Source organism: Neoarius graeffei, chromosome 16 (genome assembly GCF_027579695.1).
Source record: "Neoarius graeffei isolate fNeoGra1 chromosome 16, fNeoGra1.pri, whole genome shotgun sequence".
NCBI lineage: Eukaryota > Metazoa > Chordata > Actinopteri > Siluriformes > Ariidae > Neoarius > Neoarius graeffei.
The window spans coordinates 2,272,751-2,416,929 of NC_083584.1; the positions used below are offsets into that span (position 1 = coordinate 2,272,751).

The window sequence follows — 144,179 nt, forward strand, 5'->3', positions numbered from 1 at the left end:
TAGGACCACATACAGCTAGAAGTAAGTTTTCTGATTACACAGTAACTCTGGATGGCCTTTCTGTTTCTTCACGTGCAGCAGTAAAAGACCTCGGAGTGATTATTGACCCCAGTCTTTCATTCGAAACTCACATTGATAACATCACTCGGATAGCTTTCTTTCATCTCAGAAATATTGCAAAGATAAGAAATTTAATGTCATTGCATGATGCAGAAAAACTAGTCCATGCTTTCGTTACCTCCAGGTTGGATTATTGTAATGCCTTACTGTCTGGATGTTCCAATAAGTGCATAAACAAGCTCCAGTTAGTTCAAAATGCCGCAGCAAGAGTCCTTACTAGAACTAGAAAATATGACCACATCACGCCTGTCTTATCCACACTGCATTGGCTCCCAATCAAATTTCGTATTGATTATAAAATACTACTATTGACCTTTAAAGCACTAAATGGTCTCGCACCACAGTACCTGAGTGAACTTCTGCTCCTCTATGACCCGCCACGCCTACTTAGATCAAAAGGTGCAGGCTATCTGCTGGTACCTCGTATAGTGAAGGCTACATCAGGGGGCAGAGCCTTTTCTTACAAAGCCCCACTGTTATGGAACAGCCTTCCAAGTAATGTTCGGGAATCAGACACAGTCTCAGCATTTAAGTCTAGGCTGAAAACATATCTGTTTAGTCAAGCCTTTTGTTAATGGTGTTTATGAGGTAAAGGAGTAGATCTGGAGGGTCCTCAGACATAGAGTGTTTTGGTAAACTGGGATGTATGGATGCTGTCAGTCCCCACTCGCTTGCTCACTCGAGTTTGTTGACGGTGTAGTGGCTGGCTGCTTTATGTCCCGGGGCTCCCTCATGCCTGTGTTACCTTCTGGCTCTCTCCTTTTAGTTATGCTGTCATAGTTAGTTGCCGGAGTCCCTGCTTGTACTCGGTGCAATATGTATACTGTTCCTACTTATTCAGGTGACATTGGGCATACCTAACCACCTGTGTTTTCTTTCTCTCCCCCCCACCCCAAATCTGTCCCTCTGAGTTACATGGAGTCAAGACGAAATCTTTTGGTGGAGACGGTGGGGACCTCGACTGGCTATCATAGCCTGCAGGGAATCGGCCGTCAGACATTCTGTCGCATGTCCCAGACCCGGTGAAATGTAACTGAATTGTCTTGGCCAGGCCTAAGGGTCCCATCTGCATCTCATCATTGCTGAGGAGTGTGCTCCCATCACCCAATCAAGCATCCAGCCAGAGCAGGTCATGATATATTTTTTACCATATTAACATGCCATTGTGTGTTATGCCTGATGTAAAGACTCTCGTCTCTGCGAGCCTACCACACAGATTTAATACTTGTCATTTTTAGGGCATACCTAACAACGTGTTTTCTTTCTCTCTCTCTTCCCCCCCCCCCATCTGTCCCTCTGAGTTACATGTTGATCCTGGGATTGAGATGCTGGCCTCTTCTGCCCCTCGGACCTGCTTGATCCATCCTGGTGCCCTGTGTCTGGTCGGAGTTTTATCGCCCCACTCCTGTGAAGGACGGCCCCATGAGGACAGTTGAGGGTTATATCTGTTAAAACTGTTAATATTATAGTCAGGCTGTCTGTTGTTGCCCAAATGAGGATGGGTTCCCTTTTGAGTCTGGTTCCTCTCGAGGTTTCTTCCTCATGTCGTCTGAGGGAGTTTTTCCTTGCCACCGTCGCCACAGGCTTGCTCATTGGGGATAGATTAGGGATAAAATTAGCTCATGTTTTAAGTCGTTCAAATTCTGTAAAGCTGCTTTGCGACAATGTTTATTGTTAAAAGCGCTGTACAAATAAACTTGATTTGATTTGATTTGATATTGGCAGATCCCCTTGACTCCACTATCCCGAGAAAAAACGGCCTTTTCCACACCGTTTGGTTTACACCAATTCGTCACACTTCCGTTTGGGCTGTTTGGGGCGCCTGCTACATTTCAGCGGCTGATGGACAGGGTCCTCCACCCCCACGCCACCTATGCGGCCGCCTATCTCGACGACATCATCATATATAGTAATGACTGGCTGAGGCACCTTGAACACCTAAGGGCCGTCCTTAGGTCGCTGAGGCAAGCGGGTCTCACAGCCAACCCGAAGAAGTGTGCGATTGGGCGGGTGGAAGTACGGTATCTGGGCTTCCACTTGTGCAACAGGCAGGTGCGTCCCCAAATTAACAAGACCGCAGCAATTGCAGCCTGCCCGAGGCCCAAGACCAAAAAGGGGGTGAGACAGTTTCTGGGGCTGGCTGGCTATTATCGTAGGTTTATACCTAATTATTCGGACGTCACCAGCCCGCTGACTGATCTCACTAAAAAGGGGGCACCAGATCCGGTCCAGTGGACGGAGCAATGCCAGCGGGCTTTTTCTGAGGTAAAGGCTGCACTGTGTGGGGGGCCACTTTTACACTCCTCTGACTTTTCTCTCCCCTTTATGTTGCAGACCGATGCGTCAGACAGAGGGCTGGGGGCGGTTTTGTCCCAGGAGGTGGAGGGGGAGGACCGCCCTGTCCTGTATATCAGCAGGAAGCTGTCAGTGCGTGAGGGGCGCTACAGCACCATAGAGAAAGAGTGTCTGGCCATCAAGTGGGCTGTCCTCGCCCTCTGGTACTACCTGCTGAGGCGCCCGTTCACCCTTTTTTCGGACCACGCACCCCTCCAGTGGCTCCACCGCATGAAGGATGCCAACGCGCGGATCACCCATTGGTATCTGGCACTCCAAACCTTTAATTTCAAGGTGGTCCACAGGCCGGGGGCGCAGATGGTCGTGGCGGACTTTCTCTCTCGTCAAGGGGGGGGAGTCGGCTGCAGGCCGGATGGCCGCCCGGCCTGAGTCGGGCGGTGGGGGTATGTGGAAGAGGCGGCGTGGTCAAGCGCCGGTCTGTGACAGGAGGGCGGAGTTAGGGAAGGTAAGTGGCAGAATCACTACACCTGAGAGCAATTAATCTTTGTGTGTCTTCCCAGTGCCCGCGCCCTACTTAAGGAGGGAGAGCGAGAGCAGAGGGGCTCTTCCTGAACCAGATGCTGAGTGTGTGTGTCTGAAAAGTGCATACATAATTGTTATACTGAAAAGTGTGGCAATAAAACGCCCTGTCAAACCTGATCTCTGTCCTGCCATCCTCTGTGCTCCGCCCACCCACACTGAACCGCTACAGGGAGTTACATGTGTGTGAAGGTACCACTGGGGTATATATTGGGATTTTAGAGAGACATATTCATCGAGGCGACATCTCTTCCCATGAAATCCATGCTTATTTAAGCAGGACAATGCCACGCCTCATTCTGCACGGGCTACAACAGCGTGGCTTCGTAGACATAGAGTGTGTGTGCTTGACTGGCCTGCTGCCAGTCCAGATCTGTCTCCTATTGAGAATGTATGGTGCATCATGAAGAGGAGAATCAGATAACAGCGACCATGGACTGATGAGCAGCTGAAGTCTTGTATCAAGCAAAAATGGACAAAAATTCCAATCGCAAAACTGCAATAATTATTATCCTCAGATCCTATATGATTAAAAAGTGTTATTAAAGGAAAGGGGATGTAGTACAATGGTAATAATGCCTCTGTCCCAACTTTTTTTGAGTGTGTTGCAGGCATCAAATTCTAACTTTGTTTATATTTACAAAATACAATCAACTTTGTCAGTAAAACTACTGAAAATCTTTTTGTACTTTTGACAGTTAAATAAAGGTTCATGAGAATTAACAAATCACAGAGCCTGGTTCAGACCTGGTACTAGATTGTCTGTTCACACTGGGTATTATCATGTGTCTCAAATGTATCTCCAAAATCCACCCAGTAGACTAATAACTAATTAAATCTGAATAAGATTATGTTGATATTTAGCCATCAGATTGAGAATCATTTGCTGTGCTTGTGCTAATCACACAAATGAAAAGAGAGAGAAGTAAAAACTGAAGTAAAACCTATGAGGCATTACATGCTGTACGTAGAGTTCAATGAATCTAAAAATGCAGCAGATGAACGTGACCATAATATGTATGTGCAGAAGTGATCTTGCATGGTTGCTATGAATATTCTAACATCAAAAGTTCAGTAACAAAACGTCTGACAGCATTCTTGTGGAGATAAGCATCAGCATGATAAGCATCCTGCCTTTTGCTCTGTTTCCAACACTCGTGCTTTACATTATTTAATGAGGTGTTCCTGGGTGTGGACAGTTGGTGACTGACATTGATTGTGTGTGTAAAGTTAAAGTGTGTACCACTGAAGTCTTACTGGATTTACCTAAGACACACTAAAGATGTTGACATGAATGGTATTTCTGAAGGTCACGTTGCATGACTAAGCTCGGGTATAAAAAGGAGTCTCAAAGTGTTTATTCCTTCACTCTCCTTTTCGAGTTGAATCATCATACAGCAAGTTCCAAGCAAAAGAACAGCAACATGGCAACTTTGTTCTCCAGCAGCTCTGTGAGCGGTAGATCCTCCAGGTCTGTCCGAGTCCAGGGTCGTTCTCAGGCCTATAGTGTTTATGGAGGAGCGGGAAGTTCGAACGTGCGAATCTCCTCCGCACCTGTCAGTTTCTCGCAGGCCAGTTACAGCAGCTTGGGCTCGGATACCTCTCTACTGGTTGGAAATGAGAAGCTGACGATGCAGAACCTAAATGACCGTCTGGCCTCCTACCTGGCAAAGGTACGCTCTCTGGAGAAGGCAAATGCTGAACTGGAGCTCAAGATCCACCAGTTCCTTGATAGCAAGACATCACCCAAGAACCGAGACTACACCGCTTATTTCGTCACCATCACTGAGCTGCAGAACAAGGTAACATCCATCAGTGCTCCAGTAGTGTTCATGACTCAGTGCTGTTCTTCCTGTGGTCACAGTTTTAATATTAAATCATCGCTGTGAACCTCAAGAACAATTATTTGGATCACATTGTGAATTTCACATCTTCTAGAATGTTTCAAACATTCAGGTGGTTAATGCCATGAGAACACTGTTGCTAGGTAACTGGGAAATATGGAGCATGAGGTCATTACAGAGGCATTTTTATATTTAGCAAGTCCTATATATAGACAGTGTGAAGATACAGTGACCATGAAAACAAGACAGAACCATCCCCAGACCTCGCATCTGCTGCCAAATTATTGAAATGATTGAATTACACTTAGCATCAAATGTGTAAACACCACACAGCAGTAATAAAAATATTTCCACTGTTAATGTGTTGTAGATCTACGCAGCTATCCAGCTGAAGGGCGGAGTGATCCTCAGCATTGAGAACTCACGCCTGGCCATGGAGGACTTCAGGATTAAGTGAGTGTATGATGGAAAATTTGCTTCATGTTGTTCCTCCTAAATATGTTTTGTTCATAATTAATAATTAAATGTTGTTACACCCAAGAAAAACAGTTAAGGAAGATTTCAACACATTTGCCCTCAGAAACTATTAATAAATTTCATTCTCATCATCTCTAGCCACTTTATCCTGTTCTACAGGGTCGCAGGCAAGCTGGAGCCTATCCCAGCTGACTACGGGCGAAAGGCGGGTTACACCCTGGACAAGTCGCCAGGTCATCACAGGGCTGACACATAGACACAGACAACCATTCACACTCACATTCACACCTACGGTCAATTTAGAGTCACCAGTTAACCTAACCTGCATATCTTTGGACTGTGGGGGAAACCGGAGCACCTGGAGGAAACCCACGTGGACACGGGGAGAACATGCAAACTCCACACAGAAAGGCCCTCACCGGCCATGGGGCTCAAACCCAGACCTTCTTGCTGTGAGGCGACAGCGCTAACCACTACACTACAGTGCTGCCCGCCATGAATAAACTTGAATATGTAAATCAGGAAATGGCCTCATGTCATCTTGCTATACCTAATAACCTAATATCGCTAAATTGACTAACCAGTTAGTTCATTGTGAGTAAACTAGCTCACATTAGCCAGTGAGATTTCAGTACATAATCTCAGTTTACATCCTCATCTTCTCACTTGTTTATTTAACCACAACCAGGACCTGTCAGAATATATTTCAATATCACCATGACAACCAGCATCACTAACATTACCTAATTTAGCAAGTTAGAAATACAGCTTAGCACACAGGTTCTCCAGCATAAAAGTTTCCAGGTGCCACACTGTTGTCCTTTTTGCAAACTGAACATGATTGATTCAATTTATTTAGTGACATCACAGTCTAAGCTCATACGTAGCTCCGCCCAAAATTCAGTTTTATACAAACGGACTGAGAATATTTTTAATGCAAACTTGGTCACAACATCAAATGTTGATAATCAGCATGTCAGCGTAAGTTTATAAATTGCTTCTTTTGTTCTCACCATAATGTGCTGCACTAATTTGTGCTTTAACGAGGTACGAGAACGAGTTGGGGATGCATCAGATGGTGGACGGTGACATCGCTGGGCTGAAGCAGCTGCTGGACAATCTCAAATTTTCAAGGCAGGACCTGACACTGCAGCTGGAAGGCCTGAAGGAGGAACTTGCCTTCCTCAAAAAGAACCATGAAGAGGTGAGTTCTGTTCCCAAGAACAAATTTTGACCATGCATGAGAAGGAGCTACAGGGAAAAACATCACCATCAACTGCAACCAACTTTTACATGCTTTAGGCCATGCGCTTTAACGTCACAACCTCATAACAATTAATCGTTCTTAACGCACTATGTTTTTTTAGTCTTTGTGTCAGTAAGGGCGGAGATTAAAATACATTTCATCAGTGAAACACAAACCTGATCATTTGATCTCATTACTAGTTTTTATTTTAATCTCATTTTGTAGCTTGATGAGGTGATAATCATAAAACACTGATTTTATTGATGCAATATAATAGTTTAGTGATACTGCCAGATAGCTAAAAGCAGTGCTAAGTAATATTAGTTCATGAACTAGTTATCTTAGCTAATTGCCCAATGTGTAGCAAATCAACCACCTAATCTGGTGGTTAGCTTTTCTCAGACCTGTAACATTTACGACTTTGGAAAAGAACCAGATGACAAAGGAAATCTATAAGGCGTGTGGCTGCAGTCATGGTTTGTGATTATGTCAATAGCCCGTGTGTCACAGCACAACACAAATAATGGAAATGTAGTGCGATCTGTCAACTAATCAGTCATTACTCAGAGGGTTTTGAGCTTTGTTTATTACATACCTGTCACATTGTGTGTTTATTTGTGTGATTGATAAACAGTCGTTTGTGTGTATTATGTTGTAGGAGATGTCATTGGCTCGGCACCAGATGACCGGGCAGGTGCATGTGGAGGTTGATGCGGTGCCTCAGGAGGACCTCACTAAAGTCCTGGCGGAAATTCGTGAACATTACGAAGCGGTCACTGCGAAAAACAAGAGAGAACTGGAGAACTGGTTCAAAACCAAGGTGAACTCATCATATACTCTTTTATTATAGTTAATAGTAGTAGTAGTAGTAGTAGTAGTAGTGTCTTACACAGAGTCACTTTTGTTGCTCAGGGTGATGTTCATGTATTTTAAAAAATGAAATCTAGAACAGAACATCGCAGCACCCTCTGGTGGACCAATTAAGTCAAGTCAACTGTATTTGTATAGCGCTTTTAACAATAAACATTGTCGCAAGGCAGCTTTACAGAATTTGAACGACTTAAAACATGAGCTAATTTTATCCCTAATCTATCCCCAATGAGCAAGCCTGTGGCGACGGTGGCAAGGAAAAACTCCCTCAAACGACATGAGGAAGAAACCTCGAGAGGAACCAGACTCAAAAGGGAACCCATCCTCATTTGGGCAACAACAGACAGCCTGACAATAATATTAACAGTTTTAACATGTAGTCAGTTTTGTTGATATTATAAACTCTTCATTGATGGAAACTTGAGTGCAAAACTGTTCATGACAACTGCAGTCCTAAAGTTAGCAAGTCAACTGTAGTCCTCAGCCATAAAAGCATTACTGTAAGTGTCCAGACCATCCTCAAGGTGTGACTTTCAACTGTCCTCATGGGGCCGTCCTCCACAGGAGCGATGTGTTGAGATTCCAACCAGACACAGGGCACCAGGATGGATCAGGCAGGTCCGAGGAGCAGAAGAGGTTCAGCATCATTAGTGTTCAGCATCTCAATCCCAGGGTCAACATGTAACTCAGAGGGACAGATTTGGGGGGAGGGGAGAGAGAGAGAGAGAGAGAGAGAGAGAGAGAGAGAGAGAGAAAACACAGATTGTTAGGTATGCCCAGTGTCACCTGAATAAGTAGGAGCAGTATACATATTGCATTGAGTACAAGCAGGGACTCCGGCAACTAACTATGACAGCATAACTAAAAGGGGAGAGCCAGAAGGTAACACAGGCATGAGGGAGCCCCGGGACATAAAGCAGCAGCCACTACACCATCAACAAACTTGAGTGAGCAAGTGAGTGGGGACTGACAGCATCCATACATCCCAGTTTACCAAAACACTCTGTCTGAGGATCCTCCAGATCTACTCCTTTACCTCATAAACACCATTAACAAAAGGCTTGACTAAACAGATATGTTTTCAGCCGAGACTTAAACACTGAGACTGTGTCTGATTCCCGAACATTACTTGGAAGGCTGTTCCATAACTGTGGGGCTTTGTAAGAAAAGGCTCTGCCACCTGATGTAGCCTTCACTATACGAGGTACCAGCAGATAGCCTGCACCTTTTGATCTAAGTAGGCGTGGCGGGTCATAGAGGAGCAGAAGTTCACTCAGGTACTGTGGTGCGAGACCATTTAGTGCTTTAAAGGTCAATAGTAGTACTTTATAATCAATACGAAATTTGATTGGGAGCCAATGCAGTGTGGATAAGACAGGGGTGATGGGGTCATATTTTCTAGTTCTAGTAAGGACTCTTGCTGCTGCATTTTGAACTAACTGGAGCTTGTTTATGCACTTATTGGAACATCCAAACAGTAAGGCATTACAATAATCCAACCTGGAGGTAACGAAAGCATGAACTAGTTTTTCCGCTTCATGTAATGACATTAAATTTCTTATCTTAGCAATATTTCTGAGATGAAAGAAAGCTATCTGGGTAATGTTATCAATGGGAGTTTTGAATGAAAGACTGGGGTCAATAATCACTCCGAGGTCTTTTACTGCTGCACGTGAAGAAACAGAAAGGCCATCCAGAGTCACTGTGTAATCAGAAAACTTAATTCTAGCTGTATGTGGTCCAAGTACAAGTACTTCAGTCTTGTCAGAGTTAAGCAGAAGGAAATTAATAAGCATCCAGTGTCTAATGTCCTTAACACATTCCTCAATTCTATTAAGCTGGTGTCTCTCATCAGGTTTTGCAGAAACATACAACTGTGTGTCATCAGCATAACAGTGGAAACTAATACAATGTTTACGAATAACATCACCCAGAGGGAACATATATAAAGAAAAAAGCAGTGGACCCAAGACAGAACCTTTTGGAACACCAAACTTTTCCTCAGTACGTCTTGAAATATCACTGACAGGGATCAAGGTCAGGTTTTTTAATCAGGGGTTTGATAACTGCTAGTTTAAAGGATTTGGGTACATAGCCAATTGTAAGAGAAGAATTTATTATTTTTAGAAGCGGCTCAATTACTTCAGGTATTATCTGTTTGAATAGATGTGTAGGTAAGGGATCTAGTACGCAAGTTGAGGCTTTTGATGTAGAGATTAATGAAAGTAATTCAGTTTCTTTTAGGGAAGTAAAACATTCTAATTGCTGATCTGATACAGTTATATTGTTAACTACAAGGTCACTTACATTGTCTGACCTTAAATTAGTAGTTTGAATTTTTTGTCGGATATTCTCAAATTTGTCATTAAAAAAATTCATGATGTCGTTGCTACTACATACTGCAGGTGTGCATGTGTTGATAGTGGACTTATTCCTGGTTAATTTTGCTACAGTATTAAATAGGAATCTAGGATTATTTTTGTTATCTTCTATTAGGGAGGAGAGATATGTTGATCTAGCAGCACTAAGAGCTTTTCTATACTTCAGGAAGCTCTCCTTCCACGCTAATTTGAACGCTACCAATTTTGTTTGACGCCATTTACGTTCCAATTTTCGAGTGGTCTGTTTTAAAGTGCGAGTGTCATCATTATACCAGGGTGCTAATTTTTTGTCTCTGACCATTTTCCAATTAAAAAGTAGAGTTTGTGAACAGTGGACGGAGTCAGAGGAGGAACTGAAACAGAAGATTAGCTGTTTCCCAACCAGGATGCATGATCTATTGGCTGTTTGTGTTGCATCCTGAGTAATTATTATCACCATGTCTTTTAGAATTGGTTATAGAATTCATCTTGATGTTGTGCTTTGTAGACAGAGACTCTGAAGCATGAAGTGATCACTCAAACTGAGACCCTGCAGACGTCTAAAAGCGAGATCACCACCCTGAAATCCAGCCTGCAGGCTCTGCAGATCGAGCAACAGTCCCAGCTGTCCTTGGTGAGGAACATCATCACGCACATCTTCACTGCTGTAGCTTGCTAGCTAGTGGGTGAATTAGCAGTTAGCGTATGAGATTCATTCTTGAACCAATTTACATTTTGTTCTATTACACGCCCTGAAGTTGTTGCGTGTTTATTTTCTTGCTGTTCATCACAGAAAGCATCGTTGGAAGCCACACTGAACGACACTAAGGCACGTTACGCCATGCGTCTGTCTGGGTACCAAGCACAGGTGAGCTTCACTGACCTGTTCATGATTTAATTTTAACACTTCAACACTTCTCAAGGATTACATGAGATTTTAATCTGTTTTCAGGTGATGAGTCTAGAGGAGCAGCTGGTGCAGCTTCGTGATGATCTCACTCGTCAAGCTCAGGAGTATCAGATCCTGCTAGACATCAAGACCAAACTGGAGCTGGAGATCGCTGAGTATAGGAGACTACTGGATGGAGAAGTGACCACGTGAGTTTTTATAAGCTATAGTTTGGGATCTAGCACGTCTTTGGAGTGTTGCGTTGAGTAATGTTAGCATGTGAACGAAACTATGTGTAAATCGGCTAACTCACACACGTTATGTAGGTCAGTAAATCACTCAATTTTAGCATAATTTTTTTTTCTTTGTCTATAATTGTAAAGCGTCCTTGGGTTTCTTGAAAGGCGCTATGTAAATTTAAATTATTATTATTATTATTATTATTATTTCACCTAAAAATTATGGCAAATATATTTAATTTACAGAATTAAAACAAATTAAAGATATGACATATTGCTAAAAATAAATGAGCCAGAACTCATGGTGGGATATGGATTTAAAAATCTGAACCATAAAAACAGTCGTGTGATTGGTCTAAAAGTTCAATCAGAATTCATTCACTGTGGATGAATACAATATGATTTCAATTAAGATTGTAAAAGAGACATTAGAATAATAAATTAATAAATTATACTGTGCTAATACATAGCTATAATTATTTGCCCCTGTAGTACGAAGACAACATCCAGCAGTACCTCCAGGACGAAGGTGATCACAGTGGTGGAGGAGCTGGTGGACGGGAAGGTGGTCAGCTCTACATCATCCTCCTCCTCCTCCTACTCAAAAATATGAAGCTGAGATTTAGCTCCAGCATGCCTCCGTGTGGCCGAGAGAAACACCACACTGTCTCACCTGAATAAACACTAAAACTTCCTGCAAATCACCTCACAGTGTTCTGTGTCTCATTCATACACACACACGAATAAACACACACACACACACAAATACGCAAATAATAATTGGCTAATAACAATAGATTTAATTAAATGAAATAAATGTCATACAAGGGGCGGCACAGTGGTGTAGTGGTTAGCGCTGTCGCCTCACAGCAAGAAGGTCCTGGGTTCGAGCCCCGTGGCCGGCGAGGGCCTTTCTGTGTGGAGTTTGCATGTTCTCCCCGTGTCCGCGTGGGTTTCCTCCGGGTGCTCCGGTTTCCCCCACAGTCCAAAGACATGCAGGTTAGGTTAACTGGTGACTCTAAATTGACCGTAGGTGTGAATGTGAGTGTGAATGGTTGTCTGTGTCTATGTGTCAGCCCTGTGATGACCTGGCGACTTGTCCAGGATGTACCCCGCCTTTCGCCCGTAGTCAGCTGGGATAGATTTGATTTGATTTTATTTAGGTTTTCCACATGTACATTTACAATAAAGTACACATTTAATTATTGTAAAGACGTAAAAAAAACGAGGATGACACAAAAAAGTCTAATAAAATGACTTATTTCCATTGTGGTCCTCATAAAACAAAATGGTGACAATATGATAGAGGACAAAAATTACAAAAATGTATAAGTAAACAAAGTGTATAAAAATAACATTAATAATTTTATTAATAAATAAATTTAAGAAATATAACTATCACATTTTATATATTACAAAATATCACAATTGTTATCGCAGAAATTGAATAACAATTTACAAACATATTAAAAGTACATGAGAGAGTCCATTTTTAATGATTCTAATAAAAACCTTTTGACTTGTTTCTTAAACGTTTGTTTATTGGTGAGCGTTTGAACACTTGTGGGTAGGCTATTCCAGTCTGCAGCTCCCATGTACCTGAATGTGCTCTTACCCAGTGTGGTCTTAAATCTGGGTAAGGCCAGTGACCTGACACTTGCTCGAGTTCGGATGTTATGGACTTGGCTGACATTGGTACAAAACGAAGAGAGATAAGAAGGGGAGGTATTATTTACAATTTGATGAACATGATTTAGCTTTAGTTGGACAACACGTTTTTTTATTGGTAACCAATTAAGTTGAATAAAGTGGGCAGGAGTAATGTGGGTACGAGGATGGAGTTTTAATACAACACGAATTAACTTATTTTGACACGTTTGAAGTTTGTGCTTAGTTTTTTTAGTAAGACCACTGTACCAAGAAGAACACGAATAGTCGAAGTGACACTGAGCCAGAGCGGTAGCCAATAACTTCATCATCTCGCCATCCAGGTATTTTGATTTATGAGCCAGATATTTGGTCCTGGAGCTGACCTTTTGAATAACTGATTGGGCCATATCTTCGCCAGAAACGTAATTATCAATGATTGCACCAAGATATTTTATTTTGAGTTTTGGAATAATTTGTTTACTATTACATTGTATATTTAAATTTTGAATTTTATTGATTTTTGGTTTTGAGCCAAAAAGGATTGATTCCGTTTTACCTAGATGGAGAGACAATTTGTTATCGACTAACCACTCGTACACATTGGATAGCTCGGTACTCAGAGATTGTTCGATGACCTGTACATCTTTGTCTGACACCAAAAGAGCAGAATCATCTGCGTATAAAAGTAACTCACAGTTGACAGCTGATTTCATGTCATTGACATAGAGTAAAAACAACAATGGACCGAGAATACTACCCTGAGGTACACCACAGGTTATAGCTGCTGTTTCCGACAAAACACCATTTACAGACACTCTTTGTTCTCGACCAGTTAAATATGAACGCATCCATGCAATGACGCTATCACAACTTCCGATTGCCTTTAGTTTGTACAACAAAATCTCATGATTAACCGTATCAAATGCTTTTTGTAGGTCTAAAAGAACCATACCACAGTATCTACCTTGATCAATCTCACCTTTAAGGTAGTCTGTTAGGTATATTAAGCATGAATCGGTAGAATATGATTGACGGAAACCTGATTGAAGATGATACAATAAACCGTTGTTTTGTAAGTATTCATACAACTGGTTGTAAACAACCCTTTCCAGCACCTTTGACAAAATACTGAGGACAGAGACTGGCCGATAGTTACCACAGTCTGTTTTTGAACCTTTTTTGTACAAGGGGATTACTTTAGCTATTTTAAATAATTTGGGAAACTTGCCCGTTTGGATCGAAATATTAATTATATGAGTGATGCTTGGAGCAATAAGCTCTGCTGCATCAATCACAAATCGGGCAGGGATATTATCCAGACCTGTGGCCTTCGACGAGTCCAGAGTCCTCAGCATTTTACACACCTCAGAAACCTCGATGGTAGACAAAGCAAAAGCGTCCTGCTGAACTCCGAAAGTTTTATAAAAAATTATTTATGTGATTTTGACCAAATGTACCAGAAGGTATGGGGAGGGAATCTACAAGAATTGTAGCAATGGTGGTAAAAAGGAATTAAATTTTAACACCACTGCTGTAAGATTAAAAGATACAATCCCATCAATTTTGAGACCTATTAAAAAGTTGGATTTTTGTTTTTTGGAAGAACCAAGCTGTTTACACAGCTGCCAGAGTTTTTTGGGATTATTATGGTTTAATTGAAGATTATTTTTATAATAATCCACCTTTGCCTTGTCTATCATTCGATTAACCTTATTCCGAAGACGTTTGAATTCAGACTGATCATTTGATTTCTTGGACTCCTTCAAAGCTTGATCTCTTCTGTTGATCGCCTCCAAGATCTCAGTACTGACCCAAGGCTCAGTACGGTGTTTCACAGAGATAGACTTAACAGGAGCGATACTATCCAACACATAGATAAACATGGTTGTAAAGTTACGCCAAGCTTGATCAACATTCATACAGTTTAACACACTCGACCAATCAATCATAGACAGTCTTTCACAGAATACCTCAGCAGTGTAATGTTTCATTGACCGAACCTTTATCGTATTATGACCTGTTGCTTTTGATCTTAGAACCTTCCTGGTACAATAAATAGCCATATGATCACTCATACCACAAGTTATCACACAACTTTGACAGATTTTATCCTGATCAGATACAAGCATCAAATCTATGGTAGTCTGACTAGATTCACACACTCTTGTTGGTTCTGTAATCATTTGATGAAGATCAAACATTGAACAGAAATATTTTAGAGAGTTAACAAGTGAATTAGCCTTAGATGTTGACACATTTGTATTGAAATCACCAGTTATTATCACTTCACTGTCAACAAAACCTTCAGCGTTCAAGCACACTTCCTCCAAGATGTTATAGAAATTATTCACATCGGGTGGTCTATAACAGGCACCGAGAAGAATAGCCTTAGTTTTTGGGAGGAGGATATTCACCCAAACAGCTTCCAGGTCATTGTCCATCATGTCAGGTCGTACGTTGAACGCGATGTTGTTGCGTATATAAACTACGACACCGCCACCATTCCGATCTCTGTCCTTTCGAACACAGGAATAGCCAGGGATGTCAACTTCTGGATCCAAGATGGTACAGTCCAGCCAGGTTTCGGAGAAACACAACACTGATGGGTTCCATTGATGAGCGAGGTTTCTCACCTCATCAATCTTCGGAAGAAGGCTCCTCACATTCAGATGTAGTATGTAAAGACCTTTCTTCTTCAAACACGTCCAGTCATCATTCTCAATCTCGGTCTGCGCCGGCTCAGCCTCGCATTTTAAATCAGCCCCGACGGCCGACGGTTTACACGTATGACAGAGCCACTCGGCATCACTTGATGACAGGACATCGTACTGGTAATCAGTCAACGAGATTTCTGCTGGCAGACACCTGACATGGTGCCATACATCACAAGAGTCACACTGTATCCCTTTCTCACCGGATTTCACCTGATTTTGGCAAACTCCACAGGGATCCTGGTTAAACTGTTGAACTGGACCAGGATTTATGTGAACATCTCCGCTCAACAGCAGTAGTATCAGTCCGTGATGCCAGCAGGTCTGTAAAGTTGTCAATCTTGTTGTTGTCAAACTGTCACCTGGGTGCCGCCATCTTTGTTGCGACCCTGTAGAAGGATAAAGCAGCTAGAGATAATGAGATGAGATGAAATGTCACACATCTGGCCTACATTTAATAAATAATCAAATAACAAGAAAAATAAATCATTGTAATATTAGGATTTGACTGGGAAGTTTTAAACAGAAGCATCCATCCATTATCTGCAGCCGCTTATCCTGTTCTGCAGGGTCGCAGGCAAGCTGGAGCCTATCCCAACTGACTATGGGTGAAAGGCGGGGTACACCCTGGACAAGTCACCAGGTCATCACAGGGCTAAATATAATTTAATAAAACTTAACATTGAATAATTATATAACTATGGCAATGGATAATGTCAAGTAACTGTACATCTTTTATATTTCACAAAAAAGTAGTACACATTATTATTAAATAATAATTTAAATAATAAATCCTAATGATGTAACTCCATGGATCACAGAGAAAAGGAAAAGGTAATTAAATCCAGATTTCAATAATGCTAATATAATAACATCAAAATCAAACACATTTTTAGGATTATTTGATCTTAACGTTTTTGATATAGTTCAGTAAAAATATTTCAAATCTATAAAATTAATTTCTATAATATTTTAAGATATAATCCAATCTGACTTGTTTTGATTGATATGAAAATAATATTTCCTCTCAGTGTTTCTTCTGTAATTTAATGGCTCCATCTACTGTCGGTTTAATTTCATCACAAACTGAGGGCCAAATTTTAGACTAATCTTCACTATTTAATGATTAAATAAATTCAGTATGGTGTTGTTCTGGAAGGAATATTCCTACTTCATAGCTCCAGGGTTTCCACTGTGATCCTGAACTTGGGTCACTGCCTGTGTTGAGATTCACATGTTCCCCTGTGTCTGGTTCCTGCAGGTTCTCGGGCTCCTCCAGTTTGTAAATTGGCACAAAACCTCACCTCATGTAAATATGAACAGAATACACTTATTGTACATAAGTTTTTGATTGTTTGCTTTTTTGTTTTTGTTTTGTTTTTAACATTTAAAGGCTGATCTGTAATTTAGTGGTGGACCATTTTAATAAAAAATGGCAGCATGACAATTAAACAACGGTTTGACAATGATGCCATGATATCAGCTGAGAATTCAGAATATAGAAAGTAGTTTTGGGATCAACAAACAGCACTTTTTGTTTTGTCAAGGTTTAATTAAAGATAGTTCAGGAGTCCATTCATGATTTTAGATCATCTAGATTGAGTTAGTAAGGTGGGATATCAAAGATCTGATGATAAATTTGAGTGTTATCTTCATACCCGTGGAGGTTAATGCAGTGCTGACTGCACACAAGGTCTTCGTACATCATCAGTGCCACAACCTCACTAAATAGATGTAGTTCCTCTTTTTGAATTGTTTTCCATGAGTTTTTCCCACCTATGTCGGCCTTTAATCTATACCATATTTGTCTTTTTTTATCAATAATTTTGCATTATTGTTTTCCTTTGGTGTATTTTTCACTTTCCCTTCTGCTGCATTTTCACTTTCTCAAAGAATGCTTTGGGGTTTTTTGTTTGTTTGTTTGTTTGTTTGTTTGTTTTTAATTTCAAGACAGCAAAGTGGAGGCCATCCACATCAGTTCTGCCTAAAATCATCTCAACAGATCTTCGATTAAAGAACATAAACCATTATCATGGCACACCTTCAGCTTGTTCAGTGCTGAGTGCAGGATGTTCAGTCATTCTTCCTCCGTTGTTAGTGATAGCTTTATTTGTAACAAGTGTAGATTAGTTAGCTCTCTGACGGAGAAGATTGCAGCTTTAGAGATTCACATCCAGACTCTAGAGAGAGTTAGTGAGATTGAGAACAGTGTTGTTTCTGCAGGGCAAAGTCTGGATGTCCTGGGTGGAGTTAGCAATCCCCGAACTCTGGAATTAGAGCCCTCACAGCGGAGCGAATGGGTGACGACTCAGCAGCATAATCGCAGAGCCAAGGCTACCACTGAGGCTCGCCCATGGGAGCACTACTCTTCTCTGCTTCACGTGTCAAACAGGTTTGTTCACAGTGAAGCACCTGCTGAGAAACTTGAAAGAGCTCTGGTTATAGGAGACTCTATATGTCTGTATTCTAGATGTCCCTGGAGGAGAGAGAGAGAGAGAGAGAGAGAGAGAGAGATAGATAGATAGATAGATAGATAGATAGATACTTTAATGATCCTTTGCAGGAAATTACAAGTTACAGCAGCATCAACCATACTCAGGATTCATTCATCAACCATACTTAGGACAGGAATAAATAAATAAATAAATAAATAAATAACAGATCTATCTACATAACAAAGTTCACAAACTTATAGAGATACTAAAATTTAAAAATACAGAATTTAAAAATTAAGCTAAAAATAGTAGTTCTAACCATAAATACAATAAATAAACTAATAACACTAGATCTAGTGTTCCTTCTCTAGATCTCTAGGTCTCCTTCACCCAGTGCAAAGAACCTAGGGGTCGTGTTTGATGACAAATTCTCCTCCTCTTTGGTAAACATCACTGCAGTGACCCGGATGTGTAGATTCCTCCTCTACATGTCTGAAGGATCCACCCTTTTCTTACCACCTACACAGCTCCTGGTTCAAGTGCTGATCTGTCCTGCTTGGACTACTGCAACTCTCTTCTTGCTGGCCTTCCAGCTTCTGTCATCAGACCCCTGCAGCTCATCCAGAACGCTGCAGCTCACCTAGTCTACAACCTCTCTTGTTCTTCCCATATCACCCCTCTGCTCGCTGCCCTGCACTGGCTACCTATCGCAGCTCACATCAAATTTCAGACTAGCTTACCAGGCTCTCAAGGGATTAGGGCTAGCATCCCTCCAGAGTGTGATCCGCCCCTACACACCAGCCAGATCCCTATGCTCCACTACTACTGGTTGCCTGGCACCTCCTCCTCTCTGCTCCTGCCCAGCCCACTCAAGATGGCTGTCTGTCCTGGCTCCCCATTGGTGGAATAACTTTCCCATTGAGGTCAGAACTGCTAACTCCCTGACCACCTTCAAGCACAGACTGAAGACTCACCTCTTCAGGCTGCACCTCTCCCCTGCTTCCCTGCTCACTGTGTCACTGTGTTTCAGTCTAGATGAACCCAGGCTGTGTACGGTCTCATCTGGGGTTAGCTGTTTTGAGTTCTCTATTTAGTTATACCCTATATGGTTGGTTTGTTTCCTTGGCTGTTTGAATATTGGTATTTCAACAGCATATTACACTACATATTGCTGTCACTTGTTCAGTTGGCACTAGAACTTTCTTGTGTAAAAGTTCAGCACTTCGTGTTCCTGACTTTTGCACTCGTTGTACGTCGCTTTGGATAAGAACATCTGCGAAAGGCCATGTAATGTAATGTAATGTAATATCCATCCATCCATCCATTATCTGTAGCCGCTTATCCTGTTCTACAGGGTAGCAGGCAAGCTGGAGCCTATCCCAGCTGACTATGGGCGAGAGATGGGGTACACCCTGGACAAGTCGCCAGGTCATCACAGGGCTGACACAGACACAGACAACCATTCACACTCATATTCACACCTACAGTCAATTTAGAGTCACCAGTTAACCTAACCTGCATGTCTTTGGACTGTGGGGGAAACCGGAGCACCCGGAGGAAACCCACGCAGACACGGGGAGAGCCTGCAAACTGCACACAGAAAGGCCCTCGCCAGCCGCTGGACTCGAACCCAGGACCTTCTTGCTGTGAGGCGATAGTGCTAACCACTACACCACCGTGCCACCCTGTAATGTAATATCATGTAAAGTAATTCTATCTTATGGCATGTGAAACTAGCTAGGCCTTTAGGAGCACTAGCAGCTTTAGTCAGGTGTATACCGGGAGCCAGGGCACCGGACATTGCAGGTAATCTTAGAGTCTGAGGCAAGCACAGGTTCTCAGAAATAGTTATCCACATAGGAGCTAACAATATACGCCTTCATCAGTCTGAGGTTACTAAGAGTAACTTTGTAGAGGTATTTAAATTAGCGAAGGCAATGTCCAATGCTGTAGTATGCTCTGGCCCCATCCCAATGCAGTGTGGCAATGTAGCTTAAAGCAGGTTATGATCATTGAACTGCTGGTTGTCCAGGTGGTGCTCAGAAAACAATATGGGCTCTGGAGATAATTGGACTAATTCTGAGGGCACTGTTAGGGCAGGACAGTATCCATTCCACTCGGGAAGGTACTGCTCTCATTTCTTGCAGCAGAGCTCAGAACAGGCCTAGTTAACTTGACTGATTGCTACCAGTATCTCATTCTCATCTCATTATCTGTAGCCGCTTTATCCTGTTCTACAGGGTCGCAGGCAAGCTGGAGCCTATCCCAGCTGACTACGGGCGAAAGGCGGGGTTCACCCTGGACAAGTCGCCAGGTCATCACAGGGCTGACACATAGACACAGACAACCATTCACACTCACATTCACACCTACGCTCAATTTAGAGTCACCAGTTAACCTAACCTGCATGTCTTTGGACTGTGGGGAAAACCAGAGCACCCGGAGGAAACCCACGCGGACACGGGGAGAACATGCAAACTCCGCACAGAAAGGTCCTCGCCGGCCACCGGGCTCGAACCCAGAACCTTCTTGCTGCGAGGCGACAGCGCTAACCACTACACCACCGTGCCACCCGCTACCAGTATGTAAATCTAAATTCTGACTAAGTTAAAGTTTGGTGTTCCACAAGGTTCTGTCTTAGGCCCACTGCCCTTTGTTCTATATACAGTGGTGCTTGAAAGTTTGTGAACCCTTTAGAATTTTCTATATTTCTGCATAAATATGGCCTAAAACATCATCAGATTTTCACACAAGTCCTAAAAGTAGATAAAGAGAACCCAGTTAAACGAATGAGACAAAAATATTATACTTGGTCATTTATTTATTGAGGAAAATGATCCAATATTACATATCTGAGAGTGGCAAAAGTATGTGAACCTTTGCTTTCAGTATCTGGTGTGACCCCCTTGTGCAGCAATAACTGCAACTAAACATTTGCGGTAACTGTTGATCAGTCCTGCACACCGGCTTGGAGGAATTTTAGCCCATTCCTCTGTACAGAACAGCTTCAACTCTGGGATGTTGGTGGGTTTCCTCACATGAACTGCTCGCTTCAGGTCCTTCCACAACATTTCCATTGGATTAAGGTCAGAACTTTGACTTGGCCATTCCAAAACATTAACTTTATTCTTCTTTAACCATTCTTTGGTAGAACGACTTGTGTGCTTAGGGTCGTTGTCTTGCTGCATGACCCACCTTCTCTTGAGATTCAGTTCATGGACAGATGTCCTGACATTTTCCTTTAGAATTCGCTGGTATAATTCAGATTTCATTGTTCCATCAATGATGGCAAGCCGTCCTGGCCCAGATGCAGCAAAACAGGCCCAAACCATGATACTACCACCACCATGTTTCACAGATGGGATAAGGTTCTTATGCTGGAATGCAGTGTTTTCCTTTCTTCAAACATAACACTTCTCATTGAAACCAAAAAGTTCTATTTTGGTCTCATCCATCCACAAAACATTTTTCCAATAGCCTTCTGGCTTGTCCACGTGATCTTTAGCAAACTGCAGATGAGCAGCAATGTTCTTTTTGGAGAGCAGTGGCTTTCTCCTTGTAACCCTGCCATGCACACCACTGTTGTTCAGTGTTCTCCTGATGGTGGACTCATGAACATTAACATTAGCCAATGTGAGAGAGGCCTTCAGTTGCTTATAAGTTACCCTGGGGTCCTTTGTGACCGCGCCGACTATTACACGCCTTGCTCTTGGAGTGATCTTTGCTGGTCGACCACTCCTGGGGAGGGTAACAATGGTCTTGAATTTCCTCCATTTGTACACAATCTGTCTGACTGTGGATTGGTGGAGTCCAAACTCTTTAGAGATGGTTTTGTAACCTTTTCCAGCCTGATGAGCATCAACAATGCTTTTTCTGAGGTCTTCAGAAATCTCCTTTGTTCGTGCCATGATACACTTCCACAAACATGTGTTGTGAAGATCAGACTTTGATAGATCCCTGTTCTTTAAATAAAACAGGGTGTCCATTCACACCTGATTGTCATCCCATTGATTGAAAACACCTGACTCTAATTTCACCTTCAAATTAACTGCTAATCCTAGAGGTTCACATACTTTTGCCACTCACAGATATGTAATATTGGATCATTTTCCTCAATAAATAAATGACCAAGTATAATATTTTTTGTCTCATTTGTTTAACTGGGCTCTCTTTATCTACGTTTAGGACTTGTGTGAAAATCTGATGATGTTTTGGGTCATATTTATGCAGAAATATAGAAAATTCTAAAGGGTTCACAAACTTTCAAGTACCACTGTATGCTACCTGTAAAATGGTGATATTATTATTAACAGTTTCCACTGTTATGCTGATGACACACAGTTGTATGTTTCTGCAAAACCTGATGAGAGACACCAGCTTAATAGAATTGAGGAATGTGTGAAGGACATTAGACACTGGATGCTTATTAACTTCCTTCTGCTTAACTCTGACAAGACTGAAGTACTTGTACTCGGACCACATGCAGCTAGAAGTAAGTTTTCTGATTCTACAGTAACTCTGGATGGCCTTTCTGTTTCTTCGCGTGCAGCAGTAAAAGACCTCGGAGTGATTATTGACCCCAGTCTTTCATTTGAAACTCATATCGATAACATTTTCCAGATAGCTTTCTTTCATCTCAGAAATATTGCTAAGATAAGAAATGTAATGTCACTACGTGATGCAGAAAAACTAGTTCATGCTTTTGCTATCTCTAGGTTGGATTATTGTAATGCCTTACTGTCTGGATGTTCCAATAGGAGCGACATGATTTCGCCTTGATTATTATTCACCGATATTCACTTCACCTTCAGCAAATAATTATTAAACATTGCATAACTAATTATCGCCATGTCCCTACATGCTTGTTGATTGCCAAAAAACAGTAAAAAAGGGAACTTTTTATAACATTTTCATTAGTTTCTTTAATAACTCGTTCCAGTACATGATTTAAAGAATTACATGGTTTCTTGATAAACGTGTACACGGTGAGTATGAAAAGAAATCATCACTAAAACAGATATAAACAGATAAAACGGATACGAAACATTTCTACCAGACCCCCCTCCCCAGCCATAATAAAGAAAGACACTTGCATAATAGCAAATCGGTCACAAACAGGTATGAAAACGTATATAATTATATATAATGTAGAACTTTTTCTTTTTTAAAAAAAGGATAATACTTTGAGAGGTGTGAATAATGGAGCATAGGAGACAAAATCAATGTATTAATGTTCATCTGTAAAAGTCTTTTGTAAATGAGATTATTTATTTATGATCAATGTTTTCATGAATGTCATCTCTCTATCATTCTCACGGGGTGGAGTCAGTGATTATAAGTGCTTTGTTGACGAGTAGTGATTGGAGTGTATCTCTGAACCTGATGTTCTTCTGCACCTCAGAGTCTCTTGTTCATACGAACATCAGTTCATTCACAGTAACATTGGCGAAATAAGATTTGCTAATATAGCTATACTAATGTCAGCTCATGTTACTGAATTAGGCTCAAAGCAAAGACAGTCTGGTTCTGAGTTCCACCTCACCTGCTGTCAGGAAGGTTCGTGAATAACAAGGTTCCCTCATGACAGGATTCCCTTTGGTTCTGAAACCTTGATGGCAAACATCATGTGCTGAGACAGAATATTTTGGTCCTGGAACTGTGCACTGTTGTCATTTCAACAGCCTGAGAAGTCAACAGAGGAACTGATCAACTACTGTCACATTTGTGCCCAAAGAACTGAATCCACCCATAATACCAAAGGAACCAATCAGAGATCAGTTCCTGGACAAATCCCATGCTGGAGTTTAACTGATCTAAAATGTATTTGATTAAACGGACAAACCATTAATCTGCTCGTTAACCCACTGGCAGAGTGACAGCTCCAATGTGCCTGTGGTTCCACAGGAACCTAATTAACTTGGCACTAATACTGATGAAGGATGTGCGTTGGGATGTACCATTACCCCACAGAGGTAATGAGCAAGTTCTTGATTTCTTGGGCAATTTATGTCTCTGTGTGTTTATGTCTTTGACAAAATGACAGTGAATCTGTCGCTAACATTGTAGCCCACTATGGCCCATGATGTTCTCTATTCACACATGGCCATGTCTTTAGTTCTGCTCAACACTTTGTGTTGAAACATGAGGTATCGAAATAACTGGTAGCAGGACCTTCAAAGGACCAGAATATATCCATAGCCCCCAGGACTTGGGAATGAGTAACAAGCTACAGTTACAGCACTGAGGTGGTTCGCAGTACCAAGAACTGAAAGAACTGTTTAAACAAAACAAATAAAAAATGCTTAAAAGAGTTTTCTTTTCTCGTCTTGCTGGATGGTACGAGCCAGTGACCTCCACCAGTCCGGTCCACTGGGCAACTACAAATAAAACACGGCTCCTCCCTCATACTGAGACTATCGGACTGTGCTCATACCGCCTCTACTGCTGATCACAGCTGATCCCACCTCTGACAGGTAAACATATGATGAATAAAACCATTTGTATCCATTAGCCATTTGTAAATAAGTAAATTAAATAATTATGTGTATATATGTAAATATCATATTATTATTACAAACATTAACATTTTGTTTTATCTTCTGTGCTCCATTAGGTTTTAGCTGCACTTGTTCTTCGTTATTGCGCTTTCTCTCGTTTGTGGATCTGTTCATGTGCTTTGAGGTGACCCGATTGGCTGAAGCACTTGCCACACTGTGAGCATGCGTACGGCTTCTCACCCGTGTGGATCTGCTGGTGCGCCTTTAAGTGTCCGAGGCGGCCGAAGCTCTTGCCACACTGCGTGCACTGAAACGGCTTCTCCCCAGTGTGGATCTTCTCATGAGTCTTGAGTACACCCGAGTTCCCAAAGCTCTTTCCGCACTGTACACACTGGTACGGCTTCTCGCCTGTGTGGCTCTGCTGGTGGTTGCGGAAGCTCATCTCCTTCGTGAACGCTTTGCCACAGTGCTGGCAGGAGAATGGCCGCTCACCCGTGTGGACCAGGCGGTGTGTCTTGAGTTCCTTGGAGTGGAAAAAGGCCTTTCCACACTCATCGCAGGTGAACGGCTTCTCGCCCGTGTGGATGCGCTGGTGTGAGCGCAGGTCATCTGCCTTGGTGAAGCCTTTGGGGCAGAAGCTGCAGTTGTAAGGCTTCTGGCCCGTGTGTATCAGTTGGTGCCGCTTCAGGTTGCCCGCTTGGCCGAAGCTCTTGCCACATTGTGAGCAGGAGTACGGGCGCTCGCCTGTGTGGATTCGCTGGTGTGTCTTCAGATTTCCCAGAGTGCTGAAGTTCTTTCCGCATTGCGTGCAGGAGAATGGCTTTTCGCCTGTCAAGTTGCGAGGTTTGCGTGGTTGTGTTTTTGCTTTCGCAGTGTCTGGGTTTGTGGTGTTTGTGTTTGCATTTGCTGACTGCATGTCGTACATGTGAGCGGACGAAAATTCAATAACAGCGTCAGGGCGGAGCTTATTGAGCTCAGTGCGGAGCTCCGCCATTCGGATGGACTCAAGAATGTTTGACTCCATCGTGTCCGATGTTTCAGACTTCTCGGACGCGAGTGTTGAGTCATATTCGTACCGGCTAGCCTCAAGTTCCATTGCATAGTAACACTGCAGGTCAGAACTCTGATCCGATTTGATGTAGTCCAGGTTGTCATGTGACACGTAGTCAAAGGCATCATAATTCGGCTTATACGAGTCCAACTCGGAGCCATGGAATGAGTGCAGATCCGACTTGATGTATTCCAGGCCACTGATCTCCATCCTGACATGTTCTGATCCCAGCTCCGCAGTGCTCAGTGGCTGGATTTGGGACACGTCCACAGTGCGGATCGGTACCAGCTCCAGGTCCGGGTCGCTCTTTACACATGGCAGCATGGCCGTTGGCTCAGTGATCTCTGAGCTAAGCGTGTTCAGCATGGCTAGTGTCGGCGTCACACACTCGGCACGCAGCGGCTCCAGAGCAGGCGACATACACTCCGAGGCCAGAGCGTTCAGGCCCAATGCGATACACTCCGTCTCCAACTCAGCCATCATCAGCCAGATTCGTCCCTTAGCAGTCTACCTAATGCCAGCACTGCTGATCTCTTCCCTGATTCTGGACCCTGTACAAGCCAAACACACAAACACTCAAGTTAGAGTAATATTAGCTTGAGTTTGGTATAAAGATGAAATTGATAATAATGAGGTAGAGGAGGAGAAACATTAACATCGTATTCAGATCAAGCAACATGTAACCAGCATTACCACAACCAATCACTGTAACACAAACACACACTGGTGTAGCACAGTAAACACAAACTGTACAACAAACACACACTGGTGTAGCACAACAAATACACCCAGACCCGAGTATAAGGCACCAAACACACACTAGATTAACACAACACACAATGACGTAACACAACAAACACACATTGTACAACAAACACACACTGGTGTAACACAACAAACACACACTGGTCTAACACAACAAACACATTGTACAACAAACACACTGACATAACACAACAAACGCACATTGTACAACAAACACACACTGGTGTAACAGAACAAACACATTGGACAACAAACACACACTGGTGTAACAGAACAAACACATTGGACAACAAACACACACTGGTGTAACACAACAAACACATTGGACAACAAACACACACTGGTGTAACACAACAAACACACATTGTACGACAAACACACACTGGTGTAACAGAACTAACACACTATACAACAAAAACACACTAAGTTAACACAACAAACACACACTGGTATAACAGACAAATACACACTGTACAACAAACACAGTTGTGTAATACAAAAAACACACTGTACGACAAACACACACTGGTGTAACACAGCAAACACACTGGTGTAACACAGCAAACACACATTGTACAACAAACACACACTGGTGTAACAGAACTAACACACCATACAACAAAAACACACTAGATTAACACAACAAACACACATTGGACAAACACAATTGTGTAACACAACAAACACACACTGGTGGAACAGAACAAACACACATTGTACAACAAACACACACTGGTGTAACACAACAAACACACACTGGTGTAACAGAACAAACACACATTGTACAACAAACACACACTGGTGTAACAGAACTAACACACAATGTACAACAAACACACACTGGTGTAACAGAACTAGCACACATTGTACAACAAACACACACTAGATTAACACAACAAACACATTGTACAACAAACTCACATTGGTGTAACAGAACAAACACATTGTACAACACACACACACTGGTGTAACACAACACATTGTACAACAATCACACTTGTGTAGCACAACAAACACACTGCTATAACACAACAAACACACATTGTACAACAAACACACACTGGTTTAACAGAACTAACACACACTACAACAAAAACACACTAGATTAACACAACAAAAACACACTTGTGTAACACAACAAACACACACTGTACAGCAAACACATACTGGTGTAACAGAACAAACACCGGTGTAACACAACACACGAAAATGGTATGACAGACACACACTGGTGTAACAGAACTAACACACATTGTACAACAAACACACACAGAACAAACACACTGTACAACAAACACACACTGGTGTAACAGAACTAACACACACTACAACAAAAACACACTAGATTAACACAACAAAAACACATTGGACAACATACACTTGTGTAAGACAACAAAACACACATTGTACAACAAACACACTGCTGTAACACAACACACATTGTACAACAATCACACTTGTGTAACACAACAAACACACTGGTATAACACAACAAACACACTGGTATAACACAACAAACACACTGGTGTAATAGAACAAACGCATTGTACAACAAACAAACACTGGTGTAAAACAACACACACTGTACAACAATCACACACTCGTGTAACACAACAAACACACATTGGACAACAAACACTTGTGTAACACAACAAACACATTGTACAACAAACACACACTGGTAACACATTGTACAACAAACACACTTGTGTAACACAACAAACACACACTGGTAACACATTGTACAACAAACACACTTGTGTAACACAACAAACACACATTGGTGTAATAGAACAAACGCATTGTACAACAAAAACACTGGTGTAAAACAACACACGTACAACAATCACACACTTTTGTAACACAACAAACACACTGGTATAACACAACAAACACATTGTACAACAAACACACACTGGTGTAACACAACAAACACACATTGGACAACAAACACTTGTGTAACACAACAAACACACACTGGTAACACATTGTACAACAAACACACTTGTGTAACACAACAAACACACTGGTATAACACAACAAACACATTGTACAACAATCACACACTGGTGTAACACAACAAACACACATTGGACAACAAACACTTGTGTAACACAACAAACACATTGTACAACAAACACACACTGGTGGCGGCACGGTGGTGTAGTGGTTAGCGCTGTCGCCTCACAGCAAGAAGGTCCTGGGTTCGAGCCCCGGGGCCGGCGAGGGCCTTTCTGTGTGGAGTTTGCATGTTCTCCCCGTGTCCGCGTGGGTTTCCTCCGGGTGCTCCGGTTTCCCCCACAGTCCAAAGACATGCAGGTTAGGTTAACTGGTGACTCTAAATTGAGCGTAGGTGTGAATGTGAGTGTGAATGGTTGTCTGTGTCTATGTGCAGCCCTGTGATGACCTGGCGACTTGTCCAGGGTGAACCCCGCCTTTCACCCGTAGTCAGCTGGGATAGGATCCAGCTCGCCTGTGACCCTGTAGGACAGGATAAAGCGGCTACAGATAATGAGATGAGATGAGATGAGACACACACTGGTAACACATTGTACAACAAACACACTTGTGTAACACAACAAACACACTGGTATAACACAACAAACACACATTGTACTACAAACACACACTGGTGTAACGCAACAAACACACATTGTACAACAAACACACATTAGCTTAACACAACAAACACACACTGGTATAACAACAAACACACATTGTCCAACAAACACACTTGTGTAACACAACAAACACACTGGTGTAACACAACAAACACACATTGTACAACAAACACACAGTTGTGTAACAGAACCAACACACATTGTACAACAAACACACACTGGTGTAACACAACAAACACACATTTTACAACAATCACACACTGGTGTAACACAACAAACACACATTGGACAACAAACACTTGTGTAACACAACAAACACATTGTACAACAAACACACACTGGTAACACATTGTACAACAAACACACTTGTGTAACACAACAAACACTGGTATAACACTACAAACACACATTGGTGTAATAGAACAAACGCATTGTACAACAAACAAACACTGGTGTAAAACAACACACATTGTACAACAATCACACACTGGTGTAACACAACAAACACACTGGTATAACACAACAAACACATTGTACAACAAACACACACTGGTGTAACACAACACACACACATTGGACAACAAACACACACTGGTGTAACACAACACACATTGTACAACAATCACACTTGTGTAACACAACAAACACACTGGTATAACACAACAAACACACTGATGTAATAGAACAAACGCATTGTACAACAAACACACACTGGTGTAACAGAACAAACACACATTGTACAACAAACACACATTAGCTTAACATAACAAACACACACTGGTATAACAACAAACACACATTGTCCAACAAACACACTTGTGTAACACAACAAACACACTGGTATAACACAGCAAACACACATTGTACTACAAACACACACTGGTGTAACACAACAAACACACATTGTACAACAAACACACAGTTGTGTAACAGAACAAACACACATTGTACAACAAACACACTGGTGTAACACAACAAACACACATTGTACAACAAACACACAGTTGTGTAACAGAACCAACACACATTGTACAACAAACACACAGTTGTGTAACAGAACCAACACACATTGTACAACAAACACACACTGGTGTAACACAACAAACACACATTGTACAACAAACACACACTGGTGTAACACAACAAACACACATTGTACAACAAACACACTGGTGTAACACAACAAACACACATTGTACAACAAACACACAGTTGTGTAACAGAACCAACACACATTGTACAACAAACATACAGTTGTGTAACAGAACCAACACACATTGTACAACAAACACACACTGGTGTAACAGAACAAACACACATTGTACAACAAACACACACTGGTGTAACACAACACATTGTACAACAATCACACTTGTGTAACACAACAAACGCACTGCTATAACACAACAAACACACACTGGTGTAACAGAACTAACACACACTACAACAAAAACACACTAGATTAACACAACAAACACATATTGGACAACAAACGCTTGTGTAACACAACAAACACTCATTGTACAACAAACACACTGGTGTAACACAACACGCATAACAATCACACTTGTCTAACACAACAAACAAACTGCTATAACACAATAACATGGGTGCAAGTATAAAATTTTCAAAAACCTGAAAAGTCTGACAAAGTCAGTCGTGCATGGCGCAGCCATGCGGGGGGGTTTACAAAGGGAGGTGAGCCCCCCTTAGGGCTCGAAAAAAATTTAAATTACAAGTTAAAATGGTTGTCTCTCATGCAATCTCATGCAAACATTTATAATATTAATAGTTATATGATTTGCATTTTCACATTAAATGTTTAATACATTTCATCAATTCATCTGAAATAACAATATTTGAAGTACAAGGCTTGATATTTCAAAACAGCTAGCAACTACTAATTTAAATGTCGAAACAACCATTTTTAATACGCTTTTGCTGTGATACCTTTTTTTTCCAATATATACACAGCTTGAGTTAAAATAAGGTGCCACATGTCTTTATGTCCTCAGAAACTCCTGGATTTTAGCAAATAAGATTCAGCTTTTTCCATATACAAAAATATCTATATTTTATAATCCATTACTGACTACAAATGAGTTTTCAACCTAACAACCACATTAGAAAAGATAATAAAGCGAACAAACTTATTTCAAGACCTACCTTAATTTTATTTAATAATTGAAAGGTAATCAAATGTAAAAAACAAACATGTTAATAAAAGCAGATACTTGTGATGAATAATTTCAATTCCAGAAGAAAGCACATTGCATTTGCACATCACACAATATCAGATGACAATTTAAATCACCAATAAATGTTTTGAATTCACTTATTACTACATAGCACAAAAATCAGAAAAGTGATTCTTCTCATCGGCGTGACTTTTAAGTCCCTTCTTCCCGCTGGAGCCGGACTTGAAAGTCTTTGAACAGCAGTCACAATACGCAACTCCCGGGACGTCCGGTTTTCTCAGCCATATTCCCCATTTGTCACCGTTTGTGTCACACTCGCTTATCCATTCCCATCTCCATTTATTTCTAGACGTCTTTTCTAATTCTTTTGTATTGGAGCCTTCCGATAAAAACTTCATTTTGACATATTTTGATCAGCAACCAGAAGCAAAGCATGTGGATCTGTCGCAAGGGAGGGAAGCGAAATAAGGCTTATTATACAAGCTGAAGTTTCATTGGATGGCAGTTAACAGTGAGCCAATCAAAAGCACCGTTCTAACTTGCACCAAAAGAAACGGCGACTTATGGGAATAGCGGTGTTGATTTGGTCGAACAACGTGCTACGTGCGTGAAACATGATATCACACCTGTATAACACCGTGAAACAACCGGCTAGTCAGGACCGCTCGTCAGTGAGCGGCGTATAAATTGAATGAGGTTTGTGGCGAAGACGAGATGAAAAGATTTGTCTCGTGCAGAGAGACTGTTCCGCGGTAACCCGGTAATACACTGAGAGTGAGACAGTGAGAGGGCCACCCCTATACCCCCCCAAAAAAAATCTCAATGGATTTACACGATTTGGAAAAATTACTTTCAGAACCGAAAAAAACGGAGCTTCCGGCACATGCCGGAAAACTTGCACCCATGCAACAAACACACATTGTACAACAAACACACACTGGTGTAACACAACAAACACACATTGTACAACAAACACACACTGGTATAACACAACACACATTGTACAACAAACACACAGCTGTGTAACACAACAAACACACATTGTACGACAAACACACACTGGTGTAACACAACAAACACACATTCTACGACAAACACACACTGGTGTAACACAACAAACACACATTGTACAACAAACACACAGCTGTGTAACAGAACAAACAAACATTGTACAACACACACTGCTGTAACACAACACATTGTACAACAATCACACTTGTGTAACACAACAAACACACTGCTATAACACAACAAACACTGGTGTAACAGAACTAACACACACTACAACAAAAACACACTAGATTAACACAACAAAAATATATTGGACAACAAACACTTGTGTAACAAAACAAACACACATTGTACAACAAACACACACTGGTGTAACAGAACAAACACACTGTACAACAAACACACTTGTGTAACACAACACACATTGTACAACAATCACACTTGTGTAACACAACAAACACACATTGTAAAACAAACACACTGGTGTAACAGAACATGTTACACCAACAGTATGTTGATATAAATGGTGATATTTCTAGACGTACTGAGGTAAAGTTTGGTGTTCCACAAGGTTCTGTCTTGGGTCCACTGCTTTTTTCTTTATATATATGTTCCCTCTGGGTGATATTATTCGTAAACATTGTATTAGTTTCCACTGTTATGCTGATGACACACAGTTGTATGTTTCTGCAAAACCAGATGAGAGACACCAGCTTAATAGAACTGAGGAATGTGTGAAGGACATTAGACACTGGATGCTTATAAATTTCCTTCTGCTTAACTCTGACAAGACTGAAGTGCTTGTACTCGGACCACATGCAGCTAGAAGTAAGTTTTCTGATTCCACAGCAACTCTGGATGGCCTTTCTGTTTCTTCACGTGCAGCAGTAAAAGGCCTCGGAGTGATTATTGACCCCAGTCTTTCATTCGAAACTCACATTGATAACATTACCCGGATAGCTTTCTTTCATCTCAGAAATATTGCTAAGATAAGAAATTTAATGTCACTACATGACGCAGAAAACCTAGTTCATGCTTTCGTTCCCTCCAGGTTGGATTATTGTAATGCCTTACTATCTGGATATTCCAATAACTCACATACTCCCATGAGTTTCTGCTCGACATCCGCAGAACTATATTCACGGATATAAATCCAGCGGACGCGGAAGTGCTATGCGGCTACGGTTTGCTCCGGAGGCCTGCTCAATCACCGACCCCCACTCCTGCATGCAGCCCGCAGTGGAAGCACCACAGGCGGAACATGCGGAAGCAGAAGAGAGGCAAGTGCAGAGGTATCCGAGCTAGGCCAGCGGCTAGCCCTCACCAGCCGGCTATCCCTACCATCACTCTGGCCAACATACGCTTGCTGGACAACAAGCTGGATGATGTCCGCCTGCTCTGCTCATCTTTTAAATCTGTGAGTGAGTGTTGTGTCCTTGTGTTTGTGGAAACATGGCTTAACGACAGCGTCCCGGACTGTGCAATTCAGCTAGCCTGGCTAACATGCTACCGGTCAGACAGAGTGCTAGTCGAGGGGGGGGGGAAGACTTGCGGCGGAGGACTCTGTGTTTACATCAGTGATGCCTGGTGCCGTGATGCTGTTGTGGTTTGCAAACACTGCTCACCACTGGTGGAGTTTATGATTATTAAGTGCCGGCCATTCTACCTGCCGAGGGAATTTACAGCCATATTGCTGGTAGCATTATACATCCCTCCTGGCTCCAATAACAACAGGAGTGAAGCACTGAATGAACTCTATCAGCACATCAGTGAGCAGCAGACAGCCCACCCAGATGCTTCTCATCCTGGCTGGGGATTTCAATCATGCAAACCCCAAAAGCGTGTTTCCAAAACTCTATGGACATATCAACTTTCCCACACATGGAAACAATACTCTGGACAATGTTTACACCATGCATAAAGATGCCTACAAAGCCCTACTCCTCCCCCACCTTGGGGCCTCAGATCACTCCACTGTTATGCTAATGCCAGCATACAGGCCGCTGGTTAAAGTCACCAAACCAGCTACAAAACAGATATGTGTGTGGCCAGAGGGGTCCTCAGAGGCACTCCAGGACTGTTTTTCCACCACTGACTGGAGCATGTTCAGACAGGCGGCCACCTACAGCAACATCACAGATCTCCAGGAGTATACGGAGACCGTCACTGCCTACACGAGGAAGTGCATGGACGACATTATGGTCACCAGAACCATCTCCGTTCGGGCCAATCAGAAGCCATGGCTGACAGGGGAAGTCCATAGGCTCCTGTGGGCTCAGAATGCCACCTTCAGAGCTGGGGATGAGGTGGGCCTGAGGACAACTAGGGTCAATCTGTCATGAGGCATCAGGGTGGCCAAGAGACAGTATTCCAGGCATATTGCTGACCATTTCAACGACAGCAGAGACACCAGGAACCTGTGGCGGGGGATTCAGACCATCACAGACTACAAGCCCTCGCCGCAGACCTGTGACAACTCCACGTCTCTGCTGAATCAGTTGAATGACTTCTTCGCTCACTTTGAGGCAGACAACAGCACCACGGCACAGAAGACCCCACCACCTCCTGGCGACCAGGTGCTGACGCTGTCCCCAGACAGCGTGAGGAGAGCTCTCAGGACGACAAATGCACGAAAAGCCCCGGGTCCTGATAACATTCCTGGTCGTGTCCTGAGAGACTGTGCCGAGGAGCTCACAGATGTCTTTACAGACATCTTCAACATCTCGTTGAGCCAGGCTGTTGTCCCCACGTGCCTCAAAACCACCACCATCATCCCAGTCCCGAAGAAGCCGTCTCCCTCCTGCTTCAATGACTACCGCCCTGTCGCACTCACTCCCATCCTCATGAAGTGCTTCAAGCGGCTAGCCATGGGGCATATCAAGTCTGCCCTCCCCCCCGCCCTGGACCCTTTCCAGTTTGCATATCAGTCCAACCGTTCGACCGATGACGCCATCTCCACTGCCTTCCACTCAGCCCTCACCCACCTGGAGACAAAAGATTTATATGTCAGAATGCTGTTCATAGACTTTAGCTCAGCATTCAACACAATCATTCCTCAGCAGCTCATTCATAAACTGGACCAGCTGGGACTCAACACCTCCCTGTGCAACTGGCTGCTGGACTTCCAGATGGGGAGACCACAGACTGTATGGATTGGAAGCAACTCCTCCAGCACCATCACACTGAACACGGGGGCCCCCCAAGGATGTATGCTAAGCCCCCTCCTCTTCACTCTGCTGACCCACGAATGCACACCAACATCCAGCACAAATCTCTTCATTAAGTTTGCGGATGACACGACTGTGGTGGGTCTCATCAACAATGGGGATGAGACAATCTACAGGAGTGAGGTGAGCCGCTTGGCTATGTGGTGCAAGGACAACAATCTCTGTCTGAACGTGGAGAAGACGAAGGAGATTGTTGTGGACTTCAGCAGAGAGCACACCCAGCATGCTCCACTATCTATCGACAGTGCTGCAGTGGAGAGGGTGAGCAGCACCAAGTTTCTGGGTGTGCACATCTCTGAAGACCTGTCCTGGAGCAACAACACCGCATCACTGGCCAAAAAAGCCCAACAGCGTCTGTACTTCCTCCGCAAACTGAGGAGAGCAAGAGTCCCGGCCCCCATCATGCACACATTCTACAGAGGCACCATTGAGAACATCCTGACCAGCTGCATGACCGTGTGGTACGGCGCCTGCACCGTGTCCTGCTGCAAGTCTCTGCAGCGCATCGTGAGAGCAGCTGAGAGGATCATTGGTGTCTCTCTCCCTTCTCTTATGGATATCTATAACTCCCGCCTCACCCGCAAAGCCATCAGGATTGCAGGTGACCCCACCCACCCATCTCACAGCCTCTTCAGCCTGCTGCCGTCGGGGAGGAGACTGCGGAGTCTCCGGGCCAAAACCAGCAGGCTCAAGAACAGTTTCTTTCACCAGGCGGTCAGGAGGCTCAACTCCCTCCCTGTTCTGCCCCTCCTCCTCCCCCCTCTGCCCCCTGCCACAGATTCTGCTCGCACACCCCCCTGCCCCCCCTTCAGCATCTGACATGTCATCCTCACAGTTTCCCCCCCAACACACACACACACACACACACATCTCATCGTTCATTAACACACTGAACTCAGGGACCGCACATCTCACTTTACCTCACTCATTTGCACTATTCCGCACTACCTCACTTTAACAGCTGCTAGTTAGGATGCAGTGCTGCAGCACAGCAACCTATGGGCTCCCTTATGGTGATGATACACGGGGCAACTTTTTGGGCAATGTTGCCGAGCAATGTTGCTGGGCAATTGCGTTTTGACTCTTTTCTATTGAGATTGGGCAACATTGCTTCTTTCTGAATGGTTTTGATAATCTCTGGCAACTTTTTGAGATAAGCCAATCAGAACGCGAGTATTGAGTCATGTGACCTCCGGTGAGGTTCGGATCAGAAATTTCAAACAAATATGGCGGCCGCTCAGTGTCAGTGGAGTGAAGAGATGGAGAGACTCCTCATCTGTTTTTACGCCGGTAAGTTGTTATTTTAATATTCTATATGGAGGAATTTACCTCACCAAAGCTCTAAAAAACAACAGACAGCTTGATTAAATGGTCACAGCAAAAATTAAGACATCAATTTTTTTTTAGCTAACTGTAAACTGCCGTTGCTAACTGTTGTTGCCCTGAAAAGTTGCCCTGTGTCTCACCTAGTTGCCCGTTGCCAGCAACTTTGCTCGGCAACATTGCCCAAAAAGTTGCCCCGTGTATCATCACCATTAGGGGAGCCCATAGGTTGCAGTGCAAAGCACTGCAACTATTGTTCTTCTACGTATTTCTTCTTCTTCTTCTTCTTCCTCCTACGCAAATTTCGATTTTGAATAACTCGATAACCGTACGTCGCACACAGACAAACGATATATCAAAACGTGCGGCTCGATCGGACTCGCTATGCTATTACTTTTCTCTACAGATTACGATTTTTTCACGACGTAGTCGCGAAAAAATCGTCGAAAAAAACCCCATTCATTTCTATGGAATTAATTGAAAAAAAAGCACTTTTTCAACGTTTTTCAAACGTCCGCTGCTCTGGCATGCTTTAACCTAGAGACGTGATTCAAACTCTAAAACGTAGGAAAACTTCTCCTCTGTGGATCTGGCATTCAACTTTTCTGCTAGGTTCTACACTTTCGGATCAGTCCCGGCTCAAACGCCATGTGGGTTCTGGGAGAAAATCCGGCTTTTGAATGGGTGTCTATTGAGTTACACACCAGTGAAGCTCGTTAACTTAGAGTGGAGAGAGGTTGAAAATAAAGCTCAAACTTTCTCGCTTAAACTGTGTTTTCAGCCACAAATTTCACTCTACAGACATGATTTTCTCAAAAGTAGTAGGAAAACTTGTCCTGATTCACACAATGTGTCTACCTAAACGATAGGATTTACAGTTTTTGAATGACAAGCATCAAACTGAGGACAGGGCAGCTGACAGGCCTCATTGACACCCATTATAAACGTGAGAGAAAACTCACTCATTTTTAAATCGCTCCAGTGTCGTTATTTTTAACACTACAGACAAAAAAATACATCATTTTATTCAGGAGACCCTTCTAGCGCTCACTGTGAAAGAATTTTGTGAATAGCTGCTTCCGTTGTCAAGTTATTTGTCATTGTTCGAGGCCTGGTCCTTCATAAAAAAACAGTAGAAAACTCCAGACCTTGTGTGTCTTAGCTCATTGACACCCATTATAAAAGTGACAGAAAAGTCTCTCATTTTTAAATCGCTCTAGTGTCCTTATTTTTAACACTACAGAGAAAAAAATACATCATTTTATTCAGGAGACCCTTCTAGCGCTCACTGTGAAAGAATTTTGTGACTAGCTGCTTTTGTGGTCGAGTTATTTGTTGTTGTTCGAGGCCTGGTCCTGAGCAAAAAAACAGCAGAAAACTCAATACCTTGTGTGTCTTAGCTCTCCTGAGGCCCGTCGCCATGCCGACTGGGGCCAATGACAGGGCAGGTGGGGGGGGGGGGGTTGCTGTCTCAAGCACACACATAAATCATGCTCAAAATTTCAAACTTAAACTGTGTTTTCAGCCACAAATTTCACACTACAGACATAATTTTCTCAAAAGTAGTAGTCACACTTGTCCCAAAAAAACCTCATTCATTTCTATGGAATTAATTGAAAAAAAAAAGCACTTTTTCAAACGTCCGCTGCTCTGGCATGCTTTCACCTAGAGACGTGATTCAAACTCTAAAACGTAGGAAAACTTCTCCTCTGTGGATCTGGCATTCAACTTTTCTGCTAGGTTCTACACTTTCGGATCAGTCCCGGCTCAAACGCCATGTGGGTTCCGGGAGAAAATCCGGCTTTTGAATGGGTGTCTATTGCGTTACACACCAGTGAAGGTCGTTAAGTCAGAGTGGAGACGGCTTGGAAAAAAAGCTCAAACTTTCTCGCTTAAACTGTGCTTTCAGCCACAAATTTCACTCTACAGACATGATTTTCTCAAAAGTAGTAGGAAAACTTGTCCTGATTCACACAATGTGTCTACCTAAACGATAGGATTTACAGTTTTTGAATGAGAAGCCTCAAACTGAGAAGAGGGCAGCCGAATGGCCTCATTGACACCCATTATAAACGTGACAGAAAAACAGCCTCGGTCGGCATGACACTTCACCTTAGCCGCCCACTTTATTAGGAACACTTCTGTTCGTACATACAAACTACAAACACTCTTCTTAGAGTTTAGAGTTTATTTTATTTTTAAAAGGGACAGTGCACAAATTAAACATTATCCTTGTGGTAAGGACAGATGTCTGTCCCAGATTATAGCAGTGCATGCTAATTTCTGCCTGTAGTCACTTTGTTTATACTCTTGAATAGCTTGCATTGAAACATCATTGCAGGTCACACATTCACGGCCAGCAAACATGCGTGACCGAATTGCTTCGCGCACTGCATCCTCTCACAATTTCCCCCGGGGAATTGTCCGGTCTAGTTTGTTTATACTGCTTATTTCATGTTTACCTGCTATACCTCAAGTGCCCTTGACTGTTTATTTGCACCAATTTACGTGTGTGTGTTTGTGTGTGTGTGTGTATATATATATATATATATATATATATATATATATATATATATACACAAACATATGTATGTATATATGAGTGTTTAGTCTATGTCTAGTTCTTATCTAGAGTGTTTATACTGTTTATATTGTCTGAGTGTTTAGTCTTTGTCTAGTTCTTATCTAGTGTTTATACTGTTTATTTATACTGTTTATATTGTTTGTCTGAGTGTTTAGTCTATGTCTAGTTCCTATCTAGAGTGTTTATACTGTTTATATTGGGTTTTTTTTCAATTATTTGATTTTTATTTTCATTTATTGCATTGCCTGTTTGCACCGTGGGTCAGAGAGGACTGAAATTTCATCTGTGCTGTATGTCAAGCATGTATAGCACATTTGACAAGAAAGTTGACTTGACTTGAATAAGTGCATAAACAAGCTCCAGTTAGTTCAAAATGCAGCAGCAAGAGTCCTTACTAGAACTAGAAAATATGACCCCATCACCCCTGTCTTATCCACACTGCATTGGCTCCCAATCACATTTCGTATTGATTATAAAATACTACTATTGACCTTTAAAGCACTGAATGGTCTCGCACCACAGTACCTGAGTGAACTTCTGCACCTCTATGACCCACCACGCCTACTTAGATCAAAAGGTGCAGGTTATCTGCTGGTACCTCGTATAGTGAAGGCTTCATCAGGGGGCGGAGCCTTTTCTTACAAAGCCCCACAGTTATGGAACAGCCTTCCAAGTAGTGTTTGGGAATCAGACACAGTCTCAGTGTTTAAGTCTCGGCTGAAAACATATCTGTTTAGTCAAGCCTTGTGTTAATGGTGTTTATGAGGTAAAGGTGTAGATCTGGAGGATCCTCAGACAGAGTGTTTTGGTAAACTGGGATGTATGGATGCTGTCAGTCCCCACTCGCTTGCTCACTCGAGTTTGTTGACGGTGTAGTGGCTGCTGCTTTATGTCCCGGGGCCCCTCATGCCTGTGTTGCCTTCTGGCTCTCCCCTTTTAGTTATGCTGTCATAGTTAGTTGCCGGAGTCCCTGCTTGTACTCGGTGCAATATGTATACTGCTCCTACTTATTCAGGTGACATTGGGCATACCTAACAACCTGTGTTTTCTTTCCCTCTCTCTCTCTCCCCCCCTCCCCCCAAATCTGTCCCTCTGAGTTACATGGAGTCAACAGGAAATCTTTTGGTGGAGAGGGTGGAGACCTCGACTGGCGATCATAGCCTGCAGAGAATCGGCTGTCAGACATTCTGTCGCATGTCCCAGACCCGGTGAAATGTAACTGAATTGTCTTGGCCAACCCTAAGGGTCCCATCTGCATCCCATCATTGCTGAGGAGTGTGTTCCCATCACCCAATCAAGCATCCAGCCAGAGCAGGTCATGATATATTTTAACTATATTAACATGCCATTGTTGTGTATTATGCCTGATGTCAAGACTCTCGTCTCTGCGAGCCTACCACACAGACTTAATACTTTTGTCATTTTTAGGGCATACCTAACAACCTGTTTTCTCTCTCTCCCTCCCCCCCAATCTGTCCCTCTGAGTTACATGTTGGTCCTGAGATTGAGATGCTGAACCTCTTCTGCCCCTCGGACCTGCCTGATCCATCCTGGTGCCCTGTGTCTGGTTGGAGTCTCATCGCATCGCTCCTGTGGAGGACGGCCCCATGAGGACAGTTGAAAGTCACACCTGGAGGACGCTCTGGACTCTTACAGTAATGCTTTTATGGCTGAGGACTACAGTTGACTTGCTAACTTTAGGACTGCAGTTGTCATGAACAGTTTTGCACTCAAGTTTCCATCAATGAAGAGTTTATAACATCAACGAAACTGACTTCATGTTAAAACTGTTAATATTATAGTCAGGCTGTCTGTTGTTGCCCAAATGAGGATGGGTTCCCTTTTGAGTATGGTTCCTCTCGAGGTTTCTTCCTCATGTCGTCTGAGGGAGTTTTTCCTTGCCACCATCGCCACAGGCTTCATCATCGGGGATAGATTAGGGATAAAATTAGCTCATGTTTTAAGTCATTCAAATCCTGTAAAGCTGCTTTGCGACAATGTTTATTGTTAAAAGCGTGATACAAATAAACTTGACTTGACACACACTGTACACCGGTGTAACAGAACAAACACACATTGTACAACAAACACACACTGGGGTAACACAACAAACACACAGTGTACAACAAACACACACTGGTGTAACACAACAAACACCCACTGGTGTAACAGAACAAACACGCATTGTACAACAAACACACACTGGTGTAACAGAAATAACACACATTGTACAACAAACACACTGGTGTAACACAACAAAAACACACTGTACAACAAAAACCCCTGGTGTAACAAAACAAACACACACTGGTGTAACAGAACAACCACACATTGTACAACAAACACACACTGGTGTAACACAACAAACACACGTTGTACAACAAACACACACTGGTGTAACACAACAAACACACGTTGTACAACAAACACACACTGGTGTAACACAACAAACACACGTTGTACAACAAACACACACTGGTGTAACACAACAAACACACGTTGTACAACAAACACACACTGGTGTAACACAACAAACACACGTTGTACAACAAACACACACTGGCGTAACACAACAAACACACGTTGTACAACAAACACACACTGGCGTAACACAACAAACACACGTTGTACAGCAAACACACACTGGCGTAACACAACAAACACACGTTGTACAACAAACACACACTGGCGTAACACAACAAACACACGTTGTACAACAAACACACACTGGCGTAACACAACAAACACACGTTGTACAACAAACACACACTGGTGTAACACAACAAACACACATTGTACAACAAACACACACTGGTGTAACAGAACAAACACACATTGTACAACAAACACAGACTGGTGTAACACAACAAACACACATTGTACAACAAACACACACTGGTGTAACAGAACAAACACACATTGTACAACAAACACACACTGGTGTAACAGAACAAACACACATTGTACAACAAACACACACTGGTGTAACACAACAAACACACATTGTACAACAAACACCCACTTGTGTAACACAACAAACACACATTGTACAACAAACACACACTGGTGTAACACAACAAACACACATTGTACAACAAACACACACTGGTGTAACACAACAAACACACACTGGTGTAACAGAACAAACACACATTGTACAACAAACACATAAGGGTGTAACAGAACTAACACACACTACAACAAAAACACACTAGATTAACAGAACACACATTGTACAACAAACACACACTTGTGTAACACAACAAACACATTGGTATAACACAACAATCACACATTGTACAACAACCACACACTGGTGTAAGAGAATTAACACACACTACAACAAAACACACTGGTATAACACAACAAACACACATTGTACAAAAAACACACTGGTATAACACAACAAACACACGCTGGTGTAACAGAACACAGACACACACACATACACACACACACACTGGTGTAATGGAACAAACACACATTGTACAACAAACAAACACTGGTGTAACACAACAAACACACATTGTACAACAAACACACACTGGTGTAACACAACAAACACACATTGTACAAAAAACACACTGGTATAACACAACAAACACACGCTGGTGTAACAGAACACACACACACACACACACACACACACTGGTGTAATAGAACAAACACACATTGTACAACAAACACACACTGGTGTAACACAACAAACACACATTGTACAACAAACACACTGGTGTAACAGAACAAACACACGTTGTACAACAAACACACACTGGTGTAACAGAACAACCACACGTTGTACAACAAACACACACTGGTGTAACAGAACAAACACACATTGTACAACAAACACACACTGGTGTAACACAACAAACACACATTGTACAACAAACACACACTGGTGTAACAGAACAAACACACATTGTACAACAAACACACACTGGTGTAACAGAAATAACACACATTGTACAACAAACACACTGGTGTAACAGAACAAACACACATTGTACAACAAACACACACTGGTGTAACACAACAAACACACATTGTACAACAAACACACACTGGTGTAACACAACAAACACACATTGTACAACAAACACACACTGATGTAACACAACAAACACACATTGTACAACAAACACCCACTTGTGTAACACAACAAACACACATTGTACAACAAACACACACTGGTGTAACAGAACAAACACACGTTGTACAACAAACACACACTGGTGTAACAGAACAACCACACGTTGTACAACAAACACACACTGGTGTAACAGAACAAACACATGTTGTACAACAAACACACACTGGTGTAACAGAACAAACACACATTGTACAACAAACACACACCGGTGTAACAGAACAACCACACGTTGTACAACAAACACACACTGGTGTAACACAACAAACACACGTTGTACAACAAACACACACTGGTGTAACACAACAAACACACGTTGTACAACAAACACACACTGGTGTAACAGAACAAACACACATTGTACAACAAACACACACCGGTGTAACAGAACAACCACACGTTGTACAACAAACACACACTGGTGTAACACAACAAACACACGTTGTACAACAAACACACACTGGTGTAACACAACAAACACACGTTGTACAACAAACACACACTGGTGTAACACAACAAACACACGTTGTACAACAAACACACACTGGCGTAACACAACAAACACACGTTGTACAACAAACACACACTGGCGTAACACAACAAACACACGTTGTACAACAAACACACACTGGCGTAACACAACAAACACACGTTGTACAACAAACACACACTGGCGTAACACAACAAACACACGTTGTACAACAAACACACACTGGCGTAACACAACAAACACACGTTGTACAACAAACACACACTGGCGTAACACAACAAACACACGTTGTACAACAAACACACACACTGGTGTAACAGAACAAACACACGTTGTACAACAAACACACACTGGTGTAACAGAACAACCACACGTTGTACAACAAACACACACTGGTGTAACAGAACAAACACACATTGTACAACAAACACACACTGGTGTAACAGAACAAACACACATTGTACAACAAACACACACTGGTGTAACACAACAAACACACATTGTACAACAAACACACACTGGTGTAACAGAACAAACACACATTGTACAACAAACACACACTGGTGTAACACAACAAACACACATTGTACAACAAACACACACTGGTGTAACAGAACAAACACACATTGTACAACAAACACACACTGGTGTAACACAACAAACACACATTGTACAACAAACACACTGGTGTAACAGAACAAACACACGTTGTACAACAAACACACACTGGTGTAACAGAACAAACACACGTTGTACAACAAACACACACTGGTGTAACAGAACAAACACACATTGTACAACAAACACACACTGGTGTAACAGAACAAACACACATTGTACAACAAACACACACTGGTGTAACACAACAAACACACATTGTACAACAAACACACACTGGTGTAACAGAACGAACACACATTGTACAACAAACACACACTGGTGTAACACAACAAACACACATTGTACAACAAACACACACTGGTGTAACACAACAAACACACATTGTACAACAAACACACACTGGTGTAACAGAACAAACACACATTGTACAACAAACACACACTGGTGTAACACAACAAACACACATTGTACAACAAACACACACTGATGTAACACAACAAACACACATTGTACAACAAACACCCACTTGTGTAACACAACAAACACACATTGTACAACAAACACACACTGGTGTAACACAACAAACACACATTGTACAACAAACACACACTGGTGTAACACAACAAACACACACTGGTGTAACAGAACAAACACACATTGTACAACAAACACATAAGGGTGTAACAGAACTAACACACACTACAACAAAAACACACTAGATTAACAGAACACACATTGTACAACAAACACACACTAGTGTAACACAACAAACACATTGGTATAACACAACAATCACACATTGTACAACAACCACACACTGGTGTAAGAGAATTAACACACACTACAACAAAACACACTGGTATAACACAACAAACACACATTGTACAAAAAACACACTGGTATAACACAACAAACACACGCTGGTGTAACAGAACACAGACACACACACATACACACACACACACTGGTGTAATAGAACAAACACACATTGTACAACAAACACACACTGGTGTAACACAACAAACACACATTGTACAACAAACACACACTGGTGTAACACAACAAACACACATTGTACAAAAAACACACTGGTATAACACAACAAACACACGCTGGTGTAACAGAACACACACACACACACACACACACACACACTTGTGTAATAGAACAAACACACATTGTACAACAAACACACACTGGTGTAACACAACAAACACACATTGTACAACAAACACACTGGTGTAACACAACAAACACACATTGTACAACAAACACACACCGGTGTAACAGAACTAACACACACTACAACAAAAACACACTAGAGTAACACAATAAACACACACTGGTGTAACAGAACAAACACACATTGCACAACAAACACACTGGTGTAACACAACAAACACACATTGTACAACAAACACACTGGTATAACACAACAATCACACATTGTACAACAAACACACACCGGTGTAACAGAACTAACACACACTACAACAAAAACACACTAGATTAACACAACAAACACACACTGGTATAACAGAACAAACACACATTGTACAACAAACACACAGATGTAACACAACAAACACATTTTACAAGAAAAAACCCTGGGCAACAAAATAAACACACACTGGTGTAACAGAACTAACACATTGTACAACAAACACACTTGTGCAACACAACAAACACACTGGTATAACACAACAATCACACACTGGTGTAACAGAACAAACACACATTGTACAACAAACACACTCATGTAACACAACAAACAGGCTGATATAACAGAACAAACACACATTGTACAACAAACACACACTGGTGTAACACAACAAACACACATTTTACAACAAAAACCCCTGGTGTAACAAAACAAACACACACTGGTGTAACAGAACTAACACACATTGTACAACAAACACACTTGTGTAACACAAAAAACACATTGGTATAACACAACAATCACACATTGTACAACAAACACATGCTGGTGTAACAGAACAAACACACATTGTACAACAAACACACACTAGTGTAACACAACAAACACATTGGTATAACACAACAATCACACATTGTACAACAAACACACACTGGTGTAACAGAACAAACACACATTGTACAACAAACACACACTGGTGTAACAGAACTAACACACATTGTACAACAAACACACATTGTACAACAAACACACTTGTGTAACACAAAAACCACATTGGTATAACACAACAATCACACATTGTACAACAAACACACACTGGTATAACACAACAAACACACATTGTACAACAAACACACACTGGTGTAACAGAACTAACACACATTGTACAACAAACACACATTGTACAACAAACACACTTGTGTAACACAAAAACCACATTGGTATAACACAACAATCACACATTGTACAACAAATACACACTGGTGTAACAGAACTAACACACATTGTACAACAAACACACTTGTGTAACACAACAAACACATTGGTATAACACAACAATCACACATTGTACAACAAACACACACTGGTGTAACAGAACAAACAGACATTGTACAGCAAACACACTTGTGTAACACAAAAAACACATTGGTATAACACAACAATCACACATTGTACAACAAACACATGCTGGTGTAACAGAACAAACACACATTGTACAACAAACACACACTAGTGTAACACAACAAACACATTGGTATAACAACAATCACACATTGTACAACAAACACACACTGGTGTAACAGAACAAACACACATTGTACAACAAACACACACTGGTATAACACAACAAACACACATTGTACAACAAACACACACTGGTGCAACAGAACTAACACACATTGTACAACAAACACACTTGTGTAACACAACAAACACATTGGTATAACACAACAATCACACATTGTACAACAAACACATGCTGGTGTAACAGAACAAACACACATTGTACAACAAACACACACTAGTGTAACACAACAAACACATTGGTATAACACAACAATCACACATTGTACAACAAACACACACTGGTGTAACAGAACAAACAGACATTGTACAACAAACACACACTGGTATAACACAACAAACACACATTGTACAACAAACACACACTGGTATAACAGAACTAACACACATTGTACAACAAACACACTTGTGTAACACAAAAAACACATTGGTATAACACAACAATCACACATTGTACAACAAACACACACTGGTATAACAGAACTAACACACATTGTACAACAAACACACTTGTGTAACACAAAAAACACATTGGTATAACACAACAATCACACATTGTACAACAAACACACGCTGGTGTAACAGAACAAACACACATTGTACAACAAACACACACTAGTGTAACACAACAAACACATTGGTATAACACAACAATCACACATTGTACAACAACCACACACTGGTGTAAGAGAATTAACACACACTACAACAAAACACACTGGTATAACACAACAAACACACATTGTACAAAAAACACACTGGTATAACTCAACAAACACACACTGGTGTAAGAGAATTAACACACACTACAACAAAACACACTGGTATAACACAACAAACACACATTGTACAAAAAACACACTGGTATAACACAACAAACACACACTGGTGTAACAGAACACACACACACACACACACACACACACACACACTGGTGTAATAGAACAAACACACATTGTACAACAAACACACACTGGTATAACACAACAATCACACATTGTACAACAAACACACACCGGTGTAACACAACATACATTGTACAACAAGCACACACTGGTGTAATAGAACTAACACACACTACAACAAAAACACACTAGATTAACACAACAAACACACACTGGTATAACAGAACAAACACACATTGTACAACAAACACACTGACGTAACACAACAAACACACATTTTAGAAGAAAAAACCTTGGTGTAACAAAATAAACACACACTGGTGTAACAGAACTAACACATTGTACAACAAACACACTTGTGTAACACAACAAACACACTGGTATAACACAACAAACACACACTGGTGTAACAGAACAAACACACATTGTACAACAAACACACTCATGTAACACAACAAACAGGCTGATATAACAGAACAAACACCCATTGTACAACAAACACACACTGGTGTAACACAACAAACACACATTTTACAACAAAAACCCCTGGTGTAACAAAACAAACGCACACTGGTGTAACAGAACTAACACACATTGTACAACAAACACACTTGTGTAACACAACAAACACATTGGTATAACACAACAATCACACATTGTACAACAAACACACAAACAAACAAACTGGTGTAACACAACAAACACACATTGTACAACAAAAACCCCTGGTGTAACAAAACAAACACACACTGGTATAACACAACAAACACACATTGTACAACAAACACACACTGGTGTAACAGAACTAACACACATTGTACAACAAACACACTTGTGTAACACAAAAAACACATTGGCATAACACAACAATCACACATTGTACAACAAACACGCTGGTGTAACAGAACAAACACACATTGTACAACAAACACACACTGGTGTAACAGAACTAACACACTACAACAAAAACACACTAGATTAACACAACAAACACACACTGGTATAACACAACAAACACACATTGTACAACAAACATGCACTTGTGTAACACAATAAACACACACTGTACAACAAAAACACACTGGTTTAACACAACAAACACACATTGTACAACAAACACACACTGGTGTAACACAACACACATTGTACAACAGACACACACACTATAACAAAAACACACTAGGTTTACACAACAAACACACTGCTGTAACACAACAAACACATACTACAAGAAACACACTGGTGTAACACAACACATACACAATGTACAACAAACACACTGTAGATTAACACACACACACGCACACACACAAACACACACACACACGTGTAACCGAAAAAACACACTAGTTAAATGCAATAAATGCAAAGGCATAACACAACGTGGAAATTGTGTCAATGTTGTAATATCAGTGTTGTGTTGTTGTACTGCACTGATTTACAGTTTTGCTGATTTAATGTTCTCAGGAAAATTTGAAAATAATCATAATGTAAATCACAGGTGTACAACCAGCTCAGACATCACACACACACACACACACACACACACACACACACACACACACACGCACACACACATACACGCAAAACCAACAACAGCTAAACTGAACGCAAAGCTCCAGAGATGGGTAACACAGTGTGTAAAATTAATGATATAAAAATAGACTTCAGACTTAATTTGGACTCGTCCGCAGGAACAACTGAACACACAAAGTATTTCTGTGATCAACTCCAGGGTTAATAACTGGTGTGTTAAAGTTACAGAAAAAGAGTTTTTTATTTGGAGGTTGTAGTTGCTTTATTTTGTTTATTTATTTTGGGCTACAGCCTCCCCAAGAACCCACACCCCACCCCACCCACACACACCCCACACCCTCCAGACCCCACACTCCACCCACACACACACACCCCACACCCTCCAGACCTCATACCCCACCCACACACACACCCCCCCACACCCTCCAGACCTCATACCCCACCCACACACACCACACCCTCCAGACCTCATACCCCACCCACACACACCACACCCTCCAGACCTCATACCCCACCCACACACATACCACACCCTCCAGATCTCATACCCCACTCACACACACACACCACACCCTCCAGACCTCATACCCCACCCACCCACCCACCCACCCACCCACACACACACACACCCCACACCCTCCAGACCTCATACCCCACCCACACACACCACACCCTCCAGACCTCATACCCCACCCACACACACCACACCCTCCAGACCTCATACCCCACCCACACACACCACACCCTCCAGACCTCATACCCCACCCACACACATACCACACCCTCCAGACCTCATACCCCACTCACACACACACACACACCACACCCTCCAGACCTCATACCCCACCCACACACACACACACACACACACACACCACACCCTCCAGACCTCATACCCCACCCACACACACCACACCCTCCAGACCTCATACCCCACCCACATACACCACACCCTCCAGACCTCATACCTCACCCACACACATACCACACCCTCCAGACCTCATACCCCACCCACACACATACCACACCCTCCAGACCTCATACCCCACTCACACACACACACACCACACCCTCCAGACCTCATACCCCACCCACCCACACACACACACACACACACACACCACACCCTCCAGACCTCATACCCCACCCACACACACCACACCCTCCAGACCTCATACCCCACCCACATACACCACACCCTCCAGACCTCATACCTCACCCACACACATACCACACCCTCCAGACCTCATACCCCACTCACACACACAACACACCCTTCAGACCCTACAACCCACACACTCCACCCACACACACCCCAGACCCCCCCCCCACACACACACCCCAGACCCCACACCCTACCCACCTACCCACCCACCCCCCAATCTGATGACAAGCCTATTAGCAGCAGTGTGAACAGTGCAGTGCATCATGGTTTCAACAGAAGTGCCATACGTGCTAATAGAAAGATTGGAACATGTGAAGAAAATTAAAGACACTGGATTGAGTACATCAAACTTCATAAGACCCCGAAAACTCAGACAGACAGACACAGACAGGCAGATGGGTTCATTTAGTTCACATTCGTGTCAGAGCGATGTTACGGTTGTTAATGATAGATTAACACCACCTGTTTACAAATAATATTTCTTTCATGTTCACTCAGGTGAGTTCAGAATAAAGAGAGAGAGAGAGAGAGAGAGAGGGAGAGAGCGCGAGTGAGAGTGAGAGAGAGTGTGAGAGAGAGAGACAGAGTGTGAGAGAGAGAGAGAGTGTGAGAGAGAGAGAGGGAGAGAGCGCGAGTGAGAGTGAGAGAGAGTGTGAGAGAGAGAGACAGAGTGTGAGAGAGAGAGAGAGTGTGAGAGAGAGAGAGGGAGAGAGCGCATGTGAGAGTGAGAGAAAGAGAGAGAGACAGAGCGTGTGAGAGAGAGAGAGACAGTGTGAGAGAGAGTGAGAGAGAGAGAGAGAGAGAGAGAGAGAACATGATGCTGACATGCAGTGCAGTGAAAAGCGGAGCAGATCTCAGCAGTATGGTGCGAGAGGGCGTCCTGTTGTACTTGAACATCAGCCCAGCAGTGATTGAGCCGCAGACTCGAGGCTGGAGGTTCAGTTGTGTAACTAATGTTGTGTCACTAATCCCAGCCGTGCTGATCTTCAGTACAGCAGCACGACCTCAGCTGGGATATCACTTTTATACAACAATTTTATCAAAAGGAAATTAATAGTGACATTTTAGACACAACATGGTCAAATGTTACATTTATTTTTGCTCCAAAAGAAGCCACGTGCTCTTTATAGCCGTTGGTGAGCTCACTCTGGTTTGTACATTCCCGTTATAGATGTTTCCGGTAACACTGAGGTCCCTTCTTCATTTTGATGAACTTTCATATTTCTCTCATCTCATTATCTCTAGCCGCTTTATCCTTCTACAGGGTCGCAGGCAAGCTGGAGCCTATCCCAGCTGACTACGGGCGAAAGGCGGGGTTCACCCTGGACAAGTCGGCAGGTCATCACAGGGCTGACACATAGACACAGACAACCATTCACACTCACATTCACACCTACGGTCAATTTAGAGTCACCAGTTAACCTAACCTGCATGTCTTTGGACTGTGGGGGAAACCGGAGCACCCGGAGGAAACCCACGCGGACACGGGGAGAACATGCAAACTCCACACAGAAAGGCCCTCGCCGGCCCCGGGGCTCGAACCCAGGACCTTCTTGCTGTGAGGCGACAGCGCTAACCACTACACCACTGTGCCGCCACTTTCATATTTATATTCCTGAAAAGTATAATTTGCCGTGTCCACTGATGATGTCATTAACAGTACTGTAGTAACCAGTTAGAACCTGGAAGTGGACGAGAGGAGCAATACATGCAGTGAGAAATCCCAGTGATGCTATGGTGAAATGTCTGCGCTCTTGGAACGCCACTCAACAAATCAGATTAGAGGATTGGAAGTATCTGTTGTATAATTTGTGAATATGTACATAAAAACAATTTGCTAAGCCTTGGCCACAGTATCTGGATTAGTCGTTGTGTAACAATGCATATATTTCTATTTATATGATTATGGTTGGGGCGGCACGGTGGTGTAGTGGTTAGCGCTGTCGCCTCACAGCAAGAAGGTCCTGGGTTTGAGCCCTGGGGCCGGCGAGGGCCCTTCTGTGTGGAGTTTGCATGTTCTCCCCATGTCTGCGTGGGTTTCCTCTGGGTGCTCCGGTTTCCCCCACAGTCCAAAGACATGCAGGTTAGGTTAACTGGTGACTCTAAATTGAGCGTAGGTGTGAATGTGAGTGTGAATGGTTGTCTGTGTCTATGTGTCAGCACTGTGATGACCTGGCGACTTGTCCAGGGTGTACCCCGCCTTTCGCCCGTAGTCAGCTGGGATAGGCTCCAGCTCGCCTGCGACCCTGTAGAACAGGATAAAGCGGCTAGAGATAATGAGATGAGATGATTATGGTTATAGTTGTAGACAGGATTGGCTCCACCTCCCAGGTGACTCTGACAGATCAGCCATATAGAAGATGGAGCACGAACACTAGCCCATATGGTCCAATCCCACAGAAGAGCTACTGTAACACAAACTGCTGAGAAAGTTAATGCTGGCTAAAACAGAAAGGTGTCACCATGAACTTTTTTAGCAGTTTGCACTACAGGAACTATTCTGTGGGATTGAACCATATGGGTGAGCCTTCATGCCCCATGTGAATCGATGAGCCTTCAACACTCATGACCCTATCGCCAGTTCACCGGTTGTCCTTCCTTGAACCACTTTTGTTCAGTACTAACCACTGCATGCCAGGAACACCCCACAAGAAGGGCCATTTTGGAGATGTTCAGACCCAGTCATCTAGCCATCACAATTTTGTCAAAGTCACTCAGATCCTTACACTCACCCATTTTTCCTGCTTCCAACACACTGACTTCAAGAACTGACTGTTCTCTTACTGCCTAATAAACCCCGCCCACTGACAGGTTCCACTGTACTGAGATCATCAATTCACCTGTCAGTGGGGTTCATGTCCTGACTGACTGGTGTATAATACAGCGAAAGAAGAAAAGTTTGAAAGAAAGAAAGAAAGAAAGAAAGAAAGAAAGAAAGAAAGAAAGAAAGAACAGAGTAATGTAATACAATACACTACCAGAGATTATTGTAAAAAAAAATAAAAAGTTTATCTCATGTGTTCGTGAATTTTTGAATCATTTAGAAATACAGAAAATGAGTTTTCAGATTTTGAATGTGTTTCTGTGGGGGTGGGGGCGGGGGCGGGTCCACCGCCTTTAATGTTGGCTATAGCCCTGTATTAGCATATTAATGACGGCTTGAAGAACAGGTCATGAGGCGCGTGCCGAGGTATCAATCAGTCAGTCAGTCAGTCAGTCAGTCAGGACTTCAAAGCGAGTCCGCGGGATGAATAATGAGTGATGAGTGCAGTGACCCCCTGGAGATTAAACCCCGCCCACTCTGCGCTAATCGGAGCCTTTCACATGAAGCTTCAGGACTTTCAGGTGTCTGTATTCCAACTGTGGGTTTTAGACAATAAATCTGTCTGTCTGTGTGTGTGTGTGTCTGTCTGTCCAGCTGTTGAACCGGAACTCGAATGATTGTCGTGGGTTTTTTGCAGAATATAAAAGTGCACTTGGTTTTCTCGGGGTTTCTATGAATGCGTGCAGAAAAGCAGCAGAAACAGGACTGAGTGTGTGTGTGTGTGTGTGTGTGTGTGTAGAGGAGGCTGAGAGGCCCACACTGCTGCTGCTTCAGAGGCCATCTTGTTTATGGCTAAAGCTAAAGCTAAAGCACCCACAAACTTCAGCACTCTCATTACCGCCCGCAACTTTCCTTCTTTCTCTTCTGTTCCGTTTTGTTTGCACGCGCTCACCCGTTCCTTTCCCCCCTCCCCCCCCCCGCTCAGGTGCTGCACAGAAAAAAAAAATGAACGGATGCGTGAAAGGCAGAAACGGAAACGCAGCAGTTTATTGCAGTTACTGTGAATCTTGTGCATGCACTCGGCCGCGCGCGCCCTGATTTGAGGGAAGAAACGCACAGAAATAACGGGATGAAAGGATGAAAGTTAGAGAAATGCACGAGGGAGAAAGAGGTGATCAGAGCACGCGCTGTTATTTTACCTGCAGTTTCCCCGGTGCATTGCTTTCCCTCTCTTTCTCTCTCTCTCTCTCTCTGTCGCGCGCGCGAGCTCGTCGCTCAGCCCCGGAGCCGCCACGTCCGCGAGCAGTCTCTCTCTCTTTCTCTCTCTCTCTCTCCTTCTTCTCCTCCTCCTTTCCCCGCTTCGTGCTCGATTCTTCCAGTCAAATCGGTGGCACGGCAGTGCGCGCGCGCAGCTGCAGCCACATCAGGAACAGCAGCAGCAGCGCGCGCGGTGTCATGGTGGCCTACTTCCGACCAAATGTGTGGGTGTTTTTTTTTTTCTTTTCCTTTTTTTTTCTGGTCGAGAGAGCGATGACTTTTACAAACCAGCTCGTGCACACTGACAGATTCACTACGGAACGATTTGTGCACGATATAAAAGAGCACGTGCGCTGTGGTTAACGCTATAAATCACTAGTGCACTGTTTACAATCTTCTGTGCATCATCAGAGGCTGGAGTGTGCATGGCTGTGCATTAATTACTGTTGTGCCCGGTGTTTAAATGACCTACATGTAGCACAGTGTGGTTGGTGCAGTGTGTGACATGTTGCATGTGACGCTTTCACTGTCTTGTCATATATTTTCTTTAAAATATTCAGTGCATTATTGATGATGAATGCTTGCCAAAATGTTCACTGCATTGCCTTTTTCATTAGAAATCACTAATGCATTGCACAAAACAGGTGTGTTTACATGCTATAATATATAGCGACATGAGCTGCACATAGTTTCATTCTTGCACGTTTCTCAGAGTGCTCTGAAGTTTCGAAAGTTCAGTGCCTTACTTTAATCTGTGTTTTTGCTCTAAACGCCATTTGTATTGCTCAGGTTCAGGTCTCCATGTAGTTCAAATAACTCAAAATGTTACGGTCAGGCCAGGCAAGCAGAGTCAATTGCACAATTAGCGTTTTATTAACAAACTGGTGAATACCTGTAGTTCCAAAATTTGTGAAGCAAGATCATGGTACAAACAGCTAGGAATAGACAAAGACCAAGAACACATGAATAATGCAAACAAAGAAAGTCAAAAAATGAAATATCACGATGTGAAACAAAATGGCTTGTTACCCCTACACACGGGAGCACGCTGACATCACAGAGCCACCCCCACCCCCCAACACCACCAAACAAGGGACATGGACCACTTGCCAAGGCGACCTTCAGGTGATACCAACAGGATTCTCCAGGATTGATAACCCCCAGTATTGCCAGCATGGCATCCTCCATGCTGCAGTGGGGGGAGCAATCCCCTCTACGAAGCCTGGAGGTGACACAACCACTAAGGCGGCACATGAGAATGGAGTGGCAGCTGCAGCGAAATTTGCAGTGGGAACAAAGCCCAAGGTTGAGCACGAGAGGGGTGTTCCTCCATGAAGCCAGAGGGGGAGCTCTCTGCAGGGCAAGAGAGGGAATGAGATTGACTGTGTACACATCGAAGCAAGGAGGAAGAGTGACATCCTCAGCTGAGCAGAGAGGCAGAGCAATATCTGAGGCAGAGAAAGGAGGCGGAACAATGACCAAAGTGGAGTCAGGTGGCATAGTGAAATCTGGGGTGGAGCAGGCAGGCGGAGTGATGCCCATGGCAAGGTCGTGCAACATAATGACATCTTCTTTGGGGCAGGAATGGTGGGAGATGGCTCCAGCTGGATTGGGAGCCCGTTCTTCACCCTCTTGGCTTCAACCTCCATGGGCTTGTCTTCTTCCTTTGCCTACTCCACCACCTCCCTTTTCCTCATCTTGAAGGTGGCTTCACTGAATCACGAGTCCTTTCCACAAGATTGCTTATGGAGAGCCAGGTGAGGAATTGCCTCCTCCCAGCCTCGATCCAGTCCCACTGCCACTGCCTGGCTTCTTCAGCCAAGATCCACAGAAATTCTTCTGCATCCATCAGCTCAATGAGGTTTTCTGTCAGGGCAGGTGGGCAGATGCAAATGCAGAATTCGAGTTTTATTAACAAACCAGCAAATAGTTCCAAAATCAGTAAGCAAAGTCATGGTGCAAAACACTAAGCATTGACAACGGTAAGGAAACATGAGTAATGCAAACAAAGTTTTTAAAAAATCATGATGTGAAACAGAATGGCTCAGTACTGTCAGTGATTGCGCGAGTTTGTGGCAGCCTTAAAGAATGGCCGCCATGGACTACAACTCCTAGGCACCATAGTGCTCTCCCTCTCCCAAGTACTGATTGGGAGTACGCCTGTTCTCAATTCAACTCCCTATATAAGCATGCCAAACACTCCAGCACATTGCTAAGTATCGTTCTGTGTCTGCGTAATTGATCATACAGAGCCTTTGTTGTTTTGACCTGACTATTAGTGTTTCTGACCCTGCTATGTTATTCTCTTGACCCTAACTCTGCTATTTACCTCTGACATCCTGTTTGCTGATCAACTGACATCTAGTATGAACTTGGCTTTGATTCTCATCTCATGATTTGGATTTGTTTACCAGTTTGCAACGCATCCGGTCTTCCCTGTATTTGGGTCCATAAGTGCCTGCACTCTGTCAGAATACTTCACCAGCATGGACACAGTGGATGAGGCTAAGCAAATTACACTTTTGGCTCAAGGACGCCTGTTAGATGAACATCATCAGATGCTCAGTGACATTAACATTTGCTTCTCTCAGCTCACTGCTGCTGTTTTGCAGGCCCTCCTAACATGCCCCGCATCAGCCAGAAGTCCCACTACAGCCATTCCTTGACCTGATAAGTATTCCAGGGAAGTGTCTGAGTGTAAGGCTTTTCTTCTACTATGTTCCCTGGATTTCACCACTCTAACAGGAGCAACTGAACAACAAAAGATTGCTTTATTCATCAACCTGCTGACTGGCCATGCATTGCAATGGGCCACAGCTGTCTGGACCCGCAGAGGAGAACCCACCACATCCCCATGAGTCGCAAACATTTTCACTCTCACCTTTTCCTGAAACTCAACATATTGCTATCCATTTCAGAAACCTCCCATATTCTCTCTGTTCTGTTAGACTGCAGGGTGGAGGGCAACTTCATCAACATCAAGGTCATTCAGAAGCTTGAGCTGCCCATCAAGGGACTCCAGTGACCAGTGAGTCTCTGGGCTATCAATGGTGGCCTTATCGGAGAGGGGTTGGTCACCAAAAGGACAAACCTACTTGAAATCCAGGTCAGGGCTCTGCACCACGAGCACCTCTCCCTGTATGTTACTCGCACTTCAAATCATGCTACTGTCCTAGGATTTCCTTGGTTACAGCTTCACGATCCCCCCATTTCCTGGCAACAGAAAGACATCTTGAAGTGGCCTGCATCATGTCCTCTGAAGTGTCTTCGACTACCCTGGCCCATCCTGGTATCCACTTCCATTGAAAGCTCTGCACCTGGAGGCATCGAAGAGGTCCCAGCCTGCCTTCACAACCTACAAGAAGTTCTTGCCAAAGGTAAAGCTAGCGGACTACCCCCTCACAGACCATATGATTGTGCCATTAACCTCCATGGCCCCTCCATGCTGTTGCATCTACCCACTCTCTCAAACTGAACAGTCTGCAATGGAGGAATACAACCCCGATTCCAAAAAAGTTGGGACAAAGTACAAATTGTAAATAAAAACGGAATGCAATGATGTGGAAGTTTCAAAATTCCATATTTTATTCAGAATAGAACATAGATGACATATCAAATGTTTAAACTGAGAAAATGTATGATTTAAAGAGAAAAATTAGGCGCTTTTAAATTTCATGACAACACATCTCAAAAAAGTTGGGACAAGGCCATGTTTCCCACTGTGAGACATCCCTTTTTCTCTTTTCAACAGTCTGTAAACGTCTGGGGACTGAGGAGACAAGTTGCTCAAGTTTAGGGATAGGAATGTTAACCCATTCTTGTCTAATGTAGGATTCTAGTTGCTCAATTGTCTTAGGTCTTTTTTGTCGTATCTTCCATTTTATGATGCGCCAAATGTTTTCTATGGGTGAAAGATCTGGACTGCAGGCTGGCCAGTTCAGTACCCGGACCCTTCTTCTACACAGCCATGATGCTGTAATTGATGCAGTATGTGGTTTGGCATTGTCATGTTGGAAAATGCAAGGTCTTCCCTGAAAGAGACGTCGTCTGGATGGGAGCATATGTTGCTCCAGAATCTGGATATACCTTTCAGCATTGATGGTGTCTTTCCAGATGTGTAAGCTGCCCATGCCACACGCATTAATGCAACCCCATACCATCAGAGATGCAGGCTTCTGAACTGAGCGCTGATAACAACTTGGGTCGTCCTTCTCCTCTTTAGTCCGAATGACACGGCGTCCCTGATTTCCATAAAGAACTTCAGATTTTGATTCGTCTGACCACAGAACAGTTTTCCACTTTGCCACAGTCCATTTTAAATGAGCCTTAGCCCAGAGAAGACGTCTGCGCTTCTGGATCATGTTTAGATACGGCTTCTTCTTTGAACTATAGAGTTTTAGCTGGCAACGGCGGATGGCATGGTGAATTGTGTTCACAGATGATGTTCTCTGAAAATATTCCTGAGCCCATTTTGTGATTTCCAATACAGAAGCATGCCTGTATGTGATGCAGTGCCGTCTAAGGGCCCGAAGATCACGGGCACCCAGTATGGTTTTCCGGCCTTGACCCTTACGCACAGAGATTCTTCCAGATTCTCTGAATCTTTTGATGATATTGTGCACTGTAGATGATGATATGTTCAAACTCTTTGCAATTTTACACTGTCGAACTCCTTTCTGATATCGCTCCACTATTTGTCGGTGCAGAATTAGGGGGATTGGTGATCCTCTTCCCATCTTTACTTCTGAGAGCCGCTGCCACTCCAAGATGCTCTTTTTATACCCAGTCATGTTAATGACCTATTGCCAATTGACCTAATGAGTTGCAATTTGGTCCTCCAGCTGTTCCTTTTTTGTACCTTTAACTTTTCCAGCCTCTTATTGCCCCTGTCCCAACTTTTTTGAGATGTGTTGCTGTCATGAATTTCAAATGAGCCAATATTTGGTATGAAATTTCAAAATGTCTCACTTTCGACATTTGATATGTTGTCTATGTTCTATTGTGAATACAATATCAGTTTTTGAGATTTGTAAGTTATTGCATTCCGTTTTTATTTACAATTTGTACTTTGTCCCAACTTTTTTGGAATCGGGGTTGTATGTACAGGAGGCTCTGCAGCAGGGGTATATCTATCTGTCCACCTCTCCAGCATCAGCAGGGTTCTTCTTCATGGAGAAGAAAAGGGGAGGTCTTCGGCCTTGCATCGACTACAGAGGTCTTAATCAAATCACAGTGAAATATCCGTACCCTCTATCTCTCGTTCTGTCAGCCTTAGAGCAACTCAGATCTGTGAGTATCTTCACTAGGTTCCATCTCAGAAGTGCCTACAATCTGGTGTGTATATGGGAGGGGGATAAGTGGAAAACAGCATTCATCACAACCTCATGTCACTACAAATACTTGGTCATGCCATATGGACTTTCTTGCGTACCCAGTGTGTTTCAGTGCCTGATTAACAATGTGCTCAGGGACATGCTAGGGTGCAATGTTATGGCTTACACCAGGGGTGTTCAAATTGATCCATAAAGGGCCGTGTGGCTGCAGGTTTTCATTCCAGCCATGCAGCAGCACACCTGACTTGGCTCATTCAATCAACTGAACTGTCTTCACACAGTCAAATACTTGCAGCTACACCCACCCTTGATTAAAGGGTGGGTGTGTCAGTTGATTGAATAAGCCAAATCAGGGTGCTGCTGCATGGCTGGAATGAAAACCTGCAGCCACACGGCCCTTTATGGATCAATTTGAACACCCCTGGCTTACACAGATGATATCCTAATCTACTCCCCAAACGAAACCAGTCACATCATGCACATCAAGACAGAACTGGGCAGACTCTTAGAGAACCAATTATATGTGAAGGCAGAGAAGTGTGAGTTCCATGTGTCCAAGATCTTGTTCTTAAGGTACATCATAAGCGCCGATGGGGTTAGTATTAACTCCCACAAAGTATCCGCCGTCACCTCCTGACCCACGCCCACCTCTGTCAAAGAACTCCAAAGATTCCTCAGATTCGTGAACTTTTACCAAGAATTCATCAGGGGTTTCAGTACCATTGCTGCATCTCTCACATCCCTACTTAAAGGTAGTTCCAAGCACCTACAATGGAACCAGGGGGCAGAAGATACTTTCACCCGACTCAAGTCTGCCTTCACCTCAGCTCCCATCTTGAAGAACCCAGACCCCTCAAAACCTTTCACCCTCGAGGTGGATGCATCTGAGACCAGAGTCAGAGGACTCCTCTCCCAGCACTTTGGAGAGAAACCCAAACTGTATCTAGTAGCATTCTTTTCCAGAAAACTCACACCCACTGAGCAAAACTACAACATTGGGAACTGACAATTGTTAGTTATAAAGCTAACCTCGGACGAGTGGAGACATTGGCTGGAGGGGGCCACTCACCCGTTCATTATACTCACAGACCATAAAAGCCTGGACTATCTCAAATCTCTAAAATTCCTGAATCCATGACAAGTACGATGGGCCCTGTTCTTCATCTTTCAATGATGAAAAGGTTCATCATTGCATACCATCAGGGTTCCTGAAACACCAAGGCAGACACCCTATCATGCCTCCACACCTCCACCATGATGAGTCCTGAATCCACACATATCCTGCCACCCAAATGTTTTGTGAATGCTCTCTCCTGGGAAATTGATAAGGAACTGTCCCATAACCAACCTCATTATCTGCCTGGAAACTGTCCCCCAGGACTCACATTCGTCCCACCTTAGTCCTGAAGTTGCCTGATCACCTGGCCTTACTCCTCGCCTGCCCTGGGACACCCAAATAGCAGACTCATGTATCAACTCCTCAAAACCAAGTATTGGTAGGAGAACATAAGAACAGATATCAACCAGTTCATATCATCTTTTTTTTTTCAATTTGTTTTCAACACATTACAAAATAAGGTACAAAAACCAGCACACAATGCTAACATTATAATATAACAAATGTGTCTTCCTCCCACCCCAGATAAGCCACCCTCCCCCAAACTCAAACACCCTTATTCTCTCTCTCGTTTTACAATCATATAATTAAAAAGAAGTCATATCACATTAGTACAGGGTAAAAATTAACATAATAATAATAATAATAATAGAGAAGCAAAAATAAAAATAAAACAAAATATCAAATCAAATCAATGGTACCTTAGCAGAAAATAAACATAACACTACATCAAGATCTCAGCCTCAAACATCTTCCGGGGTCTACCATCATGGTATAGGTTAGTCTAGGTTCTCCGACTGTAGGTGCTCTTCTATGTCTTCATTTTTAATAAAGTCACTGAATGGTTTCCATATCCCTTCATACATGTTCAGTTTGTTTTTAAAAAAAAGTATGTTATTCTCTCCATTGGCATGCATTGTGCCATACATTTAATCTAAGCTCCTATTGTGGGTGCTATTTCTTTCTTCCAATTCAGTGCAATCAGGCACTTTGCCTGTAGTATAGCAAAATTAATAAATGTGTACTCTCTAGCTCTCAGATTAAGATCTGCTGGATACAGGTGTAACAAAGTCATTGTGGGGTTTAATGAAATGTTTACAGATTAAATGGTTGTGATTTTTATCCATCACCTCCTTCCAAAATTTTCTGATCTTGTCACACTCCCAAATACAATGTATAAATGTCCCTTCAGCCTTGCTACACTTAAAACACGTATCCAGTATATTGCTATTGTACCTGTGTAGCTTAACAGGGGTAATGTAAGTTCACATTAGCCAGTTGTATTGAAGTAACTTTAAATTAGTGTTGGCTATTTGTGTCTGTGCCTCCTTGCAGGCTTTGAGTTCACATCATCTTACTCAGTTTGCACTCAAGCCAAGGTCCCTAGAGCACCACCTGCTGGTAAACTCATGCCTTTGCCCATACCCCAGAGACCATGGTCCCACTGAGCTATTGACTTTATCACTGACTTACCCAGATCACAGGGCAATACAGTTATCATGGTAGTGGTAGACCAGTTCTCCAAGGCACTCCGACTCATTCCCCTCCCCAGTCTATCCACAGCCCTGGAAACGGCAGAGCTCATATTTGACTAGGTGTTAAGGTTCTTCAGGATCCCTGAGGACATCATGAGTGATTGGGGACCCCAGTTCTCATCCAAATTGTGGGCCAGTTTCATGAACAAGCTCAGAGTTTCGGTGAGTCTGACCTTAGGACACCACCCTCAGTAGAATGGCCACGTTGAATGTGTCAATCAAGAAACAGGCTGTTTTCTGAGGATATTCTGCCTCGAGAACATCCAGGACTGGTCCCAGTTTCTTCCGTGGGCAGAATATGCCCAGAATTCCTTCAGGCACTCAGCCACCCAACTCACGCCTTTCCAGTGCATTCATGGATATCAACCTCCACTATTCCCTTGGGATGAATAATCTACACATATCCTAGCAGCCAATGCCTGGTTCAAGAGGAGCCAACAGATGGGAGAGTATTCACCAACGTCTGGAGGTTGTAGCCAGCAAGTGCAAGCAATTTGCAGATAGGCACAGAGGACAGACCTCCATATACACACCAGGGGACAGGGTATGGGTATCTACCAGGGATCTACATAACTCCAATGTATGCAAGAAGCTCAGCGCCAGGTACATCGGCCCCTTCAAAATTCTCCACCAGATCAATGACGTGTCCTACAGACTGGAGCTCCCACCACACTGCTGCTTAGTTCCCACATTTCATGTATCCTGCCTCAAACCTGCCATCCCGGGACCATTAGCTGAGAACATGCCTGCCATTGAACCCCCGGTCCCAGTGGAAGGAGAGAGAGGTGTACCAGGCACATAAGTGCCTCAACTCCAGACGCAGACAGGGAACCTTGGACAGGGAATTTTGGAAACCACTTGGTGAATTGGCAGGGTTACGGTCTGGAGGAACACAGTTGGGTACCTGCTAAGGACATTCTCGACTCCCTATTAACCCAAGAATACCGTAGTCAGCACCCTGAAAGACCAGCACCAAGAAAGCATGGGTGCCACATGAAGGATAGCAGAGGATAGCAGACATGTTACTGAGTCTGTAAAATAGTTCAGCTTTCAAAATACATATTACTTTTCAAACAAAACATTAAATGTTGCAGAAAAACATCAGAAAAGAACAAAACATTACGTTACACAATAAACCAATTTCTAAAAGAAAAAATATATATTTCCTTTTAAAACTGAACAAACTGTCCCTCAGACTACTGATGTGTTTTTAAAAGCAAACAGTTTCAGATTAAATAACCGTGTTTTAGTTTATTACTGTTTCCTGCTCTTTAGAGATTGTATTTTTGATGTAAAAAGGGTTTAATTCAATTATTTTTGAAGGCACATTTGTTTTACAGCATCTCTTTCCATGTGCACAGATTTTTGCACAGTACTGCACATCTTACACAAGAAAAAGACTCAACAATTCTATCAAAAATATCTGGTAAAATGTCTCATTCATCTCATCTCATTATCTCTAGCTGCTTTATCCTGTTCTACAGGGTCGCAGGCAAGCTGGATCCTATCCCAGCTGACTACGGGCGAAAGGCGGGGTACACCCTGGACAAGTCGCCAGGTCATCACAGGGCTGACACATAGACACAGACAACCATTCACACTCACACCTACGGTCAATTTAGAGTCACCAGTTAACCTAACCTGCATGTCTTTGGACTGTGGGGGAAACCGGAGCACCCGGAGGAAACCCACGCGGACACGGGGAGAACATGCAAACTCCGCACAGAAAGGCCCTTGCCGGCCACGGGGCTCGAACCTGGACCTTCTTGCTGTGAGGCGACAGCGCTAACCACTACACCACCGTGCCGCCCCTGGTAAAATGTCTCATCTCATCTCATTATCTGTAGCCGCTTTATCCTGTTCTACAGGGTCGCAGGCGAGCTGGATCCTATCCCAGCTGACTACGGGCGAAAGGCAAGGTACACCCTGGACAAGTCGCCAGGTCATCACAGGGCTGACACATAGACACAGACAACCATTCACACTCACATTCACACCTACGCTCAATTTAGAGTCACCAGTTAACCTAACCTGCATGTCTTTGGACTGTGGGGGAAACTGGAGCACCCGGAGGAAACCCACGCGGACACGGGGAGAACATGCAAACTCCGCACAGAAAGGCCCTCGCCGGCCCCGGGGCTCGAACCCAGGACCTTCTTGCTGTGAGGCGACAGCGCTAACCACTACACCACCGTGCCGCCCCTGGTAAAATGTATTTAATAAAATTATCATTTAATTTCACTCGCTTTTCCAAGTGACTAGTTAACTTTTCTAGCGAAGAATGTGTTGGCTAGCTACTAGCTAACTATGTTAACATTAATTCAAGTTAGCTGTTGTCCAGTTTTCAATGGTTATAATCCATCCATCCATTATCTGTAGCCACTTATCCTGTACAGGGTGCAAGCTGGAGCCTATCCCAGCTGACTACGGGCAAAAGGCGGGGTACACCCTGGACAAGTCACCAGGTCATTGCAGGGCTGACACATAGAGACACACAACTATTCACACTCACATTCACACCTACGGTCAATTTAGAGCCACCAGTTAACCTAACCTGCATGTCTTTTGGACTGTGGGGGAAACCGGAGCACCCGGAGGAAACCCACGCAGACACGGGGAGAACATGCAAACTCCACACAGAAAGGCCCTCGCCGGCCATGGGGCTTGAACCCAGAACCTTCTTGCTGTGAGGCGACAGTGCTAACCACTACACCACCGTGCTGCCCAGTTATAATTTGTATTTAATAATCATTTATATTTACACAGTTACCACTGATGGTCTTGAAGCTCTGTTGTTTTATCAAAAATTAAGGGTAAATAATGAGAGCCTCAGAACGAAAAGCATTCCCGGGATAAACTCTGGATCCACCATAACCCTGAGCAGGATACAGGGCTGACTGAAGATAAATGAAGGAAAACTGTGTCTGTAGAATTGAAGGTTCTTTACTGCTTCTGTTCTTTTGGTGTAGTTTTACAGTAAAGTTAATGACAGTTTATACTTATTCTTTTCTTTCTTTATTCCACATGTTACAGGAAGTGTCTTTAAACTTCACAAGGTCATAAAATCACACCTTCAGCTCCTAACTGCATGCAGTGAGAGACTCGCTATCCAATGGATCTGGAGCATTTTTGTAGTGAAGTATGGAATGAAATGACCAAATGAAGAAGTTGGTTGACTCTTAATCAAAAACACTGAGTGCTACAATCAAAATGTACTTTCTTAAAGTATAAGTGATTTGTAAATGTACTTTGACTTGTAATTCAGCCCTGTGATGACCAGGCGACTTGTCCAGGGTGAACCCCACCTTTCGCCCGTAGTCAGCTGGGATAGGCTCCAGCTTGCCTGCGACCCTGTAGAACAGGATAAAGCAGCTAGAGATGATGAGATGAGATGAGACTCCTTCTTACATTGGTGCCACCACAATTTCTACCACTTCATAACTTTTATCCCCCTTTCCTTCACAATCCACCTGGAATAACATCCATCTCTCTCCATTGCTTTCCTTTCTACTATTCCTTCCCCAGACACTGATTTCCCATGTTACTTTCCAGAAAACTGCCAAAGACCAGACAAAACAAGGAATCAATAAATATCATCAGAGCAGACTTGACCTCATTCTTGGCATTACAATAAGGTCGGCCTACTGGGTTTGAATTAAATGATAGCTAACGTTAAGCTAGCTGATACATTTCCTAACATTGACTAGCCAGCTAACTGCACTAACATTTCCATTGGGATAAAAAAAACCCTGTCCTGTGGGGAAATTCTGACTGACTTTCCGCTTCTTTGTAAAGAATGTCCTTATGTCCATTGTGTCTGGGGAGGAGCAAATACTGCAAACAATTCATCATCAACCAAGAATACCCCATTAGGCTAAGCTTATTTCATTGTTTAGTTGAACATTAATTTAACGAGGCCTAGGGTTAATTTTCATCTCATCTCATCATCTCTAGCCGCTTTATCCTTCTACAGGGTCGCAGGCAAGCTGGAGCCTATCCCAGCTGACTACGGGCGAAAGGCGGGGTACACCCTGGACAAGTCGCCAGGTCATCACAGGGCTGACACATAGACACAGACAACCATTCACACTCACATTCACACCTACGGTCAATTTAGAGTCACCAGTTAACCTAACCTGCATGTCTTTGGACTGTGGGGGAAACCGGAGCACCCGGAGGAAACCCACGCGGACACGGGGAGAACATGCAAACTCCGCACAGAAAGGCCCTCGCCGGCCCCGGGGCTCGAACCCAGGACCTTCTTGCTGTGAGGCGACAGCGCTAACCACTACACCACCGTGCCGCCAGGGTTAATTTTGAGGGCAGATAATAAAAGAATAAGATTTTAGCAAAAGCTAGACATTGTGAGGTGGTGATGGGGATGACGTCACCTCCTCCACGTTTGAGCAGCTGCACCAAAATGTCTCTGCTCACTCTGAGATTCACTTCACTTGCGTGCGGTGAGTTGTTGTAGGGAACGCCCGGAAAACCCGGAGTGGATTTTCAGTGGTATGTGTATTCTCTTATTGATCAAGTGGAATGGATTTTTTCACAAAGCAATAGAAACGGTGCTGGGTGAACTAATATTTTATGTTAAATGTGTGTGGGGGGGGATCCATCTCATCATCTCTAGCCGCTTTATCCTGTTCTACAGGGTCGCGGGCGGGCTGGAGCCTATCCCAGCTGACTACGGGCGAAAGGCGGGGTACACCCTGGACAAGTCGCCAGGTCATCACAGGGCTGACACATAGACACAGACAACCATTCACACTCACATTCACACCTACGCTCAATTTAGAGTCACCAGTTAACCTAACCTGCATGTCTTTGGACTGTGGGGGAAACCGGAGCACCCGGAGGAAACCCACGCGGACACGGGGAGAACATGCAAACTCCACACAGAAAGGCCCTCGCCGGCCCCGGGGCTCGAACCCGGACCTTCTTGCTGTGAGGCGACAGCGCTAACCACTACACCACCGTGCTGCCCCAGTTAAAACTTTACTGTGCTAAAAGGAAGCCTTATATTCACTGTGTCCAGAAGCGGCATCGACTTCTCTGGGCTCAGAGGCATCTGAGATGGACCATCACACAGTGGGAACAGGTATTGTGGTCAGATGAATCAGTATTCCAGGTCTTTTTTGGAAGAAATGGACGCCATGTGCTCTGGACCAAAGAGGAAAAGGACCATCCAGACTGTTCACAGGAACAAGTCCAAAAGCGGGTGTGTCATGGTATGGCGTTAGGTCAGTGCCCTTGGCAAAGGTACCTTACACTTCTGTGATGGAGCATTAATGCAGAAAAGTCCACTGAGATTTTGGAGCAACATCTGCTGCCTTCAAGACGACGTCTTTTCCAGGGAGATTTCAACAAGACAATACAAAACCACATTCTGCTCACATTACAAAGGCGTGGCTGTGGAAGAAGAGGGCGTGTCCCCTCTGTCCCCAGTAGAGAATGTGTGGAGAATTTACAAATGCTAAATATGACAGTGACGACCCCGAACTGTTCCACACCTTCAGACCTGTTTACAGGAAGAACGGGACAAAAATAACACCTGAGACACTTCATCACTCGGAGTCTTCAGTCCATAAACAGCTTTTAAGTGTCGGGAGAAGGAACGGGAACATTATACACATTATAAAGTGGGAAATGATTTACTGTAACAACTTTATTTTTTTAATTTGTAAGAATCAGAATTGAAATCAGTGCTTATATTGAAAAACAAAACAAAGTTCACGAGGTAAAACATCAAATAAAGTGCTGTTGTGTTGTTTTGAGTGTAATACAGAGCAAATTTTATTTACAAATCATTGTTTTCAGTTTTAATTTCAATTTCAACACACCATCCTGACTGTTTCTGATCTGGGTTTGTAAGTTGTTGGTTGCTGTTTCAGTAAACTTAATAATTGTCCTTTAACCACTGTTTAACCTTTTGGGTTTTTTTTTAAATATCTTAACAATTTCACATAAGAAACACAGTGATGAGGAACAGGTCCAATTTAGTACCTTTATTATTCCACAAAGACTGAAGATACAATAAAAAATAATCAGAGAGCACTGTGAGGACAATATGTTTAGTTTATACATAATTCATTTATTCATTTTTCACACAATTAATTACCCACATTCCAACAAAAAAATTTTAAAAATCAAAATGAGGGAAAAAAAGATTTGTTACAAAAACACACTCCTTCATTCGAGGGCACTTTGTCAGTAAAACCGTGGCTTCATTACTCAGAACTCATTGAGTATCTCACTGTTAATGCAGTTCATTAAATCTATAGTGAGTGGTTTACATGGAGGAGATCTGGGTTTAAGATCAAAAGATGAGATAATAGATCAGCATTTCAACTTTCATTTAATTACATTTACATCTAGAGGTGTTCAACAGCTTAGAACATGACGCCTTTGGTGGCAGACTACCCAATTTTGTGGGCAAAAGTATTGGAACAGATAGTATGAAAGTAAATAAACTTAATATGTGATGCGTATCCCCTGTTTGCAGTAACTGCATTGAGCCAGTGACCCTCTGACATCACCAAACTGCTGCAGTCTTTGTGATGCTTTTCCAGATTTGTACTGCAGCTCCTTCTCTCAGGTGGGTTCAGGTCTGCTGATGGACTTCTCCAGTCTAAACCCTTCCACTGTTCCCCCTGATGAAGTCCTCCGTTGTCTTGCTGCATGATCAAGTCAAGTCAAGTTTGTTTGTATAGCGCTTTTAACAATAGACATTGTCCCAAAGCAGCTTTACAGAATCTGAATGACCCAAGACATGAGCTAATTTTATCCCTAATCTATCCCCAATGAGCAAGCCCATGGCAACGGTAGCAAGGAAAAACTCCCTCAGATGACATGAGAAAGAAACCTCGAGAGGAACCAGACCCAAAAGGGAACCCATCCTCATTTGGGCAACAACAGACAGCATGACTATAACATTAACAGTTTTAACATGAAGTCAGTTTCGTTGATGTTATAAACTCTTCATTGATGGAAACTTGAGTGCAAAACTGTTCATGACAACTGCAGTCCTAAAGTTAGCAAGTCAACTGTAGTCTTCAGCCATAAAAGCATTACTGTAAGAGTCCAGAGCATCTTCCAAGTGTGACTTTCAACTGTCCTCATGGGGCCGTCCTCCACAGGAGCAATGCGATGAAACTCCAACCAGACAGCTCCTCCCAGTTAGATCGGATGCACTTCTGTGTAAATTATCAGACAGAACGTCTCTGTAGATGTCTAAATTCATTCTGCTGATACCATCACCCAAACGGTCCAATATTTTTGATCACTTGGAGAATGGGAGGGGTCAAACAAAAGGTGCCATTTTATAATTTGTAGAAATTCTGATCCATCGTCCCATCTTCAAACCCCAAGTGTCTTCAGTGTGGAACAAAAACAGGAACTGGCATTACTGTCCCAATACTTTTGGAGGAGACTGTGTATATTAAAGTACAATGTTTAAACAGATATGAACAACCGCAATCATTTTGAGGGGAAAAGAAACGAAAAGGAGGAAAAACATAAAGATAAATTTGGTTAATAGCTGGAATCCCTCTCGTCTCCTCATTTTGTGCAAATATTAAAAAAAACTGAAAACAGTCGAATGTTCCTCAGGTAACATTCAACTGTTTTCAGTTTTCTGCACCATCGCATAGTTATTTACATGTTTTTAAATAATCTCACATTTTTCCCCTTTTAAAATTCCTGTATTTGGATAAATGGGTTAATTTTTTTTTATTTAAAAAAAAAAAACTAACATGGATATTTTTCTCCTAAAGAATATTGTAATAAAACTCAAAATTGGAATAAATCACAATTAGTAAGGATTAAAGAATACAAAAAAAAATCTGTACAGAATAAAATATCATTGGGCTTTTTTAGATTTGTGACTGAAGCACTGAGACGTCACTCACATGCTCCTGGATGTTTTGGTGGATTATAAAAGTCTGGTGCAGATACGGTGGAATGTTTCCACGGTGTTTCCTCCGTCTGATACCCCAGTGACATTTTTATAAAACCATACAAACATAAATGAGCTAAAAAATAACAATAATAAACATGATGCTGAAGTAATAAGTGTGTGTTCTGAGGTAATGAGCGACGCCAACGTTACGCCACAGTGAGGTACAGCTGTGTGAAGAACTGAAAGTGCAAAACGCTCCGTTATAACAGTGCTGTAACAACACGCTTTAATCCATTACATCATCATCACTGGTAACATTCATAAAATATATCTCGATAGCGTGACGTTCACGTTATAGTGATGCATCGTTACAGCTCCACAGTTATAACACAAAACTCATCAAAACATCAAAAACACAAAAATGTAAATAATCTACATTTTGTCCCTTCACTGGAAGTTAGAGCTCAGCAATACAAAGATAAAATATCAATATCGTGATAAATTACAGTCACAACGTACTGTTCTGAGATTTCCTGATACTCTGTTGATCTTTTTCTTATTTTTGTTGCTCTTTTTAATATAATTACAAACTACATGGAAGCAGATTCACAAAAATCTAAAATAACTGAAAAATGTTATTAAAAAAACATTATTAACAAAAGTATTGAACAGGTTTTTTTTTTACTGTGAAATTGTTCACAATACATACTGTATATCGTGATACATGCAGTGTATTGCAGAAATGTTTCAGAGCATCGTGATCTGATCTCCGTCACGTCATCATCCTCCTCCAGCCCCAGTTTCTCTAAAGCCCTGCTCACACTACAGCTGGCGATGGCTTTGCAAATACTTGATGAAAAATCGGTAGCATCGCCACTAATCATGTGACACATGTTGAATGGTCTCTGAGCTTTGCAAGTTGTTTTTTGGTGTCTCCACCTCGTATGTGGCCAAAAACATCATGACATTTGTAAAAGCATGCACTGAAATTTGGTGGCGATCTTTTTGTTGGCAAACTAAGCAGCGAATCCTTGCAGATGGGTTTGGGAATACTTCCCAAAACTCAGAGAACCTCTATAGAGCATCTTGAGATGTATTTGTCTCAAATCCATGTCCTTGATACTCGCGGGAGCCTCAACAACACAGCAGCTCGGCACAGCCTAACCTTCCCCAAGACTTAAAAAGTGCATTCACGTTCGGGGATCCTTCGGAGTGTGTTGTGCGTGTACTTGGGAGCCAGTCATTATGGGAAACACCTGATGCTGGTTTGAGCGAAATCAGCATGGGCATGTAAGGGTACTGTTTTCACAGAGACTTTGTGAAGTGTTGTGTCAGGTATGCAGCAGTACATGGATCTAAGTGCAGGAAGAGTGTTTATTAGCAGGCATGATATTAGGTCAGAGTAACAAAACACAAATGAAGCAGAAAGCAGAGTCATAAACCTGGCTAGAAACAAGCGCGACCATGAGAATACCTCGCATCATCTCTGTGAAAACAGGGTCCTTATACACGCGTTCTGATTGTGCTCAAGTCAGCATCAGGTGTTTCCCATAATGATTGGGTCCTGTGAGCGAGCGCGGCCGTTCGAGCGCACGAAGGCATGATAGTCAAGTGATCACCTGCTGTGTGACCACAACTTTTAGCTCACCTGTATGTCGCCAAGCATCGCCGCCAGAACACCTCATTTTCATCGATAACCCTCGCAAAGTATCGTGAGCTGTAGTGTAACTGTAGCTTAACAGTCAGTTGCCTCTTTTCCACCAAATCAGTTCCAGGGCTGGTTCGGGGCCGGTGCTGGTTCACAACTCGTTCAACTTGCGAGCCAGCTGAGAACCAGTTTGCTTTTCCATAGCTCGCGGTGCTAAAGGAAGCCACGTCATTACGTCACTGTATATGTCAGTTACGTCGCTGTATATGTCATTACGTCGCTGTATACGTCAGTTACGTCGCTATGTTTGCATAAACCTTAGCGTGAATATCGAAGCAAAAACAACATGGAAGAAGCAGCAGCAGCAACAACAATAATAATAACGGATGACTTCGCGTTTGTACAGCTGCTGCTTCTCGTCGCTTAAAAATGGTGATCTTTCGCGGTCTTGTTATTGTTGTTGGTCTTACCAACTCCGCCCTCCCGCTGACGTAAGCGGTTCTTTCCTCTGGCCCAGCAGAGAGTTGGTGCTAGCCTGGAACCGTTTTTTCTGGCCCCAGAGCCAGTTCTTTGTCAGTGGAAACAGAAAACCCGGTTCCAAACTAAGCACTGGCCCCGAACCAGCCCTGGAACTGCTTTGGTGGAAAAGGGGCATGAGTGAACATCAGCTCCGAGTCTCAAAGCCGTTTATACACAAACCCGAGCTCCCCCTTACACCATTCTTCATTAATCAGGAGAACATCTGAGTATTCATGGAGTAATCTCTGGTCATTTATTATTAAACTCACTCAGAAACTGGCGCATGCTGATAATCAGCTCTACGATATATCGCGATAATATTATTATTATTATTGGACTCTTCAAATTATGTTCAGTTGGTTGAGAGAAATATGACCTGGTGAACAGAACCGACACCGGCGTCTTGTAGTATACGGTTTCTTCTCCGATTAACAGTCGTTTGTGTTGTTTCCATGGTTACGTTTATCTTGCTAAATGTATGTGCTTGTTTCAAACTCAGTAGCTAATGTTAGCTGGTTGTGTTAGCACTAGCCTGCCAGAGCACAATGTGTTCAAAACAAATAATAATAATAATAATAATAATAATGTGGTAAACCCTGTGGTGGTGGTCACATGGCTACAGAAATGAAGCACAGTAGGAACAGGAAGTGGAACAAGAAGACACGACGCTCGTGCACAACGTTTCTGCAGGAATCCATATAAAGCCAGAGCCAGAAATATAAACTTCCATGTTTATGATAAGATGTAATAATAGAAATTTGCATAAATATCCATATGCATGATGGATTTATCATGAAGTTGTGTTTCTCTAATCGACTGAGTCATGCGCTTCGCCAGGCGTGCAGAAATCAGAACACTGAGATCTTCATTTGCGTCGTTCAGATCCGATTCAACACTCGGATAAATCCAGTCAGACTGTGTGACGAGGTATTCCTGTAAAAACCAAGACTGTGGAGATTATTTATTTACAATCAAACAAATGTTTAGAGCTGCTTGTTCTCGTATCATGCCATCAGATTAAAAAAAAAACAAACAGAAAGGAAGTGAGACATGTCTTCCTGTCACAGGACCTCCTCAATTTGTGTTTCCATTTGATTGCGTTTAACGCCACTGAGCGCGCAACACATTCCAGAACGATGAGTGTCTTCTTCAGTGGTGTGTGATGGCCATATGCAGCGTCAATCAAATGTCCTGTTCTTGTGAAAGTGGGCAGGACTTGAGCATGTCTCCTGTGAACCTGAGTGCAGGGTGAGTTATGTGGTGAGATTTTCTCACAAAGGTTCCTTCGTGTGCCGTCTGTGGTGTATTCAGCGCTCTAATACAGCAAGACGGAGAGGAAACCGCCGTGTTCCAAACCATGTGTTGAAGCGGCGTATTGGAACACGTCACCACAGAAGTAAAACATCACCTACTGAACATTACGACATGATTTGGGACACGGCCCAGGAGGGGTTAACTCATTTCCACTTGGACGTGTGGATGGAAACACAACCCGAGACAAGGATGACACTCTGGTTCTTCTGGAATCCATTTAAAAGATTAAAATATGGTGAAAGATCATCGAATTACCTGCAACATAGCTGCTGCAGCGCGCACACACACACACACACACACACACACACACACACACACACACACACGTGAACTGGAGGAGGAAAAATTCCTTGCACTGTTTGACGTACCTTCACACACTGAGTTTACAATGGGAGGTGTGTGCGCCGATAATCGCGATATTCAGCACAGTACAGAGTTGTCGTTGAGTCTTGAGAACATGGGCACCGCCCCCACGCCCTGCTGAACACACTTCTGCTGTAACGCTGTAATGAAATGTTGAGAAATGATTGCGATATGACAGCATATCAGCACATGCCTGGTTTTGGAAACTTCTGGAACTCCTCTCTCTCTCTCTCTCTTTCTCTCTCCCTCATGTGTTTTTCCCCAAATTGGTGGACGCATGGGAGTGGGGTTTGGAGCACGGTGTGTGAGCATCCCTGTGTGTGAGCCAGTGTGCTTTGAGCAGGTGAGCTCGGCTGAACTTCCTGCCGCAGGTTTTACACACATGGTTCTTCTTCGCACTTTTGCAGGGCCTCGGCTTCACTTCTTCTTGCTCCTCCTCTTGCTCCTTGAGGCCTGCGCCATCCTTGCGATCCTCCCCCCTGCTGGTGTCATGATGAGGTGTCTGAGCGCCGTGCAGTAAGGTGATGGCATTCTCCAACTCCATCGACTTGTCGTCGTCTAACAGCTGGGACGGGAGTGTGAGAAGCCGATGGAGCATCGATGGGGATTTTAACTGAACATCGTCTCCTGGAGAAAAAAAAACAAAACACACACAAAAAAAAAAACAGTGCCACAATAATGGGTCACATGACTCAGACACCAAACAGTATCCAACTTCCTTTCTATCTATCTCGTCAGTAACAGCTGGATTAAAATCATTAACAGCTGTTTTCATGTTTCACAAAGTGAAGCTCAGGTTTATTTTAAAACATTCAGTGTTAATAAAAGTCTGAATGAGTCATTAACTGTTAATTAACCTGTTATTAACGATTACATACGAGTTTATCAGCCATCAATCAATCCGAAACTCAACGGCACCAATTACAATTGTGACAAACGGCTAACTGTGTCTGCATCCGTCTGTCTCTCTGTCTGTCGTTATTTGTGATGTCTCACCTGTCAGGTTCATCTCTGAGGTCTGTTGAGGGTCGAAGGTCACAGTCAGGGTCTCGGCGTCTTTCAGCCACTGCAGACGATCTGATTGGCTGTCGTCATTCCCAGGTAGTATGGATTCTTCCCTCACTGGTTCTCCAGAAGGGACTCGTGAACGCGTCGCTTTAACGTCCCCAGGTTCTTTAACGGGCCAAACGTCAGCGCACCACTTCTGACCAAACACCTGATCCAGCACCGGGACCCAGTCCTGAGACACGCTGATCACTGCCTGGTGGGCAGAGTCTGTCTCACACACAAAAACCCATGACCATGTGAACATGAACATATCCTGAATATCCACACAGCTCTGTTGAAAGTAAATGCCCCCCAAAAACTTACACCGACTTCTTAGTGACAGTTTTCTTTAAGTGAAAAGCATCTTAAAATCATAATAAACTGATATAATGCATTATTTTTATAACAGAGCTCCCGCATGCGGAGCAGGGCCCCATACTTAAGAGAAATGCATCAACCTGATTTTTGATGGTTTTGACTGTATGACGTCCACCCGTACGAATGACGTCCCTGTCACACCACAGGGAATCCGACCGCAAGTGCAAGGCAACGCATCTCAAACACTTGACCATCGGACAACGAAATCTGTATCTTTATTTTTATAAGACAGATGGGTTTTTATCCAGGGCTGATTTTTAATTTGCTTTTTTTTTTAAATAGCGTGGGATTATTTACTAACACATTTTACAGAAAATATTCACCACAGTTTCATATAAAGCAAGTTACAACAGTTTTATGAGTCCATTCGCTTGTTGGACAGGTGACAGTTTGTGTTGTGTAAGGGTGATAGACGGATGTAAATCGCAGGAAGCATTTTATTGAAAACGTGAGCAAACAGGTCCAAAACAGAGACAAAGGCCGAGTGGAAAACCAGGCACTGGTGGAGTGAGACACAGACAGGATATTAGAGGGATACAAAATACTCACAGTCCAAAAACAAAAACAGGGTCAAAACCAGAAAAGTGATACAGAATACAAGGCTTTCACAAAGTCTGTGTTACTCAGAGTCCTTATATAAATGCCTGCACTGTGATTGAGCTCTAATCAGGAACAGGTGCATGGGGATTAGTCCTAATGCTGCTGTGTGGATGTGAGGGATGAAGCCAGACAGCTGTGTGGCATATGGAGTGTGATATTGGATGGTAACTCTACAGTAGTGGTGTAAAGTGAAAGCGCTGGTTCACTGCTGTCCCCCAGGCACCCAGCAGAGTCGCACCATAATAAACGTGCTGGTGTTGTTTCTGGCACATGGCATGCGGCGTCAAAGAAAGGAATAAATCTGTATCATAACCGCAATGTGAATCTCATTATTAGTCTCACTGTCACAAGACAATGCAGTGATTTACGGAGGTGAAAAACACGACAATTCGATGGCTCATGCATAGTGCTGTAATAATATTATTCTATTCAGGGGATTTTGTGCTCTTGAAGATATTTTGCTCATAAACTCATTGGGAGATCTGCTTTTAGGCAGCAAATAAATAAATATCTATATTAATACATGCTGATGTAAAGAAATTGATGCAAAAATAAAAAATACTTTTACAAGTATATGGTTATATATACACACGTGTATATATTAGTTTGTTTGTTCATTCAGATTAAATATTTCATTATTTATGTAGGTATCATGCCGCCATCTTGTGTCAGAACTACAATTCCCAGGCAACTTCCGCGTGACCTACGTCACGCGTGGGCGGGATCACCTACGTCAGTCCACCATGCACGCATAAATCCAAGCGGAAGCTCCGCCATTTTGTCTCTCGCGTCCGGTTTTCAAGGAGTCTGGACGCATAAAGGGATGCTCTCCACCCAAAAAGACGTCTTCTTTCTTGCAAGATCCATCACTCAGCGCGATTTTCTTTCTTACCCTTGGCAAAGGTAAACTCTAGAGTCGCGCGATCTTTAAACTCAACCTGAGTTACAACCGGTTTACTTGCATTAGAAGTGACGTCACGACTGCAGCCCAGGCAGTTAAAAGTTAAGAAGCGATTGAATCCTTTTTAACTCAAAAGCGCTGTGCATCTTATTCTGATCAGAGACTTTTCCTCACGAACGCTGAGGTTCGGACCAAGAATCCTCTGCTTTCTACGGGAACCACCCAAGTGCTCCACTGGACCCGAAAGTTTCTACGCCTCCATCACGAGCGGCTCACGTGCTCCCACGGCGAGGCCCGAAACTACACCGGCGAATAGTTCTTCATATCTTGCTAAAGGCAGGATTAAGTAAGATTTTGGCATTTGGGCATAATTAGGATAGTCTTAGGAATTTGCTTTTATTTGAAATAGTGTGAATTTAAACCCAGGTTTATCTGTTACACTGTTAGACACGCAGCGTGTTGATTTATTTTGTTCTCATCTCATCTCATTATCTCTAGCTGCTTTATCCTTCTACAGGGTCGCAGGCAAGCTGGAGCCTATCCCAGCTGACTACGGGCGAAAGGCGGGGTACACCCTGGACAAGTCGCCAGGTCATCACAGGGCTGACACATAGACACAGACAACCATTCACACTCACATTCACACCTACGCTCAATTTAGAGTCACCAGTTAACCTAACCTGCATGTCTTTGGACTGTGGGGGAAACCGGAGCACCCGGAGGAAACCCACGCGGACACGGGGAGAACATGCAAACTCCGCACAGAAAGGCCCTCGCCGGCCCCGGGGCTCGAACCCAGGACCTTCTTGCTGTGAGGCGACAGCGCTAACCACTACACCACCGTGCCGCCTTTATTTTGTTCTATGTTCTCTCAATTGTTTAATAGGATGTGCATGCTTCTCTCTGACTAACACTAATTTCCTTATCATGCATTTTGACCTTATCAAGGTTTCAGTGAGTTTGGTAATGTTATGAGTGTGGAATCTTTTTGTTACTGAGAAAACACATGCTCAACAGGCCTGACCAGGCCTGATACACTTTAGACAGCTTCCCTTTGTCTTTAGCAACACGTGCTCAGTAGGCCTCACCAGGCCTAACAAACACACTTTAGCTAGGCCATAGGGCCTTTCACAAACACATACTAGCAACACAAGGCTAATCTAGGCCTCCACCACGTGTAGTTAGCTACACGAGGCTAAACACATGGTCAAGTCCTTCATACACACACAAGCACACATTAGCAACAGAGCTAATCCTTTGTTCTATTTAGATAACATTCTTTTGTTTTAGCTAGCAACAAGCTAGGTCACACACACACAAGCACACATTAGCAACAGAGCTAATCCTTTGTTCTACTTGGATAACATTCCTTTGTTTTAGCTAGCAACAAGCTAGGCCATACACACACACCACACATGTATATACACACCTCACTGCTTGTATATATTGATTTATTATTTTTATCTTTGTTATAATAAATTCATTTATTAAACAAACTGTGTTTATTTGTGTGAACGATATATGAAGTCCCCAATCTTCTCAAAGAATTCAAAAGGTGCATATAAGTTACGTAATATGGTAAGTGATCGTAATAATTTGGAAATATACCATAATCTAGCTGTTTGGTAATTTATCCAGGATTCATGGTATGATTCACTAAATGATTCCCTAAATGATTCATTGAACGATTCACTAAATGATTCACTGAACGATTCACTGAATGATTCAGTTCAAATGAGACTGATTCTATGGTATGATTCAATTCAAATGAGTCAAAGTAAACGATTCAATGGGATTGATTCATTTTAATTATTAACCTTCAAATTTAATGAGACTGATTTAATGAGATTGATCACTTAATTTCAATAATTAACTGATTGCACCCACATTTACATGTACGTTAATATTTGTTTTAATCCAGAATCAGCAATCACTCTGCAGACAAACTTTTAAAGTGATGCTTAAGTGATTGTTTCTGAGGCCATCGACAAAAATCAGTTCTGCTCTGGACTTCATGTAAACACAGAAACTGGGCGTGGACACACACATGCGTGCACGCACTTTTCACTGAACCTCCATTCAATTTTAAATAATCTCTCTCAGATCTGTTCAATCTTCAAAATGTTGTGTATATGTGTGTGTGTGTGTGTGTGTGTGTGTGTGAGAGAGAGAGATCAGTGAGCACTCTGTTTAAAGAGCAGCTCAATCTTCCCAGAATCCTCTGCACCATGCAGCAAGTCTCCATTTTCACCCCCATGGATCTTCCACTGCTTTAAAATCACTCAGACACTGCAGCAACGTCCACAGCCATCAATCATAAACTAATATATAGATTTAGGCACTGCCTAAAAGTGGAGCTCCAATCTGTTTCTGGGTTGTAGAATTTTCTTATATCATAGCCAGTCTCTTTTGTTTTATTTCTTTACTGACTAGCACTGGCCACTAGGCGGTGTGTATGACTGGTAATTACTAACACTGGCCACTAGGCGGTGTGTATGACTGGTAATTACTAACACTGGCCACTAGGCGGTGTGTATGAGTGGTAATTACTAACACTGGCCACTAGGCGGTGTGTATGAGTGGTAATTACTAACACTGGCCACTAGGCGGTGTGTATGACTGGCAATTACTAACACTGGCCACTAGGCGGTGTGTATGACTGGCAATTACTAACACTGGCCACTAGGCGGTGTGTATGAGTGGTAATTACTAACACTGGCCACTAGGCGGTGTGTATGAGTGGTAATTACTAACACTGGCCACTAGGCGGTGTGTATGAGTGGTAATTACTAACACTGGCCACTAGGCGGTGTGTATGAGTGGTAATTACTAACACTGGCCACTAGGCGGTGTGTATGAGTGGTAATTACTAACACTGGCCACTAGGCGGTGTGTATGACTGGCAATTACTAACACTGGCCACTAGGCGGTGTGTATGACGTAATTACTAACACTGACCACTTGGCAGTGTGTATGACTGGCAATTACTAACACTGGCCACTAGGCGGTGTGTATGACGTAATTACTAACACTGACCACTTGGCGGTGTGTATGACTGGTAATTACTAACACTGGCCACTAGGCGGTGTGTATGACTGGCAATTACTAACACTGACCACTAGGCGGTGTGTATCACTACGTTCAGACTGCAACCTGAAATGACCCATATCCGATTTGTTGTGAAATCCAATTTTTTTTGTTAGACCGTTCACATTACCAATTACATGAGACTTGTATGCGATCTCCAATATGAACGGAAAACGACCCAAAAGTGTCCCGCATGCGCAAATTGACACGTAATAAGCACATCTACCTAATACGTAAACAAAACAAAAAAAGCACAGTCTTCAAATTTAATGATTTGTTTGTTTGTTTAATTATCTGGTTAGTGTTAAAGTGTGAGGTCTCGTGTGTGTTTTTGTTTCTGAACTGAAATGAAAACGTGTAGCCTGGTAACGAGGGTTGACTCCTAAATGTCTCTCTAATTTCTATACAAGTGCACGACATGTTACTAGGAAGTAATGGAGTTTTAAACTCTATATAGTGCACTCGAGCTTCAGTAGGCAGTCATTTGGGATACGGCCGCTGTATTACCAAACTCTTAATTCAGGCTTAATAATTTGCACATATTTATTTCGTCATATTAATAAACTTTTTCTACATTTTTATAAATATTTATTTAGATTGTTTATAGCCAGCTGAATTCTGCAACTTCTCTCAGCGCTGGCTCAAGGTGCAGAAACACCAGTGCAGTTTGCTATGGAGATGAGGCGAGACCTGGCGATGTGGTTTTTGTGGCGGCAGCGGAACTCACACAATAATCTGATTAATGTGGGCAGCAGACTAATGAGACCGAAGGTGTCAAATTACTGGAAATTTCCAGAACAATCTTATCTTGTAATACAGGATGGTTTAAGTTATAAATCAGTTATAGAAACTGTTTTATTTAATCAGGCTAACAGATCAACATCCAGGTCCCTACCAAATCCACCATTAGCTTGATCAATTCTATAAAAGTCTATTTAAGGCAAGGCAAGTTTATTTATATAGCACATTTCATACACAATGGCAGTTCAATGTGCTTTACAGAAGTAAAAACAAACAGTAAACAATAGAGGAATAAAATTACATAAAATAATTTTATTTTTATTCTAAAACAATTAAAAGAATTAAAAGAAAATAAGAATTAAACAATAGTAGAAATAAAATAAAATGTAGTAGTTCAAATAGGAGGAGAAAAAAAAAGAAACCAGCAGAATAAAATAGAATAAAGTTAAAGTTAAAGTAAATTTAAAACATGCAGAGAAAGTAAAGATTATAAAAAAATGTAAAGACGACAATATTAATTATCAGAAAGCATCTGAAAACAGCTTGGTCTTTAACCTAGATTTGAAGCTGCCAACAGCAGGAGCATTTTTAATGTCCTCTGGCAGTTGGTTCCATAGCTGTACTGCATAGTAGCTAAAAGCTGCTTCACCATACTTTGTTTTAACAACTGGTTTTGATAGTAAATTTTTCTGTTGCGATCTGGTAGATCTGATTGGGTTAGGCCGCTGCAACATATCAGAGAGGTAATTGGGCCCTGGACCATTTAGAGATTTGTACACCAGCAGCAATGCTTTAAAGTCAATTCTGTAGCTTACTGGAAGCCAGTGAAGGGACCTTAGAATTGGAGTAATGTGCTCTGTTCTTTTTGTTCGTGTGAGAACCCTCGCCGCTGCATTTTGAACCAGCTGAAGTCGTTTGACGTTTTTTTTTGGCAGGCCTGTGAAAAGGCCATTGCAGTAATCAACCCTACTAGAGATGAAGGCATGTATTAGTTTTTCCAGATCATTTTTTGACATAAGTCCTCTTAGTTTGGAAATGTTTTTTAGGTGATAAAATGCCGTTTTAGTGATTGCTTTCATGTGACTGTCAAAGTTTAGCTCGCTGTCAATGAAAACACCAAGATTTTTAACCATTTCTTTAGTTTTAATCCCTTGTGTATCAAGAATAGTGGTAATCCTGAGTCTTTCATCTTTTTTTCCAAATAGAATTACTTCTGTTTTATCTGTGTTCAGCTGAAGAAAATTTTGTGACATCCAGCTGTTGATTTGATCGATACACTGGTAGAGACATTCAAGGGGGGCATAATCATTAGGTGATAGAGCAAAATAAATGTGGGTGTCGTCTACATAGCAGTGATACAAAATTGAATTTTTATTGATAATTTGCCCAAGTGGGAGCATATAAAGGTTGAAAAGTAATGGTCCAAGAATCGACCCCTGGGGGACACCACAGGTCAAGGACATTGACGTTGAGGAACAATTTCCCAGGGTAACAAAGAAGCTTCTATCTTTTAAGTATGATTTTAACCAATTGATAACTTTACCAGTCAACCCAACCCAGTGTTCAAGTCGATATAGCAGTATGTTGTGATCAACAGTATCAAAAGCTGCACTGAGGTCCAGTAATACCAGGACCGATGTTTTGCCTGCATCAGTATTAAGACGTACTGTATGTCATTTATAACTTTAATCAGCGCTGTTTCAGTGTTATGATTGGCACGAAATCCTGACTGAAAATGATCAAAACGGCTGTTTGATATCAAGAAGGCAGTTAATTGATTGAAGACAATTTTTTCAAGGATTTTCCCGATGAATGGTAAATTTGATATTGGCCTGTAGTTATTTAATACTGAAGGATCCAGATTATTTTTTTTAAGTACGGGCTTTACAACGGCTTTTTTTTAGGGACACAGGAACAACGCCAGTCTCTAGGAATGTATTTATAATTTGAAGCACATCTGTAATTATAAGATGAAGAACAGACTTAAATAAGTTGGTGGGCAGAATGTCCAATTAAGATGTTGAGGAACTGAGATTTTGTTCAGTTTTTTCAAGAGTGTCATAATCAATTAAACAAAATTCTGACATTGTGTTGAAGTTATCTGTGTCACTGGTGATTGCACTTTTTCAATTTTTTGCAACTGAGATAAATTATGAGGAATATTCTGCCGTATTTTATCAATTTTACCTTTGAAAAAGGATGCAAACTCATTGCGTTTATTAATTTATTATTTAAATTCAGAAAACTGTACAAATGTTGTTTTCCACCAAAGAGGCGGGATTAGCCAACGCAGAATAGTGACGTTTGTCTCTTGTTGATGACGTGTAGGTCGCATGAATGTGACCTGTCCAGTCAGACTGCAGTCGCATGTGAAAATATCGGATATGCATCGGAATTAGGACCACATATCCAAGCGGTCTGGGTCGCTTGTGAAAAAATCGGAGCTGTCTCATTCAGATTGTCAATAACAAATCGAATACAGGTCGCATATGGGCAAAAAAATCGGATATGGGTCATTTCAGGGTGCAGTCTGAACGTAGTCTATGACTGGCAATTACTAACACTGACCAATAGGCGGTGTGTATGACTGCCAATTACTAACACTGACCACTTGGCGGTGTGTATAACTGGCAATTACTACCACTGGCCACTAGGTAGTGTGTATGACTGGTAATTACTAACACTGACGACTTGGTGGCGTGTATGATGGTAATTACTAACACTGGCCACTAGGCGGTGTGTATAACTGGCAATTACTAACACTGGCCACGAGGCGGCGTGTATAACTGGTAATTACTAACACTGGCCACTAGGTGGTGTGTATGACTGGTAATTACTAACACTGACCACTTGGTGGCGTGTATGATGGTAATTACTAACACTGACCACTTGGCAGTGAGTATGACTGGCAATTACTAACACTGAAACTTGGTGGCATGTATGACTGGTAATTACTTACACTGGCTACTAGGTGGTGTGTATGACTGGGAATTACTAACACTGGCCACTAGGCGGTGTGTATGACTGGTAATTACTAACTGACCACTTGGCAGTGTATGACTGATAATTACTAACACTGGCCACTAGGCGGTGTGTATGACTGGCAATTACTAACACTGGCCACTAGGCGGTGTGTATGACTGGCAATTACTAACACTGACCACTAGGCGGTGTGTATGACTGGCAATTACTAACACTGACCACTAGGCGGTGTGTATGACTGATAATTACTAACACTGGCCACTAGGCGGTGTGTATGACTGGCAATTACTAACACTGGCCACTAGGCGGTGTGTATGACTGGCAATTACTAACACTGACCACTAGGCGGTGTGTATGACTGATAATTACTAACACTGACCACTAGGCGGTGTGTATGACTGGCAATTACTAACACTGGCCACTAGGCGGTGTGTATGAGTGGCAATTACTAACACTGACCACTAGGCGGTGTGTATGACTGGCAATTACTAACTGGCTTCTAGGTGGTGTGTATGAGTGGTAATTACTAACACTGGCCACTAGGCGGTGTGTATGACTGGCAATTACTAACTGGCTACTAGGTGGTGTGTATGACTGGCAATTACTAACACTGGCCACTAGGTGGTGTGTATGACTGGTAATTACTAACACTGGCCACTAGGTGGTGTGTATGACTGGTAATTACTAACACTGACCACTTGGCAGCATGTATGACTGGCAATTACTAACACTAGCCACTAGGTGGTATGACTGGCAATTACTAACCCTGGCCACTAGGCGGTGTGTATGACTGGTAATTACTAACTGACCACTTGGCAGTGTATGACTGATAATTACTAACACTGGCCACTAGGCGGTGTGTATGACTAGCAATTACTGACACTAGCCACTAGGTGGTATGACTGGCAATTACTAACACTGGCCAGTAGGTGGTGTGTATGACTGGTAATTACTAACACTGACCACTTGGCAGTGTGTATGACTGGCAATTACTAACACTAGCCACTAGGTGGTATGACTGGCAATTACTAACCCTGGCCACTAGGCGGTGTGTATGAGTGGTAATTACTAACACTGGCCACTAGGCGGTGTATGAGTGGTAATTACTAACACTGGCCACTAGGCGGTGTGTATGAGTGGTAATTACTAACACTGGCCACTAGGCGGTGTGTATGACTGGCAATTACTAACACTGGCCACTAGGCGGTGTGTATGACTGGCAATTACTAACACTGACCACTAGGCGGTGTGTATGAGTGGCAATTACTAACACTGACCACTAGGCGGTGTGTATGACTGGCAATTACTAACTGGCTTCTAGGTGGTGTGTATGAGTGGTAATTACTAACACTGGCCACTAGGCGGTGTGTATGACTGGCAATTACTAACTGGCTACTAGGCGGTGTGTATGAGTGGTAATTACTAACACTGGCCACTAGGTGGTGTGTATGACTGGTAATTACTAACACTGGCCACTAGGTGGTGTGTATGACTGGCAATTACTAACACTGGCCACTAGGCGGTGTGTATGAGTGGCAATTACTAACACTGACCACTAGGCGGTGTGTATCACTGGCAATTACTAACTGGCTACTAGGTGGTGTGTATGACTAGTAATTACTAACACTGGCCACTAGGCGGTGTGTATGACTGGCAATTACTAACACTGGCCACTAGGCGGTGTGTATGACTGGCAATTACTAACACTGGCCACTAGGCGGTGTGTATGACTGGCAATTACTAACACTGGCCACTAGGTGGTGTGTATGACTGGTAATTACTAACACTGGCCAGTAGGTGGTGTGTATGACTGGCAATTACTAACACTGGCCACTAGGCGGTGTGTATGACTGGTAATTACTAACACTGGCCACTAGGTGGTGTGTATGACTGGCAATTACTAACACTGGCCACTAGGCGGTGTGTATGACTGGCAATTACTAACACTGGCCACTAGGCGGTGTGTATGAGTGGCAATTACTAACACTGGCCACTAGGCGGTGTGTATGACTGGCAATTACTTACACTGGCCACTAGGCGGTGTGTATGACTGGCAATTACTAACACTGACCACTAGTCGGTGTGTATGACTGGCAATTACTAACACTGGCCACTTGGCGGTGTGTATGAGTGGTAATTACTAACAGTGGCCACTAGGCGGTGTGTATGAGTGGTAATTACTAACACTGGCCACTAGGCGGTGTGTATGACTGGCAATTACTAACACTGACCACGAGGTGGTGTGTATGAGTGGTAATTACTAACACTGGCCACTAGGCGGTGTGTATGAGTGGTAATTACTAACACTGGCCACTAGGCGGTGTGTATGACTGGCAATTACTAACTGACCAATTGGCGGTGTGTATGACTGGCAATTACTAACACTGACCACTTGGCGGCGTGTATGACTGGCAATTACTAACACTGGCCACTAGGCGGCGTGTATGACTGGCAATTACTAACACTGGCCACTAGGCGGTGTGTATGACTGGCAATTACTAACACTGGCCACTTGGCGGCATGTATGACTGGCAATTACTAACACTGGCCACTAGGCGGTGTGTATGACTGGCAATTACTAACACTGGCCACTAGGCGGTGTGTATGACTGGCAATTACTAACACTGGCCACTAGGCGGTGTGTATGAGTGGTAATTACTAACACTGGCCACTAGGCAGTGTTTATGAGTGGTAATTACTAACTGGCCACTAGGCAGTGTGTATGACTGGTAATTACTAACACTGGCCACTAGGCGGTGTGTATGACTAGGCAATTACTAACACTGGCCACTAGGCGGTGTGTATGACTGGCAATTACTAACACTGGCCACTAGGCAGTGTTTATGAGTGGTAATTACTAACTGGCCACTAGGCAGTGTGTATGACTAGGCAATTACTAACACTGGCCACTAGGCGGTGTGTATGACTGGCAATTACTAACACTGGCCACTAGGCGGTGTGTATGAGTGGTAATTACTAACACTGGCCACTAGGCGGTGTGTATGAGTGGTAATTACTAACACTGGCCACTAGGTGGTGTGTATGAGTGGTAATTACTAACACTGGCCATTAGGCGGTGTGTATGACTGGCAATTACTAACACTGGCCACTAGGCGGTGTGTATGACTGGCAATTACTAACACTGGCCACTAGGCGGTGTGTATGAGTGGTAATTACTAACACTGGCCACTAGGCAGTGTGTATGAGTGGTAATTACTAACACTGGCCACTAGGCGGTGTGTATGACTGGTAATTACTAACACTGGCCACTAGGCGGTGTGTATGAGTGGTAATTACTAACACTGGCCACTAGGCGGTGTGTATGAGTGGTAATTACTAACACTGGCCACTAGGCGGTGTGTATGACTGGCAATTACTAACACTGGCCACTAGGCGGTGTGTATGAGTGGTAATTACTAACACTGGCCACTAGGCGGTGTGTATGACTGGCAATTACTAACACTGACCACTAGGCGGTGTATGAGTGATGGTACACGTACACACCACAAAAAAAACGACTCGATGGGTTTACCATTTTTTCTTAGGTATGGTGCTCCGCTCGCAGGAGCTCCGCTATCACGTGAAATTAAAGATGTTTTGTCAGAGTAGTTAAAGGTCTCCTTGCATCGTTTTTTCATTAATTTTGCGGTGGTCTCTAGTATGAATGAATGCCCTGTGAGCCGGTTTTGGTGAAAAAAATGCTGTGGTTCTCCTGTTTCAGGCTGTTCTAGTTTGCTGGAGGAGTGGGTGGGGAGAGAACGACAGGATTTCAGCTCTTACTCATTAATATTCATGACATGTAAACATGTTATGATTGGCTAACAGCACTGTGACGCTCCCTCCAGTGGGTCAGAACAAGTGGATGTGGGTGTCTTTGTAAAAACTGTTTTGATTGGCTATTATGGTCTCGACATCGATGTTTTGACCAATAACAATGTAGATAACACGAATTTTACATCACATTCAACGAGATTTAAACGAGACTAAAGATGGCGACTTACAAATAATGTGTAAACATCGTTGGAGTTAATAAAGTTTGAACAGCATGAAGGAACATACCCCAACCCCCTGAAATTAATTAAAAAAATTCTCAACGGATTTGGCATAATATAAAAAGGTCATTTTTTTTATTCAGAAAAAGCGGAAATCCACCGGAAAGCGGAAAACTCTCATCCCTGCCGAGCTCGTGACCATGTCATGCACGCTAACGCGGAGAATATGAACATGCTGTTTTGTAACAAAAACCTTCGAACAAAAAGTTCATGTTTTACTTACAGCTTGTGAGCTGGTGGTCGATCGGCTTGACGGCACAGATCCAAGTATTAAAAACAACCTCGAAGCAAAACCACTACTGAAGGCACTGAAGTTTGAAAAGTCACTGTGGTTGAAATGATCAGAACACAGCACTAACGCTGCATTACACTGCGCTGGTGGTGTTCCAAAGATAAACTCCAACCATTTATTCTTCACCTCTTCTATCTTACAATGTTGCTCCGCTTAGGTTTCATTTCTGTCGGCGGCTCCAGCGGCTCGTAACTCGGGCAGGAGAGGTCCCAGCCTCCCCAAACTTGGCAGCCAGCGACCTCTGCCCTCTCCCCAATGAACTAGCGCTGCCAGGGCAGGGTAGCCCCGCACCTCAGGAAGTAATTCGCCTTGAGGCGAGCCGCGGCGCTCTGCTTAGGTTTCATTTCTGTCAGCGACTCCAGCCCGACTTTGAACGCTCGTAACTCACGCAGGGGAGCTCCCAGACTCCCCAAATATGCAACGTTGATGTGTTACTGCCACAAATAACACAGGCACGAACTTGTTCAGACATGTTTTCAACTTGCTGTTAGGTCCTCTTCGTGAGCTACTGACGAGATGGGCTCTGCTATCTCTCCTCACGCTTAAATCCGAACTTTCTTCCCGTGGACGGTCGCAAGCCAAGGTGGGCGAGGCCATGAATACTAATTTTCGAAGTGACGTAAGGTCGTATGGCTTTTTCTGATCTGCTTGTTTTTCCGACTATTTTCTTTCATAAGCTAATACAGGGAATGGGAGTAGAATTACATTTTCACATGCAGCATGCATATGCAACTCGGAGTGAACTATGGTATTTCAAAAAGAGCCAGTATTAAACGTTTTTGGTGGAAGGGCACCTTTAAGTTTTAAATTATTCCGACCGATGCGTTCTGATTTTTACAGTGGTTCCGTTGTAATGGACCAGAACATCATTAAGCTTGTTAGTGTCTGTGGTGAGTGAACGCAACTCGTACGATTAGTTTGTGCTGCTGATCTGTGAACAGCTGATATAAATCCTGGCACAGGACACACACACACTTTTGACTTTACAATAAATAAATATCAGGCAGATGGAGAGTGGGACAGAGACAGAAACAGGAAATGGGAGCGGAACAGGTACCCTCAGTGTTCTGCGTCTGTTCCGTGGCCCGCTCTTCCTCATCCTTCACTACAGCAGTGCTGTTTGGAGATCCTGCCCTGTCCCCCTGAGACTCATTTATCTCCATATCACCCGCTCCGTTCTCCTCCACCACACCATGCAGCTTCTCCATCAGCTCCTCATTCTCCTGCTCGGTCTTTCTGAGCTCCAAGAGAACATCATCGAAGCTGTCCTCTACGAGCTTACTGAGCTCACACACAGCAAACGCCAGCACACGCTCCATCACCACCTTCAGCTGACCTGCAGGGCCCACACACACACACACACACACACACACACACACACAGTGTTGTGTTAATAACCAGCACAGGTGTAAAATAGCAGACAGTAGACATAAAGAGATGGACGGAGAAACAAGAGTGAAGTAAACAGGAAATAGGCTCAAATACGACCTTGTGCTCGACACACTGAGGGAATTTAGAGAAGTGAAACAATGTTTGGTTAAAACATAAATCCAGTGGAACAGTGAAAACAGAAGAGATTATGTGCTGCATGAACATCTGAACACCACAACACGAGCACATGAAAAATAAAGATGATGATGATGAAGAAAAAGAAGAAGAAAAGAGCCGTTCAAGGGGTGTGGCCACTTTTGTTCATTTCTAATCTCCTAAGCTGCTCAAATAAACACCTGGGCAGGGCGTGGTTCACTCTCTCAGACTATAATGTGCCGTTATCCCAGACAGCAACACGAGGAAAACCCAGAGAGTAACGTGACGTTATCCAGAACAGCAATGTGATGTTATTTAATCCATTTCTGTTTCCAAAACAATAGCATGGCATCATCACAGACAGTAAGGCAAAGTCTTCAGGGAGCATCATGGCGTTCTCTGGGATAAAAACCTCATGTTATCCCAGACAGAATCCTCAAGTTCTCCTGGAAGGTAACGACACCGTCCTGAACAGGAAAGTAACATGACGTTCTCCAGGACAGAAATGAGATGTTCATCCCGGACAGGAACACGCTGTTCACGATGATGTAAACGCACCGTTCCGCTAAACACTGATGTGCTGTTCATGAGAAAGAAACAGCGTTATCCTGCACAGTAGAATACCTCACCCTTTAGAACTCAGAGATTTTCTGACCTTCACCTCGGCTTTGATCATCAGGGATAAAACTCATTTGTTCATATATTTAAAGTCTCATTTCCTGTAAAGCTGATTTGGGAAAACGTCTGCTGTTAGAAACAATAGAAATAAACTGACTTGATTTTTTTCCTCTGATAGTAACCGCACAGCGTTAATTTCCTGAATGATGTTTTTTTATGGTGTGTTTGATCCCACAGAGATCAGGAAGTTAAAAGAAGTTAAATAAATCTATAGTCTGTCTGTCTGTCTGTCTGTCTGTCCACCTGTGCAAATCAACACGGCTGGACGCACACGACTCCAGACTTTGCACACGGATTGGTGACACCACAGAGGGGCCCAAGACAACACTTTCAATTTTCCAAAACATGGGATTAGTGCTAATCCAACACACTATTCGTTTCCCATAGGCTACATGCTCACGCTAACACACTGCGCGCAGCCTCAGCGGGGAATCCCCTCCCCCACTCACCTGAGACTTCTGCTAGGGTCGAGTCTCCGTCACTGAGGAGACGCAGTGAGCGATTTGTGTCATTTTGACACAACACAGTGAAAACATCTGGGCTTACAGGGTGCTACATGTAAATTGCTACATGGTATTAAGATCCGTCATCCAGCTGAAAGCAGTCGATTATTTTACCTCCTTCACTGGTTATGAGAGTACAGTATGAATATGGCGGCAGAAAGTTGGTGAGAGAGCCACGATATAAACTCACCTCCCTGCACATAAAGCTTCAGTTACTATCAGGTGAACTGTCTCTGTGAACCTATGGTTTATACTCCGATGTGCAGACGGAACAGTAACGGCTAACATCATGTCTGACCCCTGACCCCTGAGGTCGACTGCCCAATTCCAAACCCGAGGACCAACCCTGTGAAGAGCACCATTCAGAGGAACTCTGGTTCACAGGCGTTAACGACAAGTAGAAAGAAAAACTTGACCATATTTACCGTCAAGAAGCTGCTGCTGTGGAGCAAGACACACCCCTGGACCGGAGCATAAACAGTGTAGCGAGCATTTCATTGGACGAACAGAATGCCAGTGCAGGATGAGTCACAAAACATGCATTAGATATAAATTAGGTGTTGTGTTTTATTCTGTGTGTGAGAACGCGAGACAGTTCAACAAGGTCCTCCATAAAACATACACTCACACGCACGCTCGCTCTCTCTCTCTCACACGCACGCTCGCTCGCTCTCTCTCACACGCACGCACGCTCGCTCGCTCTCACACGCACGCACGCACGCTCGCTCTCTCTCTCACGCACGCTCGCGCTCTCTCTCACGCACGCTCTCTCTCACGCACGCTCTCTCTCACACGCACGCTCTCTCTCACACGCACGCTCGCTCGCTCTCACACGCACGCTCGCGCTCTCTCACGCACGCTCGCGCTCTCTCTCACGCACGCTCGCGCTCTCTCTCACGCACGCTCGCGCTCTCTCTCACGCACGCTCTCTCTCACACGCACGCTCTCTCTCACACGCACGCTCGCTCGCTCTCACACGCACGCTCGCGCTCTCACACGCACGCTCGCGCTCTCACGCACGCTCGCGCTCTCACGCACGCTCGCTTGCTCTCTCGCACGCTCGCTCGCTCTCTCACGCACACTCTCTCACGCACGCACGCTCGCTCGCTCTCTCTCACGCACGCTCTCTCTCTCTCACGCACGCTCGCTCTCTCTCTCTCACGCACGCTCGCTCTCTCTCTCTCACGCACGCTCGCTCTCTCTCTCTCACGCACGCTCGCTCTCTCTCTCTCACGCACGCTCGCTCTCTCTCTCTCACGCACGCTCGCTCTCTCTCTCTCTCTCACGCACGCTCTCTCTCTCTCTCTCTCTCACGCTCGCTCTCTCTCTCTCACGCACGCACGCTCGCTCTCTCTCACGCACGCTCGCTCTCTCTCTCTCTCGCACGCTCGCTCTCTCTCTCTCTCGCACGCTCGCTCTCTCTCTCTCTCTCGCACGCTCGCTCTCTCTCTCTCTCTCGCACGCTCGCTCTCTCTCTCTCACGCACGCTCGCTCTCTCTCTCTCACGCACGCTCGCTCTCTCTCTCACGCACGCTCGCTCTCTCTCTCTCTCACGCACGCTCGCTCTCTCTCTCTCACGCACGCTCGCTCTCTCACGCACGCTCGCTCTCTCACGCACGCTCGCTCTCTCACGCACGCTCTCTCTCTCACGCACGCTCGCTCGCTCTCTCTCACGCACGCTCGCTCTCTCACGCACGCTCGCTCTCTCACGCACGCTCGCTCTCTCACGCACGCTCGCTCTCTCACGCACGCTCGCTCTCTCACGCACGCTCGCTCTCTCACGCACGCTCGCTCTCTCACGCACGCTCGCTCTCTCACGCACGCTCGCTCTCTCACGCTCGCTCTCTCTCACGCACGCTCGCTCTCTCAGGCACGCTCTCTCTCTCACGCACGCTCGCTCGCTCACGCACGCTCGCTCTCTCACGCACGCTCGCTCGCTCTCTCACGCTCGCTCGCTCGCTCTCTCACGCACGCTCGCTCTCTCACGCACGCTCGCTCTCTCACGCTCGCTCGCTCTCTCACGCTCGCTCGCTCTCTCACGCACGCTCGCTCGCGCACGCTCGCTCGCTCTCTCTCACGCACGCTCGCTCGCTCACTCACGCTCGCTCGCTCTCTCACGCTCGCTCGCTCTCTCACGCACGCTCGCTGGCTCTCTCACGCTCGCTCGCTCTCTCACGCTCGCTCGCTCTCTCACGCTCGCTCGCTCACTCACGCTCGCTCGCTCACTCACGCTCGCTCGCTCTCTCACGCTCGCTCGCTCTCTCACGCTCGCTCGCTCAATCTCTCTCACGCACGCTCGCTCGCTCTCTCACGCTCGCTCGCTCACTCACGCTCGCTCGCTCTCTCACGCTCGCTCGCTCACTCACGCTCGCTCGCTCAATCTCTCTCACGCACGCTCGCTGGCTCTCTCACGCTCGCTCGCTCAATCTCTCTCACGCACGCTCGCTCGCTCTCTCACGCTCGCTCGCTCTCTCACGCTCGCTCGCTCACTCACGCTCGCTCGCTCTCTCACGCTCGCTCGCTCACTCACGCACGCTCGCTCGCTCTCTCTCACGCACGCTCGCTCGCTCTCTCTCACGCACGCTCTCTCTCTCACGCACGCTCGCTCGCTCTCTCTCACGCACGCTCGCTCGCTCACGCACGCTCGCTCTCTCACGCACGCTCGCTCTCTCACGCACGCTCGCTCTCTCACGCTCGCTCGCTCTCTCACGCTCGCTCGCTCACTCACGCTCGCTCGCTCACTCACGCTCGCTCGCTCACTCACGCTCGCTCGCTCACTCAATCTCTCTCACGCACGCTCGCTCGCTCTCTCTCACGCACGCTCTCTCTCTCACGCACGCTCGCTCTCTCACGCACGCTCGCTCTCTCACGCACGCTCGCTCTCTCACGCACGCTCGCTCTCTCACGCTCGCTCTCTCTCACGCACGCTCGCTCGCTCACGCACGCTCGCTCGCTCACGCACGCTCTCTCTCTCACGCACGCTCTCTCTCTCACGCACGCTCGCTCGCTCACGCACGCTCGCTCGCTCACGCACGCTCGCTCGCTCACGCACGCTCGCTCTCTCACGCTCGCTCGCTCGCTCTCTCTCACGCACGCTCGCTCGCTCTCTCTCACGCACGCTCGCTCTCTCACGCTCGCTCGCTCTCTCACGCTCGCTCGCTCTCTCTCACGCACGCTCGCTCGCTCTCTCTCACGCTCGCTCGCTCTCTCACGCTCGCTCTCTCACGCTCGCTCGCTCACTCACGCTCGCTCGCTCAATCTCTCTCACGCACGCTCGCTGGCTCTCTCACGCTCGCTCGCTCAATCTCTCTCACGCTCGCTCGCTCTCTCACGCTCGCTCGCTCTCTCACGCTCGCTCGCTCTCTCACGCTCGCTCTCTCACGCTCGCTCTCTCACGCTCGCTCTCTCACGCTCGCTCGCTCACTCACGCTCGCTCGCTCTCTCACGCTCGCTCGCTCACTCACGCTCGCTCGCTCTCTCACGCTCGCTCGCTCTCTCACGCTCGCTCGCTCTCTCACGCTCGCTCGCTCACTCACGCTCGCTCGCTCTCTCACGCTCGCTCGCTCTCTCACGCTCGCTCGCTCACTCACGCTCGCTCGCTCTCTCACGCTCGCTCGCTCAATCTCTCTCACGCACGCTCGCTCGCTCTCTCACGCTCGCTCGCTCACTCACGCTCGCTCGCTCACTCACGCTCGCTCGCTCTCTCACGCTCGCTCGCTCTCTCACGCTCGCTCGCTCTCTCACGCTCGCTCGCTCACTCACGCTCGCTCGCTCACTCACGCTCGCTCGCTCTCTCACGCTCGCTCGCTCAATCTCTCTCACGCACGCTCGCTCGCTCTCTCACGCTCGCTCGCTCACTCACGCTCGCTCGCTCACTCACGCTCGCTCGCTCTCTCACGCACGCTCGCTCTCTCACGCACGCTCGCTCTCTCACGCACGCTCGCTCTCTCACGCACGCTCGCTCTCTCACGCACGCTCGCTCTCTCACGCACGCTCGCTCTCTCACGCACGCTCGCTCTCTCACGCACGCTCGCTCTCTCACGCACGCTCGCTCTCTCACGCTCGCTCTCTCTCACGCACGCTCGCTCTCTCAGGCACGCTCTCTCTCTCACGCACGCTCGCTCGCTCACGCACGCTCGCTCTCTCACGCACGCTCGCTCGCTCTCTCACGCTCGCTCGCTCGCTCTCTCACGCACGCTCGCTCTCTCACGCACGCTCGCTCTCTCACGCTCGCTCGCTCTCTCACGCTCGCTCGCTCTCTCACGCACGCTCGCTCGCGCACGCTCGCTCGCTCTCTCTCACGCACGCTCGCTCGCTCACTCACGCTCGCTCGCTCTCTCACGCTCGCTCGCTCTCTCACGCACGCTCGCTGGCTCTCTCACGCTCGCTCGCTCTCTCACGCTCGCTCGCTCTCTCACGCTCGCTCGCTCACTCACGCTCGCTCGCTCACTCACGCTCGCTCGCTCTCTCACGCTCGCTCGCTCTCTCACGCTCGCTCGCTCAATCTCTCTCACGCACGCTCGCTCGCTCTCTCACGCTCGCTCGCTCACTCACGCTCGCTCGCTCTCTCACGCTCGCTCGCTCACTCACGCTCGCTCGCTCAATCTCTCTCACGCACGCTCGCTGGCTCTCTCACGCTCGCTCGCTCAATCTCTCTCACGCACGCTCGCTCGCTCTCTCACGCTCGCTCGCTCTCTCACGCTCGCTCGCTCACTCACGCTCGCTCGCTCTCTCACGCTCGCTCGCTCACTCACGCACGCTCGCTCGCTCTCTCTCACGCACGCTCGCTCGCTCTCTCTCACGCACGCTCTCTCTCTCACGCACGCTCGCTCGCTCTCTCTCACGCACGCTCGCTCGCTCACGCACGCTCGCTCTCTCACGCACGCTCGCTCTCTCACGCACGCTCGCTCTCTCACGCTCGCTCGCTCTCTCACGCTCGCTCGCTCACTCACGCTCGCTCGCTCACTCACGCTCGCTCGCTCACTCACGCTCGCTCGCTCACTCAATCTCTCTCACGCACGCTCGCTCGCTCTCTCTCACGCACGCTCTCTCTCTCACGCACGCTCGCTCTCTCACGCACGCTCGCTCTCTCACGCACGCTCGCTCTCTCACGCACGCTCGCTCTCTCACGCACGCTCGCTCTCTCACGCTCGCTCTCTCTCACGCACGCTCGCTCGCTCACGCACGCTCGCTCGCTCACGCACGCTCTCTCTCTCACGCACGCTCTCTCTCTCACGCACGCTCGCTCGCTCACGCACGCTCGCTCGCTCACGCACGCTCGCTCGCTCACGCACGCTCGCTCTCTCACGCTCGCTCGCTCGCTCTCTCTCACGCACGCTCGCTCGCTCTCTCTCACGCACGCTCGCTCTCTCACGCTCGCTCGCTCTCTCACGCTCGCTCGCTCTCTCTCACGCACGCTCGCTCGCTCTCTCTCACGCTCGCTCGCTCTCTCACGCTCGCTCTCTCACGCTCGCTCGCTCACTCACGCTCGCTCGCTCACTCACGCTCGCTCGCTCAATCTCTCTCACGCACGCTCGCTGGCTCTCTCACGCTCGCTCGCTCAATCTCTCTCACGCTCGCTCGCTCTCTCACGCTCGCTCGCTCTCTCACGCTCGCTCGCTCTCTCACGCTCGCTCGCTCTCTCACGCTCGCTCTCTCACGCTCGCTCTCTCACGCTCGCTCTCTCACGCTCGCTCGCTCACTCACGCTCGCTCGCTCTCTCACGCTCGCTCGCTCACTCACGCTCGCTCGCTCTCTCACGCTCGCTCGCTCTCTCACGCTCGCTCGCTCTCTCACGCTCGCTCGCTCACTCACGCTCGCTCGCTCTCTCACGCTCGCTCGCTCTCTCACGCTCGCTCGCTCACTCACGCTCGCTCGCTCTCTCACGCTCGCTCGCTCAATCTCTCTCACGCACGCTCGCTCGCTCTCTCACGCTCGCTCGCTCACTCACGCTCGCTCGCTCACTCACGCTCGCTCGCTCTCTCACGCTCGCTCGCTCTCTCACGCTCGCTCGCTCTCTCACGCTCGCTCGCTCACTCACGCTCGCTCGCTCACTCACGCTCGCTCGCTCTCTCACGCTCGCTCGCTCAATCTCTCTCACGCACGCTCGCTCGCTCTCTCACGCTCGCTCGCTCACTCACGCTCGCTCGCTCACTCACGCTCGCTCGCTCACTCACGCTCGCTCGCTCAATCTCTCTCACGCACGCTCGCTGGCTCTCTCACGCTCGCTCGCTCAATCTCTCTCACGCACGCTCGCTCGCTCTCTCACGCTCGCTCGCTCACTCACGCTCGCTCGCTCACTCACGCTCGCTCGCTCAATCTCTCTCACGCACGCTCGCTCGCTCTCTCTCACGCACGCTCGCTCGCTCTCTCACGCACGCTCTCTCTCTCACGCACGCTCTCTCTCTCACGCACGCTCGCTCGCTCACGCACGCTCGCTCGCTCACGCACGCTCGCTCTCTCACGCACGCTCGCTCTCTCACGCTCGCTCTCTCTCTCACGCTCGCTCTCTCTCACGCACGCTCGCTCGCTCACGCACGCTCGCTCGCTCACGCACGCTCGCTCTCTCACGCACGCTCGCTCGCTCACGCACGCTCGCTCGCTCACGCACGCTCGCTCTCTCACGCTCGCTCGCTCTCTCACGCTCGCTCGCTCTCTCACGCTCGCTCGCTCAATCTCTCTCACGCACGCTCGCTCGCTCTCTCACGCTCGCTCGCTCTCTCACGCTCGCTCGCTCACTCACGCTCGCTCTCTCACGCTCGCTCGCTCAATCTCTCTCACGCACGCTCGCTCGCTCTCTCACGCTCGCTCGCTCACTCACGCTCGCTCGCTCTCTCACGCTCGCTCGCTCACTCACGCTCGCTCGCTCACTCACGCTCGCTCGCTCAATCTCTCTCACGCACGCTCGCTCGCTCTCTCACGCTCGCTCGCTCACTCACGCTCGCTCGCTCACTCACGCTCGCTCGCTCAATCTCTCTCACGCACGCTCGCTGGCTCTCTCACGCTCGCTCGCTCAATCTCTCTCACGCACGCTCGCTCGCTCTCTCACGCTCGCTCGCTCTCTCACGCTCGCTCGCGCACTCACGCTCGCTCGCTCAATCTCTCTCACGCACGCTCGCTCGCTCTCTCTCACGCACGCTCGCTCGCTCTCTCTCACGCACGCTCGCTCGCTCTCTCTCACGCACGCTCGCTCGCTCTCTCTCACGCACGCTCGCTCTCTCTCACGCACGCTCGCTCGCTCTCTCTCTCTCACGCACGCTCGCTCGCTCTCGCTCGCTCGCTCGCTCTCGCTCGCTCGCTCGCTCTCACGCACGCTCGCTCTCTCTCACGCACGCTCGCTCGCTCTCACGCACGCTCGCTCGCTCTCACGCACGCTCGCTCGCTCTCACGCACGCTCGCTCGCTCTCTCTCACGCTCGCTCGCTCTCACGCACGCTCGCTCGCTCTCACGCACGCTCGCTCGCTCTCACGCACGCTCGCTCGCTCTCTCTCACGCACGCTCGCTCTCTCTCTCTCGCTCGCTCTCTCTCGCTCGCTCGCTCTCTCTCGCTCTCTCTCACGCACGCTCGCTCTCTCTCACGCACGCTCGCTCTCTCTCACACACGCTCGCTCGCTCTCTCACGCACGCTCGCTCGCTCTCTCACGCACGCTCGCTCGCTCTCTCACGCACGCTCGCTCGCTCTCTCTCACACACCTTCACACACGCTCTCACACACGCTCTCACACACGCTCACTCACACACACGCGCGCTCACTCACACGCGCGCGCTCACTCACACACACGCGCGCTCACTCACACACACGCGCGCTCACTCACACACACGCGCGCTCACCCACACACACGCGCGCTCACCCACACACACGCGCGCTCACACACACACTCTCTCTCTCTCTCTCTGCACTGCATGCTGGGAGTTTGCTGGTGGAGGGTGTGGTGAACGTTAGCTGAGAGCTTGCGATTTTTCCTAACTAAACTTTTCTCTTGTTTTTTTTCTTGTGGTTATTAATTTGAGTAATTTGTAGTTGTCAGTAGTGGTGTTTGAGTGTTTTGTGTGTGTGTGTGTGTGTGTGTGTGTGTGTTTTTGTTTGTTTGTTGGCTGTTTGGCGGGGATGGCATCCTCCAGGTCGCCGCCCCGTCCTTAAAGCATGGAGTCAGGGTGGTACCACAGCCCACGGTTCCGGTCAAGCAGGTGCTGCTTGCGGTCAGAACGCAGGTGGGTTATGGTAGCACCCTGTGTGCCTCCCGCATGAATAAAGCAGTGGTGGTGTTCTTGAAGCACCAGGAACTTGTTGATCAGCTCATAGAGAGCAATATTTACATTAATGATGAGTTTGTGCAAGTTTCCCCGCTGGCGCTGCCCTCTGTCCGGGTCACCGTGTCTGGAGTCCCTCCGTTTATTCCCAATGAAGCGCTGGAGCGAGAACTGAAGCGCTTCGGGAAATTCGCGAGCGGATTCTGGACAGTAAATTTGGGCTGTAAGAGTGATAAACTCAAACACGTTCAGTCTCTCCGGAGACAAGTGTTCATGTTTCTGGACTCCCCGACTCAAACACTGGAAGTTTCCTTCCGTGTGAAACACAAGGAAGGCTTTTACATGGTTTATGCGAGTTCGGGGAGCATGAAATGTTTTGAGTGTGGGGATGTGGGACACAAGCGGGTCGCCTGTCCTCACAGACAGCAGGGAGCAGAGCCGCCTGCTGCCACTGGGACTGTCAGCGAGGACAGAGGAAGGAACGCGACTGGGAGCGAGGTGACTGCGGAGACTGACCGTGGGGAAGGGGACAGCGGGGTGGTTGGTGTGACTGACCGTGGGGAGGGGGTCAGCGGGGTGGTTGGTGTGACTGACCGTGGGGAGGGGGTCAGCGGGGTGGTTGGTGGTAGTGAAGTGGACAGTGGTGAAGCTGTTGTGACTGACCATGTGGAGGACAGTAGCAAAGTGACTGACAGTGTGGAGGTGGACAGCAGTGAAGCTGTTGTGACTGACGGTGGGGAGGGGGGCAGTAGAACAACTAATGTGACTGACAGCGGGGAGGTGAACAGTGGTCGGCCAACACCATCAGAATCTGCTCCACCCACTCAGGTTGAGTCCGGCAGCTCCGCACCTGGACCTACGGAGACTGGAAGCAGTGTTTCGGCAGAGTTGATGGAGGCTGAACAGAGCAGGGTGGAGCCAGGAGAGGTCAGTGTAGGGGGGTCCAAGCAGAACGCGGAGTCTCCGGTCTAACAGGAGGCTGTCAGACCCGACAGTGAGACAGAAGACATGGCGAAGCCGGACCGCTGTTATGGTGACAATGTGACTGACATGGACTGTGACTCTGACTCGTTTTCTGTAACAGACAGTATTTCCCAAAGCGAGGACCTCTATTCACTCGAGGAAATCAATAGTTTTTTGGACGAAACCTTTGGAAAAAAAGCAAGTCTTAAAGATTGTTTTCCCAATATTGAAAAGTTTATCAGACCAGTTATCACACTTCAAAGAGTTGTCGGAATGGATTTACTAGATGGAAAAAAACATTATCGGTTAAAAAAAAAAAAAGCACGTTACTGGCTTGAGGAAAGGCTTAAAGGAGTCCAAAAGTAGAATGATTAAGAAAATGAAAACGAGAAAAGAGTTTTTAATGACCGTGCAGCACTGGGTGTTTTATCTCTACTGGTTCTTTTTATCTGTCCTTTTATCTTTCTGTCTTTTATCTTTCAATATGCAGGGGTTAAGAGTCGCATCTTTAAACATCAATGGGGGAAGAGATGAACAGAAAAGAGTTTTATTATCTGAAGTAATTAGACAGAAAAAACTGGATATTATTTTATTACAGGAAACACACAGTGACAAGTTGAATAAAATAGCCTGGGATTTATGGTGGAAGGGACAATACGTTCTTAGTCATGGGACAAATTTTAATGCAGGAGTTGTGATTTTATTCTCTCCTGGTTTAGATAAACATCTAGTCCAGTACAGAATTGGTGAAGGGTGGAGTTCTTATGGAAAAAGTTAAAATACAGGATTTTACTCTTAGTTTTACAACCCCGATGCCAAAAAAGTTGGGACAAAGTACAAATTGTAAATAAAAACGGAATGCAATAATTTACAAAATCTCAAAAACTGATATTGTATTCACAATAGAACATAGACAACATATCAAATGTCGAAAGTGAGACATTTTGAAATTTCATGCCAAATATTGGCTCATTTGAAATTTCATGACAGCAACACATCTCAAAAAAGTTGGGACAGGGGCAATAAGAGGCTGGAAAAGTTAAAGGTACAAAAAAGGAACAGCTGGAGGACCAAATTGCAACTCATTAGGTCAATTGGCAATAGGTCATTAACATGACTGGGTATAAAAAGAGCATCTTGGAGTGGCAGCGGCTCTCAGAAGTAAAGATGGGGAGAGGATCACCAATCCCCCTAATTCTGCGCCGACAAATAGTGGAGCAATATCAGAAAGGAGTTCGACAGTGTAAAATTGCAAAGAGTTTGAACATATCATCATCTACAGTGCATAATATCATCAAAAGATTCAGAGAATCTGGAAGAATCTCTGTGCGTAAGGGTCAAGGCTGGAGAACCATACTGGGTGCCCGTGATCTTCGGGCCCTTAGACGGCACTGCATCACATACAGGCATGCTTCTGTATTGGAAATCACAAAATGGGCTCAGGAATATTTCCAGAGAACATTATCTGTGAACACAATTCACCGTGCCATCCGCCGTTGCCAGCTAAAACTCTATAGTTCAAAGAAGAAGCCGTATCTAAACATGATCCAGAAGCGCAGACGTCTTCTCTGGGCCAAGGCTCATTTAAAATGGACTGTGGCAAAGTGGAAAACTGTTCTGTGGTCAGACGAATCAAAATTTGAAGTTCTTTATGGAAATCAGGGACGCTGTGTCATTCGGACTAAAGAGGAGAAGGACGACCCGAGTTGTTATCGGCGCTCAGTTCAGAAGCCTGCATCTCTGATGGTATGGGGTTGCATTAGTGTGTGTGGCATGGGCAGCTTACACATCTGGAAAGACACCATCAATGCTGAAAGGTATATCCAGGTTCTAGAGCAACATATGCTCCCATCCAGACGACGTCTCTTTCAGGGAAAACCTTGCATTTTCCAACATGACAATGCCAAACCACATACTGCATCAATTACAGCATCATGGCTGCGTAGAAGAAGGGTCCGGGTACTGAACTGGCCAGCCTGCAGTCCAGATCTTTCACCCATAGAAAACATTTGGCGCATCATAAAACGGAAGATACGACAAAAAAGACCTAAGACAGTTGAGCAACTAGAATCCTACATTAGACAAGAATGGGTTAACATTCCTATCCCTAAACTTGAGCAACTTGTCTCCTCAGTCCCCAGACGTTTACAGACTGTTGTAAAGAGAAAAGGGGATGTCTCACAGTGGTAAACATGGCCTTGTCCCAACTTTTTTGAGATGTGTTGTTGTCATGAAATTTAAAATCACCTAATTTTTCTCTTTAAATGATACATTTTCTCAGTTTAAACATTTGATGTCATCTATGTTCTATTCTGAATAAAATATGGAATTTTGAAACTTCCACATCATTGCATTCCATTTTTATTTACAGTTTGTACTTTGTCCCAACTTTTTTGGAATCGGGGTTGTATTAAATGTTTATGCACCAAACCAAGGCTCTGAACGTAAAGAGTTGTTTCATTTATTAAAAGAGAAGTTAAGTTGTAATGATCAGGGGAGTGTGTTTTAATGAGGGGAGACTGGAACTGCTGCACAGACTTTACATTAGACAGGACTGGAGAGGAACCACACATCACTCCTCGTCCATTTTATCTCACTTTTTAAAGAAAACTGATCTGGTCGATGTGTGGAGGATGAAGCACTCTTCAGTCCGATAATACGCATGGGTGAAAATATCTGACGGTAGAGTCTGTGCAGCAAGGTTGGACAGATTTTATATTTCTGCACCTTTTACTTCACGAGTTATTGACTGCCACATCTCCCCTGTTGTTTTTACAGACCATCACTTAGTTTTAATGGAGCTTTTTTTTTTTATCTCCCACGGAAAAACCAAAGTCCTTTTGGCATTTTAATGTTAAGTTATTGCATGACCTTAAGTTTTGTAAAAATTTTAAATTATTTTGGATCTATTGGAGATCCCGGAAGGAAACTTTTCCTTCACTCTTGAAGTGGTGGGAGGTAGGAAAGGCCCAAATTAGGCCCTGTCCACACGGCAACGGATTCAGGTGACTCCGATACAATTGCTTATCGTTTAGGCCTGGCGTCCACACGGCACCGGCGTTTTGGGTGCCCAAAACGCAATCTTTTTGAGAACGGGTTCCAGAGTGGAAAGATCTGGCAACGTTGCCGTTGTGAAGTCGTCTGGATGAGTAGAACGGATTTGTTTACGATGACGTCACAACCACATGACTGTGAGTGCTTCACGCCGGGTAGAAGTGTAACGAACTCGATGCGAGTTGTCAACAAATCCTATAACTTGGTTCATGAAACGCGCTTACAAAATATTTTCACTGTGAATATTTATTGTGTAATGGTGCAAAGTGAGAGAGAGAGAGAGAGAGAGAGAGAGAGAGAGAGAATAGCCCTTAGGGCAGAGTCAATCCCGCCAGCAAAAATAGGGAAAAAAAAAAAAAAGGAGCGATCTCACCTCTTCAGATGTGGGTTTAAGTCCTACAATACATTCCTCAAAAAGGGCGTAGAAGAGCAAATTAATCCATCAACGTGTATCATTCAATTTATTCCGGACCATTAAAGACGCCGCCTTCCGCGTAGAATCATACGTCATCCTCGCCGCCATATTGGATGGGTCAAAGCGGAGAATAAAGATTCATGTGCTACGTTTAACTGTACCAACAGGTTTACCGTCCAAACGAGATCACATGGGATTACCTTTCACAGGTGAGAAACAAATTAATCCATCAACGTGTATCATTCAATTTATTCCGGACCATTAAAGACGCCGTCTTCCGCGTAGAATCATGTCATCCTCGCCGCCATTTTGGATAGGTCAAAGCGGAGAATAAAGATTAGCTGCGTTTAACTGTACCAACAGGTTTGCCATCCAAACGAGATCACATGGGATTACCTTTCACAGGTGAGACTGGAAAAATACTTTTCATTGTATTTGGTCATTATAATGTAATTTTACAAACAGATTTTCCTGACTTTGTGGCTAATATGAAGTCTCGCGCATAATAGTTTATGCGCATGCGTCCTTACTTCTATTGTTCTGGTGTCTCCGAAGGGACCGTCTTACAGCGCCCCTAGAGGTGTGGCATGTGTATTGCATCGTTTTCAGCAAGCGTTGCGTTGCCATATGGACCTGATATTTTACTGATTGTTGCCCATTTGGATGCGATATATTTTTAAAAAATAACATCTCGTTGCCGTTGTCGTGTGGATGTAGCCTTAGAGTGTTTTGCCAGCAGCAGGGATCCCAGCAGTAATTGAAAAAAATAGAGGAATGTAAGAAACTATCAGCAGGGGTCAAGGGCGCTGCAAGCCCCCGAAGCTGTTGGGATTTTAACATTTAAAGATGCTATAGAACACATTTTTTACATAGATTTAACATAGAAAAGCAACAGAATTTAACAATAATGTGTATCTATTTGATGCCACATTTTGTAATCAATGACATAAGTGGCAAAAAATAAAATTGTTATTTATAAAAATTAGATGAAAATGTAGCTTTGAAGAATATACTTCTTCTAACCCAGACACTGTTCTGCTATCTCTTTTATGGAGGATATCTTTTTTCCACGACATACTGAATCAAGTTCAACGCATTAGAAACAAAAGCACGAACGGAGTTAAAACACATTTTCTAGCAAATGGGCGCAGCCATATTGTTTTCTCGTTGTATCGCGTACAGTCTCACGGTATTTACATCAATTTAACTTCCGAGCATTTTACTTAAACAAACATTTTTAACGGATATACAAGAGATTAAAAAAAAAAAAAAAAACACCACCACTTTGGCTAGAAAAATAGCAGAATTCCGCTAAATAGCAGACGTCTGGGATCCCTGCAGCAGTACTCTTAATTCCGCAGCCAAGATCCAGAGAACTGTCCAGAAACTGGAAGAGGAAATAAGAGATTTGGAAAAACATTTTTTTACCTCACAAGCTGATCAACCAAAAAATGATGGGCTAATTTTTAAAAGGCAGGAACTAAATTCCCTTCTGCAGGACAGAGCTAAAGGAGCACTAGTCCAAGTAAGGTTTACTAGACTCCAAGACATGGATGCACCAACTTCTTTCTTTTTTAACCTGGAGAAATCTGCTGTTCAGAGGAAACAAATGGTCTGTCTTCATCGTTCTGATGGAAACATCACTACAGACCCAGCCGAGATGAGGAAGCTCGCAGTGGAGTTTTATACAGATCTGTTCAGCGCCGGCAGCTGTGACATGGACTGTGCTGCAGAGCTACTGCAAGGGCTTCCTCAACTGAGCTTAGAAGACCAGAACACTCTGAACGCAGAAATCGTTTTAGATGAGCTGACTGCTGCGGTGTCCCAGATGGCACCAGGCAAGGCTCCGGGACTAGATGGTCTTCCTTCGGACTTTTTTAAACACTTCCGGACGATACTGGGACGGGACCTTTTGGCCATTTTTAGAGAGTGTTTTAAAAAAGGGAGCCTTCCGGCTTCCTGTAGGCGAGCAGTCCTTTCACTGCTGCCCAAGAAGGGAGACCTAGCTCTTTTAAAGAACTGGAGACCTGTAGCTCTTTTATGTACGGACTATAAGATCCTCTCCAAGGTTTTATCAAATAGATTAAAACATTTTATTGATTTATTTATTGGTGCAGAACAGTCTTCTTGCATTCCAGGCAGGTCAATGTACGATAATCTATTTTTAATAAGGGATATATTTGATGTTTGCAATTTGTATAATATTAATGTTGGCATTTTATCTATTGACCAAGAAAAGGCGTTTGATTGTGTGGATCATGGTTTTCTCTTCTCCACCTTGTAGGCTTTTGGAATCGGGGGGAGGTTTTTATCCTGGGTCAAATTACTGTATAATGAAGCCTGCTGTTTAATAAAAGGTGGGGGGAGGGTTGAGCTGCCCTGTGCCAGTTAAAAGAGGAATCAAACAGGGCTGCCCCATCTCAGGCCAGCTCTACAGCATTGTTATTGAACCTCTTCTGTGTAGGCTGAGGAGCAGGTTACAGGGCCTGGGTCTCCCTGAGCTGGCTCAGAACCGCTCTGTGGCCGTCTCAGCTTATGCAGATGATGTTAATGTTTTTATACAGGATCGGAGAGATATACAACAACTTAACGAAAGCCTGACTGTGTATGAAAAGGCCTCCTCCACTAAAGTTAACTGGGACAAATGCGAAGCATGTCTAATAGGCCAGTGGAGCCCAGGAGACGTCCCTGAACTACCCGGGAAACTTAAATGGGAAAAAAGATGCATCAGAGTTCTGGGAGTGTACTTGGGGTGCGAGGACTTCCAAAAACAGAACTGGGAGGGAGTGCTGGAGAAGGTGAGAGCCAAGTTGTCTAAATGGAAATGGTTGCTTCCCCAGCTGTCCTACAGGGCTAGAGTTCTGATAGCCAATAACCTGGTCGCCTCTTCTCTTTGGCACAGACTGATCGTCTTAGTGCCACCACCAGGCCTCGTGAAGGACATACAGCGGCTCCTGGTGAACTTCTTCTGGTCAGGTCAGCATTGGCTGAGGGCACCGGTTCTATATCTCCCTGTAGCTGAGGGAGGACAAGGCCTCATGGACATTCCAGCAAGAATTGCTGCCTTCAGACTGCAAACAGCACAGAGGCTACTTTATGGCTGCGGTTATTGCTGGCTGGCGTCTGCTCAGCTGCTCCTGAGAAAGGCTGGCCGGCTAAGACTGGGTAAACAGCTGTTTCTCCTAAAGACCTCCAAAGTTGACCTGACCGGAATAACACCCTTCTACAACTCCGTGCTTGATGCATGGAGGAGTCTCAAAACCACACGGACCTCAGACCTGGTTTGTGGATCTTCGAGGAGCCACTGTTACACAATGACCTCTTAACATCTGGCATGCTTTCTTCCACATCAAGTTCATCGAGGCTGGTATCATCAAACTGGGCCACCTTATAAGAACATCTCCAGGGAGGCTTGGTGGAGTCATCGGCATCAGGTCTTCCAGGGTGCTAAAGAAGATAGTGGATGAGGTCTGGCAATCCCTGTCTGTAACCCTTAGGGTGTACGCCCAGGATTGTACCTTGGTTGACCTTTGGCACGAGGACCATGAGTACATCTTTCCTGAACTAAGCGTCAGACCTGCGACTGAAGAGCGGCGAGAAGAGAGAGGGCTGCTTCTGTCTCTGAAAACACCGATGCTGGGCAACTTCAGCTCATGCAGGAAGAAGCAGCTCTACTACACCTGCGTAAAGGTACTGAACTTCTGCTCTTTGGTCGAAGTCAGGGAGTCGAGGTGGGCCCAGGTTTTTGCTCCAGAACGCACCCCTAAAGGCTGCTGGAGGATTTTGTACAAGCCGCCCATCGAGAAATGGACGGCTGACCTCCAGTGGAGGATCATACACAGAGCGATAGCCACAAACAGACACAGGGCTCACCTGGATCCCAGCACTGGGGAGGACTGTCCCTTCTGTCACCAACAAGAAACCCTAGAACACTTGGTGTCTCTTTGTCCTCAGCTAGCGGGCCTATTTAAGACATTGAGAGAGTGGGTGGAACACCTCGGGGAGAAATTTTCCGTCCCTTTGTTTGTCTTTGGGCCGAAATACACAGTCAGGAAAAGACAGACTAAGGTTTTAATTAATTTTTTAATGGGAACTGCAAAACTCGCAATCTGGAAGACCAGAAAGAATCAGATGCTGGGCCTGGGATGGACTGATGCGGTTCAGAGCCTGAAAAGGTTTGGCTGCATCTCGTTTGAAGGTAAAGCATGCCTTTTACACACTACCCAATATTCTGGACACTTTTCTAGATCTGTGGGGTTTTAGACAGGTTTTATGTTCACTCGAAGAGGACGGTGCACTAACTCTCAACTTTTAATTTTTAATGTACAATTGTGTGTAAGAATGTTTTAACAGAAAAGGTGTTTTTATGGACTGATTTTGATGTTTTTTTAGTAATGACTTTATGTACCTTTTAATTTTCTCCATTATTTAATGTTTTTATTTCTTGTGGAAAAAAACCATACATGGAACAATGGCAGAATTAAAGGTGGCTTAAAAGTCAAAAAGTATCTCTCTCACACACACTCTCACACACACACTTTCACTCTCTCTCTCTCTCTCTCTCTCTCTCACACACACACACACACTTTCACACACTCTCTCTCTCTCTCTCTCTCACACTCACACACTGTCTCACACACACACTCTCACACTTTCTCTCTCACACACACTCGGCCCGGGCTGCAGATGAAACACAACTCCGCACTTCCGCCGCTTTTCTTACCCACAGCTCGGCTCTTGTGCTCCTGGCGGTGAGAGTCGGGCTGAGCGGCGGCGGGTCTGGGGGCCCCGGCGGCGGGTCTGGGGGCCCCGGCGGCGGGTCTGGGGGCTCCGGCGGCGGGTCTGGGGGCGGCGGGGGGCTCCGCGCTCTCTCTCTCGCCGCGGCTCGGGCACTGCACGGCGGCTCTGAGCCGCTGGTTCTCCTGCTCCTTCCGGGCCGTTTCCAGCAGCATGGAGCCCAGACTGGCCCCCACAGTGCCTGTGATCTCGGTGACTGCGAGCTGCACCACCTGCTCCAGCACCGACTCCAGCTGGCCCTGGAAAAAAGAGATATAGAGAGAGCCGTTCATCTTCTCTCCTCCACCGGGAACAAAATCAGCACTGAGCTCATCCTCCTCCAGGAGAGATGGAGAATCAGGAGAGGAGAAACAACACGGTGATGCCTTTCCTTTCTGTACACACACACACCCTCTATGGGCTTGTACCGTAATGACACACAACAACACGCACTCACAAAGCGCTCTCTTCTTCTCTTCTTCTCGGTGGCCCTCAGGATCAAACACACTGTGCATCGCCTCACACTGGACTCTATTAAAGCTGCAGTTTGTAATCACCACTGAACATGAGGCTGAAAACAAATTTCCCACATTTACCCTCAGGGATAAAGTCCATCCATCCATGCAAGTAAGGTTTATTCATGAATCAGTCTGCATGGGATTTATCTATATCTATCTCCTTGACTTGCAAGTAACGTCAAAGCAAAATAGAAACCTGGATGTTGGTGGAAATACAAATGTGGGATCAAGCAACATTCCATACAAAACATAGTCACATGTGCACAACTCTCTTTGTTTTTCCACTGCTTTAAGTGTTCTTTTAGCTCTGCCTTATCTCTGTGCTGTATCTGGTTGTGGTCACAACAGTGACCGTGGCATGTTCCGATTTTTTAGGATTCTGTCCGTGATTCAGAAAGAGGAAACTCTGAGGCTTAGTACAGAGAGGAGACAAGGGGATCAGGACACTTCATCCAATGACCATTTTGTCCAATAGCTAAGACATTCCATCCAAAGCCTTTTTCATACACACTAGCAATTATTTTATCAGAATCACTTTATTAATCCCCGGAGGGAAATTAAAATTTGCTACCAAGCTCCTGAATCAAGAAGTAGTAAACATGTCTAAAAATAGAAGATAAAATCGTCTGAAAAAAGAATAAATAAAAATAAAATGAATTTAAATAAGTTCAATAACTTAAGTAAAAGGGGCAGCATGGTGGTGTAGTGGTTAGTGCTGTCGCCTCACAGTAAGAAGGTTGTGGGTTCGAGCCCCATGGCTAGCGAGGGCCTTTCTGTGTGGAGTTTGCATGTTCTCCCCGTGTCCATGTGGGTTTCCTCCGGGTGCTCCGGTTTCCCCCACAGTCCAAAGACATGCAGGTTAGGTTAACTGGTGACTCTAATGCTGTGTTCACACTTATACCGGTACAATAGTGGTATAACTGTATCGATACAAAGTATACCGGTACAGTTTAGTGCATCTGTCCACACTAGCGAGAAATGTTTGCGGTTTTCTTTCACAGTAGTTGAAATGCGCGTGTGCGAAATGTTTCCGTGGTTACCGAGTAACTTCCTTCCGAGAATATGGCGGATGAAACAACGTGTGTGTGCTTTTTGTTCTCAATGTACAGTCTGTATTTCTGGTGGTCATTTATTCAGTCAAATCGTATAAAACGCGAGGCAGTTGAGAAAGAAACAAAGAAAACGAATCTCCCTTTCTCCCCCCTCACCTTCTCTCCCTTTTCCCCTCTTCCTCCTTTCTTCCTCCCTCTTTTCCCCTCCCCCCCTTTCTTTGCTCCATGTAGCTCCATGGTCATTTCATTTTGGCATGCGCATTATATTTGTATCGATACAGAATAGCTTCATCTGTCCACACTACAGTGAAGCGCTACAGTACCGATACTGTACCGGTACGAAACCCATACATTTGTGGGTTTCGTACCGATACAGTTATACCGCTACAGTACCGGCCCAGATAGCAGAGGGACGTTGAAACGGCGCCGATTCTTGGTCAGAATGGTCGGTTTCCGTCGTAAGTCAGAAAATCAACGCTGAAACGGCGCCGTGAAACGTCGATTTCTCCGCCGTCGGAGAAGGTCGATTTATCACTGTTGAATCACCGTGGGTAAAGGTTGATCTGTCAACCATCAGAGAAGGTCGAATATACGATGTTGAACCATCGTCACTTTTGCCGGCCAGTTTTCAACATTGGTAGGATGAGCAACTAATTCTGGCCCGTAGCCAGGGGGGATTGGAGGGTTCGTTCGATCCCCCCCGCGACACCGCGCCCCAGACACACACGCCCCTCAAGATTACTCAAGATTTATTCATTTGTTCATGTCCGATGAATATACATTGATTCACATTTAAATTTACAATATCAAATCCAGACTAATCAAAAAAGAAAAGTAGACTAAGTGAGGACGAGTTAGAAAAACGGGTTCATTTCTCCTATGTTTATGTTTACACGTTTTGTTCAGACTGCTTTACACCCCAATCCAGTGGGTGGCGGTAATGCCCCCATTAGACCCCTTTCACTGACGTCACCAGAAACCGGAAGTAAACAAACCCTGCGCCACATTGGAAGACCAACAAACTCGTGATTTGGGGGAAATAACGGCAGCGCGCGGTCTGTGAACCCACGAGGCACTTGGTTCATCATAAACCTACAATGGTAAACTTTTGTGCTGTGTTAGGGTTCTAACAAAGCTGATGGGAAAGGTGAAAAGAAGTCTTTCTACAGAATACCAGCTGTGACTGAGACACAAGCAAACCAAGGAGCTTTCTGCCGGGAGACAGAGAGAGGATTTAGCTGCTTTATGCAGAGCGGATCTGAATACTTCAAGTCTATTTTGTTACTGGTAAGTCACTAGGCTAGAGTGTTGTAGAACATTTTTTTTAAATGTTTACTGAATAAAAACATCCTTAATTTTATCAAATATTCTCTACTCTATATTTCATTTCTTTCTTTTGTTTTAATTTTCCTCCCTCCATCCCTCTTTGGATTTTAAATATAGTTTTTCCCCATGTCCAAATAATGAGGTAGGGTGGCATTTAGAAACCCATAGCCTACTGCTGACTTTCTTTATCAATGCTGCATCAAATTAATTTTGGTTATGTTTTTCTGTTTCCATGTACAGGTGTCTGCGCCGCAGGAGGAATAGGCCACAATTATAAATTATAAATAAATCATAAAATGTTTCTAAGAACTTGTTCAAGTGTGTTCTGCTCCTTATAAATGTTAAAAGTTATGCCTCATTAGATAGCTTGACAAACATTAGGAGAGGTGCATTGTTGCATGCATTTTTATATCCTGTTGTACATTAAACAGGCCGTAGCCTACGCACATTGATATAAATTAAGTTTCACTTTCATGGTTGAAGTATGCATGTGTGTGTTCATCCTAGGCAAGAGCCCCGATGCTTTGTTAGCTAGTTTAATTTAGCCTGTTTTGCTTAATTTGTAGCCTTCCTGTTGTACATAAAACAGGAAGTAAAGTTGGATGAATCATCGCCGAAAATTCAACTATAAATCGACCGAAATCCGTAGTTGAATAAAGGGTGAAAGGGGGTCTATTCTCTGTCGGCCACCAGCCACTTTTCAACGTCGTTTCAACGCAAACTCGTATGAGCAAAGCGGTGCTGAATCAACGCCGGTGATCCACGATGATTCGACGGCGTATGGTCGAAGAACATGCCGATGATTCCCCGTCGAATCAACGCCCTTTTGCTATCTGGGGGTATAGTTGCTATGTGGACAGGTGTTGCGGTACGAAAGTAGTTTCGTATCGGTACAAAATCCCTAGTGTGGACAGGGTATATATTGAGCGTAGGTGTGAATGTGAGTGTGAATGGTTGTCTGTGTCTATGTGTCAGCCCTGTGATGACCTGGCGACTTGTCCAGGGTGAACCCCGCCTTTCACCCGTAGTCAGCTGGGATAGGATCCAGCTCGCCTGCAACCCTGTAGAAGGATAAAGTGGCTACAGATAATGAGATGAGATAAATTTAGATTTTTGTCAGATATGGGTAAAGTTTAGGATTAATCTGGAGTGTAAATTTTTTTTAATGTAATTTTAAAAAACACCACTTCTATTGCATTTAAAAACAAAAGCAGAACTGATTGGACAACCCTGTCCTGAACTTTTGTTAATAAAGACTCTGTGAGAAGTTTATAGAATCAGTGCTGCTGGCGTGTTTGTATCCTGGATGGTGACCGCGGCCGCCATTTTCCCTTCAGCCCTGAGGGAGACAATGGCGGCATCACTCACACCGGAAGTGGATTGTCCATGAAGGGAGCTTCCTTTATGAACCTGAATCGTCGTTATTAGATTAGTGTGTGTAAAATAACATCTTACGTTTTAATATTTTTTATAGAAAACGTAAAAAAAAATTGTAACTCATTTTGTTGACCATTTTAGCAACCGGGGCGGCACGGTGGTGTAGTGGTTAGCGCTGTCGCCTCACAGCAAGAAGGTCCTGGGTTCGAGCCCCGGGGCCGGCGAGGGCCTTTCTGTGCGGAGTTTGCATGTTCTCCCCGTGTCCGCGTGGGTTTCCTCCGGGTGCTCCGGTTTCCCCCACAGTCCAAAGACATGCAGGTTAGGTTAACTGGTGACTCTAAATTGAGCGTAGGTGTGAATGTGAGTGTGAATGGTTGTCTGTGTCTATGTGTCAGCCCTGTGATGACCTGGCGACTTGTCCAGGGTGAACCCCGCCTTTCACCCGTAGTCAGCTGGGATAGGCTCCAGCTTGCCTGCGACCCTGTAGAACAGGATAAAGCGGCTACAGATAATGAGATGAGATGAGATTTTAGCAACCGAGCTATCAGCAGTGAGTGGACCAATCAGGTCCCGCCCTCTCATCCGGGTGCTGTGGCTGTGTACACGCGCCGTGCGGTGCTGGGGAAGTTAGCCTGTTAGCTCGGTCAGACACACGGATTAGCTTCGCGATACCTATTTAACTACTTAAAAACGATGGCGGAATAAACGTTAATCATGAAAGCAATATCGCCAATGTCTTCTATAGTGACTTGGAGTGCTAATCAGCATTCCATTTAGCCACACCGTACAGTGGAGCTTTATGGAAAGTGTAGTTTCTATTACAAAGATAGTGCTATAACCGAGAGGCAAAAGTGCACGCGCCTTTTCTTCGCGTATTTACGACAGAGGAGCCGGAAGTTGTGGTTGTGGGGAAATGGCGGATGAGGATGTGCTGACTCCTTTGTCGTTTGGCAAAGTTAGAGCTGTTTTTAGTGTAAACACGATCCAAAAGTCCACAAGATGTTTAAAATGCACCTTACTTAAATAAACCTTACTGTGACTCTGTCACTGATTTATCTTAAGTTCCCACCGTGAGGTGACTTTCCTCACAGGTCACTGTGTATAAGCACCAGTGTTTCATCACCTAATAATACACTTCATCTAAAAGTAGAGCTCAGCAACAGTGAACACTAAATATCAGCACAGTGAGATGGCTGTAAATGATGTTTAATTAAAGTTTGTCTATTTGATTATAACAGTAAAATTATTGTATATTTAATTATTTGTCTCGGTGTGAGTGAAGTCAACATTTCAGCGTTTCTCTTGATTTAGAAAGAAAGCACAACTTGATTCATCACACACTTGTGAAATTTCCTCTCTGCATTTAACCCATCTGAAGCAGTGAACACACACCCACCCAGAGCAGTGGGCAGCCATGCTAACAGCGCCCGGGGAGCAGCTGGGAGTTCGATGCCTCGCTCAAGGGCACCTCAGCCCAAGGCCGTCCCATATTAACCTAACTGCATGTCTTTGGACTGTGGGGGAAACCAGAGCACCCGGAGGAAACCCATGCAGACACGGGGAGAACATGCAAACTCCACACAGAAAGGCCCTCGCCAGTCACTGGGCTTGAACCCAGAACCTTGCTGTGAGGCGACCGTGCTAACCACTACACCACTGTGCCGATTTCATGTCAGATTTATTGTATTTGTGTAACAATTTTAACAATGGACATTATCACAAAACAGATTTACAGAAATATATACACTTCCAGTATAAATACAGAGGTGATTATAGGAAATCGTGCATGCTGATTGGTTGAGAAATTTGGACTATTTCTCAAAAATCACCTCGAGCGACTCGGCAAAATGGCGTCCAATCACTGTCACCATAAGTGAGGAAGAATTACAGATTATGAAAGAAAATGCTGTTCCTAAAAGCACTAAAAATGCTTCGAAGTTTGGTCTATAACTATTCATAGGTCAAGTGGAATTGTGATTTATTTTATCGATTTCAAAACAAAGTATTTTACGTGACTTGGCGTAGATAAGAGGCACAAGTCTGCACCACACCATTATTACTGTGGATATAAAAAGTGTACACACCCCGTTAAAATGATAGGTTTTTCTGATGTAAAAAAAATTAGACCATGATAAATAATTTCAAAACTTTTCCCATCTTTAATGTGACCTATAACCTGTACAATTCAATTGAAAAACAAACAAATCTCTTAGGGGGAAAAACATATAAAATTAAAAACGTACAATAAGCTGATTGCATAAGTGTGCACACCCTAAAACTAATACTCTGTTGAAGCACCTTTTGATTTAATTACAGCATTCAGTCTTTTGGGTTCACACCTACCATCAATTAAAATGACTCTGATTAACCCCAAATAAAGTTCAGACATTTACTCAGTTACATCCTCCAGCAAAAGCCAGGGTTCACAGAGAGCTTACAAAGCATCAAAGGGATCTCATTGTTGAAAGGTATCAGTCGTCAGGAGAAGGGTACAAAAATTTTTCCATGGGATTAGATATACCATGGAGCACAGTGAAGACAGTCATCAAGAAGTGGAGAAAATATGGGACAACAGTGACATTACCGAGAACTGGACATCCCTCCAAAATTGATGAAAAGACAAGACAAAAACTGGTCAGGGAGGCTGCTGAGAGGCCTACAGCAACACTGAAGGAGCTGCAGGAATTTCTGGCAAGTACTGGTTGTGTACTACATGTGACAACAATCTCCCGTATTCTCCATATGTCTGGACTATGGGGTAGGGTCAAAGAAAAGCATCCAGGCCCAGCTAAATTTTGCAAAAAAATACATCAACTCTGGGCAGCACGGTGGTGTAGTGGTTAGCGCTGTTGCCTCACAGCAAGAAGGTCCTGGGTTCGAGCTCAGCGGCCAACAAGGGCCTTTCTGTGTGGAGTTTGCATGTTGTCTTCGTGGGTTTCCTCCGGTTTCCCCCACAGTCCAAAGACATGCAGGTTAGGCTAATTGGTGGCTCTAAATTGACCATAGGTGTGAATGGTTGTTTGTCTCTGTCAGCCCTGCGGTGACTTGTCCAGGGTGTACCCTGCCTCTCGCCAATAGTCAGTTGGGATAGGCTCCAGGTTGCCTGTGACCCTGTAGAGCAGGATAAGCGGCTACAGATAATGGATGGATGCATGGATGGATACATCAACTCTCCCAAAAGCGTGTGGGAAAATGTGTTATGGTCTGATGAAACCAAGGTTGAACTTTTTGGCTACAATTCCAAAAGGTATGTTTGGCGCAAAAACAACACTGCACATCACCAAAAGAACACCATACCCATGATGAAGCATGGTGGTGGCAGCATCATGTTTTGGGGTTGTTTTTCTTCAGCTGGAACAGGAGCTTTAGTCAAGGTGGAGGGAATTATGAACAGTTCTAAATACCAGTCAATTTTGGCCCAAAACCTTCAGGTGTCTGCTAGAAAGCTGACGATTAAGAGGAATTTCATCTTTCAGCACAACAATGACCCAAAAAAAAGTTTTGGAATGGCCCAGCCAGAGCCCAGGCCTAAATCCAATTGAAAATCTGTGTGGTGACCTGAAGAGGGCTGTGCACAAGAGATGCCCTCACAATCTGACAGATTTGAAGCGCTTTTGCAAGGAAGAGTGGGCAAATATTGTCAAGTCTAGATGTGGGAGGCTGATAGACTCCGACCCAAAAAGACTGAATGCTGTAATTAAATCAAAAGGTGCTTCAACAAAGTATTAGTTTCAGGGTGTGCACACTTATGCAACCAGCTTATTGTACGTTTTTTATTTTTTTTTTTTTTCCCCCGAACAGATTTGTTTGTTTTTCAGTTGAATTGTACAGGTTATAGGTCACATTAAAGGTGGGAAAAGTTCTGAAATTATTTATCATGGTCTCATTTTTTTACATTAGAAAATCCTATCATTTTAATGGGGTGTGTACACTTTTTATATCCACTGTACATTTTGCGTGCCACTTTTGAAGATTGAAATAAATTTTTTAAAATAATCACCTGTGTCAGTAATCCTGGTGTGAAGGAGCAGACTACAAACACTTAGGACTACAACTCCCATGACACACATCGCCCTCTGTCCCCAGCCTACTGAACTACAGCTGTCACGCATTTCCTTAATCACCGCTTCCGCTATTTAAGCCACTCATTCACACCACTCCAGTGAGAAGTATTGTCCTGCCATTTCAGTACATACCGAGCCTTGTATCTTTTCTGACTGTCTCTAGCATTTCCTGACCTTTTGCTATTTCCTCCCCTTTTTCACTCTGTCTTTTCCACATCACGTTGTTCGCCGTTCGCCTGACCCTCCCTAGTTTACCGACACCGATTTCAGTCACATGTTTTGGCTTTGTTGGTAGTCTGCTGATCTGCTTCCTCCGCATATACATCAGTAAGTGCCTGCACTCTCACAGGATACTTTGCTGTAATGGATGTAGCGGAGGGTCCTAAACAGACTGCTCTAAACATGCAGGGGCGTTTGCTAGGAGAACATCAATAGATGCTTGCCAACTTCAACACTCGGATCACGCAGCTCACATTTGTGATACCGCAGGCTCTCCTAGCATGCTCCAAGCCTAGCCCAGTGCTTCAACTCCCCACTCCAGAGAAGTTTGCTGGAGACGTCATCGCATGTAAGGGTTTTTTTACTGCAATGTTCAATGCATTTTTCCACCATGCCACATTTATCAGAGGAGCACAAGATTGCAAAATTTATATCTTTTCTCTCGGGCAAAGCACTTTGCTGGGCCACCGCAGTTTGGAATAAGGGGCACGAGCAAACCAAGTCCTATGAACAATTCCTCACCGTGTTTAAAAGGGTGTTTGATCATGAACCAGAAGGGATAGAGGTTGGAGAGAGTCTTCTTGCCAGTTCCCAAGGCTCCAGAAGTATTGCTAAATATGCCTTGGAATTCAGGACACTAGCAGCTGCTAGTGGGTGGAACGATCCGGCGCTGTAAGCGGTCTTTCACCAAGGCCTATGTCCAGAGATTGTTAGTGAGCTGGCTTGTAGAGATGAGAACCTCACTCTGGACTCCCTCATTGACTTAGCTATTCGACTTGACCAATTGTTAAAGCACCGACCATCTATCCACTTCAACACCAAATCTGCCCAGTCTATAGAGGATGGCTCACCCATGGAGGTCTCACGCACCCGTCTGACCTGCATCAAATGTGCTAGGCAGCGCAAGGAGGGGTTATGTTTCTATTGTGGGAGCCCTGAGCATAGCATCCAGCAATGTCCCATACGATCAGCCTGAGAGACCCCAACAGAGAGAGGCCTGTAAGCTCCACAAGTGCAGTGAGAAAATTCAGTTCTAAATCCTTTACCATCCCACTCCTACTCAGGGTAGGGTCCTCCACTCAGTCTTATCTGCTTTTATTGATTTGGGGGCAGAGGGGAGCTTTGTCAGTAGTGCCATAGTGTATATAAGAACTGCCCGAAGTTACTCCACAGGCTCTGGAGGATCCTAAAGGTGATCTGGAGGAGGGGAAAAGTAGCCCAACAGTGGCCATTTGCAGAAGGGGTGTGGATTCCAAAGGAGGAAGAGTTGAAGACCATTGATCAGTTCAGAACCATCTTGCTGCTCAGTGTTGAGGGAAATATATTCTTCAGCATTGTTGCAAGGCGCCTGACTGACTACCTCCTGAGGAATTCCTACATTGATACCTCGGTCCAAAAAGGAGGGATCCCAAAGGTACCGGGGTGTCTGGAGCATGCAGGCGTGGTCACCCAGCTGATCAGGGAAGCCCAGAAGAACAAGGGGGACCTTGTGGTGCTGTGGTTGGACCTCACAAATGCCTATGGGTCCATACCTCATAAACTGGTCGAAGAGGCACTGCGCCGGCACCATATTCCAGGCAAGTTCAGAGACCTCATTCTGGACTACTACAACAGCTTCAGTCTGAGAGTCTCTGCTGGGTCTACAACCTCAGACTGGCACAAGCTTGAGAAGGGGATCATCACTGGATGCACTATTTCAGTGATCCTGTTCGCACTCGCCATGAACATGCTGGTGAAATCTGTTGAGGTTCAGTGCAGAGGGCCCCTCACAGTCTGGTGTCCGACAGCCGCCCATTAGGGCCTTCATGGATGACCTGACTGTGACAACACCACATGTTCCAGGGAGCAGGTGGATCCTGAAGGGCCTGGAGGAAATGACCACCTGGGCTCGCATGAGCTTTAAGCCGGCAAAATCCAGATCCTTGGTGCTGAAGAAAGGTAAGGTCACCAACAAGTTCCACTTCGCACTTGGCGGCACCCAGATACCATCTATCACTGAGAAACCAGTGAAGAACCTGGGAAAGGTGTTTGACTGCAGCCTGAGAGACACGGCAGCCATCCGTGTGACCAATCTAGAACTGGAAGCCTGGCTAGCTGCAGTGGATAACTCGGGCCTACCTGGTAAATTCAAGGCCTGGATTTACCAGCTTGGCATCCTCCCATGGTTACTCTGGCCCCTCTTGGTCTATGAGGTTCCAATCTCCATGGTCGAGGGCTTCGAGTTAGCAGGTTCCTATGGAAGTGGCTGGGTCTACCCTGGAACCTGAGCAGCATCGCCCTGTATGGTCAGAACAACAAGCTGAAGCTGCCTATCAGCAACCTGAATGAAGAATTCAAGGTGAGCCGTACTAGGGAGGTGTTGCAGTACCGAGAGTCAAATGACCCAAAAGTCTCCCAGGTGGGGATTGAAGTGAAGACAGGACAGAAGTGGAGGGCAGCAGAGGCTGTGGATGTTGCTGAGTCACAGTTACGGCACAGGGCACTGGTGGGAGCAGTAACTCGTGGAAGAGCAGGCCTAGGTAGTAGCATAACACCTCACTATGACAAGGCACAGGGGAAGGATAGGAGAGCACTGGTTCAAGAAGAGGTGTGGGCATCAGTGGAGGAGGAGCGAGCCAGCAGGATGGCTGGAATGTGACAGCAGGGAGCCTGGGTGAGATGGGAACAAGCAGTGGACCACAAACTCTCATGGGCGGAGCTGTGGAAAGCTGAGCCCCATCGCATAAGATTCTTGATCCAGGCTGTCTATGATGTTCTACCAAGCCCATCCAACTTGTTCTGCTGGGGAAAGGTGGAATCACCAGTCTGCACCTTGTGCCTGAAGAGGGTGACCCTAAAATACATCCTCAGTTGCTGTTCAAAAGCCCTAGGCGAGGAGCGCTACCGCTGGCACCACAACCAAGTCCTGAAGGCAATAGCAAATACCATCAGCAGTGGGATTAGTCACTGCAAGTACCTCTGCCCAGTGAAGAACACCATCGCTTTTGTCAGGGCTGGGGAGAAGCCAACATCAGCTGCCAGGACCACCTATTCTGGCCTGTTAGCAATGACACAAGAGTGGGAGCTGAAAGTTGACCTGGCGAAGCAACTTAAGTTTCCAGAAACTGTTGCCATAACAATGCTGAGGCCAGACATGGTGCTTATCTCGGACGCCTCCAAGCAGGTTGTTCTCTTGGAACTCACTGTCCCCTCGAAGGACCGAATCGAGGAGGCCAATGAGAGGAAGAGGGCAAAATACACCAAGCTAGTGGAGGAATGTCGGCGCAATGGGTGGCGAGCATGGTGCGAGCCCGTTGAGGTGGAATGCAGAGGGTTCGCAGGCCAGTCCCTCTGGAGGGCCTATAACATGCTGGGCATCACAGGAGTCAGGAGGCAAAGGGCCATCAAGGAGGCCACTGAGGCAGCAGAAGTTGCCTCAAGGTGGCTGTGGATAAGGAGAGAAGATCCGTGGGTACGGTAGCACTACCTGGACATAGGCCTGGGCTTGATCCACCCCGGCTGGGTCACCTGGGTGAGAGTGTATGATGTTGAAAGACCCAAAACACTTGAGGACCCCGGGTTACATCACTGATAATGTGTCCAGGTTGCATCAAGTTGATGTATGTCACAAGCTTAAAGGAACAGTCCACCATATTTCCATAATGAAATATGCTCTTATCTGAATTGAGACGAGCTGCTCCGTACCTATCCGAGCTTTGCGCGACCTCCCAGTCAGTCAGATGCAGTCAGACGCGCTGTCACTCCTGTTAGCGATGTAGCTAGGCTCAGTATGGCCAACGGTATTTTTTGGGGCTGTAGTTAGATGCGACCAAACTCTTCCGCGTTTTTCCTGTTTACATAGGTTTATATGACCAGTGATATGAAACAAGTTCAGTTACACAAATTGAAACGTAGCAATTTTCTATGCTATGGAAAGTCGGCACTATAATGACAGGCATACTAACACCTTCTGCGCGCTTCGACAGCGCATTGATACAGAGCTCAGATATCAATGCACTGCCAAAGCGCACAGAAGGTGTTAGTACACCTGTCATTATAGTGCCGACTTTCCATAGCATAGAAAATCACTACGTTTCAATTTGTGTAACTGAACTTGTTTCATATCACTGGTCATATAAACCTATGTAAACAGGAAAAACGCGGAAGAGTTTGGTCGCATCTAACTACAGCCCCAAAAAATACCGTTGGCCATACTGAGCCTAGCTACATTGCTAACAGGAGTGACAGCACGTCTGACTGCGTCTGACTGACTGGGAGGTCGCGCAAAGCTCGGATAGGTACGGAGCAGCTCGTCTCAATTCAGATAAGAGCATATTTCATTATGGAAGTACGGTGGACTGTTCCTTTAAAGCACTGACCATCTATCCACTTCAACACCAAATCTGCCCAGTCTATGGAGGATGGCTCACCCATGGAGGTCTCACACACCGATCTAACTCGCGCCAAACGTGCTAGGCGGCGCAAGGAGGGGTTATGTTTCTACTGTGGTAGGCCTGAGCATAGCATCCGGCAATGTCCCATATGATCAGCCTGAGAGACCCCAACAGAGAGGCCTGTAAGCTCCACAAGTGCAGTGAGAAAATTCAGTTCTAAATCTTTTACCTTCCCAGTCCTACTCAGGGTAGGGTCCTCCACTCATGTCTTATCTGCTTTTATTGATTCAGGGGCAGAGGGGAACTTTATCAGTAGTGCCATCGTGCAGAATCTCGACCTGCCTACCATCTCCCTGCACAGCACACTCAGTATCAAGACCATCAATGGAGGACCCATAGGCGATGGACTGGTCACCACTCGCACACAACCAGTACAGATTCAAATAGGGGCTTTACACAAAGAATTAATATCACTGTATGTAACTGCCACCATCGATCATGACATCATCCTTGGCTATCCCTGGCTGCAGCTACATGATCCATTGATTTCATAGCAAAACAAGGAAATTCTTCAATGGTCACCCACATGCTTCCAGAACTGCCTCTCTCTCCCTCAGATCAGAGTAGCTTCTACCTCCGTAGAGAGCCCCCAATCTGACTCCAAAGACAATATTCCAAATTGTTACTTAGACCTTGCAGAGGTCTTCAGTAAGGGGAAGGCCTGCGGGTTACCTGCTCACAGGCCGTACGATTGCTTGATCGACTTACTGCCAGGTATGTCTCCTCCACATGGTTGTATTTATCCCTTGTCCCAAAAGGAACAAGCAGCCATGGAGGAATATATTCAGGAGGCTCTCAAACAGGGATACATCCGGCCTTCCAACTCACCTGCCTCGGCTGGTTTCTTTTTTGTTGAGAAACGAGGAGGTAGACTGAGGCCTTGCATCGACTACAGAGGCTTAAACCAGGTCACCGTAAAGTATCCTTATCCTCTTCCGCTGGTTCCAGCAGCTCTTGAACAGCTTCAATCCACTAAGATATTTTCAAAGCTCGATCTACGAAGTGCATACAACCTGATCTGAATAAGGAGGGGTGATGAATGGAAGACGGCCTTCAGCACAACCGCGGGGCAGTTCGAGTACCGAGTCATGCCGTATGGCCTTTCTTCAGCATGTTCCAGTGCTTCATCAATGACATGCTATGGGACATGCTGGGCAAATATGTCATCGCCGATATTGACGACATCCTGATTTACTCTTCAGATGTCCAGAGTCACCAGGAACACGTCAGAACCATTCTCAAGTGACTGTTAGAGAACAACCTCTATGTAAAGGCCGAGAAGTGTGAGTTTCATCTAAACAAGATTTCCTTCCTTGGCTATATCATTAGCGCCGAAGGGGTGTATGGGGTGTGATGCGCAACTCTCGGTTTATCCGCTAGGCTTAGAAGGCAGTGTCTGTAAGTCCTGCTAAGTCTAATCGCCTATCACACTCAAGCCAGACTCCACCTCCGTCATTAGGACAGGTACACCCTGGATAGCTCGGTCTTGTGACTGGGCGAACCAACGGAGTCACTGGCGCTAGGAAGTGAAGTAGCCTCTTCCCTCTTAGTTATAAAGCAAATTTGATAACGTTTGTTTAAAAGGTAGAAAAGTTTTTGTCCTCTACCGGACATAAAACTATTGTCTCTCGAGAAACTATTGTTTCTCGTTGTTTGATAGACTAATATCTGTAGTAGTATTACTCTAATACTCCAATAAACTGTCGCACAGTCAGTCAGTCACTATGAAAACCAGAATTACACAGCACCATAAAACCAAACGAAACCCAAAGAACTACCACCAGGTCAAAATCGGAACAATAAATGTAAGAACTGCAAAATGCGAGATAAAGCTGGCAGAACACTTGATACAGATAAAGTCTCTACAACATGACGTGTGCTGTATACAAGAAGCCCGAATTACTGGCCAGGATGAGATTGAATTCACTGATGAGATGCTACAAGGATGGCGTGTCCTATATAGTGGACTACAGAGAAAAGCCTATGCCGGTGTTGTGATAATAATAGCCCCCCATGTCAACTTGTTGGACATAGAGCATATTATGGAAGGGAGAATTATACTGGCTAGAATATCTGTCCACGGTGTTAAACTGACTGTAGTTTCCTGCTATTGTCCGATTGAAGAACATGCAAACTCCACTAAGGAAGCCTTCTATAACACCCTATCCAAGACTTTAAAAACAGCTAAGCAAATGCATCCAGGTTCTAAACTGGTTGTATGTGGTGACTTCAATGCAACGATAGGCAACGATTGCCAGAGTAACAACTGGAACTGTGTTGGTCGTTTTAATGACGATGAACCCACAAGCTTTAATGGCATGAAGCTGATCGAAGTTGCTGAGAACAACAATCTATAGATTCTCAATACCTTATTTGCCACTAGAACACCTATGCATAGATGGTAATTTAAATCCAACCTTGGATATTACAGGCGGCTTGATTACATCTTGGGTGAATGGTTTGTCAAGAGGGCCTCACAGCATTGCCGAGTATACCCCAATGCTAGTACACCATTTGATTCCGATCATAGAATAGTAGTTCTCCATGCCATGTTTCCAAGTAAGAACAAGCGGAAAAACATCTTCAGAACGAGGAAGAAGGAAGCTCATCCAACTCCAAACATGCAAGCACTTACCCTAGTAACAGAGGACGTAAAGGGAACGTTAGAATTTGGTTCTCTAAAGGTTAGGTTATAACCAAACCAAAAACTACCATTTAAAGAACGTTCCCTTTGGTTACAGCAAAAACCAAACAAAGGCTAACATTCCTTGAACTTTTAGGGAACCACTCATATGAAACGTTAGCCAGTAGTTGCACTGCTACCACCACACAATGTTATGCTTGGCTGTTTTTTGGTTGTTCTGAGAACCAGTGCTGACAGTTTTTGTTTCCTTGATATTTTACACTAGGCCAGCCTAGTGTGACATTATTCATTAATTTCTCCTGTTCATTTTTATGGTAGGGCTAAATTGGACCAAAGTGCAAATAGAGTAAAATACAAAAAGGTATGATATTTGTTTTAAATTCAGTGAAATAGAGACATACACAAAAGTAGGTCTAACTTACAAAGAGTGCAAAGAGTACCATACAAAGTGAATTATATTGCAAGTTGCATTCCAAACGGGGTTCCCCATTCATTGTGTGTGTGGTAGGCAAGAGCCTAATTACCTGATAATGCAAGCCATTGGTAGGCTGCTATTAAGATTCCACATATTAAATGGCTGATTAGCTGGCCATTGCATTTTATCTTTTGCAAACTTGTTTAAAAACAACATTATTGGTGCTGGATTTGGTGGACCCCTTGCATTTGTGGCCTTAAAAAACAATATTTCAAATTATATCCCGCAGTACAACAGTTTTTTCCCCCTAATGATTTGGTATGTTCTCTCCTTTTTCTCTTGGCTATGAAAAACTGTGTGCATATCACTGTATTAGTGCAGCCTTCATTCATTGTTTCTCCATTCATTGTTTTTATAGCACATTAATTGAACCAAAGATGAAATAGAAAGAGTAAAGTAGGCTACAATAAAATAAGTACAGATGTCTCAAGTTGTTTTAAGTTGTTTTAAATTCAGTGAAATGCAGACACACAAGTAGGCCAAGAGCCTAATTACTTGATAATGACAGCCATTGTTAGGCCAAGTTTACATTAGACCGTATCTGTCTCGTTTTCTTCGCGGATGCACTGTCCGTTTACATTAAACCGCCTGGAAACGCCGGGAAACGGGAATCCGCCAGCGTCCACGTATTCAATCCAGATCGTGTCAGCTCCGGTGCTGTGTAAACATTGAGATACGCGGATATGCTGTGCTGAGCTCTAGCTGGTGTTGTCATTGGACAACGTCACTGTGACATCCACCTTCCTGATTCGCTGGCGTTGGTCATGTGACGCGACTGCTGAAAAACGGCGCGGACTTCCGCCTTGTATCACCTTTCATTAAAGAGTATAAAAGTATGAAAATACTGCAAATACTGATGCAAATACTGCCCATTGTGTAGTTATGATTGTCTTTAGGCTTGCCATCCTTCCACTTGCAAGTGGTAAGTGATATGCGCTGGGATCACACACACAGCGGCTCAGTCTCGAATCACAGCTTGTGCACTTCACTCGCGTGCTCTGTGAGCTGCGCAGGGCCGGAGTGTGCACCCTCCAGAGGGCACTCGCTGTTCAGGGCGGAGTGATTTGGAGCGCAGGATGCCTGCGGAGCCGAGCGTATCCGTGTATTGGTGTTGCTGTGTGCACGCAAATCGTGTATTGGTGTTGCTGTGTGCACACTAATCATTTTAAAAACGTTAATTGATGATCCGCTGATACGGTCTAATGTAAACATGGGCTTAGGCTACTGCTATTCAGATTCCACACATTAAATGGCTGATTAGCTGGCCATTGCATTTTATCTTTTGCAAACTGGTTTAAAGACAAGATTTATTGATGCTGAGTTTTGTGGACCCATTGTATTTGTGGCCTTAAAAAACAATATTTCATTTTTTATCCTGCAGTACAACACAGTTTTTTCCCCTAATGACTTGGTATGTTCTCTCCTTGTTTCTCTTGGCTATGAAAAACTGAGCATATCACTGTATTAGTGCAGCCCACAGACCTAAAGTAAACTATACTGGCAGTCGGTCACGTGGTACCGGAATCTGCAGCCGCCATTTTTGGCTACCCCAGACTTTACTCCAGACTTCGCACAGCAAACTGTTATTGCTGTGTAGCCTATAAAAAAAAAAAATCGGCATGCAATGTGAAAATCCCTCCGAAAATAAATAAATAAAATACTGTTAAACAACTCACAGCTGAGTTAGTTTGGGGTAAGATGGCGTCCAGTTTCCACCTAGTGTTTAGAACAGACGCTGCCAGTCTAGTTCATTTTAGGTCTGTGGTGCAGCTTTCATTCATTGTTTCTCCATTCATTGTTTTTATAGCACATTAATTGAACCAAAGCTGAAATAGAAAGAGTAAAGTACACTACAATAAAATAAGTATGTATGTCGCAAGTTGTATTAAGTCAAGTAGACTACAATAAAAAATAAAATGTAGACGTCGCAATGGACCCTTTTCACGTGACGTCACGACAAACGCGGCTGCCATTTTGGACGTGTACTACCAGTAGTTTACCACAGCCAACATTGAGGAACAGCAGCAAAGAAAGTTTTTACTTTCAGCAAGACTTCCATCATGCCACTATATTGTTGTGCACCTGGATGTAGTAACCATCAACAAACAAGGCAAGGTTTATCATTTTATCGGATCCCGATGGAGAAGATGGATAGTGGCTATTAACAGATTGGCAGCCCTCGGCATACCAGCGCTTGTGTAGTGACCACTTTGTTGGAGGTAAGATGAATAAAATTAGCCAGAAAAGGCATTACATTGCTGTTAACATTCTGTGGCGGCGAGTGTGTAACCAAATAGGCTAAAATAACCCATTGTAACCTCTTTGTTCTTCTGTAGTAGCTATTGTTGACTAGCTAATGTCAACAACAGTAGCTGGTATGTTACTGTAGCAATGTTTACGTTCAGTCATTTGGATGACTGTTAAAACCTTTCAGTCTCAAGTTTTTCCTTTACTGTATTTACTAGTTTACTGTAATTATGATCCAGCAGCTATTTACACCGGATCCAGTATAAATAGCTGCTGGAGCCAACGTCCGAGGTTCCGGAGCGCGCTCCGGCTTGCTCTCCCTCAAATTAAGCAGCGCGCGCCGGCTTGCTCCCGGAGTGCTCCGGCCGAGGTTCCCCTCAAATTAAGCAGCGCGCGCCGGCTTGCTCCCGGAGTGCTCTGGCCGAGGTTCCCCTCAAATTAAGCAGCGCGCGCCGGCTTGCTCCCGGAGTGCTCCGGCCGAGGTTCTGGAGCACACTCCGGCCGAGGTTGACCTCAAATTAAGCAGCGTGCTCCGGCTTGCTCCAGAGCAAGCCGGAGCGTGCTCCATAACCTCGGCCGGAGCACTCCTGGAGCAAGCCGGAGCGCGCTCCGGAACCTCGGACAGAGCACTCCGGGAGCAAGCCGGCGCGCGCTGCTTAATTTGAGGGGAACCTCGGCCGGAGCACTCCTGGAGCAAGCCGGAGGGCGCTCCGGAACCTCGGACGTTGGCGTGTATGTGTATGGCGATGGGTTTTTAATGACATAGGTATACAGATCATGTGGGCCGAAGTCAGGTAAAGACGAGGGCTTCGTGTACTTCCGTCAGTGAACAATCCAGGTAAACGTCGTTCTCTAAGCCTGCTAACCTCAATTTTTGCAAATATCTCTCCCTCTGCTCGTCCTGTAAATGCCCTACGTCGCTGGATAGTGAAGGTGTTTTCTGCATCTCGCTCCTTTTTCTTTTATGTTTTTCGTTTGTCGCCTTCCTCGCATTCAAACTGATTCAAGCCGAAGTCCACTACATGTCCAAAATGGCGGTCGCGTTTACGAAGGTCACGTGACTGAAAAGGGTCTATAAGTATTCCAAACTGAGTTTTAAATTCACACAAAAAACTAGACCAAGAGCAATTAAGCTTAGCCTACTTGCTAATGACAGCCATTCAGAGGCACATGAAATGGCTGGGCTATTAAAGCCATTGTGTGTGCATACTGGCTTTTGGAAACTGGTTCAACTAGTTTTTGTTTTTGTAACTGACAAAGCTGCTACAGCAACACTTTGCAAATTCAATAGATTGCCATATAACTCATGAGTTAACGTACACAACGGCATATTATTGTAGCAGTAGACTGAAATTATTAATCTACAAAATATGCGGTATGCCTTTAAGACTGCCTCGCGTGTGTGTGATGTCACGTCCTGTAATAGCTATGGTTAGAGAGCTCATTGGAAATGAGAGGACAACTGGATGTTTACGTTTTTGCAGAGGTTTTTTTTCCCCCTGTACACTAAACGAAAAGTCTAATGGCACAGCAATTCAGCATGCATCTATTTGAAAACGTTTCACCTTACGCCTACACAAGATCAACTGAAGGTATGTCGATAGTACAGCCATTTATTTAGCATGTTAGCTACCATGATGCCATCCTTTATGGAAAGAATCAAACTCTGCACTACAGTGAATTGTTATTACTAGAGTAATGCTGTAGTGCAGAACAGAATTACTACAGTGTAAGTGCAGTAAATGCTATAGTTTGGATAAAAATAAACGGCATACTGCAACGGCTCTGTACTTTAATGCAGAGGGCAATTTCGTGGACAGGAAACACTGCCGTCCTGCCGCAAGAAAAAAAAAATTGTTTTCGCATAAGGGATATCTGCCTCTATATTTACTAGAATAAATGGTTGTTGTTGCAAACTTTATGCGGTAGGCTATGTGGGTAGAAAATAGAAATGTATTTTTAGAATGTGGTAGTTTTATATCATAAGCGGGTTCTATGGAAGTCATTTGTTAACATTTTACTATCTAAACGTTTGTATCGCAACGACCGCCCTCAGTTTGAAATGAACATAGACTGCTGATTGGCCACCAGGTTGCCTGACGTGGTGGGGGTGTGGCTGTGAAGACATGGATAATTGGGTTGATCGCAATGAACAGAATCAATTGCTGCTATCTTCGGACGCAGAGAGCACCTTTTGCTTCAACAGCTTCTACTTTGACAACAAAGCTTTGGATTCTACTTGACTACACGACTGGGATTCACTCTTGAAAAGGTAAGATTCATTTTATTGTGGTTAAAGGCTAGTTTATATACACTGTCTCAGGCTGGAGCTTCACTGGATGTGGTGCACTACGCTTAGTCAAGTTGAGTCAAAATACATGAAGTTGAAAAATAATGGGCTATTTTTAGAATGTTCTCTGTGCTGCCTTTTCTGGTGTAGCTAATTCCATTGATTATAGTTAAGACTTTTATATTATAGTAATAATACTATAATAGCTACTATAAAAGCCAATTCCATTGATTATAGTTAAGTCGTTGACTTAATGCATCCATTGTAGTCCCAGCCGCAGACACAAGTTGCCAACAAGTAATTGCAGAATATTATTTTTATATATATATCTCATCTCATTATCTCTAGCCGCTTTATCCTTCTACAGGGTCGCAGGCAAGTTGGAGCCTATCCCAGCTGACTACGGGCGAAAGGCGGGGTACACCCTGGACAAGTCGCCAGGTCATCACAGGGCTGACACATAGACACAGACAACCATTCACACTCACACCTACGGTCAATTTAGAGTCGCCAGTTAACCTAACCTGCATGTCTTTGGACTGTGGGGGAAACCGGAGCACCCAGAGGAAACCCACGCAGACACGGGGAGAACATGCAAACTCCACACAGAAAGGCCCTCGCCGGCCACGGGGCTCGAACCCAGGACCTTCTTGCTGTCAGGTGACAGCGCTAACCACTACACCACCGTGCCGCTCTCTCTCTCTCTCTCTCTCTCTATATATATATATATATATATTTTTTTTTTTTCTGCAACAGACCATTCTTTTGTTACACATTTGTTTTGCTTTCCTGCTCGATTGAATGCAATGCTACTGTCATGTTTGTCTCACACATTCTTACCTCATCCCTAGTTTTAATCCTGTGTGTATTTTTGTCAAGTGCAAGTATGGTTGTAAACTGAAACACTGTGCTTAAATTTGTGTTGTTGTTGTAATGTTGTATTTAAATTTTCCCCGCTTTTCATTGCAACAGGTACACATTGTTTGCATGGTATTGCATTGCAGCCAATGAGTTCAAAGAGGTTGGCCAGACAGATCTACACAAAGGAATGGAAGAGGGCGCGGCGAGAGGTGTTGAATGTGCGAGCACTGGTGCGTGCCCAGCTGGATGCAGGAGATGCAGCAAACAGAGCAGAGGAGTCTGCACGAGATGCAGCAAGCAGGGAAGAGCAGGCTGCACGAGACGCAGCAAGGACAGGCCAGGCTCTGCAAGAAGCAGAGCAACAACATAATGGACCTCAACACATGCCAGAGATACAACCGGCAGAGATTGAAGAACAGCCTGAGTTCATGGCAGAGCCAACAAGTTCGGTCAGCAGCTCGGAGCAGGACAGCAGCAGTCCCTCAACCCATGTCAGTCCAGCACCCAGCCGTCGGACATTGGAAGAGTCGTACATTGAGGAACAAACATCATCCGACCCAGTTGAGGGTACATTTGCTTTGAATTTTATATTTACTATCTGATTACAAGTTCTTAACCAAGAAAGCAAACACTAACAATTTTCTTTTCAAGAACTTCAGGAATGACCCATGGCGAAGAGGAGGGGGCTTCAGGCATGGCTGCCGTAATAAGGCGTAAGTACTTCATACACACTTGTTGATGTTCACACAGGAAAAGTGTATTGGGTATAAAACTAAAATGAATTTCATCTCAATTCTACCTGTAGTCCTGGAGGAAAGAAAGAGGCTCCTATTGAGGACGACGGATGACACAAAAAGAAGTAAGTACTATATACACACATTTTCACGTATGACAAGTATATTATGTTCAAAAACTAAAATGAATTCTATCACAAATGTACCTAGCCATGGAAGAGCACATGGGGCTAATGACTAGGAGAATAGAGGCTATGGAGAGGAGGATGGAGGCTATGGAAAGGAGGATGGAGGGTATGGAGAGGAAGTCAGAGACATTGGAGGCTGCTGTGGTCTCGAACCCGCCTCAGCCTCCTCTGCAGGAAGATGTGCTGTTGGGCCTATGCAGCACAGTGGAGGAGCTAGACAGGAGTCTGGCTCAACCAGAAAGAAGGAACCAAATGGTAATTAATTGGACATAATTATATATGAAATAAATTGTCATTGGTAATGTATTGATTTGGCTAATGAAAGTAGACCACATAAGCTCTCCAAATTCATTTTCATTGTATACTTATGTTTTTCTTGTTTTTGTTTGTTTTTTTGTAGAAACGTTTCCTTGAAAGCCTGGGAGGGGCGAATCCGGGGGCAGCCATTCGTCACATTCTACGCCAGGTGGCTACCAACAATGTCCTGGCGCAGTACAGCCTGAGGGGGAGGAGAGCAAAAAAGCCTTTCCAGAACTTAACCCTTTGCAAAATTATAACGGGTAAGTGTTCATACATTTTTCAAATCAGTGTTATGCCAAGTTTGACTGAGATTTAAATGTGTAACTTTTTTTTTTACTTCTATTTGTAGAGGCCTGCATGCAGAACTTCCCTGGCAAGAAGGTAGCTGATATTGAGGAGTGCACTGGGCATGCACTGAAGTTTGCACCACACAGACGGTAAATTAAACTTAAGTCTTTTATCAATCGCTGAATATTCACAATAATTAAATGAAACGTTGGCACTAAGTTGGTGTTAAACGTTTTGTTTCTTATTCTTTTTAGGTCAGCTGGTCCTCAAGATTGAAGACGTACAGCAACTTCTATGCACATGCACCCGTTTTTGGCATTTCTAAAATTTTTCTCATTTTTTGCCTTTATTGTATTTTATTAAGAAATAGTTTTCATAATTGTCTATAGTTGTCAGATGTTTTATAATGTATAATAATGTTGCACTGTGTTGCTGATGTCCTTACCAATGTTGTATTCTTGATATTTTTTTCTATTAAACTTTCTAGTCCTGCAACATTTTCCTGGTCATTCATCACTGCTTATATGTTCTGAAGTAAATAGTTGTCATGCAACCAAAACTTTTACAATGAATTACATACTACAGAAATATGACTGTAGAGGCTCGTTCGTAGTGAGACCTTGAGAAAAGTGCTATAGCTTACGCTGACGAAGTCTCTGTCCCAAAGTAACTGTTTCCACTCTCAGTGTCCCTGTGCCTTGTAATAAATCCACTTGAAACGTCTTGAAAGTTGAACTTTAATCCTCGTTTAACTATTACAAAGGTTCTAAGATACAGAGAGTCGGTGAGTCAATATCAGAGAGTCAGAGTGTCAGGTAAGAAAAACTGTTCGCTTCCACGGCTTCTCGAGATCTACCCTGAGAAGCGCGAGACCGTTCTTATATAGCTGAATGACTTCTAATTCTTGAGAAGTGTGAGACAGTTCTAATTCTTGTTCTAATTCTTAACATATGAATTCTGATTCTTTTAACCTTGCCACATATTATTCATCATCTTAATCATGAAATAAACTACTTATATGAAATTACACACTCAAATGAAATTATATATACCATGTAACATAAATTGTAATTCACATCTATATGAATTCTACTTTGGCCGTTACATACCCGGCCCCTAATTGCTTTCTATCCTAGAAACAATTACAACATTGAATGTACTTAACAGTCCTTTTCATTCTGCTTCTTGAAGCAGGCATAGTTTGGTGATCGGCCGCTCAAGTTCATTCATCTTCGTCTTGACTCGAACCTTGCGGACGACTCCATGTTCGTCTTCCACAGTCTTCACGATTCTTCCCATTAGCCATGATCCTCTGGGGGCTGATTCATCGATGAAGTTTTGCCAAATTCAGGTGGCTTAAAGCATTGAGTTACTCCAAAATCAGTGAGCTGTTGGAGTTCTTCAGTCCACTTGGTCCATTGTTGTGCGAGGTGTTCTGGCACAGTGTCATCCCAGGCTGTTCTTAGTCTACACAATTCTTGCAAGATGTTTCTAGCAGGTAGTATGACTGGTGACAACATTCCTAGTGGATCATAGACAGAGCTCATTGTAGACAGGATTCCTCTCCTGGTAAAAGGCTTTTGCTCGATGTTCACCTGAAACTTGAAATGATCTGACCGGATGCACCATTGTACTCCCAAGGCTCTCTTGATGGCGAATGAGTCCTGGTCGAGATCAAGATCTTTGACTTCTGTTGCTCGGTCCTCAAGCGGAATGGTTAACAGCACGTTTCGACTGTTGGTCGTCCATTTTGTCAGTCTAAAGCCTCCTGTTTGACAAATGGCTGTCAAGTCGTGGAGTAGCTTGATCGCTTCCTGTTCTGAGTTAACTGATTTTAGACAATCGTCGACGTAAAAATTGTTCAACACTGTCTCCACAGCTGCTGCATCAAAAGTACTCCTGTTGTCCTCGGCACATCTTCTCAGCGCATAGTTCGCACAGCTGGGTGAAGAGGTGGCTCCGAACAAGTGTACCTCCATTCTGTACTCCTGCAGCTCCTTTGAGATATCCCCGTCAGGCCACCATAAAAACCTGAGAAGGTCTGCGTCTTCAGATGGGACCTTGACCTGGTGGAACATGGCCTCCACATCTGCCATAACTGCGATTGGCTCCTGACGAAATCGTGTTAAGACTCCAACCAGACTGCTTGTCATGTCAGGCCCTTGCAGTAGTTGCTCGTTAAGTGTGGTTCCCTGATATGAAGCACCGCAGTCGAATACCACTCGAAGTTTATGCTTCTTGGGGTGGTAGACAGCATGATGTGGAATAAACCACACCTTTCCATCACTCCTGTTAAGCTCTTCATCTGGGACCTTGACGGCGTATCCCTTGGTTATGACCTGGTTCATGAAGCTGACGTATTCCTCTCGGAATGTCTGGTTTCTCTGAAGCTTCTTTTTCATGTTGAGCGCTCGTTGCTCTGTCATTGCTCTATTGTTAGGCATTTTCACATCTTTGTTCTTCAATGGCAATCCGATAGAGTAGTGACCGTCAACCAGTTTTGTGGATGTGGTGACTCTGTCCATAAACAGTTGATCTTCCTTTGACATCTCAAGCTGCTCTCCTTGAGCATTCTCGGGAAAATCATATTTGAATTGCTGGGTCCACAATTCTTCAAGTCGAGCCACCGATATCCGATTAATTTGGATCTGTGGGTATCCGTCCTTTGACCAGCTTCCGATGTTCTCACGCAGCGGCCCGTTCACTGTCCATCCCAAGACTGTACGTACTGCATACGGTCCATCTTTCACGCTGCAGATTACCTCTTTTGGCTCTAAAGCCTTTGCGACATCAGTCCCAATAAGAAGATCGATATCCGCCTTGATCAATGGAATTCGTACACCTTGTAAGTGTGGCCACCTATCCACGTCCTCTTGGGTTGGGATATTCTCCTGACTAGCAGGTATGGCCCTTTGTGTAAACACACCAGTGAGCCCGACAAAGTCATCCCCCTCCAGACTGCTGACTTCTAGGTCTGGCAACACCTTGCACGAGACGGTCTTTTGGTCTCCCATAGTAGTAAGTAGGATGTTCACATTTTTTCCTTGCAGGTTAAGGCTGTTGGCTAGCTTGTTAGTGCAAAAGGAGGCGTTGCTCCCTGGATCCAGAAACGCATAACAGGTCAGCACCTTGTTGCCTTTCTTTGCCTTCACTCTCACCGGAACAATGGCGAGGACGGTTCCTACACCCCCAGCCCCCATCTGAGATCAAGTTTCCCCTGCATCCACGAATCCACTGACCACAGTTTGTTCTTCCTGTAAAGACTCCTTTTTTGGTTCCTCCCTTGAAGTGTCTTCTTTTGTTATGTCTTTAGGTTTCTGCTTTATGTGTAACAGTGTAGGGTGTTTAGCTGAACACATCTCACAGCTCTTCTTTTCTTCACAGGCACTGCTCATGTGTCCTCCTATAAGACAGCTGTAGCAGAGTCCTTTACTCTTAAGGAATTCCAATTTTTCTTTGTGCAGCTTTTTTTGAAGTTTCTTGCACTGTTCCATGGTATGCTCTCCCTGACAGAAGATGCACGGTTTCACGAAAGCCATGTTCATGTTTGGTTTCTTCTCTTTAGCTTTCTTGTTCTCGGCACCAGCAACATCTTTCACTACCCTCTGCTCTTTAGCTTCAGTGGCTAGCGTTATGATGGTTTTCTTGCCAGCTGGTTTTTCAGGTTGGCGCTTTGTTTGACCTGAGATTTCACCAAACACAGGGTGTGCTGCCATTTCAGCCTGTTTGGTTACAAATGACACCACGTCTTGGAACTTTGTTCGCCGATCTTTCTTCTGAATGTCAATGGCGACACTCCTGAATTTCTCCCTCAGCCTGTATGGGAGCTTGGAGATAACTGTGCGCATGTTCACAGCATTCTCCATCTCATCCAAGTACTCTAGATCCGACATTGCATTGTTACAGTTGATCAGAAACAGAGCATATGCTTCAAGTGCCTTAGCGTCGTCCGACTTGATAGTAGGCCAATTTAAAGCCTTGTCCAGGTATGCCATCGAGATCTTATATTTGTCACCAAAGCGCTCCTTTAATAATTTCTTGGCTTGAGGGTAGCCCTGTTCAGGGTCCATATGAAGACAGCTGCGCACTAAGTCATTAGGCTGACCACATGTGTGCTGTTCCAAATAATAAAGCCGGTCTTTGCTGTTTTCAGTCTTGTTTTCTATGCAATGCTCGAAAGCTCTCATGAATAGATGGTATTCCATTGGATCTCCTTTAAAAACTGGAATATTCGGCGATGGCAATGTAGATAGCTTTTGTTGCTTTATTAGACTCTCAGTTATCTCATTTTGGCGTTGCATGACAGAAGCCAGGTTATCTGTGTTTGCAGAATTGCCCTTTGAAGTAACAGGCTCTTGTCGCACAACAGGCGTTGCATCGGCAGCTATTCCACTACTATGGCTATGCTGAGATACATTACTAGCCCCACTGTTCCTATTGCAGCTGACATGTTGTCTCCGTGTAGCCGTCAGTGAATCCACCCTAATGCCTTTAGAGCCGCTTGACACATCTGAGCCTTCATATTTTCTTAACACTGCTAATCTTGCATCTGATGCAGCGAGCTCTGCTTGTAACTCCAACTCTTCTTTTTTAGCTTTGAGCCGTAGCTCCTGCTCTTCCAAAGCCCTTTTCTGTTTTTCCTTTTCAGCTTTGAGCCGTAGCTCCTGCTCTTCCAAAGCCCTTTTCTGTTTCAATGTGGCTGTCTTGGTTAACAAAGCAGCTTTCTCCATTTCAACTTTTAAGCGCTCAGAGCGAACCGATGATGCTACAGAAGCAGAAGAGACAGACTTGGTCTTTTTACTCTTTCTGGATGTAACTGAAATGCTATCTTCAGGATTTACCTCATTGTTCACTCTTTCAGACTTTTCTATGCGATGCGTTGCATCCTGTATCCATGATCTAACCTCTTGCACAAAATTGCATTGCTTATCATATCTTGGCTGAAACCAATCACTTTGATCTGTATTCATATTCTCTATGTATCCAAGTTGACTGTACAGGTCTTTGACATCAGCATTTATCTTACTGAATTCTTCTATCAGCTCTTCATACTCGGTTAACAATTCCTTTGTTATATTTTCCACGTTTGCATCATCATACATTAACTCACGCAATTCATTTTTTTTCTCAGTCAGTTTCTTTAGCTTTGCTCTTCTGGAGTCAATTCTTGTCTGCAGACTATTTTCCAATGACCGTTGTGTTGGTTTACGCTGACGTTTTTCCCTTGGAAGGCTTACCGTCTTTTCTTCTTCATCTGTCATGGTTGCTTTGAACGTCGGTCCGGTTTTTCGTTCCGATTCCACTTGCGACAGTCACGTTGCAGCCACGTCCACTTGTCAATCACCAGCCACGAGTGTAGCGCGCGATTGCGAAAGTTCAGAAGTCCCTCGGTAAATCCCTCGATGAATCTTCTTTCCAGTTTCAGCGAACCTCTCCAGCGTTTTGTAATCCGATGTCAAGCGAGTTTTTCTTACTAATGTAGAGGCTCGTTCGTAGTGAGACCTTGAGAAAAGTGCTATAGCTTACGCTGACGAAGTCTCTGTCCCAAAGTAACTGTTTCCACTCTCAGTGTCCCTGTGCCTTGTAATAAATCCACTTGAAACGTCTTGAAAGTTGAACTTTAATCCTCGTTTAACTATTACAAAGGTTCTAAGATACAGAGAGTCGGTGAGTCAATATCAGAGAGTCAGAGAGTCAGAGAGTCAGGTAAGAAAAACTGTTCGCTTCCACAGCTTCTCGAGATCTACCCTGAGAAGCGCGAGACCGTTCTTATATAGCTGAATGACTTCTAATTCTAATTCTTGAGAAGTGTGAGACAGTTCTAATTCTTGTTCTAATTCTTAACATATGAATTCTGATTCTTTTAACCTTGCCACATATTATTCATCATCTTAATCATGAAATAAACTACTTATATGAAATTACACACTCAAATGAAATTATATATACCATGTAACATAAATTGTAATTCACATCTATATGAATTCTACTTTGGCCGTTACAATGACATTATGGTGAGGGAAAGAACATTGGGGGAACACTGAGGGAACCAAACATGTAACCAACGAGGTTACTAGAATGTTGTAGGGGAACCTTGTGGGAACCAACACATAGTAAACAAGGTTGGGGGAACATCAGGAGCATGTCTAGGGAACCAAACATGTAACCAACAAGGTTATGGGAACGATATGGAAACGTTGAGGGAACAAACATGACATGAACAAGGATAAAGGGATGGTGTGAGAACGGTGAGGGAACCAAATGGGAACCACATGAGTAACATTCTGGGAACCAAAATTAAACTTTCCTGCCAACCAAGTGACAACCTAAACAGAACCAAAAATGACTTTCAGGGAATGTAGCCGGAACCAAACTGGAACCAAAGGCTCGTGTTCCAGGAACGTTCTGGGAACCAAAAATTGTTAGTAGGGTAGAGACTCTGAGGAAGTGAGAGCTAAGTACAGTAGACATCTTGATGATATCCTCAGAGAGGCCCAACCAACGATGCAAGCTGACATAATAGAACAACAAATTGTCAATGCTATCTGTACATCCACAAATGAAAATATCCCATCGCTAAAGTCAGGGCACCAAAATAAACCCTGGATAAATGAGGAATTCCTGGCTCTTCTTGAAAAAGATGAAAATCGACCAACGAAAATGACATGAAAAAACTTACAATACAAATACGTAAACTACGTCTTAAGCTTAAATGTCAGTTCTACAAGGAGAAAGCCAAAAGAATCAATGCTGCCAGTGAACAAAGGAATACAGAAGAGGAATTCCGGTTAGCAAAAAGCCACTCTGCTGTCTCCAAATGTAAACAACAGACCATTCAACGTGAGAAACTAGAAGAACACTTTGCACAACATCTAGGAGAAAGAGCCTTTACTCTACAGCCGGAACTCTTAACACCTGAAAGATTCCCTCACATCATCCCCCCTGCAGACCAGCATACTATTGACAAAAGCCCCCCTGAGGCACCTGAGATAGAAGTGTGCATGTCTAAACTGAAAAACAGCAGATGCCAGGGAACTGATAAAGTATTTAGTGAACAACTCAAGTACTCCAGTTCGAAACAACTCCTCTTCTTCCTTGTACTGTTAATGGGGACAATCTGGGAATGCTTAAAGGTCCCTAGTGGATGGTTGCTCTCCTCAATTACATGCCTCTACAAGAAAGGACTGAGATCCTTGGCAGAAAATTATCGAGGCCTTTCCATCATAGCAAAGGTATCTAAGGTACTATTCATGGTCATTATCCAAAGAATAAGACCAGTCTATGAGCGCATCATCTTACCCACCCAGTTTGGATTCAGAAGTAATCGATCCACGTGCGATGCAATCTTTATTGTTTGAAACATCTTAGAGAAAGAACGGAGCCCACTCTATGTCTGCTTCATCGATCTCCAAGCAGCCTATGACTGGGTCCCACGGGATGCACTATTTCGTGTCCTAGAGATTCGCCTCAAATGTCCTAAGCTGATATCCATACTTAAAGCACTCTACTCTGGAACAATGGCTTGCATTAAAGGTGCCAGACACTATTTCAACACTTATGTAGGTTGCAGGCAAGGTGCACTGGAGAGCCCAACCATATTCAATGTATATATGGATTTTGTTATGAGATGTGCTACTCATGAGATTAAAAGCCAATTTCCTGATGCTGGAGCTCGCATTGAGTATGTTATACCAAATGAAATGTTGCCTAGAGAACTGCGCACCTGAACATCCTATGGTGTGATCAGAATACTGGAGCTCCTGTATGCTGATGATGTGGTGGTGTTCTCTGAGAACCTGGACGAGCTCCAGAAGATCTTAGAAATATATGATAGTACATTCTCAAGGTTTGGACTCCAGATGTCCTACAAAAAGACAGAAACAATGGCCTTTAATGTAGACGAAGACATAAAGGCAAAGACAAGCCTGCTTTCCATCCATAGCACAGAGATAAAAAATGTAAGACAGTTCCGGTACCTTGGTCATCTTCTGAGCAATGCTGGAAAGTCCTCAAAGTTTGTTCACCACAGGATCTCATCAGCCTACGAGAAATGGAACGAGCTGAAACATGTTCTTACAGACCGGGAAATATATCTAAACACACGCATGAAAATTTTAAAATCATGTGTACGCTCTCGACTCCTCTACAGTACACAGTCCTGGGAGCTAACTAGCAGTGAAATCCAGAAACTTAACACCGTGTGGACTGGCTTCCTACGACAGATGATTTCTGGTGGCTATGAAAGAAAGAATGTCCCACCACCACACCTGCGAAAGAAGGGGGTCGACCCTGCCACACTAGTAGAAGGCGATATAGATTGGGCATTTAAAGTGTCAAACGAGAAATTATATGAAATAACCCAATCTGGGCCACTTGAAGATTTCTGTCATGCGCAGTGGCTTAAATACATAGCACATGTATGCAGGATGCCTAATGATGCCATACAAAAGATTGTATTGTGTGACGTACAGAGATCATGGAGTGGAGTAGAAAGACTACTCGGAATTTCGAAAAGGCAGGCTATCAGGAGTATGATGGACAAGAGAGACTTCGGGCAGCTGCTGGATATTAGATTTCCTTCCTCCAGGCAGCTGCACCCCAAGGCCGATCGCGTGCCAAGTGGGAAGCAATGATGATGATGATGTGCATGGACTCCTCCAACATAGCAGCCGTCATGTCCTGGCCTAAACCCAAGTCTGTAAAGGAGCTCCAACGATTCCTAGGCTTCCCAAACTTTTATTCATTCGAGGTTCATTCGAGGTTTCAGCTCTCTAGCAAGTCAAGTCAAGTTTGTTTGTATAGCGCTTTTAATAACAGACATTGTCCCAAAGCAGCTTTACAGAATCTGAATGACCCAAGACATGAGCCAATTTTATCCCTAATCTATCCCCAGTGAGCAAGCCCATGGCGACAGTGGCAAGGAAAAACTCCCCCAGACAACACGAGGAAGAAACCTCAAGAGGAACCAGACCCAAAAGGGAACCCATCCTCATGTGGACAACAACAGACAACATGACTATAACATTAACAGTTTTAACATGAAGTTGATGTTATAACTCTTCATTAATGGAAACTTGAGTACAAAACTGTTCATGACAACTGCAGTCCTAAAGTTATCGAGTCAATTGTAGTCCTCAGCCATAAAAGCATTACTGTAAGAGTCCAGAGCGTCTTCCATGTGTGACTTTCAACTGTCCATATGGGGCCGTCCTCCATAGGAGCGATGTGATGAGACTCCAACCAGACACAGGGCATCAGGATGGATCAGGCAGGTCCGAGGAGCAGAAGAGGTCAGCATCTCGATCTCAGGATTGACATGTAACTCACAAGGACAGATTTTGGGGGGGAGAAAACACAGGTTGTTAGGTATGCCCAATGTCACCTGAATAAGTAGGTACAGTATACATTTTGCACTGAGTACAAGCAGGGACTCCGGCAAAACTAACTATGACAGCATAACTAAAAGGGGAGAGCCAGAAGGTAACACAGGCATGAGGGAGCCCCAGGACATAAAGCAGCCAGCCACTACACCGTCAACAAACACGAGTGAAGGACTGACAGCATCCATACATCCCAGTTTACCAAAACACTCTGTCTGCGGATCCTCCAGATCTACACCTTTACCTCATAAACACCATTAACACAAGGCTTGAGTAAACAGATATGTTTTCAGCCTAGACTTAAATGCTGAGACTGTGTCTGATTCCTGAACACTCCTTGGAAGGCTGTTCCATAACTGTGGGGCTTTGTAAGAAAAGTCTCCGCCCCCTGATGTAGCCTTCACTATACGAGGTACCAGCAGATAGCCTGCACCTTTTGATCCAAGTAGGCATGGCGGGTCATAAAGGACCAGAAGTTCACTCAGGTACTGTGGTGTGAGACCATTCAGTGCTTTAAAGGTCAATAGTAGTACTTTATAATCAATAGAAAATTTGATTGGGAGCCAATGCAGTGTGGATAAGACAGGGGTGATGGGGTCAGATAGCAGAGGGACGTTGAAACGGCGCCGATTCTTGGTCAGAATGGTCGGTTTCCGTCGTAAGTCAGAAAATCAACGCTGAAACGGCGCCGTGAAACGTCGATTTCTCTGCCATCGGAGAAGGTCGATTTATCACTGTTGAATCACCGTGGGTAAAGGTTGATCTGTCGACCGTCAGAGAAGGTCGAATATACGATGTTGAACCATCGTCACTTTTGCCGGCCAGTTTTCAACATTGGTAGGATGAGCAACTAATTCTGGCCCGTAGCCAGGGGGGATCGGAAGGTTTGTTTGATCCCCCCCCCCCGCGACACCGCGCCCCGGACATACACGCCCCTCAAGATTACTCAAGATTTATTCATTTGTTCATGTCCGATGAATATACATTGATTCACAGTTAAATTTACAATATCAAATCCAGACTAATCAAAAAAGAAAAGTAGACTAAGTGAGGACGAGTTAGAAAAACGGGTTCATTTCTCCTATGTTTATGTTTACACGTTTTGTTCAGACTGCTTTACACCCCAATCCAGTGGGTGGCGGTAATGCCCCCATTAGACCCCTTTCACTGACGTCACCCGAAACCGGAAGTAAACAAACCCTGCGCCACATTGGAAGACCAACAAACTCGTGATTTGGGGGAAATAACGGCAGCGCGCGGTATGTGAACCCACGAGGCACTTGGTTCATCATAAACCTACAATGGTAAACTTTTGTGCTGTGTTAGGGTTCTAACAAAGCTGATGGGAAAGGTGAAAAGAAGTCTTTCTACAGAATACCAGCTGTGATTGAGACACAAGCAAACCAAGGAGCTTTCTGCCGGGAGACAGAGAGAGGATTTAGCTGCTTTATGCAGAGCGGATCTGAATACTTCAAGTCTATTTTGTTACTGGTAAGTCACTAGGCTAGAGTGTTGTAGAACATTTTTTTAAATGTTTACTGAATAAAAACATCCTTAATTTTATCAAATATTCTCTACTCTATATTTCATTTCTTTCTTTTGTTTTAATTTTCCTCCCTCCATCCCTCTTTGGATTTTAAATATAGTTTTTCCCCATGTCCAAATAATGAGGTAGGGTGGCATTTAGAAACCCATAGCCTACTGCTGACTTTCTTTATCAATGCTGCATCAAATTAATTTTGGTTATGTTTTTCTGTTTCCATGTACAGGTGTCTGCGCCGCAGGAGGAATAGGCCACAATTATAAATTATAAATAAATCATAAAATGTTTCTAAGAACTTGTTCAAGTGTGTTCTGCTCCTTATAAATGTTAAAAGTTATGCCTCATTAGATAGCTTGACAAACATTAGGAGAGGTGCATTGTTGCATGCATTTTTATATCCTGTTGTACATTAAACAGGACGTAGCCTACGCACATTGATATAAATTAAGTTTCACTTTCATGGTTGAAGTATGCATGTGTGTGTTCATCCTAGGCAAGAGCCCCGATGCTTTATTGTTAGCTAGTTTAATTTAGCCTGTTTTGCTTAATTTGTAGCCTTCCTGTTGTACATAAAACAGGAAGTAAAGTTGGATGAATCATCGCCAAAAATTAAACTATAAATCAACCGAAATCCGTAGTTGAATAAAGGGTGAAAGGGGGTCTATTCTCTGTCGGCCACCAGCCACTTTTCAACGTCGTTTCAACGCAAACTCGTATGAGCAAAGCGGTGTTGAATCAACGCCGGTGATCCACGATGATTCGACGGTGTATGGTCGAAGAACATGCCGATGATTCCCCGTCGAATCAACGCCCTTTTGCTATCTGGGTATTTTCTAGTTCTAGTAAGGGCTCTTGCTGCTGCATTTTGAACTAACTTGAGCTTGTTTATGCACTTATTGGAACATCCAGGCCAAGGGAGTAACTTTGATTTTGACATTGGTGGGGACACAAAAGTGATCCAAGGCAGAGCTTCCGAAAGGTGTTTTTTTTCCATTAGCAATCATAATTTCATGTTATGCAGATCTTATAGGTTAACAAGGGCAGCCATGGCCTAATGGTTAGGGAGTTGGTCTTTGGATCCCAGGGTTGCAAGTTCATTCCCCCACTTACCTCTCCCTGCATCTCCATCCATGGCTGAAGTGCCCTTGAGCAAGGCACCTAACCCAACATTGCTAGAATCTGATGATTTATTACTTTTACATCACACTATTCCTAATTTGTGTTTAAGCAGTCATTCTGTCTCTTCCACAGAAATACATGAAAATAAGAATTAAAAACTTTAAGCATTTTTAGCATTAAATATTTTTTTTTTTTCAAATTCAATATCTGTATTGTTTGACATTGGGGGGGGTGTCTCAAAATTCACTGACTGCCTTATTGAGACACTCATAAATAGGTGCTACTGGTGACATTTTCTATTCTGTAATTAAGCTCAAATTTAGTTAAAATGATATTTGGATATATAATTTAGTGATTGCCTATTATAGACCCTTTTCAGTCACGTGACCTTCGTAAACGCGACCACCATTTTGGACATGTAGCGGACTTCGGCTCGAACTGGTTTGAATGCGAGGAAGGCGACAAACGGAGAACATACAAGAAAAAGGAGCGAGATGCAGAAAACACCTTCACTATCCAG

At 44.5% G+C, this 144,179-nt stretch overlaps 5 protein-coding genes across 6 annotated transcripts; 2 read left to right on the forward strand and 3 right to left on the reverse strand.

Annotated features, from left to right (window-relative positions):
• Positions 1–4,298: 4,298 nt before the first annotated feature.
• LOC132900297 (keratin, type I cytoskeletal 50 kDa-like) lies at positions 4,299–11,623 on the forward strand. Its single transcript, XM_060942296.1, has 8 exons — positions 4,299–4,796; positions 5,209–5,291; positions 6,363–6,519; positions 7,220–7,381; positions 10,300–10,425; positions 10,585–10,659; positions 10,744–10,889; positions 11,412–11,623. Exons 1-8 carry the CDS (start codon positions 4,314–4,316, stop codon positions 11,530–11,532), a joined length of 1,353 nt encoding a protein of 450 aa, XP_060798279.1. The 5' UTR covers positions 4,299–4,313; the 3' UTR covers positions 11,533–11,623.
• Positions 11,624–14,047: 2,424 nt separating this feature from the next.
• On the reverse strand, positions 14,048–17,516 carry LOC132901016 (uncharacterized). The gene is made up of 2 exons (XM_060943430.1): positions 17,322–17,516; positions 14,048–15,669 (listed from the first exon to the last, which is right to left on the reverse strand). Exons 1-2 carry the CDS (start codon positions 17,359–17,361, stop codon positions 14,048–14,050), a joined length of 1,662 nt encoding a protein of 553 aa, XP_060799413.1. The 5' UTR covers positions 17,362–17,516.
• Positions 17,517–22,611: 5,095 nt separating this feature from the next.
• Positions 22,612–54,837, reverse strand: si:dkeyp-113d7.1 (uncharacterized protein LOC407709 homolog). Its single transcript, XM_060942297.1, has 2 exons — positions 54,569–54,837; positions 22,612–25,814 (listed from the first exon to the last, which is right to left on the reverse strand). The coding sequence occupies exon 2, from the start codon at positions 25,744–25,746 to the stop codon at positions 24,352–24,354; it is 1,395 nt and encodes a 464-aa protein (XP_060798280.1). The 5' UTR covers positions 25,747–25,814; positions 54,569–54,837; the 3' UTR covers positions 22,612–24,351.
• Positions 54,838–68,604: 13,767 nt separating this feature from the next.
• Positions 68,605–109,790, reverse strand: si:dkeyp-113d7.10 (uncharacterized). The gene is made up of 4 exons (XM_060942298.1): positions 108,549–109,790; positions 89,493–89,771; positions 75,352–75,630; positions 68,605–74,982 (listed from the first exon to the last, which is right to left on the reverse strand). Exons 1-4 carry the CDS (start codon positions 109,222–109,224, stop codon positions 74,603–74,605), a joined length of 1,614 nt encoding a protein of 537 aa, XP_060798281.1. The 5' UTR covers positions 109,225–109,790; the 3' UTR covers positions 68,605–74,602.
• An 18,355-nt stretch (positions 109,791–128,145) lies between these two features.
• Positions 128,146–132,101, forward strand: LOC132899885 (uncharacterized). 2 transcript variants are annotated; one of them, XM_060941937.1, is made up of 10 exons: positions 128,146–128,548; positions 129,048–129,228; positions 129,614–129,906; positions 130,219–130,674; positions 130,767–130,820; positions 130,913–130,966; positions 131,052–131,284; positions 131,430–131,589; positions 131,679–131,766; positions 131,872–132,101. In XM_060941937.1, the coding sequence occupies exons 4-10, from the start codon at positions 130,254–130,256 to the stop codon at positions 131,891–131,893; spliced, it is 1,032 nt and encodes a 343-aa protein (XP_060797920.1). In that variant the 5' UTR covers positions 128,146–128,548; positions 129,048–129,228; positions 129,614–129,906; positions 130,219–130,253; the 3' UTR covers positions 131,894–132,101. The 2 variants fall into 2 exon arrangements, with proteins under 2 accessions (XP_060797920.1, XP_060797922.1); XM_060941939.1 differs by lacking the exons at positions 128,146–128,548; positions 129,048–129,228; positions 129,614–129,906 and having other exon boundaries at positions 129,966–130,674.
• Positions 132,102–144,179: the final 12,078 nt, after the last annotated feature.

What these genes read in the sequence shown, in the direction of transcription:
- LOC132900297 (XM_060942296.1), top strand. Translation starts at nt 4,314, where the DNA reads ATGACTAAGCTCGGGTATAAAAAGGAGTCTCAAAGTGTTTATTCCTTC. An exon ending in TCAAAAAGAACCATGAAGAG is followed by an intron (nt 6,520 to 7,219) that starts GTGAGTTCTGTT and finishes ATTATGTTGTAG; the next exon opens with GAGATGTCATTGGCTCGGCA. An exon ending in TGTCTGGGTACCAAGCACAG is followed by an intron (nt 10,660 to 10,743) that starts GTGAGCTTCACT and finishes ATCTGTTTTCAG; the next exon opens with GTGATGAGTCTAGAGGAGCA.
- LOC132901016 (XM_060943430.1), bottom strand. Translation starts at nt 17,361, where the DNA reads ATGACTGAACATCCTGCACTCAGCACTGAACAAGCTGAAG. An exon ending in CAGCACTGAACAAGCTGAAG is followed by an intron (nt 15,670 to 17,321) that starts GTGTGCCATGAT and finishes ATCCTTCTACAG; the next exon opens with GGTCGCAACAAAGATGGCGG.
- si:dkeyp-113d7.1 (XM_060942297.1), bottom strand. Translation starts at nt 25,746, where the DNA reads ATGATGGCTGAGTTGGAGACGGAGTGTATCGCATTGGGCCTGAACGCT.
- si:dkeyp-113d7.10 (XM_060942298.1), bottom strand. Translation starts at nt 109,224, where the DNA reads ATGGATGGATGGACTTTATCCCTGAGGGTAAATGTGGGAAATTTGTTT. An exon ending in GCACAAGAGCCGAGCTGTGG is followed by an intron (nt 89,772 to 108,548) that starts GTAAGAAAAGCG and finishes TGGGCCCTGCAG; the next exon opens with GTCAGCTGAAGGTGGTGATG. An exon ending in CTCAGAGATGAACCTGACAG is followed by an intron (nt 74,983 to 75,351) that starts GTGAGACATCAC and finishes TTTTTTCTCCAG; the next exon opens with GAGACGATGTTCAGTTAAAA.
- LOC132899885 (XM_060941937.1), top strand. Translation starts at nt 130,254, where the DNA reads ATGAGTTCAAAGAGGTTGGCCAGACAGATCTACACAAAGGAATGGAAG. An exon ending in ATCATCCGACCCAGTTGAGG is followed by an intron (nt 130,675 to 130,766) that starts GTACATTTGCTT and finishes CAAGAACTTCAG; the next exon opens with GAATGACCCATGGCGAAGAG. An exon ending in AAGTTTGCACCACACAGACG is followed by an intron (nt 131,767 to 131,871) that starts GTAAATTAAACT and finishes TATTCTTTTTAG; the next exon opens with GTCAGCTGGTCCTCAAGATT.